The following is a 144179-nucleotide window of genomic DNA, read 5'->3' as shown; positions in this document are numbered from 1 at the left end:
ACACACATGGATCTGATTTCTTTCATTTTTTGAATCGTTATGTCATCTCTATCGATTTACTCTGACAGCATTTCATTTTGACATCATTGTGTCATCTCAACTGACTTTGCATTGAGAACACCACAGGAGAGTTGTGATGATACTATGCTAAGTGCAGTTTGAATAAATAGGGTCTTATCATGACTGAAGAAAAACAAATCATATCCGAAGTAACTGCTGTGCATGCTCAGTAACAGAGTTTCAGACTCAAATGACAGGTTTCAGAGTAGCAGCCATGTTAGTCTGTATTCACAAAAAGAAAAGGAGTACTTGTGGCACCTTAGAGACTAACACATTTATTAGCTTTTGTGAACTACAGCTCACTTCATCGGATGCATTTGGTGGAAAATACAGTGGGGAGATTTATATACACACACAGAGAACATGAAACAATGGGTTTTATCATACACACTGTAAGGAAAGTGATCACTTAAGATGAGCCATCACCAGCAGCAGGGGGGGGAAAGGAGGAAAACCTTTCATGATGATAAGCAAGGTAGGCTATTTCCAGCAGTTAACAAGAACATCTGAGGAACAGTGGGGGGTGGGGTGGGGTGGGGTGGGGTGGGGGGGAGAAATAACATGGGGAAATAGTTTTACTTTGTGTAATGACTCATCCATTCCCAGTCTCTATTCAAGCCTAAGTTAATTGTATCCAGTTTGCAAATTAATTCCAATTCAGCAGTCTCTCATTGGAGTCTGTTTTTGAAGTTTTTTTGTTGAAGGAAAGCCACCCTCAGGTCTGTAATCGAGTGACCGGAGAGATTGAAGTGTTCTCCGACTGGTTTTTGAATGTTATAATTTTTGACGTCTGATTTGTGTCCATTTATTCTTTTACGTAGAGACTGTCCAGTTTGACCAATGTACATGGCAGAGGGGCATTGCTGGCACATATCCCATTGGTAGATACGCAGGTGAACGAACCTCTAATAGTGTGGCTGATGTGATTAGGCCCTATGATGGTGTCCCCTGAATAGATAATATTTCAGCTGTTTCAAAGTCTTTTCTTTTAAAAATGATGAAAAGACTTTATAGTGAATGCTATGGGCAACATTTAGTCCCAGTGTAAGCAGGTGCAACTCCAGTAAAGTTTATATCCCTGTTGCGTTAAAAAAGGTGTTAAAACAACGTTGTTTATGTGGCAAAATCAAGCACATGGTAGTCAAGAAATGTCACAATTTAGGATGCCATTCAACCTTAATTCTTCATCCTTGTGTATATGCATTTGGATACAGTCTTTAATTACATGATCATATAACATATTGTTTTAGAGCAGAGGGGGCCAAACGATGGTCCGCGGGCCATATTCGGACCGCAGGACCCTTCCCTCTGGCCCCTGAGCTCCTGCTAGAGATTGGGGTCAGGACAGGCTTGTAGAGGAGCCAGCCCAACTCCCTGGCAGGCAGCGTGGTGAGCAGGGCGGAGGCTAGCCCCTGGCCCTGCCCCTTCTGCTCCCCTCCCTTCCTGCCTCCCTCCCTCGCTGTCATAATTACCCCAGTACCTGGGCAGCGTGGCTGCAGCTTCGGCCGGGCAGCACAGCTATAGTGCTGCCAGACCTGGTACTCTAGGGTGGCGTGGTCAGGGGGAGTTCGGGGAAGCAAGGAGGGGGGGGCATGGTCAAGGGGCCTGGGCCCTGCTGCCAGGGACAGGGGCAGAGCAAGCCAGGGCCCCCTCCACCCTCAGCATGCTTGGCCCCTGTCCCCAGCAGCCCAGCCCAGACAGGGAGTGAGCCCTGCCAGACTGCCAGGGAGAGCAGCCAAATGAGCAGGGGAATTGCACAGGGAAAGGACTGAGCCCTCCTTTCCCCACCCCACAGGTAACATGGGGCGGGGAGAGCAGAGAGGGTTGGCTACGGGCGGCGGGGTCCCAGGGGGGCAGTCAGGGGGAGGGGAGCGGGGAGATTGGATAGGGGTGGGGGTCCTGGGGGTGGTCAGGGGGTGGGGAGCAGGGGGGATTGGATAGGATGCAGGGGGCAGTCAGGAGTTGGATGGGGGTGGGAGTTCTGGGGGACTGGAATAAGGGCGGGGTCCAGGACACACCTCGCTGTTTGGGGAGGCATAGCCTCCCCCAGCCTTCCCTACCTAGCCCTCCATACAATTTCTGTACCCGATGAGGCCCTAGGGCTAAAAAGTTTGCCCACCCCTGTTTTAGAGGATCTCTGCCTCATTCAGTGCAGAGGATGGAAGGTGCTCAGGGAATTAGGTTGTTCAATATTCTTTATCATCATCATGACATTAGTGGTCCCTAACTTATTTACTGCACACCATGCAATAAACACTTAGTCTTTACTTCAAAGTCTCTTCTAGGACTCTCATCACTGAAATATTCAAGTGCAGGGTACACCCAAACTTAGTTTAAAATGTTCATGGTCACTTATTATTTTGGCAGGCTCCCAATATTTTGTTGCTGATCTAAGCAACAGAATGGAAACAATGATTTTCAAAAATTAGTATCTCAGTCAAACCTGAACTGAACACCTTGGGGAAAAAGAAAAGGCACTTGTCTGGCCCTAGGGCTTTGTCTCAGTTGACTTGCAAAGGCATGGAGGTGTTAGTATTACTCACTAAAGGTCAAAAGAATCTTTTATAATGAAAAGTGTTAGGCAGCCTAAATCTAAGGGTTTCTGTCATAAAAATTGCTCTTTCATAATAATTGCGACAGGATTCTTTCCCCCCCCAAAAACTATAGACCTATTTCTCATCTCACTTTAGAGCAATGCAAATCAGGTGTAACTTCAGTTTTTACACCAGGGCAAATTAGGTATAATTCTACTGGAATCAAAAAATTTGCAGTAAGTGTGAGATTAAACTCATCCTCTATGAGAGGAAGCATGGCCCAGTGCATAAGGCTACTGGACTGAGACTTACAAAATATGGCTTCTATTCGTGACTCTTCTACTGATTTTCTGAATGGCCGTAGACAGAGCACTTTACCTCTTTATGCCTCTCTTTCTCCTCCTACCACTGTAAGCTCTTCAAGGAAGGGAAACTCTTATTAAGTGTTTGTACAAGGTCTCTCTGAATGGGGCCCTGATCTCAGTTTAGGCCTTTGTGTACTACTGCAATACAAACAATAATATATGGCTCTCTCATTATGTTTTTGCTTCATCATAACTTAGCGATGATGTAACTAGTTAATACTATTTTGGACATAAAATGTTCATGAATTATTAACTTTAGAAAAATTACCTTATAGAATTAAACTTGATATCAACATTGACAAATGCTACCAGTCATTCTTGGCTTTTATGTCTGAAGATAACAATACACACTATGCTGTATACATAAGTGCAGGGAGCTGGATGAGATGCACTCTTGAGGTCCCTTCCAGTTCTACATTTCTCTGATTCTATATAGATATGGATTTTTTCCCTTCTGCTTGGGCAAAAATTGCTATCTTTTATTATTTTTTATATACTTCTATAGCTTTGCATGGTGCTTTTCAGTCAAATAGAAAGATGGGGCAAATTTTGTTTTTGCTTACACAGATTTAAAGAGTGTAATATATTGGAGTAGTGTCATTGCAATTAATGTATGATTGGAAGCAGAATAAAACTCTGTTCCATGAGGAGTTTACAATCAATTAAATAAAGGACAATACAGCATGACAATAGGCCACAGTGGGTAGGGACATGGGACTGAGGCAGGGAAGGAAGACCGCAGGATAATTAAAATCTTGGGGAGTATGGTTCTCCAATGAAAAATAGATAATATCTGTTGCTTATTTAATATCTATTGATCAGGCACTTTTAACCTGAAAAATGACTTGAGACTGAATTCTACTTGCCTTATTCATATCAATAATCCCGGTGAAGTTAGGAGTCCTGGGGGCTGAGATTGTTTTTGTCTAAGTAACACAACAGTATACTTAATTTGTTAGTCTCTAAGGTGCCACAAGTACTCCTTTTCTTTTTGCGAATACAGACTAACACGGCTGCTACTCTGAAACCTGTCTTTATATAGCTAGGATAGCAGATAATGGCAGGTGAGTATTTATGAAACAGATATGTCATGGTACGAGGGACTTGGGTCTGATTTCTGTGGTTTGGCTAGGAGATTGGAGTTGGTTTACAACTTGTCACATGATGCTTTCCTGTTGGTGGCGGGAGGGATACATGTTGAGTTATTATCCACAACATATACTGCACTGCTGATGATTGCTGTGTGAGCTTTCTATTGACAGGGAAGTGTGGTAATAAAACAGTGGGTGAGATTCTGGGCTGCAACTCTTGCAGGCCCAGGTGAAGGGATGGCTTTAGCCATCTTTGTACTTTTCTGATCCTAGGCTCTTCCAGGGGGTTAGTACCACCCCCCACTGTAATTAAGACAGCCTAAGGGAAGCTATGGCAGACTCTCAGCTGCGGTGTGGGCCACAGATGCCTGGAATATCTCTGTAGTGCTGTATGCTGTGGCCCCCCTCCCCAATAACTCCACCCACCCATTGAGCCACCTACCCCTCCTTGCCACTTCCATACACCAGGGCTTTTAAGGGAATCCTTAGTAAGCAGTCATATAGTGTCTCCAGAGTGCCTGCACACAGGAAATTCTCCACCGGCCAGAAATTGGTATTTTAGAGCCTCTACTCTGCTTTGGCCCTTTACCCAGTACAAAGGGGGCAGAGAGAGAGAGGGTGCAGATCTGACCCAATATGCCTATCTGTGTTCCTCATGGTGCCTGCACATCTAAGGTAGCCGTTGTGCATCCGTTATCCCACCTAAAGGATAGAATATTTTTTTTTATACTGGACATGGCCTCATTTCAGCCAGATTCGAACTAGTAGGACTTGAAATAGAATTTGTTGAGGTAAAAATGCTCCTTTTAAGTCAAAGCACACTGCCTTTTTCAGACACTTTGGCCCCAACAGAGGTGTGTGGGACACATCCCATAGAAAAGCTATCTGTGGCCTATGCCAGAGCCAACTGAAATCAACAGAAAGATTCCCAAACACTTCAGTAGGCTTTGCAGAAGGCCCTTGGAGCCTAAATTATCTTGTAAAGGGCCACTTCTATGCTGAAACTGAGACAAGGGGCCACATTTTCTACTGGTGTCAATTAATGCAGCCCAGCTGAAGTCAATAGCTTTGTACCAGTTTACATCAATAAAACATTTGGGCCAATAATGTCATTTCTGACACTCATCACATGAGAAGATTTCACCCTCAATCTGTATTGCTTTTGTTTTCAAACTCAAACTCCATTTTCAGAATTTCCATTTCAGAAATGAACTATAGTTTAGAGTACAGATTTATTTTTTAAATATCAAACCTTATTAAAATAACTAGCTAAGTTTTTAAAAAGCTATTTTCCAAAAAAAAAAAGCTTAAAATGAAGTTTCTTGAGTTTCTGTTGATCAAAAACCTTCAGTTTCTTGCAAAGCTTAAATCTGGGATTACTGCCAAGTGTTTGCTTCTCTATTGCTATCATATTCTGACCTCAAATGGAACTCTCTAACTATATTACAAATATTATTACATCATGCAAATTAGGAAATGTTTAACATAAAGCCTGAGATAAAATAGTTGCTACTGCTACTTTCAGTTATTTTATGAAGGGGGCAAGCTTTAAAGTATTTTAAGTATTCAATCATTTCAGTTAAAATGTTGAAGAATGAATTACTCTGCAGAAGAGTGTCTCACAGAAGTTTGCTGAGCCATGATACAGATCATTGTCTTCTTCCCTTGTCACTTTCAATAATAGTTCTTGAATAGTGTTTTCTGTCCCACTAAGAGTTATGTTTACTTTACATCATAGGTACCATCCTAGATGAATCCAAGGGTATTCTGGCCAGTTAGTCACAGCTAACACATTCCTTAAACTTAATTTTCATCTTTTTTTATGGTAAAGATCTTAATTTTTAACATATATTTTGCTGGAGGGGAAAAAATCGCAGAACAATTAATAGTATTGTTTACAGGACTGGGTTCTTCATTTGCAGCCAGATGAATATGATTAATATGCTGTTGCTGTGGAACAACAATGACACCTAGTGTTCAGTAAGAGTACTCTTAGGAGTGTTTCACGACTAACATATGTGACATCTCCTCACCAGATTTTCCAGGGCAGCTGATGGCAGGATAAGCTAAACACGAAGAACATAAAATGTTGTTTTAATAAGACTTGCATTATATGGAGAAATTAGCTGGCAATCGGATAGAAATGATAAGACAAATCAAGTGTTTTACACTTGTGCTTTTATTAATATTTGAAAATAAAAATAATGGGCTAGCTCCTCAGCTGGCGTAAACTGGTGTGTCGCCATTGAATTCAATGGCATTTTTACTTATACTTTGCAACTATAGAGATAGTGGAGCTATGCTGATTTATAACGTCTGTGGATCCGGCATAAGAAAAAAGAAAAGCAGAGGCAGGAAGTGCACAATAAATGAAACATCTACTCTTCTCTTTAAAAAGAGAGAGACACAAATAAAGGCTTCCAATATTTAAAATTATATAGTCATCACTTGTGTGCCACATTGCTAATGCTATTTGCCAGTTTTCTATTTGAATATTACAAACTCTGTAAACTTCATGCAAAATGTTGCCCACTATCTCAGAGAGATACATGGTATTCCAACAAACACTTTTAAATGTAATTCATATACCGTGGCCTTTACAAATCAATAAAATAGGCGATCAAAACAAGTATTTTTCTGAATATGTGGAAGGTAAGTAAATTTCACGCCAGCTAAGTTCAAAATGTATCATCAAAATGTATCAAAATGTAACCTGTCTTCTATCAACTCTACTCCTACAATTTTTAGTTCTGCTGCTTCACCAAGATGATGCAGTGCAGCAGAACCAGCACCATAGAAAATCATCATATTCTCCTTCTAAAAATGCTAGGTTGTACCAATTTACTGGGTGAGTGACACTGGCTTGGAAATGTTACACGGCTAGTGTCAGCGTACTATCCAGCGAAGGAATACTGTGCTTGGAAAGTATGACTCTGACTCAAGGCCCATGAAAGCAAATCAATCCAGAGTTAAGTGCAACAAAGGCCTTGAGTCATCTCACTAGACTAGACCCAAGTCAGAATTACCTGGGGTTCCCAGGTGAAAGGTCCTCAGCAGCAGAACATCTGTCAAGGCAGCAGAAAATAGCCTGCAGGCAGCATATACTGCTCAAAGAATAGCCAGTACAGGGCAGGGAGAGTATAGCCTGGAGAATGCATTGATTCAAATGTATGGATTAAGACTTAAGACCCTGATTCAGCAAACTACTTGAGCATGTACTTAACTTCAAGCAGGTGCTGAAGTCCCGTTGACTTCAGTGGGACTTAATAAGGTGCTTAATGTTAAGCATGTACTTAATTGTTTTACTAAATTGGGGGCTTACAATGCAACAGAGCAGCTGAAATCCCCAGCACAATTCTGAGTGTATTTTTTGACTTACCTTTGTTACAATGAGCAGCTCACAGGACAGCTGGAGGAGGAGGCTAGAGAACAGAGTTAAAGGGGTTAGGAGAACTACCTCTGATGTCACAGCCCTACTACCCAGAAATGAGATTTTCACAAGGCAGTAGCAAAAAGAAGAGGTGGAAGAGAGGGAGAGAAGGGAGGAGAAAAGGCACGAAGTGGGAAAGGAACAGAAAAATCAAAGAGAGGCAGAGCAGCACCAGTCAGGCCTGTTATGCTAGTAATGATATTTATTTGTTGTAGTAATAAAACAGAAATCTATGATGGCAATGGTCTGATGTTTGAAACACCACAGAAAACACTAGGAAACCTTATGCAGTGTATAGGACCTCAGCCTCATGGTGTGCGCTCCAAGCTTAGAAGTTGCCTTTAAGGTCTTCGCTGCGCTAATGCTAGCAGCTGGAAAATTGTGAAATGAATTCCCCGTTCAAATGCCATCAGAATGTAGCATTTGAGTCCTGACTTGCAGCATTCAGAATACGGGACAAAACTGGCATGCACATGTATGTTACGTTGCTTGTTTGAATATGACATCCCGGCTTTCAGTTTTGAATGGGTAGATTGTATGTTGAAAAAAATCAAGAGCAGGAAAGCGTTGTCCATATTTTCAGATACACTTAAGTTCTTTTAAAAGAAATATCATGAGACGTGAACTTTCGTGTTAAACACAGTGACCTCTAATAGTGAAAAAAGAATAAATCAGATGTAGATTTCCGGGCTGCTCTCACAAGTTACCAGTTCATTCATAACTTCTGTAAGAGTTCTTGCATGTTTGTGATTTCCTTAGCTGCAGTAGCCAAGATATATTTAGGTGGCCTGAAAACTACAAACATGACACACTTATGTCCCTGTTTCTTGATTATATTTACTTTAGAGTGGGTGTTGAAGTGATTTGGATGTGTGTGTGGGTACAGAGTGAATGACAATGTAGTTGCACCCTAAAGAATTTTGAGCTTATGCTCAAATAAATTTGTTAGTCTCTAAGGTGCCACAAATACTCCTTTTCTTTTTGTGAATACAGACTAACACAGCTGCTACTCTGAAACCTAAAGAATTAAAGGAGCCAAGCAACATGGCTTTATGGAAATAGATCCTGTCAAAATAACTTGAGATCTTTTTGATGTTGTTGTTGAGATTGCAGATTTGACTGATAAAGGTAATCGTGTTGATGTAATATGCTTAGACTTCTGTGTTTGCCTGGGTATCGCATGATATTTTGATTAAAAAACTAGAATGACATAAAATTAACATGGCACATATTAATTGGATTAAAATATGACTAACGGATAGGTCTCAAAATGTAATTGTAAATTGGGAATCATCATCAAGTGGGCATATTTCCAGTGGGGTCCAACACGATTTGGTTCTTGGCCCTACACTATTTAACATGATTATCAATGACCCGGAAGAAAACATGAAATCATCACTGATAAAGTAGTAGGTGACACAAAAATTGTGGTAGTGGTAAATGATGATGAAGAGGACAGGTCACTAACAGAGAGCAATCTAGATCAGTTGATAAATTGGGCACAAGCAAACAATATGTGTTTTATCATGGCTAAATTAAAATGTATACATCTAGGAACAAAGAATATAAGCCATACTTACAGGATGGTGGAATCAGTAGGAAGCAGTGACTTTGAAAAAAGATTTGGGATGGGGTAGATAATCAGCTGAACATGAGCTTCCAGTGCGACACTGGCCAAAAAGGCTAATGCAATCCCTGGATGTCTAAGCAGGAGTATCTTGAATAGGAGTAGAGAAATTACTTCACCTCTGTATTTGGCACTGGTGTGACTGCTGCTGAAACACTGTGTCTAGTAGTTCTGGTGTCCACAATTCAAAGTGATGTTGAATAACTGGAGAGGAACCTGAGAAGAGCCATGACAATGATTATAAGATTAGAAACTCTGCCTTATAGTGATAGACTCCAGGAGCTCAGTCTATTTAACTGAACAAAGAGTTTTAAGGGATGACTTGACTACAGTGTATAAGTAGCTACATGAGGAACATATATTTAATAATGGGCTCTTCAGTCTAGCAGAGAAAGTTTTAACATGGTCCAATGGCTAGAAGTTGAAGTAAGACAAATTCAGACTAGAAAGTAAGTTGTAAATCGACAACAGTGAGGATAATTAACCATTGGAGCAATTTACCAAGGGTTGTGGTTGATTCTCCCTCACTGACCACTTTTAAATCAAGATTGGATGTTTTTTTTCTAAAAGATCTGCTCTTGGAATTATTTTGGGGAAGTTCTAAGGCCTATGTTATACAGGCAGTCAGACTAGATGATAACAATGATGCCTTCTGTCCTTGGAATCTATTAATCTATACTGTGAGAACCAGAAACTATTTAGAATCTCTTTAAGAATTCTTTGTTTTACTTTTATTTAAATTCCCTGCAGTCAGTTACATGCCATTTTTTTATATATAAAAAAGTTTAAGAAAGATAATAATGGGGTTTTCTTTTAACCAAACAAACAAAAAATCTCTTGAACAGTAAAAAGACAATTTATTGTAACCACCAGTCTCCCACTGAAAAACATTGACTTGCTCAGGCTTTTTGTCTAAAGGGGCATTGTGATGTCAGACTGGAACCTACTTTTAGGATTTGTAAATGAAAGTTTTCACATTTCCATATTGATAATTTCCAATGGAAACAGGGGATTTTGTTTACGACAAATAAACCTCTCTCTATAAAGTCTGCAGCTCAAACATTACAGCCTTGCACTTCTGCAATAGAGCCAGAGAGTGCAACTGACTAGAAATGGATTACATACAACTGAAACTAATTTTCCTTGTACAAATTGAGAGACGTGTGAAAACACAAAGAAGCAGCTAAATGGTGTAAAATAAATCAGGTCTTTGCAATGATCTAAGGTGTGGTTAGTGAAAGAGTTCAGAACATTGGTTTAAAAAAAATATATGGGGCAAGATCCTCAGCTGTGCCACAGCTCTGCTCCGTTTAGCTAAGGAGGCTGTTAAGCCACTTTGTGCTGCTCCAATCTTTTGAGCAGCTGGGGCCTGGGTCAGTTCTTTTTGGAAGAATCATTTAAATTCAGATTCCCATCCATGGTGACCATCTAATCCAGACTGCATACCATCTATCAGACTGCATACTTTTCAAGTGAGGTACTTTCTTATGTGGAGCATGTCCTTTTATTGGCATGTTTTGTCCTAGACCAACTTTACCCATAGCAAAGTAAACGATGTTTGATGTATCAGAAGAGTAATTTTAAGCTCTTGTGTGTTAGTGGCCTGATTTTCAGTAATCGGGTTTGCTTACAGCATGTGTGTACAATGATGTACATCTTTGCATACCCACTGCTGTGTATGTATACGTGAATTAGGGACTTCTGCACACAAATGGCTAGGTAGACCATAATGGCCTAAATTTTCACCAGTGATTTTGGGTGCCTCAATTTGAGACATCTGAAAAGGGCCTGATTTTCAGAGACACTTTGGTATACTTCTGAGCTGTGTCTTGCCATCTGAAAATCAGGCTCCATTAAGATGTCTTAAGTTGGGCACTCAAAACACTGGTTACTTTGGATAATTGAGGCCTTATAACATATAACTGTCACAAACATTATCAACCAAACCCATCAAACTGCAAATTTCTTGTCTAACCTTAGGACAGCAAGAGATTGTTCACATTAATCTGCCAAACGAGAAACTCTTCTCTTCATCTTGAGGGAAATACAGAAGATGAACATGTAGGCTATCTGGGTTGGAGAGATGAACAAAGAGCTGGAAGTGAGGATGGTCTGAGTTCTAAATCTGGCTCTGCCCTTTACTTGCTACAGGGTCTTGGGCCAGTCACTTCATCACTATCTCAATTTTCCCATTGGTAAAACGGTGGTACAGTACTTACCTTCCGCACAAGGGTGGGTTGTAAGGATTAATAGTAAGTGGCTGTACAACCTTTAGAACATGCAACACTCTACATATGCTAATTATTATAACAAGCTCAGAGTCTTCTTCCTCCTTAGATGTTTTCCCTTTGTGGGCAAGGTCAGCCTCCTTCCTCTGATCATGGAATGTAGTAAACTGGCTGAGATGTACCTTTCCATCATCAGGGGACAAAACAGTCATAATGTCAAGTTTTTATTTATTTTTTAACACAAACACTACAGCCAGCCAGTGCTGACATAGGTATCCTTTCTTCTCTCCCCTCTCTCATTTTAGAGACTAAACAAAGAAAAGATTAAGATGTGTTTAAAGTCTTCTGAGACCTACAAGCATCCTCTTATTAGATGGTGTTCAAACTATTTCTGAATGCTTCAGCATATCTTTACTTTTCTTTGATTCTTCTGAGGTTATATGGGTGGTTACTGGCAGAACTGTACAAATACAGTGTTCACAGCTCAGCAATCCTTGGATCCAGATTTGGAGTTCAATGTGGGTGGCATGTGAGTAAATGCCAATAAGGAGGCTATGACAGGGTTGTTCCTTACAGAAACTAATGACTCAGTATAGAGCCTTTGCAAGCTGCAATTTAAGGGCCAGAAGTATTTTTCTGTAACTACTCAAATGCAAGTAGCAAAGCTCAAATTTTGCAATGATGTTATTTATATTTTTTATTAACATTTTTAATCTTGCCTGAAGGCATCTTTCTGCTAGCCAGTGTCAAGAGACAATCAATGTCTTTTAGCACTATTGCTGCTAAGAGCATTTGCAACTCTCTGTGCTGCTGGAACATAATTCAGCTCATTTTAGGGTTAAGACTTCAAACCTCAATAACTGTATGTTGCCTCTGAGACAGCCTAAATAATCTATATATATATTTCCTTAGCACACCCTGTACTTTTCACTGGTTTCGTGGATAACTTATCTCATGATAAGAAAACATCGCCCAAACTACTTTTCATAAAATCCATCATATAGATATATTTTGGACCAATACAAATCTGTGCAAACCATCGAGGAAACAGGGTCTAGTGGACTAAGCATGGATTTGAGTGCCAGGAATGATGGCAATATAATCCCAACTCTGCCACTGACTCAATGTGTGGGTGGGTTTGGGGCATATCACAACCTCCCAGAGTCTGCATCTGTAAAATGGGCATACTAGCACTTTCAAAGGCAAGGGTTCTCAAACTGGGGGTCGTGACTCCTCAGGAGGTTGCGAGGTTATTACGTGGGGGGTCGCTGTCAGCTTCTACCCCCAAATCACACTTTGCCCCCAACATTTATAATTGTGTTAAACATAAAAAAATGTGGTTTTAATTTATAAAGGGGGGGTCACATTCAGAGGTTTGCTGTGTGAAAAGGGTCACCAAAGCAAAAGTTTGAGAACCACTGTTCTAAGGTGTTCTAAAGTTTAATTGGATTAAATTTGTACAATGCTTTGAAATGTAAAGTAATTTGTAAGTGGCAAGTATGTGTAACTATATTAACATCATAACACACACAAACACACAATAGGCAGCTAGGAATCTGGAACAATATCAATGACAGCAAGAAAACAGACTTTCAATTTAAGTAAATGCTAAGTATTTTATCCATATGTGTGATATCATCCATCTAATGAATATATATATAAAATTAAAATTGGTGATGTATATCAATTGCAGCTGAAGGTCACCTCCTGAGAATATCCTTTGCTGGAGTCTGCTGTTTGTCACCCAGGGTACGTCTACACTACAGATGAGCATGCCATCTTTTTAATGCTTCTGTAAGGTCCCCCTCTGTCTTGACTAACTTTGAACAGGTCTGTGCTTATCCTCAGATTGAAGTTCTTCTGTCTGCACTTCATTTCTTTGCAGAAGATTCTACCGTCTTTGATATTTTCATAAATGTATTTAATCAGTCCATTAGCAATGGAAATCTCACTTGTTCCCAGTTTTTTAAGTCTTAGTTTGGTCCAACACCAGGAGGATGGAAAAGCTGTACACATCTGGTTTTTTTCTCCTTATCGGTACAATTGTCATTCTTTATTAAACCTGATGTGACTTGTTTCCTGTGATCATTTTGCTGTATTTCTGAGCTGTGTCTTGATGTGTTTCTAGTAAAGCAATAGATCTGAAATATTTCAAAACTGGTCCTTGGTATTGTTCAGTAGCTGAGCTCAGGGGCGATTCATGCTATACATTTCAACAGGCTCAGAGCCTTAGATTCCCCCTAGATCTACAACAAAATAGTTATAAGAATCTGAAATTGTTATAAACATTCATTTTAGGGTTGCTGTATCTCAAGAATCCCGTAACCAAACCTTCTCAATTTGCACCATGATCTGCACTACAACCCCTGTTGTGGAATACCAGTTTCAAGACAATTGATTTATGAATGTGCATTATTCTAATAATTTGCATATTAAAAGCAGCTTCTTACTGGGGGAAGCAGGGAAAGGGCTTTATCTGAAACCTGGCTTTATCTGAGGAACCCTTGGATCAAATGACTCTACATTTGCACAACCAACCTTACTCGTGTTCCTGTTAAGGTATAGAAATGTTCAAAACAACCAGGGTACACCTGTGGATTTTACAGCTGTTTAGGTTGAGATTAGTGTTTAACTATAATGGTGCCATTACCCTGGTATGATACACTTTGCTTAGATATGCCCTGAAGGCTCAATTTTCATTGACTTTCCAATATGTGAATTAAGTGTTTCACCCAGTCATTAATATAAAATAGATATTTTCCATCTTTGTTCAATGATCAACATTTTTATTTAAAATAGGAGAATATATGTTACCAGGACACTTCGTTCATAGCCTCTTAAAAACAGAATTTCCTCAAAATAAGCATTCTAATTTCAAGAGATCAGTGTCCAGAATACTTTCTATAGTGTTATAGTGAAACATAATCATTTTCCATATATTAATTTGATTTCCCATAAAACTGGCATGTTATTTCCATAGTCTCAATATATTGCTGTGTCAAATATGATAACAGTAAATCATCACTCAATATTTCACTGTAAACCAGGTCACTGAAAGTTAAAAAGCAAATGTCTTTTACAAATTCACCGGGAGTTTGTAGTTAGTAATCTCATCTTTTTCAAATCTGAAAACTAGTTTTATGTGGCACATAGAAAATATCTTCTATTTGCCATATCAGGGTTTCAAGCCTATGATCCACAGAGCTAATTAACAATATAATTATAATTAATATTAAAATCCATATTTCATACATGTCACCTTCTCAGTGATGAGAGACACAGCACTTCCTTTAGATTATTATTAGTCCTGCCTCCAGATGTTATTTGATATGCAACCATGGCATTGTAATCTCCAACTAAGCCAAGGAACTTTCCGTATTTATACTTTTCCAGGTGGTGCCAGATTTTAATATGGATCACTGATACCTGGTGTTATACAAAGAAACCACAAAAGGAAACATATTTAGAAGAAAATACCTTCCCAAGGCACCAAAAAAAGAAAAAAAAAAAACAAATTTGCAGATCAAATGAACAAAACAAAAAAATTAGGATGAATAAACAGCCACTCTGATGCCCTCAGTCTGTAATCTAGTATTGATTTTTCAAACTAAGGAATGCCATAAACAGAATAGAGTGGTTACAGTACTGCACATTGTTTCATGTTGGGTTTATAGTTGTCATATGATAGCAACCTCTGAAATTGGTTTGAGAGAGGAGACTCATATTCAACAGTCTAGGGAAAAGCAAAGTATTTTAATAGATGGCCAAATGGTTAAACTTCCCTGGACAAGTAGGGTGCAATCAGAGAGCATCTAAGGGGATAGCAATGTTGTTTTTCTGGTAGAATATTGTTTGACAAATGATGAGTGCCAGCAGATTATGTATATTTTGTTTTACCAATAGAAAATTATTTGGATTCTTTAAATGCCAACTCGTTTTAAAAACAAAGCCTTGTATCTGAAACCCCCTAAACTCTGATGAAGTGGAGCCACATCTGAACTTTGTGGCTTTGTGAGAAATCAAAATGATGAATCTGAATACCCTCAAAGTATGGAAAAGTTCAGATTTCAATTACAGTTTTCAAGTTCAGGCTCAAGCTGTGTTTTAAAGTCTGCAGCATGGTTTGGCTTGCCTTTCACAATGACATCTCACACTATCAATACATTGTTCCTACAGTGGTTGGGTATAGTAGAGTGTATACCAGGTGCAAACTGACACAACATTTAACAAGGCTCATGCTTTGTTACTTTCATGTGTTTTTTCTCATTCCTATGTCTTGCCATGTTGCAAAGGTAGAGGAATTATAACTGATTTGTGATTAGACAAACTGGAAAAAAGGGTATGTTCTTCTCAACTCCTTTACCATGAGTACTGCTGCCAAAACTGAAGCAGCCACATAGAGTGCAGAGGAAACTTTAAAAACGTAATTAGGGGAGAAAGGCAAACAAAGTAATGCTGTAGTGTATTTACTCAGACTGCAAGATCACCAGGGAAACCACATAGTTTGAACTTATATGCTTCTCATATAAAACATATTTAACTAAAACAGGAGATGGGACAACAAGCTTACTTCTAAATTCATTTCAATACATGTTTGTTGTGTTCAGATTCTCTTTGGGTTAATGTAAAGTTGATCTGAAAGTTTTAAAGCAATGTAAACCAATCAGTTTTTTCCCTCTGGCCTTGGGGGGGCCCTATCCTGTGAGATTTGGAGTGCCCTTAATTTTCATTAATAGCGAGCTTCCACTACTAATGAAAGCAGATTCTCAGCTGCTCCAGGAAGTGCTCTGTTCTTCACAGGCTTGGGCCATAAATGATGCTATTGTTTTACAGTCATATAAATTTGTTCTACTCACCTGGCAACTTTTTATAATCTTAATTAATTTGATGTAGTGATCTTCCCCTTTGTATCACTTTCCCTCTACCTTGGAATCATCCATGTAATAATTTTAGAGATACTGTTGTGACCCTTTATGCGATACTTTAAATCACTGATAGAAGCATCTTGGCTTCTTTTTTATTTTCTGAATGGCTTGCTAACTACAGTAATAAAACAAAACTCTTCAAATGAATATTGCACACATTTAAAATATATTTTAATAATTTAAAATGTATCTCTTCATATTGTACATAAAGATATATACATTAACAGAACATGAATTATGTTTAGGATTATTTTCCAGCATATTGTACATTTTTCCTTTACATTAATATATATATTAACTCCTAAAAGGCTAGTATGTATTGCAGAGTAAGAAGGTGTATTAATATCTTTTAAAAAAAGGATCATTAAGGAAAGGAAAATAGAGTCATTCTAAATATTTAATTTTTAGGCTATATTTAAACTTTCAAAACTAGATTCATATAGTCAATGCTGCCTTGATCTCCATTTAGTTACAGATTTACACTGAATACTGAAAAAAAATGTGTATACCATATAGGTAGAGCTGGTAGTTAAGGTTGCCTGATCCTTCCCATTGTAAGACTCCATTTTCAGTTGTTTATAACTTGCCAAACTTCAAATGTTCAGATTGAAATTTTCCATTCGGGGTGTCAGCCCTAGGCAAAAAGAAAAGGAGTACTTGCGGCACCTTAGAGACTAACAAATTTATTTGAACATAAGCTTTCGTGAGCTACAGCTCACTTCATTGGATGCATTCAGTGGAAAATACCCTAGGCAGAATTCTTTTGAAAAGTTTCATCTAAGATAGATCAGCTGTTTCTGAGAAGAAAAGTACAGTTTTGGCCCATGTTAATAAATTCTTTGGAGCAGAAACTTGAAATCTGGTGGGGGATGGAGGGCTGTCCTAGTTCCAGGGATGTGCCTTGCATTGTTTCAGTGAAACTAAGCTTAAATTCAGCTGAATTAGAAGTGTTTGAGAAACCTCAATTTGCACATGTTCATTAGAGTTTCATAGCAAAATTCTTTGAAGATTCTATCTGCATTGGGCATGCTAGAACCCAGGGCTACACGGGCTGAGCAGGACTTACCCTGCAGTTAATCCTCCCGGGTCTAGCAGTTGGAAGAAGATATATATCAGTATATTTATCAGGAGACCAATATATGCTTCAGAGGAATGATACAAAAAAACATGCAGTTATGGGATAACCTGAACTCAGGGAAAGTTACCTTGTCATCCGCAAAAAGCCATCAACAAACAGATGATGAAGGTGGCTTAAGTTCAGAAGCACAAAGCTTTGTATCTGTTCCAAAAACCTTTTCTACCCCAATATTTACTATAACGCTGAATATTCTTTTATCCACATAAATGTCTGCATTTGTACACCAATCCATCTACATGAGTATGAAATACATAATTTATTATGGTTTGCTCCTTGTTTACATATTTCCTGAATTAACACCATCTTTATGTGCCCTGTGTTCTATGGCTCTAGTTATTTTATTCCTACACTTTTTCAGTGTTCATGGCATTCGGGTTTAAGGATGTCAAAGTCATTCTGATATTTTCAACTGACATTTACAATTTACATTTACAAAATGACATTTCCACCACACAATTCGTAACAGGCCCCAAAACAGCAGGGCCAGGTAGGGCCCAGTACACCACAACTGTGGCTCACTGTTAAAGAGCTCTTTTAAAATCTCTAGGCGTCATATAGCTCTGGGCTGAACTCTTGGGTCTGGCTGTTCAACCTCAGCAGACAGCCGCTCCACCTCCGCAGCAAGTTTTCACCCTTTGCTTCACAAATATTATGCAGGATACAACAGGCAGCTATAACCGATAGGATATTTTTCACACTGAGATCAAATCTGGTGAATAAACAACTTCAGCTCCGTTTCAATCTACCAAAGGCACATACGACTGTCATTCTGAACCTGCAATGCCTGTAACTGAATATTCCCTTGGCACTGTCATGAGCTAGGGGAGCAAGGGGTAGTCTGGATTCCCCCCCACCCCCAGATTCAGTGTAAATCTGTAACTAAATGGAGATCAAGGCAGCATTGACTATATGAATCTACTTTTGAAAGTTTAAATATAGCCTAAAAATTAAATGTTTAGAATGACTCTATTTTCCTTTCCTTAATGATCCTTTTTTAAAAAAGATATTAATACTACTATTAATTACTACTGGCATTTCAACATTACCAATGGTAATCTGCCAGTTGGGAAAGAAGGTCCCTGCTTGTAGCTTTCCGAACAGTCCTGTGTGAGCATCATGCTCCTTCCCTGAACTGCCAACACAGACGTCAGTAAAGTGTCTCCAGTGATGCACTAGCACTTGCATAACCACAGAAAAGCAGCTCTTTCTATTGATGTACTCTGAGGCAAGGTACTTAGGGGCCAACATAGTCATGTGTGTGTGTGCCATCTATTGCACCACCTTAGTTCAGGAACCCCATAGCTGCAAAGCCATTCACTATGTCCTGCACATTGCTGAAAGTCATAGTCCTGTGTAGCAGGAGATGATTAATGACTCTGCACACTTGCATGACAGTGGCCTCCAGTAGAATTTTCCTTTAGAAAGTGGCAAGAACGTAGGTCCTAATTCTGCAGCGATCTCCATGAAGGCAGACCCTCTCCAAAATACCCTGATTCTGCAGGGTAATTATTTTAGTTTCAGCTTCAGATGGCAAAACATATTCTAATTATTCAAATTAGTCCTAAATGTGGAATGAGCCCCATTTGGTGTTTTGAAAAACAAAATATTCAAAACATAAAGAATGACCAATATTTGTTTAACACCTCCTACGAGTTTGTGTATTAAAACAGATGGGAAAAGAATATAATGCAGCAACTGGGCCAGGTTATGCTTTGGTGAATTCTGTGCTTGAATCTCTGTGTGTCCATGTAGAAGGATTTAACTGCCTCTGCAACATTATATCCCTGTCCTTCTAGACTGTGGAGAGCCCTCCATTGGCTTTGGGATCTGTAAACTGGCAGAGGGGGGATAAGGCTGTTGGGTGGCCACGTGTCATCCTTTCATTGACCTCATGGAGAATCTACTGTGAAGTTGATAGATCCTAATGGAGTGCTCTCTGTGATGTGAAATGCCATAGGGAGGTGGGAGAATCCAGGCATGGCATTCATTCTAAGGAACCAGAAAGGGAAGAAATAGGAGGTCAAGAGCCAACATGGAAGAACCTGATATCTGTGCAGGTGGCTGTGATGTGTGCTAGTACTCTGAACTGAATAACTGCTTATTCTGTAAGGTCAGAAGAGACAACCCTCTTCTTCTCCCAGACGGAATTCCTAGGAAACTCCTCTGAGTTTTCTCTCCCTACACAAGGGGACATAAACTGAAGCAAAACTTGTAGATTAAGTTTAAGAAAGTTCTCACTGACAGGCTGATATAACTTTAAGTTAATCAGTAGTTGAATAACAAAGTATTTGTCCAGCAGCGGGCTCACATAGGCCACTACAGAAAAAAATAAGGTATTAAGAACCATACATGTTGTATCGATAACAAATACTGTAGGTCCACAAAGCAAGCTGCCTAGTCATTATCGCAAAAAAGTCATGGAAGACTTAAATAAGCTTCTCAAACCAGTGCAGCTTCACTAACTTCAGTGGGGTTCCATGAGTATAGGATAGGGCAGAAATTGGCTTCTTGAATTCATCCTTTTTTCTAATTTGGAGGGTATTAATGAAACACTGACAAGGAACTCAGGCTCAATTTATTTATTTACTTTAGGCACTACAGTAATATAAATTAATAATAATTTAATAATTACAAACCCCATTACTAACAGAAATGTCAAAAAAAATTAAATATTCAGTTTAAACAGTTGCTTCTATGATTTAAACAACCCCCTGCAGTGTTCACAACCCTAACAATGCTCCTCTATGCATAAGAATCAGAAAATGATAGACTAGAAACTGACTAAAAGGAAAAGTGAAAGTGACTAGGGCCCAGATCCTCAACGGTACTTGGGCTCCTAATTTCCACTGATTTAAGTGGAAGTTAGGAATATAAATACTCTTGAAGATCTGGGCCTAGCCCCTTTTCATTGTCCAAGTGGAATGGTGAGAAATTAAATAAGCATCATAAATGGTTATAAGTGAATTATAAAAATATAATCCTTTCTAGAATAATGTAAAGTATTATTATATATTATTTGTAACTTGACACTATGCTTTTACTACATTTCTTACCAACCTTGATCCAAGATTTATTGGCAGGCCTATCAGGCCTGTAGAAAAGTTTCCTTGGATTTTACGAGTCAGTTACTTGATTGGTCACAAGAAGGTTAATATTATATAATTAGGCAGGCCTTTTATCACAGCTGCTATTGCTTGATTTTCAGTTTCTCTTAGGGTACAATGGTCTCACATTGCACTAAATCTCAGATTACAAAACACATTTTTTTGGATATTATAGGTAATACAAATATATACTAATGATGCCGTAACCAGTTACATACCTAGTATTTTAACCCCTTGTTGTCTGCCAGACCATGCCTATGATTTAGCAGCATATTTCAACAGAACGTTTATTCAAATGAACAGAAATTTGATACCTAGCAGGTATATTGAGTAACATTGGAGGACCATATTTCCTGGATTAAAATCAGTCTTGCTGATTCCGAGCTTTACTAACCTGCTGACCAGTTCTGTATAGAACTTTTGTGTTGTGCAGCATACCACTGACTAGTTAGTTCACCAGTCCTGTGAATTTATTCTTCGTGAGCACTAACTGCTTTTATTTAAGAGAAAGTAAGAAGATACATTATTTGACTATTCAGTGAGCAGAATTGGGTGCCTAGAAAATCACTGGGAGTCACAAAGCCTGTGTTAGGTTCTCGGGCTTCCTATACAATTAATGGAGGAAGATATACACCTAAAAATGAAATTCACGAAAGTCAGCATGTTAACCAGGGAGCCACCTAAAATAGCCAATCAGAGATGTCAAGGGAAGGGTATGCTAAGCTCTGCCCTGCTCAAGGTGTTCAGCACCTAAAACCAGGTTGCAGGGAGGCACCTATCTCTACTTGGGATTTTCATTTGTGAACCCTGTCCTGGAGTAGGCACCTAAAGTGTTTCTTGTGGTGAGGAAGAGGACCTCCCTCATAACTTTTAGCCCAGTGGTTAGAGCACTCACCCAGGACATTGGAGACCACCACTTCAAGTCTCCCACCCACCTAATGAGGAAAAGGAATTAAAACTGGGCTCAGCCGCATCTAAGGGGAGTGTGACAGGTTGAACCCCCCATCTGGGATGCCACCTGATGTGCTGAGGTCCCACTGGTTCTTCCCGTTCTACCAGCCTGGGTTTCCTTACCCTGTCCTAACTGTGCCAGGCCTTCAAGCTTTCTCCAGCACACATATAGGTAAGGCCACACCCAACTGCAGATGGACACAGACACACTCAGATTAGCTCTGTGTGGGAGGAATCAGCTTGGGGATTGCTCAGCACTCACATTCACACCACCTTTGGGGGTATAAACCCAAAATAATATTGTCTTGTAGTGCATAGAAAGATCTGCACAGCACAAGCTCATAAAAATCACCCTCTCCCTCAATGTGGAGAGATATGTGCACAGCTTCTTGCCCCCTCAGGTATGAATTGCACAAACTGGGTTATGTTATACACAAGAAATAAGTTTATTAACTACAAAAGATAAATTTTAAGTGATTATAAGGGATAGCAAACAGAACAAAGCAGATTACTGAACAAATAAAACAAAACATGCAAATCAAGGTTAATACACTTAAAGAAACAGGTTACAAAATGTAATTTCGCACCCTAAACGTTGTTTTAGACAGGTTGCAAAGTTTCTGTAGCTTAGAGTTCCAGTTATTTCTCTTTACAGACTAGAATCCTGTCTCAGCCTGGACTCAGCCCTTGCCTTACCCTCAGCGTAGTCAGTCTCTTCAGGTACTTTCAGCAGTCTTTCTTCTTGGGCAGGCAGGTAATGGACAAGAGCCTAGATTGCCTTGCTTCCCAGCCGTAAACAGAATTTACATAAGGCGGGAAGCCTTTGTTTCCAGTGGAAAAGTATCAGCAGTGTCCAAGGTGGTATTTTGTACCAGGTGACCTTATCACCTGACCCTGCAGTGTCAAAGCAACCATGAAACAAAGTTAATTTGCAATGTCCATAGGAAGGAACTGGGAAGATGGGGAATCCACATTTTCAAAGACTCATTGTCTTTTCCTAATGGTCCATTTAAGGCTGATTGCTTACTGTCTGGTGGGTGTTTCCCAAGTACATACACACAAACACAGTTGTAATTGTTACATAGACAATATTCCTACCTTCAGATACAGAAATGATACATGCATACAAACTGGATAAACACATTCAGTAAATCAATCTTTCCAATGATACCTCACATGACCCATCTTGCATAAACCATATTTTAGTTATTCCATATTCATATCATAACAATATTTATATGAAAAATATTGGGATGTAATGTAAAAGGGAGTGCCCTCACCACTGGGCTATGGGATATTCTGATGTAGGTCTCCTTCAATCTCTTCTGTTAAAGTTATTCCACTTTGGATAACTAAATAAGTATTACTAGGCCACAGAGACAGTGAGAATGATGCTATAGCCTGGTGGATAGAGTAGGGCACTCACTGTGGAAGGGGGAGACCCAGGATCCAGTCTGCCTACTCTTTAATTATTTATCCAAAGGAGAACAACTTCAACAGCAGAGACTGAGGGAGCCCTACATCAGAAAATCCCACAGCGCAATGATGAAGGCACTCACCAATGGGTCGCAGATCCCTGTTCCAATCCCTTCTCCTCATCAGGTGGGAAGGGAACTTAAAAATTGGTGGTCTCACAGTGTGGGTGAGCACACTAACCACTGTGCTAAAAGTTATGAGGGAGCTCCCGCCTTCTCTCCCCTCAGGCTGTTTTGTGTAGCATTGGGTGGCCTCTGAGCACACTTAATGGATTTGGCCCAGCACGTGAATTAGGCAGACAAATACCTTCCCTTCCCCCAGTTCATGAACTGTACTGGAGCTTAGATCTTGAGTGAGGCTGCAGCACACATGCACTGAGGCAGAAACATAAGTATCTAGGGAACTTTTACTGCAAAAATTTAGGTGCTGAGTGTGTTTAGGCAGCTACAGGGTTAAGCAGCAGCCATGTGGTGGTTTTGTGTATACCAGTGGCACCCCTAAATCTGGAAGTCAGGAGCTTAAGTAGCTTTGTGGAATCGAGCCCAATGTGCCCACATACAGAATTCCAAATTTCCAGAGTGGTATCTTTTTTTTTGCTAACAGTCACTTTTAGACATTAATGTTAATATTTAGATATTAATATTTTCTAATTTCTGTTCTACATAACTTCTCCCACAGTTCATAATTTAGATAATTATGCTGAGTTATACAGACTTCCCATGTAGAAAACAATGTTGGTTACTATGGCAAGGTAACCGAGACCAAGCGGCTATACATATATAAAGACCTAAGGGTACCAGGGATTTAATGCATGGTGGTGACATTACACCATGTAACGCTATATTTTGCTATGTTAGTTAAATTCAACTTCATGTTTTGAAATTATTTGGCTATTTCCATTGTTACTAATTAATTTGGTGGGTACAGCTGAAACAAATGAGTGTTGCTATTTGAAACCCTCATCCCCCAACCACATACAAACACACCTACCTCTTCCTTCCTTGATGGGCCACACACAACTCTACCTCCCCACAGAGACATTTTATATAGAGCATTTTCATCTCAGCCTTGCAAAAATTTTACTTCTTTGCTTGCCTGGGGAAAGTGCTCTTTGGACAAGCAAATAAAATATTATTTTTTCATTACCCGGGTAAGGATGGAGGAACAAATAACCACAGCATTATAGACACAGCAGGGCACTGTCTGGCAGTGATCTGGGGAGAGGATTATTATTTTTATTTCATAGTGCCCACACGTCTGCTAGACACTTCACAGAACATGTATTAAAAAGCTTTAATGCCACCTGACGTGCTGGGGTCCCACTGGTTCTGCCTGTTCCACCAGCCTAGGTTTCCTCACCCTGTCCTAGCTGTGCCAGGCTCTCAAGCCTGGCTTTGAAGAGCTGAGGATCTGTATGATACATTTATCAGAGGAGTGAGGATATCACACATGCCAGGGAAACATGTCTACACTCAGGAAAAATAAAATGTATAGTTTTTAACTCATGTTAAGCTAAACAGTGTTCAAATCCTAGGTTGCCTTCAGTGAAAAAAAATATGGTTTTTACATATAGTTAGTAAGGTTAAGATTTTGTCACAGTTAGTTTTAGAAAAAGTCACAGACAGGCTGCGGGCTTCCATGAACATTTGTTTATTGCCCACAACCTGTCCGTGACTTTTACTAAAAATAACAAAGTGGGCGAGTGTGGTGGGCAGTCCGCTGGGAGCAACTGACAGCTCCAGCCCCTGCTGCTGTGGCCATGGGAGCTGAAACCAAAGTAGTTATGGAGGTTCGTTAAAGTCACGGAATATGTGACCTCCGTGACTAAATTGTATCTTTAGTTAGCATATACATAAGGAACTTGTAGTTTTAACCAGTGTTAGCTGGCCCTACAGTCTAACTGAACCAGTAACAGATTAAAACTAAAACTGTCTACAGGTATATCTACACTGTACACTCCTTGTGGCAGTGTGTAGCGCAGGGTATAAACAGCAGCGTAGATAGTGAGGCAGAGCTGAGGTGAGAAGAGTAAGGACATAGCTGAATGCTGTGGGTATGCACCCCACTTGCCAAGCAGTTCTTTCCCCCAGTGTACTGCTGTCTCCCTGCTGCAGTGAAAGGCTTCAGTATCAGGGAAAGACTAAGTGGGGAGGCAACAAGAAAAGACTCCTGCAGTGGGGAGCTGCCAGAGCCTTTCACGAACAGGTGTAGATATGTACTGCAGTGTGGACACAGCCTGCTTTTCACTTCGGTGAGTAGCTACACCCTGCACCTCGCTGCCAGGAGTGAGCAGTACAGACATAGCCTAGATGGGTTAGTTTCACACCAGTTCAAATGCACCATTTTCACCCAATGAAGACAAGCTTTTGACAAAGCCCAGTGTAGGAAAGGCCTGATTCCTGCAGGTGGAGATCTAAAGGTGAGGGTGGCACCTGGATTAGCAGGCTTGGAAATGAGCTAATGGCCTGGCCAGTGGGTGGAGCCCTCCTTAGGGGAGGCTAGCACTTGGCTCTGCCTCTTCCAACCACCCCCCAACCCACCTCAGTCTGAGCCCCTGCTGCTACCCTGTGGCCAGTGCCAAGAGTACCCCCTACCCAGAGGATTCCTGAGCACCTGCCACTCAGCCAGAAGATCCGCGCTAGCTGGAGGCTCGAACGTCCCCCCCAGCTTGGCTGAAGAAGTCCTGGGCCAGCTGAAGCCCCGAACTTCTCCGCCACGACCCTTTGGTGCTTTGGGTCAGCCGCAGTCGTCCTGCGCCTCCCTTCCCCAAAACCCAAGATGCTGCAGGAAAAAACCTCTCAGCAGGCCGCCGTTGGGGGCTACCCAGCTTCTCCCACCATACCTCCCTGGGACCATTCCCTCCAGGACGGGCTGCTCAGCACCTTCTTCCTCTGACAACCATTTCTTTCTATCCTCCCTCTTCCACACTTTGGAAGCTCCTCAAAATCACACCATCACAAACTCAACAAAAAATTCTCAGGTCTCCCCCCACAGTGAAAATCGTAATAAAAGGAAAAAGACAGGAGGCCAGCCTGCCAGCTACCACCCTGTTTGGTTTGGTGATTGTCCCCATGCCCTTGGCCAGAGTATTTTCCTTTGCGACTCTGACATGTGCCCTGACATGCAGGTCTTGAAGCTGGACCGAGTGGCGGAAGGCGATGCAGAGGCTTTTGCTAGGGCAAGCAGGCAGGGGTGACCTTGCTGGCTAATTGTCTCTCTGGAGGTGAAAATCAACACTGCGGGGTGTGAACAGAAGTCGCCATGGAAGAAGGAGGTGAGGAATGTCCTGGCCGGGAAAGGCATTTCTTTCTCCTCATTCAAAAGGTGTTGTGCTCCCTGTTGGGGAATCAAACTTTGGTCTCCTGTGTGACAGGCTAGAATACTCACCACTATACTAACAAGGAACAACCTGACACACTGCAGAGCTCCTAGAGACCAGCTTACACCACAACACGGGCTGCACCGAGTAATAACACCTCTTGCTCTCTTCTCCTCCCTAAAAGCTTTGGCTGCAGGAACAGCCCTGCTAAAAGCCCTATACCTCCTCACATGTGGTTGCCCAGCAGGCCACCTTTGGGGGCTACACAGCTCCTCCCACCACACAGGCCTGGGACCTTTCCCTCCCCGACAGGCTGCTCAGCACCTTCTTCCTCTGACAACCATTTCTTTCTACCCTTCCCCTTCCACACTTTGGATGTTCCTCAAACATGCGGTCTGTTGGTTTGGGGGACCGTCTGCTCAGCCTAGTGGCCTTCTAGGCAAGACTGAGAGCTTTTTAACGAGGCTTTGATCCCCAAGCCCTTTAGCACCCATCAATCCTTAACCAGGGGGTCTCGCTACTCAAGAAGACCAAGGCTTTAAAAAGCCTGCTCCTAAGCGACTAGAGGAGCTAGTGAACAGGAGTGGCTAACAGCGGGTTTTGCGAGGGAGTTTAAAGGGAGGCAGAGGCTAGATACACTTCAGATTCCTTAAACTTCTTTAAACTTAAAGCCAGAAACACCCCCTGATAAAAACAAAACAACAACAAAGGAACGAGCTGCAGGAATAAAAAGATAATGCAGGGAGAAGTCCAGCAACAGAATTGGGGCTATCCAGTTTATTGCACCCAATGCAGCATGTATGATTACGTGCTGTAATAAATATAAAGGGAAGGGTAAACACCTTTAAAATCCCTCCTGGCCAGAGGAAAAGCCCTTTCACCTGTAAAGGGTTAAGAAGCTAGGTTAACCTCACTGGCACCTGACCAAAATGACCAATGAGGAAACAAGATACTTTCAAAGCTGGAGCGGGGGTGAAACAAAGGGTCTGTGTCTGTTTGTGTGATGCTTTTGCCGGGGACAGAACAGGAATGGAGTCTTAGAACTTAGTAAGTAATCTAGCTAGATATGCATTAGATTATGATTTCTTTAAATGGCTGAGAAAATAAGCTGTGCTGAATGGAATGGATATTCTGTCTTTGTGTCTTTTTGTAACTTAAGGTTTTGCCTAGAGGGATTCTCTATGTTTTGAATCTAATTACCATGTAAGGTATTTACAATCCTGATTTTAAGGAAGTGATTCTTTTTACTTTTTCTTCTATTAAAATTCTTCTTGTAAGAAACTGAATGCTTTTTTCATTGTTCTTAAGAGCCAAGGGTTTGGGTCTGTGGTCATCTATGCAAATTGGTGAGGATTTTTATTAAACCTTCCCCAGGAAGGGGGGGTGCAAGGTTTTGGTGAAGATTTTTGGGGGAAAGACGTTTCCAAATGATTCTTTCCCAATAATAAACCCGGTTAGATGTTTGGTGGTGGCAGCGAAAGTCCAAGGGCAAAAGGTAAAATAGTTTGTACCTTGGGGAAGTTTTAATCTAAGCTGGTAAAAGTAAGCTTAGGAGGTTTTCATGCAGGTCACCACATCCTAGAGTTCAGAGTGGGGAAGGAACCTTGACATGGTGGCAAAGCGGTGGGATTAACTTGAAATCATTTTGAGATCAATTTGAGATTTTTTGAACCAGAAACACAGATTTTAAAAGGGATTTTTTTTTTCCTTTGAGTTGCTGGAAAGCAGGTTTCCAACTGGAAGCAGTTGGAGTTTTTTTTCTCTCCTTTGGGGCCAGAGCAGAGACAAAAGGAAATTGTCTTTTGTGAGCTGGAGTTTTCTCTACCTAAAGGCAGGGTAGTTAACCTCCTGCAGGGAAATTCACAAGTCTTCACAGACCTGAAGTTTATTGCTTATTATTTTTTTTTCTTCTCCTAAGAGTAACTAAGGGGTTTTCTGCCTATTTGCCTGGAGACAAAGGTGTGGTTTTTTTTTTTTTTTTTTTTTTTTTTTTTTTTTTTTTTTTTTAAGGATTTCTCTATAGGCTGACAATCGCTATCAGAGAACATAGGTATCCGGACAGCACAGCAAAATTTTACAAGCCAATTTTTGTTTGTTTGTTTTGGTTTTCTTTCTAACTCTCAGGTGTAAAGTTAGTTAAAAACAGAGAGGTTAGGATGACAGACTCCACGGTTCAACAAAAGCTGGAATTAGCCAGATTTGAGGCTGAGGAAAAACAAAAGAAATATGAAAGAGGGATAGAACTTATGCGGATGGAGATGGATGCACATGCAGCCAGGGAAAAAGAAATGGAGGCTGCCCACAGGAGGGAACTGGAGGCAAGGGCCAAAGAACTCGAGGAGACGGAAAAAGAGAAGAAGCATGCACTGGAGATGGAGAAGGCAAAGGCTCAGCAGAATATACCAACAAACCCTAGCAATCCTTCTCCAGGTACCACTTCCCATCCCAGAAAGTTCCCCACCGACAAGGCAGGCGAGGCCTTCTTAGAAAACTTCGAAAGGGCCTGCCTTGGGTACAGCATCTCTACAGACCAATACATGGTAAAGCTGAGGCCGCAGCTCAGTGGACACTTAGCTGAGGTGGCAGCTGAAATGCCTAAGGAACAAATGAACCAGTATGAACTATTTAAAACCAACGCGAGAGTCAGAATGGGGCTAACTCCGGGCATTCCCATCAGTGGTTCAGAGCCCTAAGGTGGAAACCAGACGTGTCATTTACCCAACATGCCTACCACATTGTGAAACATTGGGATGCCTGAATATCAGAAGCAAGTGTTAAATCTGCAGCAGATTTGCCCTTCCTAATGCAAATGGAACAGTTCTTAGAGGGTGTTCCTGAGGAAAGAGAAAGATACATCCTAGATGGGAAGCCCAAAACTGTAATTGAGGCGGGGGAGATTGGAGCCAAATGGATGGAGGTGGCAGAGAAGAAAAAAACTGGTCACAGTTGGAGCGGATACCAGAAGGGACAACCTCAGACCACACCCTACTACCGGGGACAGCCCAAGGTCCCACCTACCCCCCCAAGGAACCCTCCAGACACCTTATTGTCCCGCCACACCGTTCTCCAGCAACCCACCTTGCCCCAGTGACCTGTCAGCTGGATGATGTTTTAAATGTAACAAGCTGGGGCATGTAAAGGCCAACTGCCCCAAGAACCCCAACAGATTACAATTCATTGCACCGGAATCATCCCAGAGGTCCTCAGGCCCAGATACCTCCCAGATACCCTCGGAGCGGAGGGAAACTGTGCATGTGGGCGGGAAGAAGGTCACCGCGTGGAGGGACACCGGAGCACAAGTGTCAGCTATCCATGCTTCTTTAGTGGACCCCAATTTAATCAACCCAGAGATCCAAGTGACGATTCAACCCTTCAAGTCAAACTCTTTCAATTTGCCTACAGCCAAGTTGCCTGTCCAGTACAAGGGCTGGTCAGGAACGTGGACTTTTGCAGTCTTTGATGATTATCCCATCCCCATGCTGTCGGGGAAAGACTTGGCCAATCATGTGAAGCGAGCCAAGAGGGTGAGAATGGTCACCCACAGCCAGGCTAAACAAGCTGTCACACCTAGCTCTGTTCCGGAAACTTCTACCAGGACACCGTCAGAGGTGATGGACCTGGACCCCAGGCCAATGTCTGCAACAGCAGTAGTGGATCCAGTCCCAGAGACCAAGACAGAGCCAGTCCCAGAACCAACGGAACAACCAGCACCAGACCCATTGCCCACACTGAATCCAGTACTTGCAACTCCAACACCAGAGGGCCCCACTGAACCTGAAGCGGCAGCAGCCGATAACGTTACACAAGAGGCGCAGCCGGACCCTGAACCCCAACATAGTGCACCAGCGGAGAGCGGTTCACAGTCAACGGAAACAGCCCCATCCCCTACATCACTTCCAGAGGGACCAAGCATAGGTCCACAATCCAATGAGGAATTGATGTCTCCAGTACCAAGGGAACAGTTCCAGACCGAACAGGAAGCAGAAGAAAGCCTCCAGAGAGCTTGGATGGCGGCAAAGAGCAACTCACCGCCTCTTAGCTCTTCTAATCAATCCAGGTTTGTTGTAGAAAGAGGACTTTTATACAAGGAAACTCTTTCTGGTGGACACTAGGAAGACTGGCATCCTCAGAGACAGTTGGTAGTTCCAACTAAGTACCGGGTCAAGCTCTTGAGCTTAGCCCACCATCATCTTAGTGGCCATGCTGGGGTGAACAGGACCAAAGACCGGTTGGGGAGGCATTGCACTGGGAGGGAATGGGCAAGGATGTTTCTACCTATGTCCGGTCTTGTGAGGTATGCCAAAAAGTGGGAAAACCCCAAAACCAGGTCACAGCCCCTCTCCAGCCACTCCCCATCATTGAAGTTCCATTTCAGCAAGTAGCTGTGGATATTCTGCGTCCTTTTCCGAAAAAGACACCCAGAGGAAAGCAGTACATACTGATTTTCATGGATTTTGCCACCCAATGGCTGGAAGCAGTAGCTTTAAGCAACACCAGGGCTAAAAGTGTGTGCCAGGCACTAGCAGACATTTTTGCCAGGGTAAGCTGGCCCTCCGACATCCTTACAGATGCAGGAACTAATTTCCTGGCAGGAACTATGGAAAGACTTTGGGAAGCTCAAGGGGTAAATCACTTGGTTACCACTCCTTACCACCATCAAACAAATGGCATAGTGGAGAAGTTTAATGGAACTTTGGGGACCATGATACGTAAATTCGTAAATGAGCACTCCAATGATTGGGACCTAGTGTTGCAGCAGCTGCTCTTTGCCTACAGAGCTGGGATGTACCACATCCCAGTTTAGGGTTTTCACCATTTGAATTTGTATATGGCCTTGAGGTTAAGGGGCCATTACAGTTGGTGAAGCAGCAATGGGAGGGATTTACGCCTTCTCCAGGAACTAACATTCTGGACTTTGTAACCAACCTACAAAACACCCTCCGAATCTTTCTAGCCCTTGTTAAAGAAAACCTACAGGATGCTCAAAAAGAACAAAAAGCCTGGTATGATAAACATGCCAGAGAGCGTTCCTTCAAAGTAGGGGACCAGGTTATGGTCTTAAAGGCGTTCCAGGCCCATAAAATGGAAGCATCATGGAAAGGGCCATTCATAGTCCAGGAGCGCCTGGGAGCTGTTAATTATCTCATAGCACTCCCCACCTCCAACTGAAAGCCGAAGGTATACCATATTAATTCTCTAAAGCCCTTTTATTCCAGAGAATTAAAAGTTTGTCAGTTTACAGCCCAGGGAGGAGATGACGCTGAGTGGCCTGAAGGTGTCTACTACAAAGGGAAAAGTGCTGGTGGTGTGGAAGAGGTGAATCTCTCCATGACCCTTGGGCGTATGCAGCAACAGCAGATCAAGGAGCTGTGCACTAGCTACGCGCCAACGTTCTCAGCCACCCCAGGACTGACTGAATGGGCATACCACTCCATTGACACAGGTAATGCTCACCCAATTAGAGTCCAACCTTATTGGGTGTCTCCTCAAGCTAAAACTGCTATAGAACGGGAGATCCAGGATATGTTACAGATCGGTGTAATCCGCCCCTCTGGCAGTGCATGGGCATCTCCAGTGGTTCTAGTTTCCAAACCAGATGGGGAGATACGTTTTTGCGTGGACTACCATAAGCTAAATACTGTAACTCGCCCAGATAACTATCCAATGCCACGCACAGATGAACTATTAGAGAAACTGGGATGGGCCCAGTTCATCTCTACCTTGGACTTAACCAAGGGGTACTGGCAGGTACTGGTAGATGAATCCACCAAGGAAAGGTCAGCCTTCACCACACATGTTGGGTGGTATGAATTTAATGTACTCCCTTTCGGGCTGCGGAATGCACCCGCCACCTTCCAAAGACTTGTAGATGGTCTCCTAGCAGGATTAGGGGAATACACAGTCGCCTACCTTGACAATGTGGCCATATTTTCGGATTCCTGGGCAGAACACCTGGAACATCTACAAAAAGTTTTTGAGTGCATAAGGAGGCAAGACTAACTGTTAAGGCTAAGAAGTGTCAAATAGGCCTAAACAGAATGACTTACCTTGGACACCAGGTGGGTCAAGGAACTATCCACCCCCTACAGGCCAAAGTGGATGCTATCCAAAAGTGGCCCGTCCCAAGATCAAAGAAATAGGTTCAATCCTTCTTAGGCTTGGCTGGTTATTACAGGCGATTTGTACCGCAATACAGCCAAATCGCCGCTCCACTGACAGACCTAACCAAAAAGAAACAGCCAAATGCCATTCAGTGGACCGAAGAGTGTCAGAAGGCCTTTAACCAGCTTAAAGCGACACTCATGTCTAACCCTGTACTAAGGGCCCCAGACTTTGACAAACCGTTCCTAGTAACCATCGATGCATCTGAGCATGGTGTGGGAGCAGTTTTAATGCAGGAAGGACCGGATCAAGAATTCCACCCTGTAGTGTTTCTCAGCAAGAAGCTGTCCGAGAGGGAAAGCAACTGGTCAGTCACTGAAAAAGAATGTTACGCCATTGTCTACGCTCTGGAAAAGCTACGCTCATATGTTTGGGGATGGCGTTTCCACCTGCAAACCGACCATGCTGCGCTACAGTGGCTTCATACTGCCACAGGAAATAACAAAAAACTTATTCGGTGGAGTTTAGCTCTCCAGGATTTTGATTTCGACATCCAACACATCTCAGGAGCTTCTAACAAAGTGGCTGAAGCACTCTCCAGTGAAAGTTTCCCAGAATCAACTGGTTAAAATTGTCCTTGAGATGTGGAAAATATTGTTAATCTTTTTATACTTGGTAGTATATTTAGAGGTGCATGTGTCTTATTAACTCTGTTTTCTCCTAGAACTTCAGGAAGAAATCCCAGCCTGCGTTTTACCCTATCTGTGATTTGGGGGGCGTGTCATAAATATAAAGGGAAGGGTAAACACCTTTAAAATCCCTCCTGGCCAGAGGAAAAGCCCTTTCACCTGTAAAGGGTTAAGAAGCTAGGTTAATCTCGCTGGCACCTGAACAAAATGACCAATGAGGAGACAAGATGCTTTCAAAGCTGGAGGTGGGGGAGAAACAAAGGGTCTGTGTTTGTCTGTGTGATGCTTTTGCCGGGGACAGAACAGGAATGGAGTCTTAGAACTTAGTAAGAAATCTAGCTAGATATGCATTATATTATGATTTCTTTAAATGGCTGAGAAAATAAGCTGTGCTGAATGGAATGGATATTCCTGTCTTTGTGTCTTTTTGTAACTTAAGGTTTTGCCTAGAGGGATTCTTTATGTTTTGAATCCAATTACCCTGTAAGGTATTTACAATCCTGATTTTAAGGAAGTGATTCTTTTTACTTTTTCTTCTATTAAAATTCTTCTTGTAAGAAACTGAATGCTTTTTTCATTGTTCTTAAGAGCCAAGGGTTTGGGTCTGTGGTCACCTATGCAAATTGGTGAGGACTTTTATCAAACCTTCCCCAGGAAGGGGGAGTGCAAGGTTTTGGTGAAGATTTTGGGGGAAAGACATTTCCAAATGATTCTTTCCCAATAATAAACCTGGTTAGATGTTTGGTGGTGGCAGCGAAAGTCCAAGGGCAAAAGATAAAATAGTTTGTACCTTGGGGAAGTTTTAATCTAAGCTGGTAAAAGTAAGCTTAGGAGGTTTTCATGCAGGTCCCCACATCTGTACCCTAGAGTTCAGAGTGGGGAAGGAACCCTGACACATGCCCTATGGGCAGGTGGCGCTATGTGTATATTTGGTGCCAGGAGCTCCTGGCCCTCAGATACCGTTTATGGGCCTTGGAGACCAGAGTGGCTAAACTGGAGGAGCTAAGGGAGACAGAGAGGTACATAGATGAGACTTTCTTGGTCACATTAGAACAGTTTCACCCCTGGTCTGCCAGCCTCTGTGCTGTTGAGGAGGATAAAAGTATCAGGGAATTAGAATATCCAACTGGATTAGAGAGAAACGATCCCATAGTTGGGACCCTCCTTCCAGATGATGTTGAAGTATCCTTACTACAAGAGGATACCACTCCAGGGAAGGGAACTCCAGTTATTAGGAAGAGACAGGTATTAGTAATGGGCAATTCGATCATTAGAAACATAGATAGCTGGGTTTGTGATGACCGGGAAAACCGCATGGTGACTTACTAGCCTGGTGCAAAGATTGCTGATTTCTCAAAACATCTAGATAGACTTATGTATAGCACTAAGGAGGAGCCAGTGGTCATGGAACAGGTAGGTAACAATGAGATAGGGAAGGATAGGACAGAGGTCCTGGAAGCCAAATTTAGGCTGCTAGGTAAGAGATTGAAGTCCAGGAGCTCCATTGTAGCATTCTCTGAAATGCTTCCAGTTACATGCGCAGGGACAGTTAGACAGACAGAACCGCAGGATCTCAATGCGTGGATGAGACTATGGTGTAGGGAGGAGGAGTTTAGATTTATTAGTAACTGGGGAAACTTTTGGGAAAGGGAGAGCCTATATAGGAAGGATGGGCTCCACCTAAACCAAAATGGAACCAGATTGCTGGCACTTAAATTTAAAAAGGTCGTAGTGCAATTTTTAAAATAAGGGCTGGGAAAAGCTGACAGGTGCGGAGGAGCACGTGAGACATCCCTTGGGGGAGGATCTATTAATTGAGATTCTCTATGTCCTAGCAAGGAGGAAAGGATGGAAGATAATAAAATACAGGTAGGATCTGATGAGAAACAGTCAAATGAAAAAAGTCCCATTCAATTACATCAGCTAAAAAGTGAAAAATTTTTAAAGTGTTTATATACAAATGCTAGAAGTCTAAATAATAAGATGGGTGAATTAGAGTGCCTCCTATTAAATGAGGATATTGATATAATAGGTATCACAGAAACTTGGTGGAACGGGGTTAATCAATGAGACACAGAAATACTAGGATACAAAATATATTGGAAGAACAGAACAGGTCATACTGGTGGGCGAGTAGCACTATATGTGAAAGAAAGCATTTAATCAAATGAAGTAAAAATCACAAATGAACCAAACTGAACCATAGAATCTCTATGGATAATAATTCTGTGCTCTAATAATAGGACTATAGCAGTAGGGATATATTACCCACCATCTGACCAGGATGATGATAGTGATTGTGAAATGCTCAGGGAGATTAGAGAGGCTATTCAAATAAAAAACTCAATAATAATGGGGGATTTCAACTATCCCCATATTGACTGGGTACGTCACATCAGGACGGGAAGCAGAAATAAAGTTTCTTGACACCTTAAAAGACTGCTTCTTGGAGCAGCTAGTCCTGGAACACACAAGAGGAGAGGCAATTCTTGATTTAGTCCTAAATGGAGCACAGGATCTGGTCCAGGAGGTGAATGTAGCTGGACTGCTTGGTAATAGTAACCATAATATAATTAAATGTCTCATCCCTATTGCAGGGAAAACACCTCAGCAGCCCAACACTGTAGCATTTAATTTCAGGAATGGGGACTACACAAAAATGAGGATGTTAAACAGAAATTAAAAGGAACAGTGCAAAAAGTGAAATCCCTGCTAGCTGCATGGAAACTTTTTAAAGACACCATAATAGAGAGTCAACTTAAATGTACACCCCAAATCAAAAAACATAGTAAGAGAACCAAAAAGTGCCACGTGGCTGAACAACAAAGTAATAGAAGCAGTGAGAGACAAAAAGGTATTCTTTAAAAAGCAGAAGTTAAATCATAGTGAGGAAAATAGAAGGCAGCATAAACTCTGGCAAACGAAGTGCAAAAATACAAGTAGGAAGGCCAAAAAAGAATTTGAAGAAAAGCTAGCCAAAGACTCAAAGTAATAGCATTTTTTTTTTAAAAGTACATCAGAAGCCTGCTAAACAACCAGTGGGGCCACCTGACAATCGAGATGCTAAAGGAGCACTCAAGGACGATAAGGCCATTGCGGAGAAACTAAATGAATTCTTTGCATTGGTCTTCACGGCTGAGGATGTGAGGGAGATTCCCAAACCTGAACCATTCTTTTTAGGTGACAAATCTGAGGAGCTGTCCTAGATTGAGGTGTCATGGGAGAAGGTTTTGGAACAAATTGATAAAGTAATAAGTCACCAGGACCAGATGGTACTCACCCAAGAGTTCTGAAGAAACTCAAATGTGATATTACAGAACTACTAACTGTAGTCTATAACTTAACATTTAAATTGGTTTCTGTACCAAATGACTGGAGGATAGCTAATGTGACGCCAATTTTTAAAATGGGCTCCAGAGGTGATCCTGGCTGGTAAACCTCACTTCAGTACCAGGCAAACTGGTTGAAACTATAGTAAAGAACAAAATTGTCAGACGCATAGATGAACATAATTTGTTGGGGAAGAGTCAACATGGTTTTTGTAAAGGGAAATCATGCCTCCCCAATCTACTAGAATTCTCTGAGGGAGTCAACAAGCATGTGGACAAGGGAGATATAGTGTACTTAGATTTTCAGAAAGCCTTTGACAAGGTACCTCACCAAAGGCTCTTAAGCAAAGTAAGCTGTCATAGGATACGATGGAAAGTCCTCTCATGGATTCGCAACTGGTTAAAAGATAGGAAACAAAGGGTAGGAATAAATAGTCAGCTCTCAGAATGGAAAGAGGGAAATAGTGGTGTCCCCCAAGGGTCCGTACTGGGACCAGTCCTATTCAACATATTCATAAATGATCTGGAAAAAGGCGTAAACAGTGAGATGGCAAAATTTGCAGATGATACAAAACTACTCAAGATAGTTAAGTCCCAACCAGACTGCGAAGAGTTACAAAAGGCTCTCTCAAAACTGGGTGACTGGGCAATAAAATGGGAGATAAAATTTAATATTGATAAATGCGAAGTAATGCATATTGGAAAGATTAATCCCAATGATACAAACAAAAAGGTTGGGATCTAAATTAGCTGTTACCATTCAAGAAAGAGATCGTGGAGTCATTGTGGATAGTTCTCTGAAAACATCCACTCAATGTGCAGCGGCAGTCAAAAAAGCTAACAGAATGCTGGGAATAATTAAGAAAGGGATAGATAATAGGTCAAAAAATATTGTGTTGCCTCTATATAAAGCCACATCTTGAATACTGTGCGCAGAGATGGTTGCTCTATCTCAAAAAAGATATATTGGAATTGGAAAAGGTTCAGAAAAGGGCAACAAAAATGATTAAGGGAATGGAATGGAAAGGAGCGATTAATAAAACTGGAACTTTTCAGCTTGGAAAAGAGACGGCTAAGGGGAGATATGATTGAGGTCTCTAAAATCATAGAGAAAGTAGATAAGGAAGTGTTGTTTACTCCTTATCAAAAAACACAAGAACTAGGAGTCACCAAATGAAATTAATAGGCAGCACATTTAAAACAAATAAAAGGAAATATTTCTACACACAATGCACAGTCAACCTGTGGAACTCCTTGCCAGAGGATGTTGTGAGGACCAAGACTATAACAGGGTTCAAACAAGAACTAGATAAATTCATGGAGGAAAGGTCTATCAATGGCTATTAGCCAGGATGGGCAGGGATGGTGTCCCTAGCCTCTGTTTGCCAGAGAGTGGGAATGAGCAATAGGGGATCGATCACTTGATGATTCCCTGATCTGTTCATTCCCTCTGGGACACCTGGCACCGGCCACTGTTGGAAGACAGGATACTGGGCTAGATGGACCTTTGGTCTGACCCAGTAGGGCTGTTCTTGTGTTATGCCCTTTCCAGGTCCATCAGGAATCCCCCCGCATGGGGCATAATTAAGCAAAAACTCCACAACGAGAGGTACACCGGCAGGGGAGGCAGAGCCGCCCTTGGCCTATTTTACCCGCAACCCGTGGCTGGTGGATTCTTACGTGTGTGGCTCCAGAGGCTCAGGCCGCCCCACGGAGCGGTAGTGGTTGTAGCCCCAGCCGGGGAGCCTCCATACGAGAGCGTGGGGGCGCCTGAGTGCGCTGGGCCGGGGACTCCCGGGGCCCCGCCCCGGCTGCTGCTGGGGTAGCGGCTGGGGGGCGGGAGAGCCGCTGAGCTGAGCTAGGCTGGGCCGGCTTGCGGGGAGTCGCTGATCCGCCCCCCCTCGCTGGGGGCCCAGGGCCAGGCGGGGCGTCCCGGCTGCGGAAGAGCCCGACGCGCCGCGTCCCCCCCCCCGGTGCCACCGCCTCAAAGCTCTGGCGTGCGAGCGCTTCTCTCCGCGCCCCGCTGCCCACCCGGGGAGCGTCTCCGGGGCCTGCGGCTGCCCTAGCACCGCCCCGGCCCGGCCCGGCCCGCCCCTGCTGCTGAGCGCAGCCCGCTGGATTGCCCGCCATGCCGGGCCCTCTCGCCCCGCACGTGTCCCGAGTGCGGGCTCTGTACCGGCGGATCCTGCTGCTGCACCGGGCGCTGCCGCTGGAGCTGAAGGCGCTGGGCGATGAGTACGTGAAGGAGGAGTTCCGGAGGCACCGCTCGGTCGGGCCTGCCGATGCCCGGCGCTTCCTGCGGGAATGGGAGGCAAGTGCCCTAGGACCAGCCTCCCTCCCCCCGCCGCTGCTGGGGGGCTGCGGGCCATCTAGCTCCTCCCTCACCTTAGGGCCCGGCCTCAGCTGCGTCCATCAGCCTGGGGCAAATGCAGGGGATGGGGAGTCAGGAGATCTGGGCTGTGCCCTGACTTACTGTGTGGCGTGACCTGGCCTGGGGGACTATCTAGGCCCAATATTTTCAAAAGTAGCTGCTGAGCACTTGCAGCTCCCAGTGACCTCATTGTAGAAAATGTAGGGCTTAATTTCTCTCCGCCTCAGGCCTTCCCTGCATAGTATGGAAGCTGTGATGCTTTGACACCTCTGCAAAGTACCCTGAGAGCTGCAGATTTTTTTTTTTTTTAAAAAAGCTTATAAGTGTAACCTATTTATTATTGTATACTAACCTCAGCACAAAGTTAAGGGATACCCATAATAATAGGCTTCTCTCTGCACAGGATTCTCTCTGTGTGGCACCAGACTGGTAAACCTCTCATAGCTCGTAAGGTTTTTGGTTGGGGTGAGGGGCAGTAGTGGCAGACCTCCTACTAACTGTCCTGTCCCTCTCTGCACCCTATCCCCCCCGTTTTCCATTCAGTTTCCCCTTCACCACGAGACGCTCTCACTGGCCACTTCTCCAGCTGTATCCCAGATCCCAACAATGCCTTATCAGGTGTTCTCTTGTATGCCTAACCCTTCCAATTAGCTAGATCTGAGACTGTGTTGTAAATATTAGAGGTCCGTGCCTTGGGCATTTTGGCACTCTACTCCAATATTGGCATCTGGACACACTGGGGGCTTTAGTGCTTGAAGTTGGTCGTATGGAGCTCTGGTTCATTGTGTGAAGCAGAGACTCGTAGAAAAGGCCAAGGCATGAAGCACCAAGAGAGGTCTAACAGCTTCTCAAAGCCCATGACTCCTGGCAGCTTGAGTATGTAGGTCTCTGGGCATCCTTATGCATTCATGAGCTCAAAGCGGGCATGGGGCAGAGTTTCCTAATATTGGTATGTGTAGTGGTCTGTCGCAATTATTCTTAGTCCTGGCACGTCTGCCACAAAACCCATAGTACCTTTGAGGCATTCCTCTGACCCTGCATTGGCAGAGGTAGTATCTCTTGATGCATTGGAGTGTTTTTTGTGCTAAGGCTGATGCTCGTGCAACAAGAGTCTGTTTTTCCCAGATAGGAAGTCTTGACAATGATGATCCAGCACCTCTTACGCTGTGGATTTCACAAAGCAGATAAGATGCTCAGAACCCCTCCATCACCTAGACTGTTCTAGCTGTGTAAATAAGGGCAGGCTGAGTATTGGGGTGATAAAGGCTGTTCTTTGGACTCAGATGAGCAAGAGAACTAATTTTATGCCAGATAATCTCTGCAGTAGAGGAACACACCAATGCTTACAAGAGAGGAGCCCAACTTTCTCCAGTTCTTATAAAAGCTGACTAAACAAATGCATTTTAATTGAAACTGGTCCAAAAATTTGCTAAGTCCCCAGTTGAGGTACGTAGCCCAGGATACTCTTGCATCCTGTTTTGGACCAGCAACTGAAGAAGACCCCTCAAGCAACTGTCCAAGCCTGGAAGACAGCCAATGAAAAAAATATTATCTTTGTGAGGATGATCCCAGCTATCAAGCTGTCTGGAGTGACTCAAGAGCAAGAGTACCAACCTCCGGGCAGACTGTTAAGAACCAGCACCAACCCCCCAAATTGGTCATGAGTTCTATACTTAGATGTCACCAACCAATGATCAAGTATAAACTCCGAGGCACTACAAGAGCCTTAACACAAGAGTCACAGACTGTTCTTTTGGGTACTCTCCCTGTCTTACCACCCGGATAAGCCTACCTTTGTGCTAGATGGTACATTACATCAAGAGTCACAGCAATATTCAGGTTACTTGTAGTCCCAAAGGACCAGTCACTTACCTCAGGTCAATTGCACCTTAGAGCTCACACCAAAGACCATGCTTGTAGCCAATCCTAAACTAAAGATTTATTAAATAGGAAAAGGAAACAGAGTTATTTACAAGGTTAAATCAGGTAAACATACATACAGAAATAAGCTACAATCTTAAATTTCAAAAGGTAATAGTAGATTCTCTAATAAGCAAGCTCTGTATGTCGTTTAGGGCTAATCTCGGCTAAGCTGCAGGGGATCCCTGCTTATGCCTAGGAACCTTGCCTCCAGGTTCCAAGCAGCAATGAGAAACAGTTCCTTCTTGTTACAGGTTTTTATTCCCCTCCCCCCTTGCACTCTGAGCTGCAAACTCATCTAATGGGAGGAATTCACTTGCATGACTCGTCTTGCATCTCATGGCAGAGAGCAGTGAGCAAAGTCTTTTGTCCTCTTTAATGCTCCATAATAGTTTGTTTGGAATTGATGGGCTTTCCCTGTTGAGCAGGACATAACACCTTCTGTTGGAGACCAGCATTTCACACTAGTTAATGTCCCTCTCCTGTCTAGAGATTTACACAGTTACCGAGGCTTACAATACAAACACTTAAATATTATTGTATAATATGGGATACATATTATAAGTGAGAATGCATGCAGCAGCTCACAAGCATTCAATAAAATCTAACACATTCTTATAATTCTGATATCTATTATAACAATACTATTACACAGGTGAGCCAGACTGATTCCAGTTATGGATTTGTCAGTGTTCAATTGAGACATGGGGACCTTGGCATGAGCTGGTACCTGGTCTCTCAGCATCACACTTGCTACAGCTCTCACCCTCCTTATGAGAGTTTTGTGGAGTCAGCCATGGATAGAAGGAAGACCGTTTGTATTGATCCTGAGTATATTTAGAGGAAGAGTTTACAGGATCCAGAACCCCATCTCAGTCTGAGTCAATCAGTGATATATTCTCACAGGTGGTAGGAGAGGAGGGAGTGGAGGATTAGGCCTTCATCTGGAGGGGGACACCTTTCTCTTTGCCTTTCACTGGAAGAAAAAGCTACTGGTCTGCTCATGGCATCAAGAAAAGACTAAAAAGAAAAGGAGTACTTGTGGCACCTTAGAAACTAACAAATTTATTTGAGCATAAGCTTTTGTGAGCTACAGCTCACTTCATCGGATGCATCTTTCCTTATTCATCATTACTCCTTTTCTTTTTGCGAATACAGACTAACATGGCTGCTACTCTGAAACCAAAGAAAAGACCATGTTAGCTAAAGATATTTTCTCCACTAGCTGGGGAAGGGATGCTGCTGTACTTTTCAACAGCCTACCTCTGGTAGCAAAGAACGTGTTAAAGCTTATGAGACACAAAGGTTTAATGATTCTAATAGTGAATGAATGAATATCTGACTGCATTTCACATTGCTAGGGCCTAGCTGACCTGAAACTAGAAAGTTATGTCAATGTTCGCGCAATTCAGGTGAACGCTGACCATAACCTACCTTCATGGATGTTTCCATCAGACATATGTAAAGTAGCTGCATGGTTTTCTCTCCATATGTTCACAAAGCATTATTGCATAGCCTCATCCTCCAGGAGGAAATCCTGTTTTGGATTCTGTGTTCTAGAAAGCATTTCCAAGGTGGAAAAGGCCAAACTCTTTTACCTGCAGAAGTTTTTGTTTTATGTCAAGATATCCCAAATTTTCATTTGTCTTACTTGTGTAGGTTTTTCTTTCTGATAACATTGAAGATCAGAAGAAGTCTGCTGAAAGAAAAATAATTATGTCCAATTATTTGATTTGTAAGAGGTCACTTGCTGCTCCTTATACTGTTTAATGCTGGACATAATAAAAGAAGATCTGTTAATTCTTTTGTCACTAACCTTGTTATTACCACTTGTTTTAATTTCTGTCTCTCTTTTTGGACATTTTTCAGTCTTTTTTTCCAGAAGTGAGAGTCCTGCACAGATGCTCTCATTAGACAGGGAAAAATACTTAATTTATAATTCTACTTCTCTGAAAAGATCCTTTTTCAGGATTCTCGTTCACCTGCCCGGTTCCTCTAAGAGTCTGGAGGTTAACTTTTAACTTTTTTTTTTTTTTTTTTTTTTTTTAAAGACCGCTTTCTCTTACACCTTGTTTTTCATTTTTGTCTGAGGTGCACTTTTTTTTAATTTGTAATCTCACATTGATCATCCTGAATGGTTTTTTCTTTCTCTTAGCTTCATGTCCTGCTCAATATAAGAACGGAATAATCAGAAGGAGCACTTTTAGAGTCAGCAGTAGAGCCATGGAATGGCTAGCAGGGGGCCTGACTTGCATTTTTATCTCACTATTGCTGACCTTAAGGGTCAAAAAGCCTTGAGAGTAAGAACAGTTCCATCAGCTTTTCACTAAGGAGTCACAGCTTGGGAGTGAGAATCCTGCAAGATATCCTTTTCAGAATTAAAAAGTAAATGATTTTCTGATTTTCATTTCCCCATACCAACTGATAGAGCTTGAAAACTGAAAATCTTGGTCATACCTCTCAAACAGCCCATGCAACCATGGGTTTTATTTGGTAGTGAATTCTATAATTAAAGCTGTAAAACAGTTTCCTCTTATAGCTGCCTGTAGCATACAACTTTGTGGTTTAAATCTTCCATATTTGGTTCTTTTCCAAAAGTGACTTGGAATTTTTTTTAACAAAATTCCTTTTAGTCCCATTGGAGTTGTAAAAATACGTGGTTTTTCAGCAAAAAACCTGAATTTCAAAACCTGAAACTTAGGATGATCTTTAATGAGCGCTAATGGTTTTGCAAGGCATGGGGGTGGGAACGGGAAATTGCTTTAGATTTAATAGTGTCTGTTTGAAAATGGCATAGTGCACGCTTCAAGAGGGATGTATTATATGGACAGTTTGAAAAGATGCCAAGGTAGATTCAGGCTTTGCCAAGTTGTTCATGTGGATCCTTTTACCTAGATCTCAGTCTTCTTATTTCCCCCCAAAATTATGTCAGTGTGAAGGTGTAATAACTAAAAATCTCACATTCATTTCACAGAGCTAAGGGACTTCTTGCACCTTAGAATGCGCTAGGACTCCCAGAGCCTTGTAACCATGAAATAGATAATTGGGCAACAAGTTCCAAAGCATTTCTTCATCATTCTCTTCCCTTGCTGGGAAACAGGTTCTCAGGCCAGTGTTTATCTCTCTTTTTATTCCAGTGGGCTATAGGGCATCAGTCTATCCCTTGGCTGGAGGGAATAGCCTATTCAATACTAATTTCATGGAGGCTCTAGATTAGTTCTTGAACATCCTGCAATAGTGCATCTATGAAGTGCATGTATTTAGCACGCTTAAAGAAGTGTGCACTAGTGGTACTAGCACATTGCTTATTACAGCTGTGCTTCTAGAAATTCTGCGTACACCCAGCTTTTTTTCTTTTCTTCAAAAAACATCTAGAGGCATTTTTAAAACTAACAAAATCATCCAAAGCACAGGACGTGGTGGCCATTGTGGACTTCAACTACCCAGACACCTGTTGGGGAAAATAATACAGCAGGGCACAAATTATCCAACAAGTTATTGAAATGTATTGGAGACAATTTTTTTTATTTCTGAAGCTGGAGAAAGCTATTAGGGAAGAGGCTGTTCTAGATTTGATTTTAACAAATATGGAGGAACTGGTTGAGAATTTGAAAGTGAAAGGCAACTTCAATGAAAGTGATCATGAAATGATGGAGTTCATGATTCTAAGGAAAGGTAGGAAGGATAATGGCACAAGAAAGATAATGGATTTTAAGAAAGCAGACTTTAGCAACCTCAGGGAGCTAGTAGGTAAGATCCCATGGGAAGCAAATCTAAGGTGAAAAACAGTTCAAGAAAGTTGGAAGTTTTTTAAAGAGACATTATTAAGGGCACAAGAACAAACTATCGCATTGCATGGGAAAGATCGGAAGTATGGCAAGAGACAACACTGGCTTAACCAGGAGATCTTTCAATGTTCAGAAACTCAAAAAAGAGTCCTACAAAAAATGGAAACTAGATCAAATTACAAAGGATTAATATAAACAAATAACACAAATATGTAGGGACAAAATTAGAAAAGCCAAGGCACAAAATGAGTTTAAACTAGCTAGAGACATAAGGGTAACAAGAAAACATTCTACAAATACATCAGATGCCAGAGGAAGACAAAGGACAGGATAAGCCAATTACTCAATGGGGGAGGTGATGGCGGCTGGGGGGGGGGAATGAGACAGCAGAAAATGTGGAAATGGCAGATGTGTTAAATGACTTTTGTTTCAGTTTTCACCGAAAAGGTTAGTAGCAACTGGACGTCTAATATAGTGAATGCCAGTGAAAATGCGATAGGATCAGAGGCTAAAATAGAGAAAGAACAAGTTAAAAATTACTTAAACAAGTTAGATGTCTCCAGGTCACCAGGACCTGATGACATACATCCTAGAATGCTCAAGGAGTTGACTGAAGAGGTATCTGGGCCATTAGGGAATATCTTCAAAAAGTCATGGAAGACAGGAGAGATTTCAGAGGACTGGAAAAGGGCAAATATAGTGCCCATTTATAAAAAGAGAAATAAGGACAACCTGGGAAATTGGACCAGTCAGCTTAGCTTCAGTAATATCCAGAACGATAATGGATTAAGTAATTAAACAATCAATTTGCAAGCACCCTAAAAGATAATAAGTTGATAAGTAACAGAACAAATCATGTCAAACTGAACTAATAGCTTTTTTTGACAGGATAACATGCTTTGTGGATACAGGGGGCGGGGGAAGAGGGGGAGATGTGGTATATCTTGACTCTAGTAAGGCTTTTATTACGTCTTGTATGACCTTCTCATAAACAAACTAGGGAAATACGGCCTAGATGGAACTACTGTAAGGTGGGTGCATAACTGGTTGGAAAATCATTCCCAGAGAGTAGTTATCAGTCGCTCATAGTCAAGCTGGAACGGCATATCGAGTGGGGTCGTGCAGGGATCAGTTCTGGGCCCTATTCTATTAAATATCTTCATCAGTGATTTAGATAATGTCATAGAGAGTACACTTATAAAGTTTGTGGGCCATACCAAGCTGGGAGGGGTTGCAAGTGCTTTGGTGGATAAGATTAAAAATCAAAATTATCTGGAAAACTGGAGAAACGGTCTGACGAAAATAGGACAAAAGTCAATAAGGACAAAATGCAAAGTAGTCTATTTAGGAAGGAACAAATAGTTGCACACGTACAGAATGGGAATGACTGCTTAGGGTGGATTACTGCAGAAAGGGTTCTGGAGGTCATAGTGCATCACAAGCTAAATATGATTCAACAGTGTAATGTTTTTGCAAAAAAGCGAACATTCTGGGATGTATTAGCAGGAGTATTGTAAGCAAGACACGAGAAGTAATTCTTTTGCTGTACTCCACACTGATTATACCACAGATGGAGTATTGTGTCTACTTCTGGATGCCACATTTCAGGAAGGATGTGGACAAATTAGAGCAAGTCCAGAGAAGAGCAACAAAAATGATTAAAGATCTAGAAAACATGACCTATGAGGGAAGATTGAAAAAATTGGGTTTGTTTAGTTTGGAGAAGAGAAGACTAAGGAGAGACATATCAGTTTTCAAGTACATAAAAGGTTGTTAGAAGGAGAAGAAAAACATTCTCTTTAACCTCTTGATTATAGGACAAGAAGCAATAGGCTTAAATTGCAGCAACGGCGGTTTAGGTTGGACATTAGGAAAAACTTCCTAACTGTCAGGGTGGCTAAGCACTGGAATAAATAGTCCAGGGAGGTTGTGGAATCTCCATTGCAGTTTTTTAAGAGCAGGTTAGATAAACACCTGTCAGGAATAGTTTAGAATACTTAGTTCTGCAGTGAGTGCAGGGGACTGGACTAGATGACCTCTTGAGGTCCTTTCCAGGCCTATGATTCTATTAAATGCTAAATAGTGTGTCAAAGCAACTTTGAGGTTTCACAATTAAAATGTTGTAACAGTTAAGTTTCTTATAGTAACATTAACTTGGCATGTGGCATATGTGAAGTATTTTTATTCCTGATTTTCTTGTTAGATGTATAGCTTACTCTTGCACAAATACAATTTTAATTCCTGGACCGGCTTTTTCCTCACTCACTACACACTATACAAGATGCATATTGCAATGTGGTTCGATATATTGTGTTAGTGGGGAGAAACAACATTTAATTATAGGATCACACATTCTATCTGAATGTAAGCACATGAGAGCTGAGCTAAGGTTACAACTGTGATGTGAACTTTGTTGTTTTGTGACTTTGAGTATCTAATTATGCAATCTTAATGTTCTCAGAATTTTTTTTAATGTATTTTCCTAGGTTTTAAAAAAAAATTCTTAATCTGGAACTATTTGACTTTGTGGTTGAAACTCCTATTAACTCTAAGAGAAGGCTTGGCCTTACACCACTGAAGTCAATAGAAGTTTTAACATTGATTTCATTCGTAGGAGGATCATGCCCACTGTGTGTATCATGCCTTATTGAGTATGTATACTGGGTCATTGATAATTGGGACTGTGGTTGTGTTGTGCCTTCTTGTTATCCAACCTTCCTCCTGGATACTTACTAATTGTTAAAATAGCTCTGGCATTTTTGACCAAAACTTACCACTGTTCCAAACAATTTTATTGTTCTTACTTTATTATTTACATAAAAAATGCAGATTCAGGAAAGTGAGCACATCAGGTGTTTATGTCAAGGAAATTAATCCACATCATTTAAGTTCTCTGTTTCATATTTTGGGACCATCTTTTGTAACATAGTATTTTAGGATTTTAGTTTCAGGACAGCTCTCCTTGGATATGAACCCAAATCTCAATGTGGAACTTGAACCTATGATTTAGTTCACGGGCAAGAATGCTGCTATCTTAAATATATTTGCAGAATATAAAAAGATCAGCAAAAGATTAAAGGCAGATTTTAAGACTAATTTTAAAGAAAAATGAGAGAAAGGGGATCAAGTTTGAGACATTATATCTCAATAGATAAATGAACACAGAATAGCCATTGAGTTACTGTAATATTGCTAGGTTTCAGAGTAGCAGCCGTGTTAGTCTGTATTCGCAAAAAGAAAAGGAGTACTTGTGGCACCTTCGAGACTAACAAATTTATTAGAGCATAAGCTTTCGTGAGTTACAGCTCACTTCATCGGATGCATTTGGTGGAAAAAACAGAGGGGAGATTGATATAGGTGTGTATATCAATCTCCCCTCTGTTTTTTCCACCAAATGCATCCGATGAAGTGAGTTGTAGCTCACGAAAGCTTATGCTCTAATAAATTTGTAATATTGCTGTATTTAAGGTTCTACTTCATTTGCGATATTCCAGAAATTGCAGATTCTGCAATATTAGGCTTCCACTGTAGTTTTATTTTAAATCAGCTTACTTTGCACAGTCCACAATTTGCATACATTTTGAGTTTTGCAACACACTTTTTTGCCCATTAGTACCTCAAATGATCTTGGAGAGTTTTGGGGTTCATCTACAGTTCTACAGCGTTTTCCAGAATTAGCAGAGGCAGCAAAGCAATCACTATTGATCTTACCTAATTCTGTGGATGCTGAGTGTGCAATATCTCGATACAGACAAGTCTTCATAAAGCAAAGACAGGACATGAAGGAGACCCCTGTAGTGGGGTGTGCTGCAGTAATATTCAGTGTCTGTAAAATATAAATGGCTAAAGTGACTGAATTCTATAGCAGTTCTGTTAAGAATTTGTCTTCTGAATTTTATATTGCACCAGTCACTTTAAAAAAAAAAAAACAAAACAAAAAAAACCATAAGAACAGCCGTACTGGATCAGACCAAAGGTCCATCTAACCCAGTGTCCTGTCTTCTGACAGTGGCCAATGGCAGGTGCCCCAGAGGGAATGAACAGAACAGGTAATCATCAAGTGATCCATCCCCTATTGCCCATCCCTAGCTTCTGGCAAACAGGCTAGGGACACCATTCCTGTCCATCCTGGCAAATAGCCATTGATGGACCTTTCCTCCATGAATTTATCTATTTCTTTTTTGAACCCTGTAATATAATATAGTTGCACTAAATTGTCTGGTTGTCAAAAAAAAAAATAATGAGGAAGCATAACTGTCATGGATTCACAGGTCCCGTGCTCTGGAACAGCCCCTGGGAGAACTCCCTTCATTGTGTCAGCCTTGCTCAACGGTTGCACAAGCTCTCTGGGGTAAGCCCCTTGGCTTCACTGCCTCTTGGGACTGAACTTCACAGCCTTCAGCACCTCTGCGTCATCTCATGAGCTCCCCTCAATGAGTCCACTCGAATTGGATATCTGGGGAAGGCTTGCACACCCAAAAATGACAATGCTGCCTGACTTCCTTAAACTGGAATGACTCTTAGAAAGTATTGTAAAGGCAGATGAGTTTAAGTCCTTACATTAGCATAAAGAACGGAGAAGTTGCAGCAAAATCCACCTGGGTCTGTCCAGAACCCTGATCTCTCACGCACTCTCTCTCTGACCTTCCTTGAGTCCCAATCCAGAAGTGAGAGTCCCGCTTCTAGTAGCCTACACTATACAACAGCCCAAAGCCATCCTCTGTCCTTTTTTCTGATTCCTGGGAAAAACAGGTCACCTGGCTACTCAGCTCAATTCTTTGCTCTCTGGCTGGTTGTAATTGGCTGGCTTCTTGCAGAGGGTGGGTCCCAGGGTCATCAGTTGCTAGGTTACAAAATGTCTGGGACATTGTATCGGCCCAGGCAGCTAGGTGGCAGTCACACGTGGTCCCCTGGGTCTCTGCAAAGATTAAACCACCTTTTCCCACCACCTAGTTAAACATGCAGTACATAGGGGAAACTGAGGGACACACAGTATTAAGAAAAATTCCCGCATTGTCTCAATAACATAATAAGTGAGTGTTTATATCATTCCAGCAATTTTTTCTTAAACAAATAGGTCTACTGTGGCTTTTCCAATTACAGCTAAGGTCTATAATTACTATTCTGCGATTTTCCATGTCTTGTCCACAAGTTAGCAGCAATTATTTGAAGAACATCTCACGATTCAGGTAGGGTCTTAGCTATACTATAATTTTTACTAGAAAGAGACAAGAGTCTCTTTAATTTGCTTAATACAAGAATTTAGAAAGCTTGTTTAAAAAAAATCCCTAAACTCTTAAAAAGATGTAAGTGGGTAATGAAATATTTTTTACAGGAAATGTAATTTGACTTGTTTGAACTTACAAAATAGAAAAATGAACTGCTTTTTGTATGCTGTTGCATGAAATAAGGCCTCTAAGAATTAGATTTATAGAAACAGTCTGTATGTAAATGTTAAATTTATAAAAATAATTAGTAGTATAATGTATGTTATGCCTATTTATATTTTATAGCAGTGGGCTCAGATTAATGGTTTGTATCTTGAAACCCATGGGGAAGTATTAATACTAGAAGGAGATACTTCTAAAGAAAACAAACTTTGTTAGTCAGGAACTATAGCTCTTCAGGTGGATTCAAATGAAGCATATCAATTATTAATATACATTGCTTTCTATTTTCTAAATATTTAATATTTTAATTAAAATAATTGATGCTCATTAACAAGAGGCAGCTGGTATAATTAGATTGATAATGATTATTGCCTGGGAATGTTGTTAATGTTGGCAGAGCTGATAAGTAATTTAGCTCAACCTCTAAATTGTACAATAATTGATGGGTATGTATTGCTTAAAAACAAATAATAACAAGCTAATATTAATTACCAAACTGGTTGGGTTACAAATTATGGGTTAGTGTTGTTATAGCAGAAAATTCAGCTGAATCTTTTTTTATTCACTTCTAAGACATTTGAATTGTCCTCCTCCAATCCTTAAAGCTGCCATGTTACGAGGACCAGTCCTCTAGCTAAGAAGGTTTTGGCTGTCTTGGGGCTACAGAGAATCAATAAAGAGTGACGAGAGTCCATCTTCCTAATAGGCTAAATAAATTGCCTCTATCCATTGTTAGCCCTGGAGCACAGGATTTTGGCAGCCTTTCTATGAGCTACCACGTGACTGAAATTGATTCAGAGTTATGCTTTACCGTAGTATGCTTGGCTCATTGAAAAAGGGAGATGCTTGTATTGCTCTCTAGTAACGCATCAAGGCATTTCAGGAGCTGTGGAAAACCATAATTCCAACTATATATATAAAATGATGGGGTCTAAATTAGCTGTCAAGAAAGATCTTGGAGTCATTGTAGATAGGTCTCTGAAAACATCCACTCAGTCTGCAGCGGCAGTCAATGTTGGGAGTCATTAGGAAACGGATAGCTAATAAGACAGAAAATATCATATTGCCTCTATATAAATCCATGGTACACCTGCCTCTTGAATACTGCGTGCAGATGTGGTCGCCCCATCTCCAAAAAGATATATTGGAATTGGAAAAGGTACAGAAAAGGACAACAAAAATTATTAGGCGTATAGAACAGTTTTTTGTATGAGGAGAGATTAATAAGACCGGGACTTTTCAGCTTGGAAAAGAGACATCAAAGGGGGGGATATGATGGAGGTCTATAAAATCATGACTGGTATGGAGAAAGTAAATGAGAAAGTGTGTTATGAGAAGGAGTAAATAAAGAGAACTAGGGTTCACCAAATGAAATTAATAGGCATAGGGTTACTAGGCATCCAATTTTCAACAGGAACGCCCGTCGTAAAGGGATCCTGGTGGCTCCAGTCAGCACTGCTGACCGGTCCATTAAAAGTCCAGTTGGCCACTCTCAGCGGGGCAGGAAGAATTTCTTCACACAGTCAAGGCGTGGAACTCTTTGCCAGAGGATGTTGTGAAGGCCAAGACTATAACAGGGTTCAAAAAAGAGCTAGATAAGTTTTATGGAGGATAGGTCCATCAATGGCAAGGATGGGCAGGGATGCAAAACCATGCTCTGAAGTATCCCTAACCTCTGTTTGCCAGAAGCTGGGAATGGGCAACGGGGATGGATCACTTGATGATTATGTGTTCAGTTCATTTCCTCTGGCACATGGCATTGGCCACTGTCCGAAAACAGGATGCTGGGCTAGATAGACCATTGGTCTGACTCAGTATGGCCGTTCTTATGTTCTGGAGGGGCTGGTCCTTTGGACAGAGTACCTCTAAGATTATTAATTGTTCTGTTTAGTTTTTCTCATGAATGTTGTCACGGACAGATAAAAGCTCTGATAAATCAATGTTATTTAATCTGATTCATTTCCAAAGTGTTGATATGAATCAAGATGTTGGGTTTATTTACTTATTTTTTACACACTGGATGACTGCAGGATGTGGTTTTAGGGATCTTATAATATTTTACAGAACATAAATTAAATGCTGCTATTCACACACACACTGACGTTCTGCAGGGTCTGCCTTTAATGTTGGCTTTATATGATCTTGTTGTGACTTCCATTAATTTCAGTGTGTGTTAGATTGGGCACTATATGAAGTAACATGTGAAAGGCCCCATCTGGCTTCCTCCCTATCAATGACTGGGTCTCCTACTTTCACATAACCACAACATCATTTCCTTCTTCTGAACTCTTTGGGTGGTGTGATTCTCCCTACATCACTTTCACTTGTTCTTAAGGTCTTTGCCCACCCACAAATGGACTGAGATGTTGAGAAGTGAAACTGAAAAACAATTTTTCAGGTGATGTTTGAGGAAGAGCATTTAAGGAGCTTCTGCTATCATCTGTGAATGCTGGAATCAACCTGGGCTATGAATGGGAAATCTGGGGTGCCTGTTTGATTGTCCCTCAGCAACTGTATTGGATATATAAGCCTAAAACTGCTGCTACCTTTTCCTATTCTGCTGTAAGTGGCAATGAAGTACATTGATTAGATGATCTGCTCTTTGTCTAACAATGTAATAGATTTTTGAAAGTTAAATATGATTTTGAGGCATTTGTCATTTCAGATTTTAATAAAAATTGTGACCTGAGATTCAGGAGTGTTGTTTCATTGGCATAGTCAAAAGGTCTCTTAAAAACCAATTCTGCTGTATCTGGCAATGTTGCACTATGTGGATCAAAAACTATTTATTAAAAGTAAATTCCTATTGCTGCTGATAACCTCACCCCTAACTTAGAGTGTTCAATGGGCATTCGGTTGTAAGGATCACATTGGAAACTGTTTCCTTAGTTGTGTTTTTTTTTTTTATTTTTTATTTTTTATTTCTCAAAGTCAGGAAAGACTTTCTCATTCCTTTGAGCATCTTTAGTTGTGGCGGCTGAATGAGAGAGCTTGTGAGAATCAGAAATGACCGCAGATAGGAAATCAGGATGCTGTTCTGACTGTCAGGATAGATGTGTGTGGCGTGGCTGCAGTGACTTCCCTTATCCGCTTGATCTGCTTTGACATTAAATGCTTAGTCTTAGTCATTATTATCTGTGCAAGGCAGAGATTTTGTTTTTTCTGCATCTTTTTAATTTGGGAAGTTTCCATAAAACAGCATTGAGGTAGAATCATAGAATATCAGGGTTGGAAGGGACTTCAGGAGGTCATCTAGTCCAACCCCCTGCTTAAAGCAGGACCAATCCCCAACTAAATCATACCAGCCAGGGCTTTGTCAAGGCTGACCTTAAAAACTTCTAAGGAAGGATATTCCACCACCTCCCTAGGTAACTCATTCTTGGCAACAACGGCCCACTGTTGACTCATATCCAGCTTCTCGTCCACTGTAACCCCTAGGTCCTTTTCTGCAGAACTGCTGCCTAGCCATTGGGTCCCTAGTCTGTAGCGGTGCATGGGATTCTTCCGTCTTAAGTGCGGGACTCTGCACTTGTCCTTGTTGAACCTCATCAGATTTCTTTTGGCCCAATCCTCTAATTTGTCTAGGTCCCTCTGTATTCTAGCCCTACCCTCAAGCGTATCTACCTCTCCTCCCAGTTTAGTGTCACCCCAGATATAGAGATCATTTGGATAGAACAGGGGTGGGTGAACTTTTTGGCCCCGAGGGCCACATGTAAGTGTGGAAATTGTATGGTGGGCCATGAATGTTCATGAAATTGGGGTTGGGGTGCGGAAGGGGGTGAGGGCTCCAGCTGGGGGTGTGGGCTCTGCGATGGGGCCAGAAATGAGGAGTTCAGGGCGCAGGAGGGGGCTCTGGGCTGGGGCAGGGGATTGGGGTGCAGGTGGGTGGGACTGAGGGGTTTGGAAGGCAGGAGGGGGATCAGGGCTGGGGCAAGGGATTGGGGCTCGAGAGGGGGTCAGGGGTGCAGGCTCCAGATGGCTCTTACCACAAGCAGCTCCCCGGAAGCAGCAGCATGTCCCCCCTCTGGCTTCTACATGGAAGCGCGGCCAGGCAGCTCTGCGCACTGCCCCGTTTGCAGGCACCGCCCCTGCAGCTCCCATTGGCCTCATTTGCTGGCCAATGGGAGCTGTGGGGTTGACGCTTGGGGCAGGTGCCACGTTCGGAGCCCCCGGGCAGCCCCTAGGTGTAGGAACCAGAGGGGAGATGTGCCACTGCTTCCGAGAGCCACGCAGAGCAAGTCCCAACCCCACTCCCTGGCAGGAGCTTGAGAGCCGGATTCAAACATCTGAAGGCTGGGCTGTAGTTTGCCCACTCCTGGGATAGAACAATCAAAATGAAGGTTCCCCAGACGGATTTGTAAAACAGGATTCCATTGTAATATAGCCTTAAAATTTCATGGCCCCATTCTCATTCTGCCGGTGCTGCCTCCAAATCTAGAAAAACACCAGCAGGGTTAGGACCCTTAGTCAAGAATCCTTATCATATCGTGGAGTCTTGTCTTTCAGAGAGAATTGGAATGATCTGTGAGTATACCCAGTGGATGAATTTGTATGTGTGTGGCACACATCTGTCGTGGGAAGAAGCATTTGGTACCTCTCATTTGGAGAGTGACATCATTCTCTTTTAGATTAGTCTTTCCGCTACTGAGGTTGGTAATTTTGTGTTTTTCTTTGTTCACGTGGATATGGTATAATGTTTGATTAGCTTTTTTTGTTAACTCTGTTATATGTAAATACAGTGCCATTTCCTCCGCATTCCAATAATGGTGTGGTCTTGAGTTAATGGAAAATGAGACTTAGAGGAGGATGTGAGATGTGCATTTGGTACAGGCTTTTATTGCATTTTCCAAGTTCAAAATGTCATGGGCAATACCATTAGTATTTTTAACACTGCTGCCATATTGCTATACCACTTATTCTTTTTGTTGTTAATATATGAATTTTAAAGCTTATCCTGTAGTTGTACCTGAGTGATCTTATGTCTAACTATTTAATGCTTTCAGTAACAACCGCTTGGATTTTTATACTGGGAAAGTATCAAGAGTCATACTATTACTAACACATTATTTAAAAATTTGTAGTTTAAGTACAGAATTATGTCCTGGAACCCATTTATTCATCTATGGACAATCCCTACTTCTCTCATAAATACAGTTTAGTAATAGCCAACACATGATTAGGTCTCTCAGAAGAATATTATAGTGAACACATTTGTTATAATCAGCATTAGAAAGAATATGAGTTATCTTTTAAAAGATAATTTAGGCTTCCACCTAGTGGTGGTAGCATATTCTGTCCAACAGAAATGAGACAAACAGGAAAAACATTATCTCAGCTACATATAACCTATTTATCTTGTTATGGGGCTTGTAGATTTCAAACTTAACAAATCAGAAGATTGTGAACACAAATTATGTGCATAACTGTACATGACCGTGAGGTTTTTGTAACTTAGGGCCATCATGATTAAAACCTGTTGTTATCCCGGGAGTACATTCAGGTTCCTGAAGAACTTCTGAATCATCAGAACATTATCTCCTGATCTGCTACAAATTTAATAATATTTCTATTTTTTTCAGGGCTCTTAGATTATGCTTTAAACAAAAAGTCTAACTGGATATAAAAAAATAGTGAAGATCAAATCTGTAAAGCCCATCTTTGTATGTGTACAAGTAAACGTATTTTGTTGAGTTTCCAATTTTAGCACTGCTTACTTATTTGGGCAAAACTGACTTTATTAGGAGATCCCTTGAGTAAGAACTGCTGAATATGGCTTTAAAGAAGAGGAAAAGTTGCCAAACATTGTCTTTTTTCCATTTTGTTATTCTTCCAGTATCCAGTTTTATTATTTGTTTCACCCTAATGCCTAGAAACCCTAACCAGATTAGGGCACTATTGGGTTGAGATTCTCTACAGACACATAGTCAAAGACAATAACTGCTCAAACGAGCTTGCAGTCTTACCTTACGACAAAACAAGTGAGTGAAACAGGCTGGGGAAAAGTAAGATGGAGTAACAGAAAAACAAAGTTCTTTTTTCATAGAGCTTCTGTGTGCATGATTTGCAGATAGGGAGATAAATAAGGAGATTTGTGCCAGTAATTTCTGCTTGCCACCTGCCTAGCTATTATCATCTGGAAATGATCATTAAGCATTACAGTAAAAGTGAATTCAAAAATAAAGAAGTAGAAAAAACTAACATACCCTCTTAAAAATCACTAGCTTTCCCCAACAGTCAAGTATCTAGTACGGTGTTTGTGTATACATTAAGCATGTGCACTTCCGTACTGTGAAAGCCTGTGTAAGACTGAGGATACCACAAAAAAGTTATTTTTATGAGCTAATGTAGTAGATGCATTTCATATTGAATCTGGAACTCTTCTTAAATAGTAACTCTTACCATAGATGCATAAATTCCAAAGCCAGAGGGACCATTGTGATCATCTAGTCTGGCCTCCTGTGTAATACAGGCCATAGAATGTCCCCAAAATAATCCCTAGAGCATCTCTTTCAGAAAAACATCCAATCTTGATTTAAAAATGTCAGAGATGGAGAATCCACTATGACCTTTGGTAAATTGTTCCAATTGTTAATTACCCTAACTGTTTAAAAATGTATGCCTTATTTCCAGTCTATTTCTTGCTTCAACTTCCAGCCATTGGATCACGTTATAACTTTCTCTGCTAGACTGAAGAGCCCATTATTAAATATTTGTTCCCCAGGTAGATACTTACAGACTGTAGTCTTAAACTTAACAAAGAGAAGGTAAATTGATTGAGCTGTTCAAGTCTATCACTATAAGGCATGTTTTCTAATCCTTTAATCATTCTCATGGCTCTTCTCTGAGCCCTCTTCAATTTATCAACATCCTTCTTCAGTTGTGGGCACCAGAACTGGAAACAATTCCAGGAGCAGTTGCTATATATTGAGGTAAAATAACCTCCATATTGAGTACTCAAGATTCCCCTATTTATACATCCCCGGACTGTATTAGCTCTTTTGGCCAAAGCATCACAAAAGGAGCTCGTGCTCAGCTGATTATCCCTTCCGCCCCTAAATCTTTTCATAGTCACTGCTTCTCAGGATAGAGTCCCCCATCTTGTAAGTATGGCCTATGTTCTTTGTTCCTAGATGCATACAGTTACATTTAGCTGTATTAAAATGCATATTGCTTGCTTGCACCCAGTTTACCAAGTAATCCATATTGCTCTGAATCAGCGACCTGTCTTCTTCATTATTTACCAAACCCCAAGTTTTTTGCCATCTGCAGACTTATCAGTGTTGATTTTATGTTTTCTTCCAGGTCGTTGATAAAAATGTAGAAATAGCTTAGAGCCAAGAAATGATCCCTATGGAACCCTAATAGAAACACAGCTGCTTGATGTCAGTTCTCCATTTACAGTTACATTTTGAGACTTATCATTTAGCCAGTGACTAATCCACTTAATGTGTGCCATGTTAGGTTTTTAATCAAAATGTCAAGCAATATCAAGTCAAATGCCTTACTGAACACTAAGTGTATTATGTCAATACTATTACGTTTTATCAACCGAACTTGTAATCTCAACAAAAAAAATATCATTAGTTTGACAGGATCTGTTTTCCATAAACCCATGTTGATTTGCATTAATTGCATTACCCTCCTTTAATTCTTTATTAATCAAGTCCCATGTCCACTGTTCCGTTATCTTGCTCAGTATCAATGTCAGGCTGACAGGCCTCTGACTGCCTTGGTCATCCCACTTATCCTTTGTAAAAACTGGCACATTAGCTTTCTTCTAGTCTTTTGGAATTTCCCCAGTGCTCCAAGACTTATTAAAAATCAACATTAATGGTCCTGATTGCTCCTCAATCGGCTCCTTTAAAACTTTTCTGAACCTGCTTTTTAAAAATGTCTGACATTAGTAGCTTCTGTTTAATATCTTCCAGTGTTACTAGTGGAATGGAAAGAGTGTTATCACTATATAATTATAATGAGACTATATAATCTGTTTTCCCCCCAAATTCAGAATAGAAATATTTATTGAGAACTTTTTTCTTTTCTGAATTATTGATATTTTTATTCTTCCTGTCCAGTAATAGACCAATACCATTGTTGGGTTGTTTTGTTTTGTTTATTTTAACATATTTTAAAAACTCCTTTTTGTCCTTAGCTCTGCTGGCAATAGATTTCTTCTTGTATCCATTTGCTTCCTTCATCAATTTTCTACAATTCCTAACTTCTGATTTATATTCATATCAGCTTCCCCTTTCCTCCATTTGTTGTATTATTACCTACTTATTTTGTATAGCTGCCTTCACTTCCCCTCTTTAAACCAGGTAATTTTTTAAAACCAGCATAGCCTTCTTCCTCAGTTATGAGATTGTGGTTTTTGGAGCATCTAATAAGGTATTCTTAAATGATTCCCAGGTATCATTCACATTTTTCTTAAGTTCTTCCTTCCAGTGTATTTGGCTAATAATTGTTTTTAGCTTTGTGAAATTGGCCCTATTAAAGCAGCAAGTAAGTGTGTGTGTGTGTGTGTGTGTGTGTGTGTGTGTGTGTGTATGTGTGTATGTACATACACTGGTCTCGAAATGTGATCAAGTCATGATTACTAGTACCTAAGCTACTGTTAATTTTTAGTTCTTTGATCAGTTCCTCATCTGTTAGGACAAGGTCTAATAAATTCCCCTGTGTTGGCTGCAACATCTTTTGTGTTAGGAAATTGTCATCTAGAAATTCCAAGGATGTTTTAGTACTGGCAGCATGAGACCTCCAGCATATACCATTCAAATTGAAGTCCCCATGACTATGCAATTTTTGTTCCTGTACATCATATACAAGTGTGAAAGGAGGTGGTCATCCTGTTCCCCAGTGTGATTTGGTGGTCTGTTGCAGACACCAACTAATGTTGTACTTTGTCTATTCGTACATTGATCCATAAGCATTCAAGATCATTTCTTCCAAGTTATCAGTGACTTTGGAAAGAGGTAATGGCATTTTTTACATGGAGTGCCAATCGTCCTCCCCTTTCGTGCACTCAGTCCTTCTTAAATAGGCTATAACCACCGATTTTAACATTCCATTCATGCAAATCATCCCACCAGTTTCAGTAACACCAACTTGATGGAATTTATGCTGATAAATGAGCAATTCCAATTCTTCCTCTTAATTACACAGACTCTAGCATTGGTGTATAGCAGTAGTTCTCAAACTAGGGCCTCCGCTTGTTCAGGGAAAGCCCCTGGTGGGCCAGGCCGGTTTGTTTACCTGCTGCATCCGCAGGTTCGGCTGATCGCAGCTCCCACTGGCTGTGGTTCACCGCTCCAGGCCAATGGGGGCTGCAGGAAGGGCGGCCAGTACATCCCTCATCCCGCGCTGCTTCCTGCAGCCCCCATTGGCCTGGAGCAGCGAACCGTGGCCAGTGGGAGCCGCGATCGGCCGAATCTGTGGATGAGGCAGGTAAACAAATCAGCCCAGCCTGCCAGGGGCTTTCCCTGAACAAGCAGTGGCCCTAGTTTTGAGAACCATTGGTGTATAGGCAATTCAGGAATTTCTTCTTTTCATGTTCTTTGGTTTCTTGATTAATTTTATTCTCAACATCTGAATTTTATGCTGAATGCCTATATTTCCCCCCCCCCTTTTTTTAACCCTCCCTTTTTGCTGTTAGTTTTACCCTCTCCTAGCTACTCTAGCAGCCTGTTCTCAAGGAGATTGATCCTCCTACTGAGATGGAGGCCATCCAAACTGTAGAGTCCACTGCCCTCATAGAAGGGGAGGGGCAATGTTCCACAGACCAAAACCCCTACCCTACACCATTTAACTAGCCAGCGCTTTACTTCCAGGATCCTCTGTCTTTCTTTGCTTGTGGGACTGGAAGGATCTCAAAAAAGATTGCTTGAATTTTTTTTTTCAGCATACTTCTGAAGTCATCTACTATCTATGAAATATCCCATGACTTAGTGTTGTTAATGCCAGTATGAGCCATCATCAGTGGATCCTCGTGTGTCAACTTCAGAAGCCTATGCAATCTGACATCTCATGTCTTGGCTCTGGGAAGGCAGCAGGCTATCTTGTTGTCTGCCTGTCTCATGTAGAATGTTCTTTTGATTCGTCTGAGTATTTGTTTTTTCTAACAAGAATTGTCTGTCTTCCTTGGACGATTGGAGAACTTTCTGCAGGCAAGCTTGATTTTCTTACACGTTGGACTGATCTGCCATCCATGTGTGTCTGGTACATCTCTCCATTCCCTTGGGCCTATGGGATCGTGAGAGGTATATTTTTCCAAAGTTTCCACATTGAGGACCTGGTATTGATTTGAAACTTCTAGTTGTGTGGAATTCTTCTTGATCCTCTTCTCTCTAGTGGCCACAGCCTGCCTCTCCTTGTATGTCTGCATCCATGTCAAGTGCTGCCATGACCTTTTGCCTCTGGTGGTTACAAATGGCCAAGCCTCTTTTCTGACTTCCTCCCTGTCTGATTTCTTGGTGGCCAGCTCAAGTGTTCCTTGAGCCTAAGATATTGGTATTTCCCAAACCTGGACATCTCAGAACTCCTCAGCTTCTCTGATTCTCAGTAATGTCTCTCTTTGGCCCTCCAATCCAAGATGTGTCTTGCTGGAGCATCATGATGAGTTTCCTGCACAAATGTCAATATGCAGGTTTCAAAACTGTTTTAGTTTTTTAAGGATATATTTCGTAATTGCATGTGTGAGGGCGCACCTCTGCACTTTTGTCCCATTGGCTTACTTGCATGAAGTTAGTTGTAGGATCAGGACCTAAGGTAAAGTTTACTGTGGTATTGGATTCTGTCAAATCAAGTATGCATTTATGTGAGATGAGGAATTTAAAGTTTTGTCTTTGTAACCTTGTGTTTGGATTAGCAACATAGAGGATCTTCATTTTGCTTGAGAAGGCTTTCGTATTGCTGAAGGTTTTCATCACTTGAAGCTGGGCCATATGAATGTACATACAGTAATAGCTCCTATAATTGACTTCTTCCAGTTTACACTGTAACCTAATACTTGGAGTACATTGAGCGGCTTGTTGTTTTTACTGAAATCTTTTTCCTGTGCCTGGGAGCTACTAATTTCAAATTGTATTTTAATTGGCAATTACTTGGAAAATCAAGCTCTTGATAATTATAGTGCACTACAAAGTACATTGTTTATTTTTCTGATTTTTTTTTTTAAGGTCATATCCTTTAATTTGTTATATTAGATTTGTTGGGGTGTAGTGGATTTAGATGACTCATTTAAAATGATTTGTACATTTTCTTTAGTTGCAGCAATCCATAGTACAGGTGAAAGCTGAAGTTGCTGCATGTTGATAGTTTAGGGTAATAGGAATGGTTTCAGAGTAGCAGTCGTGTTGGTCTGTATTCGCAAAAACAAAAGGAGGACTTGTGGCACCTTAACATTTATTTGAGCATAAGCTTTCGTGAGCTACAGCTCACTTCATCGGATGCATTCAGTGCAAAATACAGTGGGGAGATGTGTATATACACAGAGAACATGAAACAATGGGTGTTATCATACACACTGTAAGGAGAGTGATCACTTAAGATGAGCTATTACCGGGGGGCGGGAAGAGGAAGAAAACCTTTTGTAGTGATAATCAAGGTGGGCCATTTCCAGCAGTTGACAAGAATGTCTGAGGAACAGTGGAGGTGGGAGGGGGAAATAACATGGGGAAATAGTTTTACTTTTGTGTAATGACCCATCCACTCCCAGTCTCTATTCAAGCCTAAGTTAATTGTATCCAGTTTGCAAATTAATTCCAATTCAGCAGTCTCTTGTTGGAATCTGTTTTTGAAGTTTTTTTTATTGAAGAATAGCTCTCTAAGGTCTATAATCGAGTGACCGGAGAGATTGAAGTGTTCTCCGACTGGTTTTTGAATGTTATAATTCTTGACGTCAGCAGAAGAATCTGTCCTATCTCAGGGCCTCTCCTTTTGCCCCTCCACCCCCACGAACATGATGCAGTTCTTTGGTGATCTAGAATCCTATTTTCGACGTCTCCGTCTCAAGGAATATTTCCAACACACCTCTGAACAACATACTAACCCACAGAGACCTTCCTACCAACACTACAAAAAGAAGGATTCTGGGTGGACTCCTGCTGAAGGTTGAAACAACAGACTGGACTTCTATATAGAGTGCTTCCGCTGACGTGCACAGGCTGAAATTGTGGAAAAGCAGCATCACTTGCCCCATAACCTCAGCCGTGCAGAACACAATGCCATCCACAGCCTCAGAAACAACTCTGACATCATAATCAAAAAGGCTGACAAAGAAGGTGCTGTCGTCATCATGAATAGGTCGGAATATGAACAAGAGGCTACTAGGCAGCTCTCCAACACCACTCTCTACAAGCCATTACCCTCTGATCCCACTGAGAGTTACCAAAAGAAACTACAGCATTTGCTCAAGAAACTCCCTGAAAAAGCACAAGAACAAATCCGCACAGACACACCCCCTGGAGCCCCAAGCTGGGATATTCTATCTGCTACCCAAGATCCATAAACCTGGAAATCCTGGATGCCCCATCATCTCAGGCATTGGCACCCTGACAGCAGGATTGTCTGACTATGTAGACTCCCTCCTCAGGCCCTACGCTACCAGCACTCCCAGCTATCTTCGAGACACCACTGACTTCCTGAGGAAACTACAATCCATCGGTGATCTTCCTGAAAACACCATCCTAGCCACTATGGATGTAGAAGCCCTCTACACCAACATTCCACACAAAGATGGACTACAAGCCGTCAGGAACAGTATCCCCGATACTGTCACGGCTAACCTGGTGGCTGAACTTTGTGACTTTGTCCTCACCCATAACTATTTCACATTTGGGGATAATGTATACCTTTTTAAATCGGCGGCACTGCGATGGGTACCCACATGGCCCCACAGAATGCCAACATTTTTATGGCTGACTTAGAACAGCGCTTCCTTAGCTCTCGTCCCCTAATGCCCCTACTCTACTTGCGCTACATTGATGACATCTTCATCATCTGGACCTATGAAAAAGAAGCCCTTGAGGAATTCCACCATGATTTCAACAATTTCCATTCCACCATCAACCTCAGCCTGGACCAGTCCACACAAGAGATCCACTTCCTGGACACTATGATGCTAATAAGCGATGGTCACATAAACACCTCCCTATACCAGAAACCTACTGACCGCTATTCCTACCTATGTGCCTCCAGCTTTCACCCAGATCACACCACACGATCCATTGTCTACAGCCAAGCTCTATGATACAACCGCATTTGCTCCAACCCCTCAGACAGAGACAAACACCTACAAGATCTCTATCATGCATTCCTACAACTACAATACCCACCTGCTGAAGTGAAGAAACAGATTGACAGAGTCAGAAGAGTACCCAGAAGTCACCTACTACAGGACAGGCCCAACAAAGAAAACAACAGAACGCCACTAGCCATCACCTTCAGCCCCCAACTAAAACCCCTCCAATGAATCATTAAGGATCTACAATCTATCCTGAAGGATGACCCATCACTCTCACAGATCTTGGGAGACAGGCCAGTCCTTGCTTACAGACAGCCCCCCAACCTGAAGCAAATATTCACGAGCAACCACACAACAGAACCACTAACCCAGGAACCTATCCTTGCAACAAAGCCCGTTGCCAACTCTGCCCACATATCTATTCTGGGGACACCATCATAGGGCCTAATCACATCAGTCACACTATCAGAGGCTCGTTCATCTGCGCATGTACCAATGTGATATATGCCAGCAATGCCCCTCTAATATGTACATTGGTCAAACTGGACAGTCTCTACGTAAAAGAATAAATGGACATAAATCAGACGTCAAGAATTATAACATTCAAAAACCAGTCGGAGAACACTTCAATCTCTCTGGTCACTCGATTATAGTCCTCAGAGTGGCTATTCTTTCAAAAATGGACTCCAACGAGAGACTGCTGAATTGGAATTAATTTGCAAACTGGATACAATTTAACTTAGGCTTGATTAGAGACTGGGAGTGGATGAGTCATTACACAAAGTAAAACTATTTCCACCCCCGCCCCCCACTGTTCCTCAGACGTTCTTGTTAACTGCTGGAAATGGCCCACCTTGATTATCACTACAAAAGGTTTTCTTCCTCTTCCGCCCCTCCCCGCCCCGCTGGCAATAGCTCATCTTAAGTGATCATTCTTCTTACAGTGTGTACAGTAACACCCATTGTTTCATGTTCTCTGTGTATATAATCTCCCCACAGTATTTTGCACTGAATGCATCCGATGAAGTGAGCTGTAGCTTACGAAAGCTTATGCTCAAATAAATTTGTTAGTCTCTAAGGTGCCACAAATACTCACATTCCTATTACCAAAAAGAAAAGATCTGTTGTTTTCTTTACATTAAGAAATGAAGCCATTCCACAGACTCAAAAAGCCAGATCATTGGTTATCTATCCACTTGCCTTATCTACCCAGCACAAAGCACTGGAAAGTGGCCCTTATGGGGCAGTTGCAGATTTTCTTGATCTAGGGGAATCCCTGGGTGGTATAAAACTAGTGCAGCCAGCTCTGTCTTGCCTCTTTCCTTTCCTCCTCCTCCTCCTAGTTACTCCATTCCTGATATTGTAATGTATAGAATTCCTATAGGCCAACCCATTATATCTTGTATGGGTCAGTGTAGGCTATAGCCCATTACCAATTCAGTTTGTCTGAATCTGGACCTGAACAGACCATCTCTGAGGATTTAATTCTCCAAGCCATTCAGTCCCTAACCTCAGCAGAGAAGCTATCGGCAAAGTGCTGAGTTGTGATGATGGTTTTGTGACACGAGTACCATCCCACAATGAACTGAATTCACCAATTTGTGTTATGGAGATCAGTGAACAGTCTTAATCTGATATCTACTGTCACTCCAGAACTTCTCATTATAAAACATACGGAACTGTGAATTCACATAGTGCTTTACATATGACTAGATCCAACTTTGTAATCTGCCATGCTGTTTTAAAAAAAAAAAACTCCATATCCTAGTGCCAATCTTCCAAATGATTAATTCCTCCTTTACGTAAAGAAATTTTAAGTTTGAAGCTTTAATAGGTATTCTGGCAGTTGTCTGTTTTTATACATTATCTTCAGGTTTTTGTTGACATAAGTGCCATTTCTGAAGTTTCCACATGATGGCAGCAAATACTTGCATTTCAAAAACTTCTTCCTAGACTGGAAGAACTCAAGAATTTTCATGTTTTAAATTTAATTTAATCAGATTGCTTACACTGTAAATTCTTTCAAAAAATCAAATGCTAATCTTATACTTAGAATTGTAAATATATAGTATGGGTCCATCCCTCAGTCCTTCAGTTCTGGCCTATTTGTTTTATCCTGCCCTTTTGCTTGGATGCATTCGTCTTGCTTTTTTAATTATTTCGATTTTCTTGTCTTTGAATGACGACATTTTCTTAAATTTTTTACAAGAGATTCTGAAATGTGCAAAATTGATTTAAAAATATTTTAAGTTGAATCTATAGATTAATTTTATGTTATTCTCCATTGTGTTTGCTCTCTAATATGTTTGAAGACCTTATGTGTCTCTGTATCTTACTTCTATAATACATCCAAATAATCTATGTTTTAAAAATGTCAAGGCTGCAAATTTCAGCAATCAAAAGTCTGGAACTGCTAGAATTAAGGTTGCCAGTGCAATCTTAATTCACACACCCCTCGCCCCCAGGCACAAGCATTATGTTTTTTCAGTACATGATCTACTTTTTCCACAGGGCACTTGCCTTGTTCAGTGAATGAGGTAGTTTATTCAGTATTTCTTTTTATTTTCCTCATTCATTTAAACTAGAGCTGGGTGAATAACTGTTTGTTGGAAGTTCTGAAAAACAGAAAAAAAATCTATTTGGGTATGAATGACAATGAATAGTTATTGGACCAGAGAAAGCGTGAGAGTGACTCTAGCTTGGTGGTTAGGCAGTCACCTATGATGTGGGCAACGCAAATTCAAGTCCCTGCTCCAGTGACTATTTCATTATTTATACACAGGAGAGATTGTGAGAGGCCCACCCTGGAATATCCTTCTCTCCTGTAGTGAGGGAGGCCCAAGTTCATATCCTGTTTCCACATCAGGCAGAGTGTGGAATTGAATCTGGGCCTCCCACATCCCGGGGGAGAGCCCCTAAGGCCATGTCTACACTACAAAAGTACTCGGATTTTACAGAAGTCAGTTTTGGGGAACAGATTGTATCAAGCAAGTGCATGCATCCACACTAAGCACATTAATTCGGTAGGGTGTGTCCATAGTACCGTGGTAAGCATCGACATTCTGAGCAGTGCACTGTGGGTAGCTATCTCACAGTCCCCGCTGCCCATTGGAATTCTGGACTGAGCTCCCAATGCCTGATGGGGCCAAAAATTTGTTACGGGTGTTTATGGGTCAATGTCATCAGTCAACCCTCCCTCTCTCCATGAAAGCAACAGCAGACAATCATTTCGTGCTATTTTCCCTGGATTACCTGAGCAGACACCATAGCACAGCAAGCATGGAGCCTGTTCAGCTCACCGCAACAGTTATGACCATCGTAAACACCTCACCCATTATCGTGCAGTTTATGCAGAACCAGCACCTGAGAAACCAGGCGAGGTGGTGACGGCAGCACAGTGGTGAGGACATGAACACAGATTTCTCTAAAACCACGTTCCCTAGCAATTTGGAGATCATGGTGTTACTGGGGCAGGCTCATGCCGAGGAACGCCAATTCTGGGCCCGGGAAACAAGCACAGAGTGGTGGGATCGCATAGTGTTGCAGGTTTGGGATGCAACAGTGGCTCCGAAACTTTTGCATGCGTAAGGGCACTTTCATGGAACTTTGACTTGCTTTCCCCTGCCCTGAAGTGCAAGAATACCAAGATGAGAGCAGCCCTCACAGGTCACAAGCAAGTGGCAATAGCCCTGTGGAAGCTTGCAACACCAGACAGATACCAGTCAGTCGGTAATCAATTTGGAGTGGGCAAATCTACTGTGGGGGTTTCTGTGATGCAAGTAGCCAGTGTAATCATTGAGCTGCTGCTATCAAAGGTAGTGACTCTGGGAAATGTGCAGGTCATACTAGATGGCTTTGCTGCAATGGGATTCCCGAACTGTAGTGTGGCTATAGACGGAATGCATATTCCTGTCTTGGGACCAGACGACCAGGGCAGCCAGTACATAAACCGCAAGGAGTACTTTTCAATGGTGCTGCAAGCACTGGTGGATCACAAGGGATGTTTCACCAACATCAACGTGGGATGGCCGGGAAAGGTTCATGACGCTCGTGTCTTCAGGAACTCTGGTCTGTTTAAACAGCTGCAAGAAGGGATTTTCTTCCCAGACCAGAAAATAACTGTTGGGGATGTTGAAATGCCTACAGTTATCCTTGTGGACCCAGCCTATCCCTTAGTGCCCTGGCTCATGAAGCTGTACACAGGCACCCTGGACAGTCGTCAGGAGCTGTTCAACTACAGGCTCAGCAAGTGCAGAATGGTGGTTGAGTGTGCATTTGGATATTTAAAGGGTCTCTGGCTCAGTTTACTGACTCGCTCAGACCCCAGCGAAACCAATATTCCCATTGTTATTGCTGCTTGCTGTGTGCTCCACAATGTCTGTGAGAGTAAGGGGGAGATGTTTATGGCAGGGTGGGAGGTAGATGCAAATCGCATGGCCGCTGCATATGCGCAGCCAGACACCAGGGCGGTTAGAAGAGCGCAGCAGGAAGCGTTGCGCATCAGAGAAGCTTTGAAAACCAATTTCATGACTGTCCAGGGTACTGTGTGCCTCTAAATTCCCTGTAAGCCACGTGCCCTCCCCGCTTCAATCACAGCTTAACTTGCAAAGGAAATAAAGTCACTATCGCTTAAAAAACATGTGTTCTTTATTAATTGATTATAAAAATAGGAAGATAACTCACAAGGTAGCCCTGGTGGGGTTTGGGAGGAGGGAAGGAAAAGGCCACTTTAAAACTTGTTGAATGCCAGCCTTCTGTTGCTTGGGCTGTCCACTGGGGTGGAGTGGTTGGGTGCCCGGAGCCTCCCTTCCCCACGTTCTTGGGTGTCTGGGTGAGGAGGCTATGGAACTTGGGGAGGAGGGAGGGCGGTTAAACAGGGGCTGCAGCGGCAGTCTGTGATCCTGTTGCCGTTCATGAACCTCCACCAGATGCCAGAGCATGTCCGTTTGATCCTGCAGTAGCCCCAGCATTGCCTCATGCCTCCTCTGATCTTCCTGCCACCACCTCGCCTCACATTCATTGGCTGCTTTCCTGTACTCTGCTATTGTGTCCCTCCACACATTCTGCTGAGCACTGTCTGTAGTGGATGACTGCATGAGCTCAGAGAACATTTCATCGCACGTGCTTTTTTTTTTTTTTTGCCGCCTTATCTGAGATTAGCCTTTGGGACAGAGGAGGGAGGCTTGAAACATTTGCAGCTGCTGGAGGAAAAAAGGGGTGTGAAGTATTTAAAGAGATGCATTTTACAGAACAATGGCTATACTCTTTCACGGTGAACAACACTATTCACATTACATAGTACATGTGATTTTGGTACAAGGTTGCATATTGCATCTTATATTGAGTGCCTGTGGCTTTGGTGTTAGAGATCACACACGCAGTGCCAGGCAACAGCATTTGGCTTGCAGACGGCCATGGTAAGCCATAGTCTTTCGGCTTCTGCAACCTTCTTAACAGCAGTGCCCGCCTCTCCCATACCAAGCAAAGCACGTAGAGTTGGCCATTTAGTGCTGCGGTTTTCCTGTTAACATGCAGCAGCAGAAACCAAACTAACCCCCCCCCATCCAATTCTCTGGGATGATCGTTTTTCCCCTCCCCCCACTACCTGGCTGGTATCAGGGAAGATCCTTGCTAGCCAAACGCGAACAGCTCAGCACCAATGCGCCCCTCCCCCCACCGCGTGGCTAACTGCGGGGAGGATTTATTTTCAGCCATAGGCAAACAGCCCAGTAGGAACAGCCATCTCTGACTGTCCCCTTAATTAAATTCCCCTATTTCAACCAGGTTACCATGAACGATATCATTCTCCTGAGGATAACACAGAGAGATAAAGAATGGATGTTGCTTGAATGCCAGCAAACACCAAGACCATACACTGCCAGGCTTTGTCATGCAATGATACCAGATTACTTGCTACTAGCATGGCATGGTAAAGTGTCCTACCATGGAGGATGGAATAAGGCTGCTTTCCCCAGAAACCTTCTGCAAAGGCGTTCAGAGTACCTCCAGGAAAGCTTCATGGAGATGTCCCTGGAGGATTTCCGCTCCATCCCCAGACATGTTAACAGACTTTCCCAGAAGCTGTACTGGCCACGAATGCATCCCAAGTCCTCCGGACTACTTAATCATTAAACGCTTGCTTTTATAACATGAATTATATTTAAAAAGGTATACTCACCAGAGGTCCCTTCCTTGGCTTCTTTGGGTTGGGAGGGTATTTCAGTCAGGGTGATAAAAAGATCCTGGCTGTCGGGGAAAAACGGTGTGCTGTATGCTCTCCTCAAGCTTGTCCTCATCTTCCCCATCAGCAAAATCCTCAGGCATGGCGGAGAGTACCTCATCATCAGAGTCCCGGGTGGGGTAGTGGTGGCAGCACCCCCTAGAATTGCATGCAGCTCAGCGTAGAAGTGGCATGTCTGGGGCTCTGTCCCAGAGCGTCCGTTTGATTTTTCTGGTACGCTTGTCTGAGCTCCTTAAATTTCACGTCGCACTGTGTTGCGTCCCTGCTGTAGCCTCTGTCCCTCATGGCCTCAGAGATTTTTTTTTTTTGAAATGTTTTGGCATTTCGTCTTTTGGAACGTAGTTCTGTTAGCACGAATTCCTCCCCTCATACAGCGATCGGATCCAGTACCTCCCGTTCGGTCCATGCTGGGACTGCATGGTCTCCTGTGCTGATGAGCTCGCCTGGCCAAACAGGAAATGAGATTCAAAAGTTCCTGGGGCTTTTCTTGTACACCTGGCCAGTGCATCCGAGTTCAGAGCGGTCACAATTGAGCACTGTGGGATAGCTCCCGGAGGCCAATATCTTCAAATTGTGTCCACATTAACCCTAATTTGAAATGGCGATGTCAATTTCAGCTCTAATCCTCTCGTTGGGGAGGAGTACAGAAATCGGTTTTAAGAGCCCTTTATGTTGAAAAAAATGGCTTCGTTGTGTGGATGGGTGCAGGGTTAATTCGATTTAACGCTGCTAAATCCGACATAAACTCGTATTGTAGACCAGGCCTAAGTGCAGGGTTAAAAGTTAAAAGGGGAGACCTCTTCCTGTTTTGTGAATGGCATATAAGTCCCAGAAAGATTATTTTTGGGTTGAAACTATTTGGCAAGTCATGTTAAATTTGTGAATAGTTTGGGGTGATCCAGAAAATAGGGAACACCTAATTAGTGACCAGTTGTGAAAACGTTGGTTGAAAAGACTTGCCTGGCATCATATAGGAACTCTGGCAGAGGCAGGGCTAGAATCAAATTCTTTCCAGTGGCATTCAGCTGTATGAACCACGAGACCATCCTTTTCTCTTCCTGCAGTTCCCTGCCTGTTCTCTCCATATTTTCCAACTTCTGCAACAAATGAGGCAGTACCCTATGGAAAACAGCCTCAGTCACTGAAAGCTTGTGATGCATTCCTGGCACAGGTTCATCCTGACCTGTGCACTGAATGAGGTAGGCCTCTGGTGGAAAAAATAGTATGTGATCATGTAATTACTATAACATAATTGCCTACACAGCCTTAATTCTGGCATTTCCTAATTTTTGGCTGATTGACGTTGCAACCTTAATGTTCTTTTTAACATAGCTTATTTTTAATGCAATTTCTTAACTTTTATATAAAAAACCCAAACTGAAAAAAACAGAAATTCCATCAAGATATTGACCCCCAATTTGGGTCATCAGCGGGGTTTAAGACTTCAGAACCACAGCAAAAACCTCTACCATTTGAGCGAATGGAGTAATTGGTAGCAGAGGTAGATTGCTATCCTTTATATGGACAGGAAACTATAATGGGGGGATGAGACGCACTCTTTGCCAGTGAGTTTCACCTCTGTTTTCTGCAAGCAGAGGAATGTAGAGACTGAGGACTTCTTGGTTCAATTCCAGATTCTGTAGGGGGATGGGCCATAGTGGTTATGTACCCTTCTGCTGCCTGGTCTTAGCCTGCCCCGCGCCTCTGCTCCTACTCACACATGTTGGCTCCTCCCTTCCCTCTATTCATATCCACCCACAGCCTGACTCCTGTCCTTCCCCTCCTTGGCTATTATCCATCTCCTGGCTCCAGGCTCCCTGCCCGTCTGCCCCCCCTTCAAACCACCTTCAACTTCGGTTCCTCCCTCTCTAACTCTCTGCATCCCAGTCAGGTTCCTTCCATCTTTTCCTCCTTGCTGGTTGGGTACCAGCAGAAGGGACATTGAGAACACAGGGAAGGTAGTCTCTGATCTCAGTTCTGTTGCTTGACATTGGTCTCTGGCAGCTGGGATGAGCAATTGCAGAGAAAGTCTTGCATGCTCAGTGCACATGGAATCTTCAGAGAATTTATCTGCTAAACTTTAGCAAGCCTCTACTGAGCATGAGTGAACTGACATCTTTGGAGGCATGTAACTTGTTCTATTTCGACAGCAAAAGGTCCATCTGTGACACCACTGCAACCCTCGCCTCACCCCCTTGCCAAATATCAAGTCCCTGCTCTAAAACATGGAGGTGCTCCAAAACTTCTTAATGAAACAGTTATAAGATACAGATATAGATATGGGCAAAACAGCATTTTTTTTTCTAATTTCAGTTTCAGAAATGGCAACACCCAGCATGAAAAAATTCAGCCTAGATGGTTAAAGTTCGGCAAAGTTATAAACAACATTGAAACATGATCTTATAATGGGAAGTGTATAGCAAACTTAACTGTAGGTGTCAATGCCATCTCCCCTTACAATTTATGTTCCAGTTTCTCTAGGAATTATTAGTTCACTCTGTGTGTGTGTGTGTGTGTGTGTGTGTGTGTGTGTACACAGCTATACAAAACCTTTTTACTTCATTTAGAATAGTTAAGCTGTGTAATTTAAACTCTAAATTTTTTTCACACTTCTTATTTTAATTTACACTTGTTTCAAGATTACAGGAAAATGCCATAGCTGATCTCTGTTGCTCTTAGGGTGATAGATTTTTTTTTTAGAAATTCACTTTGGCACCTGTTGGCAAGATTACTACTATGATTACAGTAAAACATAACAATTTCTGTAAAATAGCCGTACTTTTGCAGTGTTAGATTAAACAAAGCATACAATATCATGTCTTTAGTACCTGGCAAAGATGTATCTCAGGTATATTTTCTGCAGTTCTGTTATTGATACACAATTCTGTATGCTTTTTTTTCCCCTTCTTTTCATCATTCTAGTGTTGGTACTGTAACATCCTGGTTCCTATCTGGTAATACAGTACCATCATTATTGCCATGAGGAAAGTATATGAATTTTATAGTTCTCCTTAAGAAAAATAGTGCTGTCCCAGGAACTGATGAGGTGGGTGGAAGGTGCTTTGTGAACAATGTACTTTGTTATCATGAATGTCAGTTTTGCTTACCATCTGACAGCAGATGGCAGTCCTGAACAGGGAGACCAGCATATGCAGGAATGACTGAATGGAGGACAATGTTTGTGTGGTGGCTTGTTCCTTAAAAGCCTTTGTGACAATAATCTTGGTATTTTCATTTGTCTCTTTAGAGTATGCAGATTATACTACAAATACTTATTGGTGACTTTCTTAACACTATTCAGTACAAAATATTGTAAAATCTGTTCTGAAGAATTTTTTCTACGGTTGCAGTGAAAACAGGTGGATTAAAAAGCCAGTAAATACAATTTTAGCTTTCTGGTGCTGCAAAGTCATTGAATTTTGGAATTAGTTGAGTTGAGCAGCTGTTTTAGTTGACTGGAAGCTAAAGTAGAAATATCTCAGAGCTCAAGGAGCTTTGTTGTGAGATTGATCTATACATTAGGGTTCACTGAAGGGATTAGGGGTCTTTATTGGGAACTGGAAAATCCCACTCATTATCATAGTTTTTTAAAGTGCCTAACTGATTTTGGAACACAGGTCCCGTGACTTTCAATGGGATTTTTGCTTCTAAGTCACTTAGGCTCTTGGGAAAATAATACCCGGTCTCTAATACATGTGTAATTACATATGTCAAGAAACAGAATGGAAATGCCAAAAATGAAAATGGGCCATGATATTTTAGTCCCTAGTAAGAATTTTCTATTATTTATGTATTTACTATTTATTTTGGAAACAACTTAACGTGGCTAACTGTCTTTGGTTATGAATAATGGCATGTCCCCATATCTGAACCGTAAGTAACATGCACATATACCGGAAACAGACTCCTATTTTTTAATGGTTGAGGATTTCATGCACTCATGGCATGGATAAACCTTGTGTTGGCAGCATAGAAGCCTGCATTGGAGGACTAGTGGCCCTAATAATCTGCAATTGGTGAGGACAAACTGTGGTTATTGTTACAGCTTATTCGCTGAAATATCAGCCTTCCCTTGCTCAGCCCCAGGTTATGGGGATGGATTTAATCTCCCTAACCCCTCCATGCTCCACCAATAGAGAGCCTGTTCTGCTAAATGTAAAAGGCTTCCCAGTTTAGTTAAAAATTGACTTAAGATACTGTATTATTCAACAGTGCTGTATTGAATAGTGGACGAGGGACCATTGTAAGGATCTTTTTATTTTCTATTGTACTTCAAGAATGTGCTAGATTCTTGAAGTAGTGGATGTGTCATTACACAAAGTAAAACTATTTCCCCATGTTTATTCCCCCCACTTTTCCTCACATGTTCTTGTCAACTGCTGGAAATGGCCCACCTTGATTATCACTACAGAAGATTTTTTTTCCTCTCGTGCTGGTAATAGCTCACCATACCTGATCACTCTCCTTACAGTGTGTATGGTAACAGCTATTGTTTCATGTTCTCTGTGTACATAAAATCTCCCCACTGTATTTTCCACTGCATGCATCCGATGAAATGAGCTGTAGCTCACGAAAGCTTATGGTCAAATAAATTTGTTAGTCGCTAAGGTGCCACAAGTCCTCCTTTTCTTTTTTCTAGATTCACTTGTGTTGGTGCAGGGAAGCAGATATTGACAATGGGGTGCCACTCCAACCCTGCAGGATTCACTGTGGAGGAGAGCAGGCAGTGTCTCTATCACTGCACTCCTGCAGGGTTTACACCAGAGGAGGGCAGCTTTAAATTGTGGCTGGGATTCCATGGAGGCTTTGTCAGATTAAGGCTACTGAGGATGTACTAAATCAGTGAAGCCTTCGCCACCTTAGCCATACCTCGGCCCAGACAATACTGCTGCTGTTTGTAGCAACGCTACTGTGTGCCTTGTGGGCCTTTTGGAAGAGCAGTGATTGCAAGGTGCTCTTTAATGCCCCAGATCATCTAAATCAAAGGGACTTAAAAGATGAGAAGAGAAATACACTTAACCATTTTAAAGAAAAAAGACTTGTGCACATATGATAATTCAAACACCATATTTTTTAAAAAAAGCACTTTTAGGCTTGAGGAGAAAGTGGAAACAAGCAGTTAAAATGAAAGATTGACATTCAGTAGTGTAAGTGCTTTTATCATACGTTTTGGATTTTATTGCGTGTCTCCTGTCTTCAGATGGATAGTTATTACATTTAATCTAATCTGTTTTTTTAATGGGGAAATTTGGAATGCACATTCATATTTCTGAACTATTGCATGATTGATGCATTGAGCAGTAGAGGTCAGCTATATATTAAAAATCCTGCATTTGCAAATGTGATTTCAATGTTGAAATGGTAAAACCATGTGCTTTTTTCATTAGTAAGAAAGTTAAAAGAATGAACTGGCACAAAGACACTTCATAGAATCTCTTTTTCTGGCTGTTATGTATTGTAAAATGGATTTTGGATAAATAGGAGAAAAACAAATCTCTTGTTTGTTAAATTGATACTTTACAAATGGTGTCCCATAGCCTATGTAAAGGAGAACATGAGGACCAGAAAAAGTTTTATAATATGCATTTATTCATATTAGTCAGCTTTTGTAGTGAGATTTTTTTTCTTCCAAGGACACTTGTTTTATTCCCACTAAGTTTCAGAAACAAGTCTTCTGACTTCAATATCCACTGTAACATGCTGAATCCTTCCTTTTTTAAAATACTAGGAAAGACTGCAGAGAGTATGAGCTATTAATTCATTGACTGCAGTTTTCCTGATACTGAATTTGCAATGTGTTAATTGTTCTCCAAGATTTGTTTGATGTCTATTCCTTTGTCTTGTTATGCATGTTAAATAATAAGACCTGATCCAAAGCCCATTGAAATTGATAGAAAGACTGCCAGTGACTTCAGTGGACTTTGGATCAGTCCCATATTGCAATAGTGCTCTGTTTAGAGGTCAGTGACGTCCACATTCTGCTAGGCGCTGTATGAACATATGGTAAATTCCAGTCCTTGTCTCAAAGCAACAGACACTTACTGCAGTAACTGACAAGGTCATGTAGCCACAATCAAAACCGTGACCTGATTTTGCTCTGTTTACTTTGGTGGAATTACTCATAATTCATAATGCTGAACAACTTTTATATTGAAAGATGTCCTGGTAAGGGACTGTGCCAATGCTAAGGGAAGTGGGGTTAGAGGAGTAAAATAACATGTAGCAAGCCAGATGGCTGGCTCTGTTATGGAACAGCTCCTGGAGGGCACTGCATTTCGTCTGAGCAGTTCTTGGTTTAACATGAAGAAGGCTAAACTGTGAAAGTTGAGGTTTAGTCAATGTGTGTTGGACAAAATATTCCATTTACTGGGCAATACGCACTCAGCTCCAGTGACTGTCTGAAATCACCCTTTCAGTCAGAATTGTGGAATGGTCAAATAAATACAATCCAGTTTCTTGGTGGTGTTTTTTTTTTTTTCCTTCTGCACTATGTAGGGCTTTCGAAATCTTGTTTTTTAATTGAAAAGATGGCTTTTTGTGATACTTTTTGCAACTGCAGTATGGATTCGCAAACAGCAACGTTTTTATTATAGCCTTTTTAGTATAGGTAGTTTGAATTCTTTTTTCTCATAGTAAAACAAAATTGTAACCAAATATAAGAAACAAATACTTAACAGTTGTTCAAAATAATCTGTTCTTCTTGTGCTCCTCTTCCTTGTTTGTTTTGCTTTGCCAGGTAGAGTTGAAATCTTACATGCTGAAAACAAAACTGCATCTGTCCTAGTATTTGTTTGCTTTGTTCCATACAACAGTTTTATTTAGTGGCTTTTGTACAAACAATTTGTAAGTGTCACTTAAAACATAGGTAGGGAAACCAGAAAAAGAAAATAAGTAAACAAAATCATTACATTTTTGTAAGTGTCCTGAGCAGAACAATAATGAAAAGACATACAAGCCTATTCCAGACTTTTAGCAAAGACTAACTAAAATATAAAGAGACAAAACAGTTAGGAAAGTTGAATTTAAGGCGTGAAAATATGCATATATATATATATATTCTGAAATAAGTGAAGATCAAAGTAACTATCACACAAGTTTGAGGAAGGACACATCTAATTTGAAATACATTGGATTTTAGAAAGAGACACTATGGGGAATGAGATAAAATACAGGGAAACTAAATCCATGTCTAATTAAATTCTTACTCATATCATAAAGACACTGTTGAATATGGACATAATTCTGAAGGTGATATAATCATGTGAATATATGCAAACAGCAGTTGTAAATTCTTCCAGTAAGATTTCTTCATTTTAGCTCAGAACACTGTTCAAGGCAAATGATGGCAGGCGCTATCACTCAGATTTATATTTTCTATCAACTAGCATTATCAGCGCTAAGTGATCATGTGACAAACAGTGTTTAGTATTGTCCCGCATTAGGATATGTAGAGAGACAAAGATAAGTTCTCTTTAAAAGAAGGTGTGATGTGCCTCTTCATTTACTTTACTGAAATATACCTTTATAATATAAAAGACCATAAAGTATGAAGATGGACCAACTCAAATAGAAAATTATTCAGCTAAGAGAATGGAGCCAAATTCAGTTTTCCAGTACTTCATAATTGGAGAAAACTGAGACGATTGAAGAACATGAACTAAACTTTTGTTCTCATGTACTTCCTGCTTTTTCATTCAGTCTTCTAACACATACCATTAAATATTACAAAAGACAGATCACCAGTGATTCTGGTAGTCCATAACTAGCCTAAAAGAATTGGTATCTGGATTTAGTAAACATGTTAGTGTATTGACTGATTCCTCTTTTATTCTGACCCAAATTTTATAGCAGGGATTTGTCTGCCATTCAAACCTTTTCAGGTTACACTGTATGTCTTTTGAAAGAAAAATTTTGCTCAATAAAAACTACTCGTCCCAAGAGAGAATGCAATACTTGTCTTTGCACTGAAATATCATTACAATTCAAGCAGTTATGTGAAAGAAACATTTGACTTAGAAAGGTAAACATTGCAGAGAATATTGAATTCTCTACAGCCAGGGCTATCACCGGGCTGCAGCACTGGCACTCTTAGAGTTCAGTTGTCAGCACTGAGTGCCACTTTACAGTCAGACGGACAAAATCTAATCTCCTCCCATTATGTTATCAAATTCTCATAAGCTGTCAAATTGTATATAGTTGTCTCCATATCAGGAAGTGTCCTCTTTGGAACCTGAATGCAGTTCTGAAAGCTTTAACAGATATCTCTCTCTAAACTTCTTTCTCACTCTATTTCCAGCCTATTAAAGCAGTAGTCCTCATAGCCATTTCCCTAGCAAAAAAAGGTTTCAAAGCTCGGCAGTCTATTTAGTGAAGAACAATTCTGAGTAGTCCACAGAGACAAAATCCTATTAAGAAATTTGACTCATTCCTTAAAGGTGAATGTAGTCTGCCACAAGGTAAAAGAAATCTTACTGTCTTTCTAACCTCTCTATCTGTGTCAGGAAAGACTGTGTGGTACATGCTTGATACAAGAAGAACTATAAGGCTCTTCTTCAGCTGAACAAAGGATTTTAGGCAGTGATAGTTTGCATTTGTTATTTTGCATCCTGGAGGTAAAAGGGGGAAAAAATCTTCGTTCTTTATAGCTTGGTTTCTGTATCCATTAGATACACTTATATAAACCTATTCAGTTTCCTATAAAGAAGCACATTCATCTAGAGCGTGTGGAAGTCCTTTGCATTAATAGAGAAAATGTGTAAACTTGCCATTCAGTCCATTATACACCCCATCCTCACAAAACACTATTGGCTAAATTTAGCCTAAGTTCTGGTGGCAGGCTTCGATCAATATCCCTATCTTGGCACCGGAGCACCAAGCTGGCGAGTACATAAACTGCAAGGGGTACTTTTCAGTAGTGCTGCAAGCAGTGGTGGATCACAAGGGATGTTTCACCAACATCAGCGTGGGATGGCTGGGAAAGGTACATGATGCTTGCATCTTCAGGAACTCTGGTCTGTTTCAAAAGCTGCAGGAAGGGACTTTCTTCCCAGACCAGAAAATAACTATTGGGGATGTTGAAATGCCTATAGTTATCCTTGGGGACCTAGCCTATCCCTTAATGCCATGGCTCATGAAGCCATACATAGGCAGCCTGGAGAGTAGTCAGGAGCTGTTCAACTACAGGCTGAGCAAGTGCAGAATGGTGGTAGAATGTGCATTTGGACATTTAAAAGCATGCTGGCGCAGTTTACTGACTCGGTTAGACCTCAGCGAAACCAGTATTCCCACTATTATTACTGCTTGCTGTGCGCTCCACAATATCTGTGAGAGTAAGGGGGAGACGTTTATGGTGGGGTGGGAGGTTGAGGCAAATCGCCTGGCTGCTGGTTATGCACAGCCAGAAACCAGGGCGGTTAGAAGAGCATAGGAGGGTGCGGTGCGCATCAGAGAAGCTTTGAAAACCAGTTTCATGACTGGGCAGGCTACGGTGTGAAAGTTCTGTTTGTTTCTCCTTGATGAAACCCCCCATCCCTTGGTTCACTCTACTTCCCTGTAAGCTAACCACCCTCCCCGCTTCCCTTCGTTCACCGCTTGCAGAGGCAATAAAGTTGTTGCTTCACATTCATGCATTCTTTATTAATTCATCACACAAATAGGGGGATAACACCAAAGTAGTCCAGGAGGGGTGGTGGAGGAGGGAAGGACAAGCCACATAGCATTTTAAAAGTTTAAAACTTATTGAATGCCAGCCTTCTGTTGCTTGGGCAATCCTCTGGGGTGGAGTGGCTGGAGGCCCCCCCCCACCGCCTTCTTGGGCATCTGGGTGAGGAGGCTATGGAACTTGGGGAGGAGGGCAGTTGGTTACACAGGGCTATAGTGGCGGTCTGTGCTCCAGCTGCCTTCCTGCAGCTCAACCATATGCTGGAGCATATTAGTTTGATCCTCCAGTTCTGATAGCATGGATTCCTCTCCCCATACAGTGATCAGATCCCATACCTCACGTTCAGTCCATGCTGGAGCTCTTTTGTGATTCTGGGACTCCATCATGGTCACCTCTGCGGATGAGCTCTGCATGGTCACCTGCCGCTTGCCACACTGGCCAAATAGGAAATTGAAATTCAAAAGTTCGTGGGCCTTTTCCTGTCTACCTGGCCAATGCATCCGAGTTGAGAGTGCTGTCCAGAGCAGTCACAATTGAGTATTCTGGGATAGCTCCCAGAGGCCAATACCATCTAGTTGTGTCCACAGTACCCCAAATTCGACTCGGCAAGGCTGATTTCAGTGCTAATCCCCTTGTCAGGGGTGGAGTAAAGAAATCGATTTTAAGAGCCCTGTAAGTCGAAAGAAAGGGCTTTGTCATGTGGACGAGTGCAGGGTTAAATCGATTTAATGCTGCTAAATTCGACCTCAACTCCTAGTGTAGACAAAGACTGAGGGTGAAGGTCTACAACAGTGGTTCTCAGACTTTTGTACCGGTAACCCTTTTCACATAGCAAGCCTCCAAGTGTGCCCCCCCCTTAAATATATAAAAAAGCATTTTATATTTATAACACCATTATAAATGCTGGAGGTGAAGCTGGGGTTGGGGTGGAGACTGGTAGCTCACGACCCCCCATGTAATAACTTTGCAGCCCCCTTGAGGGGTCCTGACCCCCTGTATGAGAACCCCTTATCTACAACCTCCATTCTATCAGGGAGCCTTTTAAGTTAGCACAGCTTGAAAAGTGAGTGATGCTGCCTGGGAAGGGGATGTGACCAGAGCAAAGAGGAGGTGCCCTGATTAGCATGTCCCCAAGTGGTGATGGCTGTGGAGGGAAACTGTGGAGCTCCTAGTAGAAATTAGAGCTGTTTCTATCTGATGGAAACACCAAAGAAGGTCAGACAGAATGATCACCACCTGCTTTCCCTTGGGGTGAGCACCAATAAGTGGGTGTGCTGTCACAAGGATTGTGATTTACACGTTCTGTCACCATTTGGCTGAGTATGTTTTTGTGAATTAGAATCTGCAAGTTTCATTGCATGCATCCTTCAGTCCAAGATGCTCCAGGATGTACTTGGCATAAGGTAGATTGTTCTTAAAATAGAAGGCATTTTCCTCTCTTTCACTCATTCCCTTCCTCGTGGTATTCAGCTATTATACATTCCATATGTAGTGGCTTTGTGAATATGAAGCCTAGTGGGCAGAAGAAAATTTGGCAAATTTTATTTTTCTCCAAAATGGCTGCCAAACTTGTTTTGTTTTAATAAAGTATAGTATAGAATTTTGGAGGCAAAATTCAATTTACACACACAAGCAAGTGCTCATATCCTTAAGATTATTTACTCAAATTACTTTTTTCTGTATCAGTATCAGTTGATGTTACAGTTCTATCAGTTTACTTGTGACATTCCCCAGGGTACAATCTGGACTACTGAACAGCTGTGTCCTCTCAACTGTCCAACCTGGGGTGCCTTTTACCTGATTTGCTTTGAGAACAATCATTCCTGTCCTGTTTACATCCGACCTCTAGCATGCAAAATCACTCCCAGCTGAATTATCTGAGTGCTTCTAGCCAGCCACTCCTGAATTGTATTACAGAGTGACACCAGCAAATTCCCAGTCCCCAACTTGTCCCCATAAATGTTTGTCTTGTACTGCCCAGCTCTTTACTTCTGTGCAGTACAAGCTCATAGAAAGTCCATAATTTCATTAATAGAAAATGATATGCACAAACTCTGTTCTCTCAAATGGAGTTTCTCAAACACTTCAATTTAAACACACATTGGTTTAGATCAATGGTTCTCAAACTGTGGGTTGGGACCCTGTTTTAATGGTGTTGCCAGGGCTGGTTTAGACTTGCTGGGCCCGGGGACTGAAGCCTGAGGCCCACCTCCAGGGGCTGAAGTCCGAGGGCTTCAGCCCTGGGAGGCGAGTTCTCAGGCTTTGGCTGGGTGGCAGGGCTCAGGTTACAGGCCCCCTGCTTGGGGCTGAAGTCCTTGGGCTTGTGCTTTGGCTTTGGACCCTTCATCAGGGGAGGCATGCCCAGGCTTCAGTCCCCCATCTTGGGGTCATGTAGTAATTTTTGTTATCAGAAGGGGTTCGTGGTGCAATGAAGTTTAAGAACCCCGATTAAAAGATTTTAAGCGATTACAAGTAATGAGGCAAGAAAGTCAGAATTGGTTACAAAGAAATAAAAGGTAAAATGCAAACTAATATCTAACTTATCAAACTAAGTGACTCCAAAGCAAAGATTTCTCTCACCATATGATTACAGCAGTCTGGCTGGATCTTTCAGCCAGGACCTCACCCTCAGTTCAATGATGCTTCTTTTGTCTTTCAAATGTTGTTGATGCTGTGAGTAGAGATGAGGGGAGAGAGGTGATTTGTGTCCTCTGTTCACCCTTATAGCATTTCTCTTTGAAAATTATCTTCAGCTGGGGTTCAGGTAACAGCAAGTCTCTTCCTACCAAAGAGTGGCCGTTTACCCAGGTGATTGTCCAATTGATTTTGTTGACATTTGCCTTTTGTCTCTGAGGAACTGGTTTGGGCTGTCTCCTCAGATTCGGAATATGCCTTAGGAACATCATACAGTAGAATCTTATGACTTTACATACAATATTGCCACACATGTTTTACCAGGACAATAATGATCAGTGAATTATGAGTTTTCAAATATACCTCACAAGGCATACTTTTTGTACAAGATTTATCATAATTTTGTATATGTGGTGAACATATGGGCACGGTCTGTCATACCTTTACCAAAGTTTATTTTGCAATTTAGTTTTAGTGGCTCTATACATTTTCTTCAACTCTTGCCCAGCATTGTGGTTTTCATATAGTTCCACCTCTGCAGTGTTCACTCATAACTTTCATCTTCAGCAGGATTAACCACTATCCTAAAACCAGAAGAACTAGTTTCTGCATTAGGGGCTATGTGCCACTGTGTAAATTAGAGCAGCTAGTGCCGTAACTCATGCTTGGTCTGAGGCAGCTGAGCCAAGCACACAGGATTAGAGAGCCAGAACCAGCTGAGCTTTGTTTCCCTGACCCCTCAGTCCCTCCATATAGAGGTACCTTTTTTTCCTACAGAGGGCGGAGCTCATCACAGGACAGAATCTGGCCTCAGGTTCAGGTGCCCTGATCAGAACCCCATTTGATCTTTGGGTGGGAATTCTGAAAAAATGTACTAGGGGATGGATTCTGTGACTAAGGAGGAGAGAGCTATTTACTGGAGTGTCAAACTGTCCAGGAGGCAGCAGTTGCAGGGGGTAACCTTTCTCACCCAACCCAGTGTTTGGGGGAGACTGGGGCAAGTGGAACCTGCATACTCTGGCAAAAAAAGCTAAGTTTCAGGAACACACGGTGAAGTTAGGCTTTTGTTATTTTTGGCCCTGGTCTTTTGGAAAGGATGCCCATGGGAGAGACTGCAAGAGAGATCACAAATGCAGCTCATCCCTGAACTAGATGATCAGAGTGGTCCCTTCTGACCTTAGTATCTATGAATCTATGAACTGTAACAGTGAGTTTAGGACCAGATTCAAAGTATTCTTCCATTTATGCATATTTTCAAATTTTGCACACTATAATATATACATACTAACCATAGAATTTGAATGCACAAATCCATTTGTGTGAAAATCTGGTACAAATGTGTTTTGCACATGTTCATTCTGTCACTGTGCACAGGTAATGGTGCGTCAAAATTTCATGCATGAATGATTAGTGGATGGAAGCTGGGTTGAGAGTTATATGAAAAATTGGCTCTTAATGCCTTCATATTCTATTCCTGGGGGAATTCTGTGCCACTGCGCATGCACATAATTCATGTCCCTCCTCAGATTTTTTTCTCTGCAGACTATAGATTCTTCTGTAGAGGTGCTGCATTTACACTTTTTTGCCCAAGAGGTGAGAGGGCAGCCAGTCAGAGAGGGATGGGAGAGACTGCATTCCCCACAGCAGGGCCAGGTGGGAGGCTTGGGATAGACAGCATGGGACATACAGAGCTGCTGTGGGGGGGGTCACAGACTGGGGTTCAGAAGTGGGGAGCAACCAGAACTGGACAAAGTATTCAAGATGTCAGCACACCGTGCATTTATATAATGGTATTATAATAGTTTCTGTCTTATTTTCTATCCCTTTCCTAATAGTTCCTAACATACTGGTACCATATAGTATGTGTGAATGCAAATTAGGCATGTGAATCTTTGAAGATTTTAATTGTGAAAATCAGTCGCAGAGCATCAAAAAGATTTAGTTCCAGATGATTTCTTTCACAAGAATTAAAATGTTAGGCATGAATTAACCAAATCAGTAAGTAATAGTACCTCACATGAGTTTATTTAGTAATCTGGCAGAAAACAAGCAATAGCAGATAATGAATTTAATTGTGAATGAGCACTTCAGATTCGGGTTTATTTTCTGTTTTGTGTCTTTTGTTCTTCACCTTCAAATGTGCTCATTGTGTTGCATTTATTGGAGTTCTAACGACCTTGTCCTAATTATCATATTCCATTTATTGATTAAAACCTTCCAGAGAGTAATATTTTAATGGCATGTGTTCCTATGCTTGCCAAGGTACATAAAACTACAGGGTCTTCTCTTTCATGAGTATTATAACTTTTTTGTTTGTTATGTTTTTGGTTAGAAATTGCTTATACACCACATTTCTGAGGGAACACGTGATCCCCAAAATTTTTCAAATAAGCATGATAACTCTGACAGTAATAGTGGTAGAATTTCCCTAGGAAAATTCTACACCCACCTGGTGAAATAACTAGTGATGGCATTTTGCTGAGCAGAGGAGAATATTTTATACAGTTCTTGCTCAAAAAAATCAGTTACCACTTTGTCATATTTTTATACTTTACAATTTTTAAAATAGAAATGGAGGGAAATTCTGTAAAGGAGGATATAAAGGTATGCATGGGATTGGTCTGTTTTTTAAAAATAAGAAAGTGTAGGCTATACATTATCACATTGTGCTTTTTCAGTCAGTAAAAAATAGAAGCAAGACAGACAAGAAATACAAACACATATATCAGAAGTGTTTTCATTGTGCAGCTGTATTTTGCATTTGAACAGCAGAAAATTAATTTCAACTTCAAAAAAAAAATGTTTGGGCAAACTTGCCATGTTTCTCTGTAAAATGTTTTTTTCTTTTGGCTAGTGAAAGTCTTTTGGCTTCCACTACTCACAACCAGTTGTTTGGTTTTTTTTGTTTTTTTGTTTTTTTTTTAAATTAGGAAAGGCTGAATACTTTTTTTGTGATAGGGCGAGAAACGTGGTATTGTGGAAAACTTGGTAGTCCTATGTTACTTTTGATTATGTGGATTTTGTTTTTGATAGAGAAAATATTGACGTGCAGTTGTGGACAGAAAAGCAGTCATGTAAAAATAACCCTTTATTACTCAACAGATGTCTCAAGTCATATCTGCTTACTGGCAAACTTTGTTGTAAACTAATTTTTACTTCTTTTTGCACTGCAGAATCAGCACAGCTGTGAGATAATCATCTGGATTCTTTTGTGTTATGCTTCTTTTATAGAACAATTTAACAGTTCCAATTACAGAATTTTTTTTTACTGGGTTTGAGCCAAAAATAGCTCATCTTAACTTTCAGATATCTGGTTGATTTTACAGGCTGGTACTCTTTCTAAAAATCGTATTTGTACTTATAAGATGAGCAAATTTGATATAGTTATTGACAGACAATACACTTGGAATCCCATAATGCTATTTCCAGGGGTTAACATTTTCAAATCTGGGTACCTAAAATAAGCTCCTAAATGCATATTTAGGCCACAAAATTACAATGAGCTCCTCACAGTCATAGAGCTCATTGCAGGATCAGGACTGTAGACTTATAAGGATAGATATGGGAGTCTAACTTTAGGCACCCATGTTTGAAACATTTGGTCAGTCATATATCCCTGTAATATTTAAAATTGTAGCTGTTGTAAACATTTATGTTTTGGTACAACTAAAATGCTTTACTCGCTAGCTTACAAAAACTTCCAGTGGATTCTAGCTTGTGTCTTGCTTATATATTTATGCAACAATGTGGATGGGTAACAGAGTTAGAGAATTTTTTAGAGAATTAGAAGTTATTTTTTAAAATCTGTGTAACTTTCTATAGGATCGTCAATTTGCTAAAGAGCTTCTGTTAAAAGGTACTTTTTGGTCTCATTGTCAAACTTGCATTGGGAGTTTAGATTGTTCAGTGAAATCAATGCTACTTGCAAGTGTGTTTTTTAGAGGAACAATGAAGGTTCTACTGTGCAATAATATATTTTCATTATTTAGTGGGGTGAATATTAAATTGAATACTGCTCATTGGAAACTTCATAATTATCAAGAGTGGAGTTTCAACGCAGGATCCAGTCCCTTTGTAGTATAAATGTTATTTCACCTTATTCTGACATTGTCCTGACGCAGCTGATTTTCCACAATGGCAGTCCTGGGTTAAGACTGCTGTGAATCCTCTGATACATGAGAAAATAAGGTATAAGTGGCAGATCTCCTTAAAGTATGCAGCTTTAAAGCTATGCTCGTGAGTGAAGTTAGACAGTAGGGTCAGTGTGGATGAACTTAATTTACATACTAAACACTTAGAAATGTTCATGTAATCAGTGGTCCCCAAGAAGAGGTTACCTTATGCTTGGTTGTACAGTGACAGTGAAAACTCTTCCTTTCTTGAAAGCCATAGATGTTCCCTAGAAAAAGTTTATACTTTTCCAATTCACAAATTGAAGAGCAGCATAAAGAAGGCTCCATTAGCCTTGCTGCTAATTATAAACTTGTCATTAGACTCAAGGGCTAACGTAGCTATGTATGTGTACCTCCTATGCCAAGACCATAAAATTATGCCACCGAACATACAAAGAGCAGAGGTGGTTATCAGAGACATTTATGTATAATAACCAATGCTGTTTTCTATTCTTGATACTTCACTATACAAGCCCAGTGTCTTCTCCAAACATTGATACTGTTGGCTAAGGATTTCCTAAAGTATTTAGAAAAAAAATCATCAATCCAGAACTAAATTTAAGAATTTAACAGTTGACACAAGTCATCAAAGGGAAAAGGGGAGGCTGGCAGCAAAATGGAACCTAATTAAGATTGGTTGAGACAATGACACCTACCTGTAAATAATTTTCTTCTTAAAGCATTTCCTTAACTTAACATTTCCTAGCTTTTCCAGTGTTTGTTTTTTACCCCTTAACATTCTTTCTTCGAGTGCTTGCCCATGTCCATTCTTAGGGGGGAGGGATAGCTCAATGGTTTGAGCATTGGCCTGCTAAACCCAGGGTTGTGAGTTCAATCCTTGAGGGAGTCATTTAGGGATCTGGGGAAAAAATTGGAGATTGGTCCTGCCTTGAGCAGGGGGTTGGACTAGATGACCTCCTGAGGTCCCTTCCAACCCTGATATTCTATGATTCTATACTAGGTGTGTGCACTGTTGCCAGAGATTTTTCCCTTAGTGGCATCCATTGGGACAGTTCTAGCCCCCCCCCCCCCGGAGCCATGCAGATACGCACTGGTATAAGGGGTGCCACCAGCCCTGCACCCTCTCAGTTCCTTCTTATTGCACATGACAGTTGCTGGAATGATACTTTCTTGCTCTGGCAAGGATTCTTCCAAGTAGTTTTGAACTCTTTCTTCATTCGTAGTGTTAATAGTTTAGTGTATATAGTTTTTGCAAGTAGTGGTAGTGTATATAGTTAGTGTATATAGTTCCTATCATCAAGGGACTTTTCACCCCAGGGGCCACGCATGCTCCAGTCCCTGGGCTTTAAGCCTCGTACCTCCTGTGGCAAAACTATGCCTGTGAGTAACCCGCACTCCAATTACTTAAAGTGCTTGTGGAAAAGTCACATAAAGGACAAGTGACAGATCTGTCAGGACTTCAGACCCTGCACTAAGAAGGGCTGGAACATCTGGCTAAAGGCTATCCTCATGGAAGCCATCCTCAGACCTGTGTCAGAGCTGAGCCTCTCTGATTTGCTGCCGAGTACTTTGGTGTCCGTGTGAAGTGCTCCCCTGGTACTGAGCTCTTCTTGGCACAATTCTCCATCCCCAGTGCTGAGGAAGAAGTACAAAAAGCAGTGCACCAAGAGAGGATGCTCACTGGTTCAGAAGAGAGACAAGTAGAGAGAAGAGTGAGACTTGCGCCAGGCCACTCTTCTACCCCTGTACCCACGTCAGCACCATCGACTCCACTCAGGGCATTTGAGTCCGGTGCTGGACCCCCTCACACCGGGAAGCACCGCGGTACCAGTGGACTGATAGTGCCATCGACCCTGGAGGCTTTTCAGGTGGCTAGGGACCTCTCCTTTCCGGTCCCTCCAACTACCAGCTCCAGCATTCGGAAGCAGAAGGGAACAGAGTGCATCCACTGGCACCATCCAAGGGCAAGACCCATCTGATCCCAGCATCCTGATCCCCAGCATGCCACAAATCCCTGGAACGACATGGAGGCAGAAGCGGATACCGCTCCACCATCGTCACCAAGAGAAGAATCCTCTTCAGAGTCTGAAGGGGAACCCTATATACTGCCGAAAGCCCACCATTGGTATTCAGCCTACACACCACCAAGCTTCAGTGCTGGTCACCCAGCTGGCACCTGGCCAGCAGGTCACTGGCCTTATTGAATTCTTGAAGGCAGGCAGGCAGGTGGGTGCAAGCCTGCCTGCATTCCCTCCCCCAACCTTTGAGGAGAAGCCACAAAAACCGGGACTCAACTGAAGATGGGACAAATAAGGAAAAAGAGCATCAGGAATGGGGGGTCATAGGTTCAAAATGCAGTGGCCCTATTGGCCCTTTGGGTTTTCCCTGGTACCAATGCCATCCTCCCATCGCTCCTACTTGGTGTTCTCTGAGAAACAGGCTACCTACTACTTCCTGCTCAGCAGCGGATCCGGACTCTGGTACTGACCTCAGCACCAAAATCCAGTAGCTGCCTCCAGTGGACATGGAAGAGGAAAAGAAAGGAGCCCCTCCTCCGGTGCAAGCCTACTCCTTGTCCTCCCCAGATGAGGCTTTTGCAAGTCCCAGCAGCCTACTTCCCTGGGATGATTTGAGGGCCCATCAGGACCTTCCGAAGTGAGTTGCTTCAAACCGGGGCTTCAAGATTGAGGAGCTTAAAGAGACATTGCACAGCCTTATTGATACTGTGCTGCAGCAGTTCCATCCAAGGTGGTTCTGCCCATCAGTGAGGCGATGATGGGACCAGTCAAGGCCCTATAGTAAACTTCTCCTGTGGGACACCCCCCCCCCTTAAATAGGGCAGAGAAAAAGTATTCTGTGCCAACAAGCAGATTTGATTACTTGTACTCACACCCCACCAGGCTCTGGGATCCCTGGTCGTGTCTGCAGTGAATGAAAGGGACAGATTGGGCCAGTCTAGCATTACCCCGAACCAAAAAGACATTAAGAAACTGGACCTTTTCAGAAAAAAGGTTTATTCCATGGGTAGCCTCCAACTGCATATCAAACAGCAAGCTTTTCTGGGGAGATACAATTTTAATCTATGGGACTCTCTGAATAAATTCAAAAACTCCCTGCCCAAGAGTTGAGACAGGAGTTCATGGCCCTCTTAGAAGAGGGTAAGAACGTGGCTAGGACCTCTCTCCAGGCAGCTGTGGATGCTGCTGACTTGGTGGCCTGGACAATGGCCTCCATGGTCACCATGAGGCGCTGTTCCTGGCTCCAGTCCTCTAGCCTTCCCCACAAGGTCCAATAGTCCAACCAGGATCTTCCATTTGAAGGCTCCTCCCTTTTTCTTGGAGCAAACAGACATGAGACTTCATGGACTAAAGACTGGAGGGCCACTCTGTGATCCTTAGGCCTCTATGCTCCATCTGCCTCTAGAAAGCAATTCAGGCCCCAGGAGCCTCCTCCTTTCTTCAGTACGGCAAAGGCATCCATAACATTGGACCGTTGGATTCTGAGTACAGTGACAGTTGGATATACCCTTCAGGTTTTTATCCACCCCTTCCTCCCATCCTCCATTCCCATCCCCATCAGGGACCCTTCTCATGAGCAGCTCCTCATCCAGGAGGTGCAATTCCTCCTACTTATAGGGGCTGTAAAGGAAGTTCTTCAAGACTTGAGAGGAAAAGGGTTTTACTCCCAGTATTTCCTAATCCTAAAGGCCAAAGTGGGGATCCAGCCCATCCTGGACCTGCATCGCCTCAACAGATATCCCAAGAAACTGAGGTTCCTCATGGTCTCCCTGGCCTCTATCATTCCCTCCTGGGACCCAGGAGACTGGTATGCTGCCCTTGACTTAAAGGACGCATACTTTCACTTTTTTATCTTCCATGGCCAGAGAAGATATCTCAGGTTTGTAGTGGGTCATCACCACTACCAATTCACCGCCCTTCCCTTTGGCCTGTCAACAGCCTCATGGGTTTTCACAAAGTGTATGGCGGTTTTAGCAGCGTTCCTCAGGCGGTGGAGGCATACAGGTCTACCTGTCCATCAACGACTTGCTGATCAAAGGTCGGTCGCAGGCTCAAGTGCAAAAAAGCATCAGCAAGGTCCATACCACCTTTAGGGTGCTGGGCCTGGTGATACATGAGCAGAAGTCAACTCCTGTCCTGGTTCAGAGAATAGAATTTATTGGGACAGTGCTCAAATCAACGTAAGCCAGGACCTTCCTGCCGGAGGCCCGCTTCCAGACCATGGCAGACCTGATATCCAAGGTCATGTCCCACCTAATCATCACAGTTCGGGTGTGCCTCAACCTATTGGGTCACATGTCAGCTTGTACTTACATGGTTCAATATGCAAGGCTGTGCTCCAGACCCCTCCACATGTGGCTAGCGTCAGTATACTCCCTGAGCAGACAGCACTGGGATTCTGTACTTACGGTCCCTCCCTTGGTCCTCCCCTCCCTGGGCTGATGGAAAGAACCAAGATTGGTAATGATGGGGGTGTCTTTTGTTAACCCACAACCATCAGTATCTTCAGTCTCAGATGCATCAGACCTAGGGTGGGGAGCCCACCTCAACAACGTCAGGACTCAGAGCCTCTGGTCCCGGGAAGAACCCTCACTGCACATAAATGTCAGGGAGCTCAGTGTGACAGATTTCTGTTACCAATCTGCCGCCGCATCAGGTGATCAAACTGATGCCACAGGATCGTTGGTGGGGAGATGGTGAAATACATAGTGTCTAAATTTTAAAGCTTTATTGATAAAATAAAACAACAGCAGAGAGTCCTGGGAATGTTCCCATGTCACTCAGGGGAAGAAAGAAAGCGTTAATGCGCTAAGCCCTAACCCACTTTCATACTCACACACGCACTACCCAAGACTGGCCAGGCCTGGGTGTAACGTCAGAAGAAGCGGGCTGGGGGGGAGGGTGAACAGGAGTGGTGTCCTGGGCCCACGTTGTCCAAGGATCCACTGTTGATCTCAAAATTGCTCCAGCTCTCAGGAGGGTTTTAAGTCCTGGACTCCTTGGGGATGGGGGGTATTCTACTCAGGGACCTCTGCTTCTGGTGCTCTTTGTGCCAGTCCAAACCGGCTTGCTGTGGCCTCCTCGGTTTCCCAAAACATCCCGGATCTGGAGACTTTGTTTTTCCTTCTGTTGGCCTTCGTTGTCATCATCTTATTTGCTCTCACTGTTTTTGCTGCTATCTTTGCAGCTATGTTCAACTTAGTTCTTCTCTTCTTACGGCTGGGCAGCTGCTGATTTCTCATCGAGCCCATGACCTTGGGCTGGGACCAGCATCGTATCTTCACACGGAGCTAGCTGAAGTGTTGAGTTAACCCGTTCTCTTCTTTTCTTCTCTCTCCCCCCCTTGGCCTCTCGTATTCTGCAAAGGAAACTTCCACTCTCCACTCACATACCTTTGACCCTCCCCAAAATGCTTTGTGATGCAACAGTGTTAGCCACATATAATGCTGATCTGCCTTCACAGGGGAATCCCTGATGTGGTGATATCAGGGCGGTACATCTGCCACGCCAAGTGTTCCTTCCCCACATCTCAGGCAAGGTGGTACAAGTCCTGATATACCATGGCCATACCATGTATATCAACAAGCAAGCAGGGGCTCAATCCTCTGCCCTGTGTCATGAGACTGTCTGTCTATGGGACTTCTCTGCGAGACACTACACATTCATCTCAAGGCTCTCACCTCCCAGGAGCTGGGAACAATCTGGTGGATCACCTCAGCAGGTCCTTCTCTAACCATGAGTGGTCTCTTCACTCAGAGATCATAGGTGTCATCTTCCAAAAGTGGGGCCTCCCCAGGTGGACCTGTTCGCTACCAGGCAGAACAGAAAGTGTCATCAGTTCTGTTCGCTGTGTGGGCACAGCCCAGGCTCCCTCTCTGACGTTTCTCTGCTCTTGTGGGTCGACTGCCTACTGTACGCCTTTCCCCACCATCTTCTTGGTTCACAAGGTTCTCTGAAAATCAAATGGGCCAAGGCAAGAATTATCCTGATATCACTGGTGTGACCATACCAGCATTGGTTTGGGACACTTCTGGACCTCTCGCTGGCAGCTCTATTCTCGCTCCCACTCCGCCGGGACTTGATTTCACAGGACCATGGCCAGTTGCCTCACCCGAACCTTGCCTCCCTGCACCTAACTGCATGGACACTGAGTGGCTGCACCCTGAACAGGCTTGCTCAGAACAGGTTCAGCCGGTCTTGCTAGGTAGTAGAAAGCCTTCCACCATTGCTACCTACTTAGCTAAGTGGAAATGTTTCAGTTGTTGGGCCTCTGAACAGGATCTCTCTCCATCTCGATCTTCTTTTCAGTCTATCTTGGACTATTGGACCAGACACTCTGGTTTGTTAAGGTTCATTTGGCAGCCATCAGCCTTCCACACCCCAGTGAATGGCAGATCAGTGTTCTCCCATGATATGATGGTCCAATTTCTCAAGGGGTTGGAAAGATTCTATCCTCACATTCGTGAACCAGTTCCCCCATGGGACTTAAACCTGGTCCTGGCAAGGCTTATGGGCCCCCCCCTTCGGCCCGTTAGCATTGTGCTCCCTACTGCTTCTCTTCTGGAAGGTCACTTTCCTGGTGGCGATCATCTTAGCCAGAAGGGTCTCTGAGATCAAGGCCCTTACGTCAGAACCACCTTACCCAGCTTTCTTCAAGGACAAGGTCCAACTGCGCCCCATCTGGCCTTTTTGCCAAAGGTGGTGTCGTAATTCCACAACAACCAGGTCATTTTTCTACCTGTCTTCTTCCCAAAACCGCACAAAAGCTCTGAGGAATGACTGTTTCATATGTTGGACATTAGGTGGGCCCTTGCCTTTTACACTGAGAGGACTAAGCCCTTCTGTAAATCCACGTAACTCTTTGTAGCAATAGCAGAAAGGATGAGAGGGCTGCTGGTGTCAACCCAAAGAATCTTGTCCTGGTTAGCAAGCATGAATACAGGCAGTTATGAGCAGGCAAACGTCCCACCTCCAGCCATTGTGACCACTCATTCCACAAGAGCCCAGGTTTCGCCAGCAGCGGTCCTCACACAAGTACATCCGCATAGCTACCACCTGGTCGTCTGTTCATACCTTTGTGTCCCATTATGCCATCCCACAACAGGCCCAAGATGATGCTAGTTTTGGGAGAGCAATGTTACAGTCAGCATCTCCATAAACTCTGAGCTCACCTCTTAGGGTACTGCTTGTGAGTCACCTACCATGGAATGGACATGAGCAAGCACTCGAAGAAAAAATGGTTACTACCCTTTTGTAACTGTTGTTCTTCAAGATGTGTTGCTCATGTCCATTCCATGACCCACTTCCTACCTCTCGGTCAGAGTTACCAGCAAGAAGGAACTGAGATGTTGTGGGGCTGGTGGCAACCCTTATACCAGTGCATATGCACGATGGCTGCAGAGGGCACTATAGCCAGCCCAACTGATACCACTAAGGGAAAAATCTTCAGCAACGGTGTGCGCAGTAAGCCACTCTTATCATGGAATGGACATGAGCAACACATCTCAAAACAATAATTATGAAAGGTTAGTAACTGTTTTTACAAGACTTTTTCCTCAATTTGTTCAAATATAGTAACAACTTTAAGGCCAATTTTAGAAATATTTTTCTTCAGCATATATGCAAAATGGATGAGAGTTCTATGGAGGCATTTAGGATTTTTGTTGGTACAACTTACAGAATTACAAAAATGTGTATGCATTTCTAGGCAAATTAAACACACCTCTCAGCAATTATTCTGGCTCCCCTCCCCCCCAATCTATTTTGGGCTCATAAGGCAAAGCACATATAACATTAGGAAAAATGCTTGTGTGGTAGCAGAAGTAGGAAAGAAAGAACAGGAGCAGAGTTAAGTGTGTTTGTCATTCTAGCAGGATTTATTTTATGGAGTTAACAATAATAAGTTTTTCAAAGAAACAGATTTGACACATTGTATTTGATCTCTGCTAGGAGTTTAAAGGTGGATAAAAAGGATTTAAAGGTGTCTTCTCAAAGTGCTTTGAAATAAGTCAATCCTACATTGCAACATTTTTTAGTATTGAATTTCCTAAATATCAGAGGGACATTCAGCATATAAAATGAATTCTAATTTTCTCTCTGTGTGTGGTTCCTTAAAATCTTGCCTCCATGTCAACCCCTAAGGGGACAGACAGAATACTTATTTTCCCATCCCAACCCAACTCATTGATAGTTCAGAAGGCTACTGAACGTAGAAGACCCCATCATACAAAAGCCCCCGCCTCAGATAAAGAGGCTTAGACGCTGGGCCTACTGGGACGAAAGAACTTCTTTTCAACCAGTCTCCTCCTCAGGATTGTGAAGTACCAACCCTTTTTGTTGAAGTATGACTTTCTCCATTATTATAGGCTGGTAGAGCCGGCTGACAGACTACCTTCAGGGAGTAAGCTTTAATTTTGGGCCATATTTGATGAGGGAAGCTAGTGGCCAGGTTGTTATTACAGGAACCACATGATGCAGCATACATGGCATCCTGCTCACTTTGTGGTCATGAGACAAACCTTGTTACAGATATCTGGGTTCCCTAAGCAACAATAGAGGACCTCCTCTTCGAAGGGAGCGCTCTCTTCAGCAGAAGATGTATGAGGCACTCCACTCACTGAAAGATTCTTGTGCCTCCCTTTGCACATTGGATTTATATACACCTCACCTTCATAGAGAAAATTCTTGAGATCACAACCAATACGACCGCCACCACACCACCCAGAGTCCTGTAAGCTACCAAGAAAGTGGCAAAGACTGCAACAGGCAGAAATAGGGCTTCATTACCATTTTCCCTCCAGACTCAGAAGCCTTCTAAAATGGTATTTTAATGAGAGCTGTCACCAGTTGTTTTAGTACCACCTTCTTCCCCATTCGACGGTCGCCTAGCTTGTTTCCTCCCATTGATCTTAACCTCGGACAGATGGGTACTGGACATTATTTCCACTGACTGCACCATCAAGTTGCAGTCCACCCCACCTTTTCAACCCGTCTCCCTTTTCCTCTTCATGACCCCTCTCATGTGAGGATTCTCAACTAGGAAGTGGCTGCTTGATCCAGCTAGAAGCCATAGAGCCCATACCTCTTGATTACAGAAGGAGGAGTTTTTTCTCCAGGTATTTCCTAGTTCCAAAGAAGACAGGTTGGAGGCCAATCCTGGACCTCAGACAGTTGAATATTTTCATCTGTCATACAAGATTCAGGATAGTTGCACGGTCTGCCATAATCCCCTAGCTGAATAAACATGACTGGTTTGGAGCTCTTGATCTGAAAGATGCATATTTCCATATTGATATATATCCAACCCACAGGAGATTTCTGCATTTTATGATGGGCATGTACCACTTCCAGTACAATATACTCCCCATGGGGGCTATCAGCTGCCCCAAGGATATTCATGAATGTCATGGCAGGAGTAGCAGCCCATTTCCACAAAATACCATATTTCCCTATCTCAATGATTGGCTTCCGAAGGATCGACCACAACCAAGAAGTATACATAATATCGACCACCCTACTAGACCTGTGCTAGTCCTTGGGGCTTCACGTAAGGTCCACTTAAACTCTATAGTTCATGTAGGTGTTAATCAGAGGAACCCTGAACTCAATTATGGCCAAAGCATACTTACCACAAGACAGGTTCCTAGGCCTCAAGGACCTCAGTGCCCAAATCCTTCTCAGGCCTCAGACGACAGTTTGTTTCTGTCTGATGCTGTTGGTGCGCATGGCAGCATGCAACTATGTGACCTCATTCACCAGATTACACCTGTGAAGTCCTCAAACCTGGTTTAAAATCAGTCTCTATCCTGAACAAGGACTCCTTAAAGAAGAAGGCCTTGCTCCTGCTTCCTGTTTGAATGTTTCTCACCTGGTGGGAAAAGAGGAACAATGTATGCAGAGAGATCCCCTTCACTCCCTTTCCTACCTCAAAGATACTCATTACTGATGCACCTCTCCTGGGTAGGGGAGCACACCTGAACAACCACATAGCCCAAGCCTCATGGACACTGCGGGAGTCCACGCCTCATATTAATGTGCTAGAACTACAGGCTGTCCGCAAATGCTTCCTGTCTGTCGTCTGATCCACTCAAGTTCAGACAACTTGACCACTGTTTACTATATAAACAAGCAGGGAGGAACAAGATCCACACCACTACGCAGGGAAGTGGTACAACTGTGGAACTGGTGCATCCAGCACATTACCCTTTCTGCAGTACATCTTCAGGAACTCATGAATTCCCTGGCAGACATTTCAGAAATGACCACGAGTGTGAACACCACTCTTTAGTGGTCAAAATTTTTTTCCAACAGTGGGGGTACCTGTCCTGGGACCTCTTTTCAACCAAAGAAAACAAGAAATGCTGAGCTTATTGCTCTCACAACAGCAGGGGTCTGAACTTCAGAGGGGATGCCTTCCTAGTCCTGGGGTCAAAGTCATTTAATGTATCGCTTCCCTCTCAGATCTCATGTTCTCTGGTGAAAGTAATTCTAATAGCATATTGGTGGCCCCATCATGACCACCCGCATGTGAATTCACCTACAATCATTTTGCCCATGACTCTCTCTGAATGGGGACAGAACTGAACATCCAACCTAACTTCCTTCCAGCTCAGAGCCTAGTTTTTGGTTGGGCAACAGACTTAGAGTGAACCTACTCAAATAAGATGCAATCCATCTTGCTTAGTAGTAGAAAACCTTCTATACCTGTTATGCTGCTATGTGGAAGCATTTTTCACTGTGTTGCCAAAAACCTCACCTTTCTGTGGAACCATCAAAACATCTCTATATCCCTGACTACCTCTCCCTAAACACATCAAGACTTTGTCAGCTCAGTGAGAGTCCATCCAGTGGCTATCATCGCATTTTACCATCCTGTAGAGAGCTACTCAGTTTTTACTCATCCCATGACAGTCCAATTCCTTAAAAGCATTTTTAGCATTTTTCCTCTGATAAATCGACCAACAGCTCCCTGGGATCTGAATTTAGAGCTGACAGTGCTAATGCAGCCATCCTTTGACCCTTTGGTTTCATATGTATCAATGAAGGTGGCCTTTTTGACAGCATTTACTTCAGCTAGGAGGGTAGGATGAGCCTCAGGGCAAATCCGCCTTATATAATCTTTCACAGAGACAAGATGTCACTCTGACTACATCTTAAGTTTGTTCCTCAGATCCCATCAGACTTCCATCTAAAACAAACAATTCATCTACCTGTATTTTAGGCAAAGCCCTACAGCACTAGAGTCACTGGAAATTACACTTTCTAGATATACAAAGGGCTCTGGTTTTCCACTTGGATCAAACAAAGCTTTTTCAAAATCTCCTTGACCTGTTCATTTCATTTGCCAAAAGATTGAAGGGCGAGGCCATCTCTTCTGAGAGACTCTGAAAGTGGATCTCTGGCTGCATCCTCCTCTGCAACCAGCTTTTAGAAACTTTTCCTCTGCATGGTATCAGGATTCACTCAAATAGGGCACAGGCTGCCCCAGCAGCATCACCTCTTTTTGAAAATGGCAGGGCAGCTACTTGGAGCTCAATCCATACATACACTGCCCTGACTCAAGTCTTGGCAGAGTCTGGTGCCATTTATTTCCTCATACCTTCCTCCTTAATTAGTAACTGCTTGGGAATCACCCACAGCGAATACCCATAGGGACCAGCACTCGAAGAAGAAAAGAAGGATACTTACCTTATGGTAACTGGAGTGCTTTGAGATGTGTGGTTCTTCTAGGCATTCATGACCTGCCCTCCTTCCCCTTTGCTTCAGATGATTTGTGAGGGCCAAGACTATACCAAGGTTCAGAAAATAGATAAATTAATGGAGGATAGGTCCATCAGTGGCTATTAGCCAGGGTGGGCAGGGGATGGTGTCCCTAGCCTCTGTTTGCCAGAAGCTGGGACTGGGTGATGGGAGGAACACTTGATGATGGCCTGTTCTGTTCATTCCCTCTGGGGCACCTGGCATTGGCCAATGTCGGAAGACAGGATACCAGGCTAGAAGAACCTTTGGTCTGACCCAGTATGGCAGTTCTTATGATTTGTGGTATTGTTGGAACTGAAGGGGTAGTCTGTCTGCATCATCACTTATACCCTCGGCTTGCAGCATGAGGAAGCATAGTGCACAGATGTGGACCAATGCACGGTCCTATTGAAGAATTTCTGATCGTGGGGCACGGAGTGCATGCGTACCCCCAGTGAATATCCATAGGGACCAGACATCTTGAAGGTAAGTAGCCTTCCAACATTTTTTTGGTTTTCCCATAGTTAATTTATAGGATTTTACACAAATGAGCCTCCCTTACCAATAATCATTTAAATTGCTACTTCACTTGGCTCTCCTGTTACATGGTCCTTCCAAAGAGTTATTGGACACACAGTGTACATAAACCAGTCTGTAGTTTGGTATGTTAACCAATTTTATTGAGGTTATTCTTAAGAGAATTAATCTATATATTTCTTTTCACAGAGATATCACATAGAAACAAGTAAGGAGGGAATTTTAATGACGGATAATTTTTTTTCAGCCTTTGGGGCCATTGACTGCGTACGCATGGCTGTTTTTGGAGGGTGAGATTTTCAAAGCGGCCATATTGAGTGCCAAATTCTGTCTGGAACTTTTGAAAATCCCAGCCATGTTGCCCAATGCCAATGAATCTTCATATTTAAAAAGCACATGGTTCCATGTATAGGTTTTCTTTTTATTGAAGTCCTAATGAAATTCCCAGGATTAGCTCCAGGGGAGGAATGCCTAAAGATGCACATGCAATTTTGTTGAAATTATGACCCCCCCAAAGGGCTGTAATTCACTAGGGATAGCTGGGCTGCCACAGTTGGTCTATACTGGGCAGGACCAGGATAGAACTGGCCAAGGTAGTGCAAAGAACTGCAGGACAGAATCATGTACAGCATTTTCTATTACCAATTTGTTTTCCAAATTGACCACTGAAGGACCCAATGTTGTTCTATTAAAGTAGAGAATATGGAATTTATTCAGATAAATAAATTTTACCAAATAAATAATTTGTTTTTTTTTTTTCAGTCGGTGCTTTGCGCTGTGCATGTCAATTTTTCAGACTAGCAACTTTCTGGATGATTTATGAAATATTACCTACATTTTATATAAAATTATTTTTAACAGATTATTCTCAAACGTTGTATTTATATTAGGCCAGTAACAGCAGCATACAGTGTCTATGTGTAGAATTCTGTATTCTCCCACAGGAATTTCAGTGTTTAGATTTTCATTGCTACATTAATTTCTAGTATATCTGAGTTTTTGGCTACAATCATCCTACATGACCAGTAAAAGAACACTAGTATTGAGTCCCTTTTGGAAATATTATGCTTGAAGAGCTTTACTGGGTATAAATTAAGTATAAGAATGTGCACTGAAACATGGTGCATGCTCTTTAAAGTGCCATCAGCTGGGATGCGTAATCTTTCATACATTCTTGTTTAGTGTCTGCCGATCTGGAAGCTTATGTGGTTGTCTTGGAAACAGGGTTTTTCCTTGCAAATATCTACATGTTCTAGCATATACTGTTTCTGATGTTTTTACATTGGCTTCCAGGAAAACCTGGAAGTAGTAGGCTTGAACTTCCCAAACAAAAAACACTGATAATTTAAGGTGATCGTCCTTTAACTAGAGAACTTTGAATAGATCAGTGTAAGAAATGTTTCCATTTTGTGCTTTAATTATGTGCTGCTGATTTAGATTGGCAAAAGCCCTATAATTTATTACATTAAAGGTCTGAATGAGATTACAATTGCAATTAACTGGAAGCAGTCAGTGTTAGAAAAATCCCAGGCTATAATTTGCTTTAGTTTTATTTTTTAGTATAAAAGTGAAAAAATACAATCCAATCTGTTAAACCTTTTTTCTTTATGCTTAATTGATGGTGTGGTTAAAAATGTTGTTCCTCATTCTGTTCTACTTGTAGGCAAGTGGTAAAACTTTGTATTCTGCCTGTGTGTGTGGCATTACATTTGCCAGACAAAATAGCAAGTGTAGGCAAAATACATTGAACATATTGTTTAGTTGGCAAGAAAGCTGCCAAATAAAGCATAGAAAGTCAAAATAAAACAAAAACAGAGTCATCTTTGGAATTGACTTTTCTTCTGAGGATTTATTAGAATGTGTATGAATATTTTTCAACAAAGCATTTATTTCCTTTCTATAACTTCTTTGGTTACTGTCTAGTCTTCTAGAGCTAGGTATAATTTATCATCATATAGCAGATTATAAAATAGGTTTATCATCCTGTTTATATATTAGAGCTCCAGAATGAACAATTTTCTTTGCTTGTTTTGAATTTTTAATTAGATTCATTAAGGTTTTTTTATAGTATCCTTCTGAAAGTAAATATTTTTCTCTCAGTAGCACTTTAAAAGCCTCCCAGAGCACATTGACAGATAATTGGAGAAGCTTTTTTTTTTTTTTTTTTTCTTAAAAGAAGATAGTGTCTCTTAAGGCTAGATTGAAACCTTGATATGTCAGGGGAAAGTAAGAACCGCTCTTGAGCCGCTACAGGGACTACCCAAACACATGTTCTTTCCTCATCCCATTCCCTTCCTTCTGTTAATTCCCTCACTTATTGTGCAACATTTAAACTTCAGTTGGTAATCTCTTCTCCTCCTCACCACTTCCCTGTGCAGGGTTGGTGATTTTTATAGCTTTCTTCCAAAACTCATGATAGTATGTCTGTATATTGTGCATATTGGTCTCTCTAAGGAAGGGGTGAGCAAACTTTTTGGCCCGAGGGCCACATCAGGGAATAGAAATTGTATGGCGGACCATAAATGCTCACAAAATTGGGGTTGGGGTGCAGGAGGGGGTGAGAGCTCTGGTTGGGGGTGTGGGCTCTGGGGTGGAGCTGGGGGATGAGGGGTTTGGGGTGCAGGATGGTGCTCCATGCTGGGATCAAGGGGTTTGGAGAGCAGGAGGGGGATCAGGGCTGGGGCAGGAGGTTGGGGTGCAGTCTCCGAGCGGCGCTTACCTCAAGTAGCTCCCGGAAGCAGTGGCCTGTCCCTTCTCCGACTCCTATGCATGAAGTGGCCCCCGACCCTCGGAGTGGGGCTATGCGGCTGCTTCTGGGAGCTGCATGCTGTGACCCCCGATCCAGCACCCCATGGGCCGTAGTTTGCCCACCCCTACTCTAAGGTCTGCTAATATCTGGTTTGGGTACCAAGTCTTTGGCCTCCCCCTTGGTCATCTTCCGTCCACGATCATTGCAAGGGCCATCCGAACAATATAACTCACAGGTCTTTACTGGACTTGTCCATACCAATGTATGGAACTTAGCTTCCCTCGACTTGTCTTCAGTTGGGGCAACCCACATTAGGCCCCTTCCACCCTCATTCCCTCCTCCTCCCCCCCCCGTCCTGAAGTGCCCAAACATTTGACCATCTCAACATCTTTGTTTCTGTTGTGGAGAGTAAACTGATATTTTTTCTTGTGGCTGGCTAAGTTTGTTCTGTATACTAGGAGGGGTCAAGTTACAGTTTTATATACTCTGCTTTCTAACATAATTGGCATCTTTTTATCACAGAGAAGTGGGCTCAGCTCCCGCCATTTGCACCAGGCAGCTTCAGTACAAAGCCAGGCATCACTCAGGAGGGCACCAGAGATAGCTACTGTTTACCCTAGGTATTTAAATTTTTTTGCTATTCTAAGCTCTCTACCTGTAATATTCTTTATGGTAGGTCCTCCTCCTGCAGTTATTATAGCCTCAGTCTTACCAGCATTCACTCTAAGTCTCACCTGCTCAAAACTGTTGTCATTTTTCAGAATTGGTTTGCAGAGTCTCACAATCTTCTGCACGTATCACTAAGTCATCAGTGAACAGCATATTTGAAGGCTGGATCCCTTTGTATATTTTTACTCATCACATCCAAGACAATTGCAAACGACAAGGGTTCAGCACTGACCCCGGTACAGACCAGTGTTTACTGGAAATTCTTTGCTATAACCCCCTTTGGTTTTGGCTAGAATTGTAACTCCATCATACATATCCTGGATAAGACTGACGTATCCTTATGGTACAGCACTCAGTCACAAGCTCCACCAAAAAGAAAAGGAGTACTTGTGGCACCTTAGAGACTAACAAATTTATTAGAGCATAAGCTTTCGTGAGCTACAGCTCACTTCATCGGATGCATTTGGTGGAAAAAACAGAGGAGAGATTTATATACACACACACACACACACACACACACACACAGAGAACATGATATAAATCTCTCCTCTGTTTTTTCCACCAAATGCATCCGATGAAGTGAGCTGTAGCTCACGAAAGCTTATGCTCTAATAAATTTGTTAGTCTCTAAGGTGCCACAAGTATTCCTTTTCTTTTTGCGAATACAGACTAACACGGCTGCTACTCTGAAAGCTCCACCAAACTAATTCTTGGTACATGATCATAGGCATTCTCAAGTCCATAAAGATTATGTCCAGTTTCAGTCTTTTACGAATCCTGTTGGAGAAGTTCAGAAAAAACAGATATAGCATCAATTGTACTACTTCCTGGCATAAATCCATACTGACCCTTCCAAATTTCAGCTGTTCTATGCAGACACTTTTCAATTATCTTCTCCCATAGTTTCATAGCATGTCAATTGCTTTCTTCTTTCTCGTACTTTTTTTTCCAAATAGACTTTGCTTCCATATTTTTTCACTAAAATTGAGGGAACAAGTTCTAAATGTAAGGCCTGATCCAATCCCCAATATCATTAGTGAAGAGGCCCTTTAAAGATTATGGGTTATTATGAGGCCATGTATAAGGCTTTTAGTGACCTAGAATTTATCTCTTAATTATTAAAATCACCATGCCTAGTCATAAATAGTGAATATTAGCAAAGTTATGTTACTACTTAAAAATGAGATCAAAAGCATTCAAGACATATATTCTACATAAAAACACACTTAAGTACAGATTAATCATCCATAAATTACAATATTCCTACCTCTGTTACATTTTATTACTGTTATACCATATTACTGACTTAACAGCATTGCTCTGCGCCTAGCTTAACAGTGAGGACACACAAACTTTCCAGTTTTCTCCCAATTCAAGAGGTCTCATGTAAAAAGTCATGTCCAATTTGAATGTCCTTTATGACAGGGTGCTGGGCAAGAACTGCTGACTCAGCCCTCTGTCACGCCAGCTCCCATTAAGGGAAGTAAATTGGAGCTGGCCTAATTGGTGAATGGGAGACAGCTGCCTGCCCAATTAGCCTGGGGCTATAGAAAAGGCTGGGAGGAAGGAAGCCAGAAAGGGGGTGGGGAGTGAGGGAGTGGAAGCAGAGCAATAGCTTTTTCCTCCTGGGTGCAGACACTAGAACCCAAGCTGTGTATGGTGAAAAGGTGGTGGGAGTACAACCTGTAAATAAAGGACACCCATGGTAACTGAACCGCAGGGTCTCCGAGTGACTTTGTCAGCACGGCAGTGGCAGGAGCCAAGGGGATCCTGCAGCAACCCTGCTACATCCTTAAACTAAAAAAAGAAAATTATTGAATCTGTCATTGAGCCATTTCACATTCCTCTAAATAAATGTCATTCCTTCCTCTTAACATCATTAGTAAAATATGTTCAAATAAAGCAGCCCACTTACTATCTTCCTGATCTAATAATATTTCTCCATGCTCATTACTAAATACTGCATGATTATATTCATCAGCTCCATTGTAACTGAACAATCTTTCATTCTCTTCTCCCAAATTACAAAAAACAAAACAGGAAATAAATAAATTTTAAAAACGTGACTTATGTATATGTGGTTGTAATTCACCTGAATCACCGCAAGGTCTTGACCCCTCTCCTGTTTCATTACAGTACCTTTTCCTGAATCTCAAACAAAATCATGATAATAGCCAAATTCCTCTTCTCTTGTTGAGGCTTTTGTTTTTTTCCAAATTGGAATTTAGGACTCTTGGAAGTTTTTCTGATTGTTTCCGTACTTACACACACACACACACACTTCATCATGGAGAATCCCCAAAATCTTGATTTAAAACTTTTAAGTGATAGAGAATCCACTATGATTCTTGTAAATTGTTTCAAGGGTTAATTACTCTTACCATTAAAAATTACACCTTATTTCCACTCTGAATTTGTCTAGTTTCCACTTCCAGCCATTGGATCAGTTATAACTTTTTCTGCTAGATTGAAGAGCCCATTATTACATATTTGTTATCCATGTAGGTTTTTTATAGAATGTAATCAAGTCACTCCTTAATCTTCTCTCTGGTCAGCTACATAAATTGAGCTCCTGGTGTCTGTCACTATACGGCAGGTTTTCTAATCCTTTAATCGTTCTCATGGCTCTTCTCTGAACCCTCTCCAATTTATCAAATCCTCCTTGAATTGCGGACACCAGCACTGGATGTAGTATTCCAGCAGTGCTTGCACCAGTACCAAATACAGAAGTATTTTACAGAAGAAATAACCTCTCTATTCCTACTCAAGAATCTTCAGTTTATGTATCCCAGGATTGTATTAGCTCTTTTGGCCACAGCATCACAGGCAGAGCTCCTGTTCAGCTGATTATCCAGCATGACCCCAAAATCTTTTTCAGAGTCACTGCTTCTCAGGATAGAGTCCCATCCTGCAAGTATGTCCTACATTCTTTATTCCTAGATGTATGCATTTCCATTTAGTCGTGTTAAAATGCATACTATTTGCTTGTGTCCAGTTTACCAGCTTATCCAGATAGCTGTGTATTAAGTGACCTGTTCTCTTGATTATTTACCACTCCCCCAATTTTTGGGTCATCTACAAAGTTTATCAGTAATGATTTTATGGTATTTTTTCCCTAGGTCGTTGATAAAAATGTTAAATAGTGTAGGACCAAGAACAATCCCTGCAGGACCCCATTGGAAACAGACTTGTTTGATAAAGATTCCCTATTTACAGTTACATTTTGAGATCAATCAGTTAGCCATTTTTTAATCCATTTAGTGTGTACCATGTTATTTTATATCATTTTAGTTTTTTTAAATCAAAACTTTGTGCAGTACAAAGTCAAACACCTTACAAAAGTAAACATATATATCAACATTACTACCTTCAAAAAAGATTGTTACTTTGACAGGATTTACATTCCGTAAACCCATGTTGATTTGCGTTTACATTATCTTCCTTTAATTCTTTATTAATCAAGTCCCATATGACCCACTCCATTATCTTGCCTGGGATTGATGCAGTCTGACAGGGCTCTTAATTACCTGGGTCAGAAATTGGGACCCTTTTTAAAAATTGGCTCATCATTAGTTTTCTTCCAGTTTTCTAGAACTTCCCCCAGGCTCCAAGACTTACTGAAAATCAGCTTTAATGGTCTAGCAGTGAACTGTGGAACAGTGAACTGTGGCCACTGGGAGCTGCTGGAAGCGGCATGGGCCGAGGGACGTACTGGTCACCGCTTCCAACAGCTCCCATTGGCCTGGAGCAGCAAACCGCGGCCACTGGGAGCCGCAGGCGGCCGAACCTGGGGACGCGGCAGGTAAACAAACTGGCCCGGCCCGGCAGGGGCTTTCCCTGCACAAGCAGCGGAACAAGTTTGGGAACCACTGGTCTATTGAGTTCCTCAATCATCTTTTTTAAAACTCTTGGATGCAAGTTATCTGGACCTACTGATTTAAAAAAAATCTAACTTCAGTAGCTTCTATTTAACATTCTCCAGAGATACTAGTGAAATGGAAAGAGTATTATCACCGTATGATAAGACTGCATCATTTTGCTTTTTCCCCAAATACAGAATAGAAATATTTATTGAACACTTCTGTCTTTTCTGCATTATTGATAATTCTACCATTTCCATCTAGTAGTGGACCAGTACCACCATCAGGATTCTTTTTGTTCCTAATATATTTTTAAAAATCCTTATTGTCCTTAACTCTGCTAGCCATAGCTTTCTCTTTATGTCCTTTGGCTTCCCTTACCCATTTTCTACAATTACTAACTTTTGATTTATATTTATTACTGTCAGTGTCCGCTTTATCCATTGTTATATATTATTATTTTATTCATTTTTTACAGCTTTCTTCACTTCCCCTCCGATAGGTTTTTTAACTAGTATGACCTTCTTCCTCAATTGTGGCTTTCTGGGCATCTAGTAATGTGTTTTTAAATGATTCCCAAGTATCATCCACATTTTTATATTAAATTCTTCCTCCCAGCTGACTTGGTTCATAGTTGTTTTCAGCTTTGTGAAATTGGCCCTATAAAAACATCAAGTATATATATTACTGGTCTGGACTTTTTTCTGCTTGCACATTATAAATGTGATCAAGTCATGATCACTTGCCTCTAAGCTACCATTAGTTTTTATTTCTGTGATCAGTTCCTCTTTATCTGTTAGGATAAGTTCTGATAAAGAATTTCCCCATGTTGACTGTAACACTTTTTGAGTTTGGAAATTATCAATAATATTTAGAAATTTCAAGGACAATTTACGACTGGCAGCATGAGACTTCCAACATATCGGGAAAAACATCCTAACTGTCGGGTGTGACAAAGTTCCTCCTATACCTTGGTGGGTCTTGCACTTATTGGCGGATTTGCTCGCCTTGGAGCTTCACGGCAGCCCTCAGCTTGGCCTTTTTTCTGAACCCACAGTTCAGGTCAACGACTCCTGTGTCTGACCAGGAGTTGGGAGGATTTGGGGGGAACCTGGGCCTGCCCTCTACTCCAGGTTCCAGCCCAGGGCCCTGTGGAGTGCAGCTGTCTAGAGTGCCTTCTGGAACAGCTGTGCAACAGCTACAACTCCCTGGGCTACTTCCCCATGGCTTCCTCCCAACACCTTTTTAATCCTCACCATAGGACCTTCCTCCTGCTGTCTGATGGTGCTTGTACACCTCAGTCCTCCAACAGTCCATGTTCTCACTCTCAGCTCCTAGTGCCTCTTGCTCCCAGCTTCTCACACACACCACAAACTGAAGTGAGCTCCTTTTTAAAACCCAGCTGCCCTGAGTAGCCTGCCTTAATTGATTCTAGCTGCTTCTTGATTGGCTGCAGGTGTTCTAATCAGCCTGTCTTAATTGTCTCCAGAAGGTTCCTGATTGTTCTGGAACCTTCTCTTTTACCTTACCCAGGGAAAAGAGAACTACTTAGCCTGGGGCTAATATATCTGCCTTCTATTACTCTCCTATAGCCATCGGGCCCGACCCTGTCACAAAGTGTAGTTAAACACTGGAATAAATTGCTTTGGTAGGTTGTGGAATCTCCATCATTGGAGACTTTTAAGAGCAGGTTAGACAAATACCTGTTAGGGATGGTCTAGCTAGTAGTTAGTCCTGCCTTGAGTGCCTCGAGGTCCCTTCCAGTCCTACGATTCTATATGTCATTAAAATTGAAATCCCCCATGATTACTTAGCTTCTCCCTCCATTCCCCCCCCCCCCAATATTGCAGATAAGTGCATAAGGAGGAGATCATCCTGTTCCTTAATCTGATTTGGTGGTCTGCAGCAAATACCAGCTAATACCCCATCTTGTGCTTTATCTGTTAGGACATTGTTCCATTCAAGATCATTTTCTTCTGAGTTATCAGTGACATGGAAACAGGTAGTGGCATTTTGGACAGTGTGTGCCAGTCCCCCTCACCTTTTGTGCACTCAATACTTCTTAAGTAGGATGTAACCATTCATTTTAACATTCCAGTCATTTAGATCATCCCACCAGGTTTCAGAAATACCAACTTGAACAAATTAATGCTCATAAATGAGGAATTCAAATTCCTCTTCTTTGTTACCCAGGCATGTAGCATTGGTATACAGGCAATTTAAGAATTTGTTCTCTTCACGTTCTTTAGTTCCTTGATTAATTTTGTGCTGAACATCTCCATTTTGTGCTGAGTGCTCAGATCTTCCCTCTTTTTACCCTCCGCTTTTGCTATTAGTTTAATCCCCTCCTGACTATTCTAGCCAGCCTGTCCCTGAGACGATTGGTCCCCCTTCTACTGAGATGGAGACAGTACAAACTATTATACTGCCTCCTGTCCCAATAGAAGGTAGACTACTGTTCCACAAAACCAGAATCCTACATCACATACAGAGCCAGTTATTCATGTGCAGAATCGTCTGTCTTCTGTCTTCCTTTGCTCATGGGACAGGAAGGATCTCAGAAAAGATTTCTTGTATATTCTTCTTCTTCAGCATGCTTTTGAGTTGCCTGAAGTCATCTACTATCTGTGAGACATTCTGCGACATAGTATCATTAGTCCCTCCAGGACTGCCATCAACTTGCTCTTCATGCACATGAAATTCCCTCTGTTTTCAGACAGGAAAGAGAACATGGCACATCCATTGCAGGTCACCACCATTGTTCCATCACTGGTCATCTTGTTATCGCATGTAGTGCTGAACCTGGAATGAAGCCTCTCTCACTCATGTTTTCTTAACCCTTCGTTTCTGTAGAAGAACAAAAAGGAGGATACTTTCTCCAAGTAGAAGAGACAGTGAATCCCATTCTCCCGAGCAAAAATGGTCTCTTATGTTTGCTTTAGAATTTATTTCTGTCATCAGTATAACATAATAGCATTCACTGAACTAGGTGGCAGTCTGTACATTGCAGTTCAAAGGAGATGTTTTTCCTTTCTGCACTTTGGAGCCAGCAAGACTAGTACTTTCTTCCTTTGTCATGATATTTTAGAACTTTGAATATCATGCATTCAATTGCCTTTTTATAATTTATGAATTCCATGGATGTTAATAATTCAAAGAGAGGAAGAAAACTGTATGAACCTCATTATTATTTGACTAACCCATTCACTTTATCTCTGTAGTTATCATTTACTGTAAATACTGTCTTGCCCTTTTTTGTAGAAAAGGCTTAAAGAAGGTTTGCTTTTTTAAATTAACATAATAGATGGGATTTTCTAAGGAGCCTTAGTGTTGTAGGACACAATTGTCATTGAGATTTTTTTTAAGTGGGACTTGTGCCTAAGCCACTTTATTTAGCCTCTTTTAAAAAATCGACCCAATAAACCTAAAAAGTATTCTTTAGTATCTCATATTTCACTTGCTGGTAGCTTAAATGTAGTTTTATTGGGGAAGCAATTCTTAATTGCTCTTAGTATTTTGCTTCACAGAGTGGTAACATATAGAGTTACCTAGAGTCCTGATTTAGCCCAGTTTTTGAGATTGGTGTTTTTCAACGGCTGTACATTTAGCATGTAGACTCTTTGGGGAAGACACCTTGGGCTTGATCCCTGCCCCTTCTAGTGCTCTTTGTACTGATAGAGTGTTACACAAGGGACAGAAAGCTGCTTTAGCAGGTCTCCTTGCATAGCGGAATACCCAGGTGGTGAAAAGTTGCTGCAGTTTGAGCCAATAAGGAGTCATTAAAGCCAGCGCTAGTTAGAGCAGTCCTAAGGCTGTTCTAATATGCACCGGGGCCAAACTAGCGCTGATTGACCCTGGCCCCACCTTACCTTGGACAGGAAGACAGAAAGACACCTATGTGCCTCCCTTTCCTCCTCAAGTGCACTCAGCATGGCTGTGAAGCACCTGCAGACCTAGCCACTTGTCTTCAGTTTTGTCCATTTTGCAGAGTGCCTGCCACAAACTATTAATAACAAACCTGGCAGAATAATCCATCCAGTGTGTATTGCTATGTAAAATATTGTGATGTACTGAGGAGTTTTCCTATAGTTGGAAGTTACCAAAAAAAACCTAAAAAAACATTGTGCCACAAGAGAGGTAAATTACTTATATGGTAGTGAAAAACAAGAGTTCAATTCATTAATTAAATTGCTTTCAGTTCTCATTTCAAGGACAATGACACGTTGGAAGATATTCACAGAAAGGTGATCTATATCTAGAGTATTTCAATACATGAAAAGTAAGACATGCTGCAGGCACTTCATTCTTGATGCTCATTACCTACATGTATTCATCTCATGGGGAAAGAGAGGAGATTCATATTTATTTGAAGATTAGGTTGTTTTCCCATTATGGCCTTTAACTTACTGTAGGAGTTTGTCTAAACCTTGCATGTCAAAATATGTATGCAATGAACAAAATGTCACTTGATATTGTAAGCAGAACCTTAAATTTACAGCTTTCCAAGTCATCAAATTATATAATACATTTTACAGATATTTGCTAATTACGTAAAGAATAAATATGAATTTCAGACAGTAACAACATTGAATTCAATAAATGTTCAAATCAAGTTTGGGTGGTTCCTGAAATGGCACCACAGACAAAGCCAGATCCACTGTATTATTTCTTTTAGATGCTACTTTTGTGTTGATGCACCATTGCCTTTAGGTACGGTAAGGTCAGACTTTTCCATTTTCTGGTACATGCAAAAGAAAAGGCTGACATGTCTTTAAACTTGTATTCTCAAGTCTCTGTTTCATATCAGTTTGTGATGTATGCAGGAGCTATTGAAGTTTTCTGAGACATCCAAAACATTCTTTCACCTCGAGACAAATTCTGATGAACGCACCTACCCTCACAGAGGCAGATGTCTCCAGGCAAAGGGGAATCAGTGATGTTATGTATCTAGATGGCAACTATTGGGTGCCACCCTTGAAATGTCGTGGAGCAGAGAACTGTCACACAGAAGAGGTGGAAGGCAAGGGATAGGTATTACCAGGGGACATGTATTCAAATCCCTAGCTCTTGTCCCTTCTTGAGTGGGGATGCGGGAGCTAGGGAAACTGCTATATCCTCATAGGTTTCAGAGTAGCAGCTGTATTAGTCTGTATTCACAAAAAGAAAAGGAGTACTTGTGGCACCTTAGCGACTAACAAATTTATTTTGCTATATCCTCATAGTTGCAGTAGCAATCACAGAGTAGCTCCCAGGCTGCTCACCACCACGTGGGGGAAGGTATTCCTGCCCCTTTGGAATCTAGCCTCATTAGGAATGGCATAGCTTCTGAGCTATGTTCTCGTTATCAGTGCCTTGCAAATTGTGATGTCTGAATGTTAGAATGTAAAGAAAATGGATATAATTCATTATCACGGCCAACATTTCATTTGCACAATTTATAGTGTATGTGGTGTTCTGCTTTAATAGACAGAAAACCCACATAGTCTGGAAAATGACTTTAGATTCATTTATTATATTTTGGATTCCTTTTAGGGTTCTTCTTTATTTTTCGATTTCTGGCCTAGAGATACATTGCATAAATGCCAAGAGCTTTACGTTGCTTTTTTTCAGTATTGTTACTGAGCAAGATTATATAACTGTTGCTGTTTGATATTCTAAGAAGAACTGCACAACAAGAAGTTGATTTTTTCTTCTTCTAGATCTACCACTTAAAAATCAATACTAGTTGGATTGTTCTTTGTGTAGAATTTTGCAACTAGAGTGAAACTAAATAATTTGCCTGTGTAACATGTCAGTGATTTATTAGACTGCTAAAGGCTTCAGAATTCATATTTGGCCATCTAACTTTACAAGAATTTGTACATACTGTAGAACTGAAGACTAGCTAATCTATCATATATGTTATTAAAAACATTGGATTTTCACTGATCTGTATACAATCCCATCCAAAAACCTAGGGCCAGTTCCTGCCTAATGTGACTCCACTGAAATCATTATGCTCAAATGCATTTTATGCTTCATTTCTAACTTTAAGAGTTTTATTGTTCCCAGGTCATCTTAAGAAAAGTAAATAATTCGGCTCCAATCCAGCAAAACACTTAAGCCAGTGTTTAACTTCAAGTATTTGAATAGTTCATTGATTTCAATCAGTGAGCATCCTAGGCAACTCCTGATAAATCCAGTCAACAAAATGCTCAAAACCTATAGTGATCTCCCTCAAATCCCACCCTAGATCTTGATTGTCTTCAAAAATAAATCTACCCCTGAAAACATTTTGCTTCCCTTTTCACCCACCTCCCCAGTACTTCAGAACTGATATCCAGTCCTGTTGCATGAAACTGAGGTTTCCCAGCCTGCTCACAGTATCATTTTCTTCTCAGCTTCAGCAAAAGCCCTTGTACCTAGCAGCACTGAGAAGTGTATATACAGGAGGTAACAGCTGGGAATCTTCTGGCTCAAACTGCAGCTGTCAGAATCAGCAAGAAGGGGCCTCTGAGTAGGTGGAAGGCTTGTTGAGATGTTCTAAGCCCAGCAGTGTTACAACTGTATCCTGCTGCAGCAATTCCATTGCATAATTACCTGGAACAAATTTACACAACCTTAAGCTGTCTGGCCAAGCCAGGAGTCTTGACAGTCAGCAAGTTATAGTTGCCAGAGGCTTTAAAAGAAGAGGGGGAAAAGTAAGTTTTAATTCTTGTCCCCCTTCCACTTTAATCCTGTGCCACTTTAATTTCTTGCTTTCTCTTATAAAAGCTAAATTGGAGGCCTTTTAAATAGCTCTCCATTTAATATTGAGGAATACACAGTGAGAAGTGTACATATTCATTGACCTACACTCTGCTGTTGAAAAGCTGGAATGGGATTGAGGAAGTGGTTTGTAATAGGAGAAAAGCAAAGGAGTCTTGAGCTAACTTATTTTAAGTAAATATTCAAAACAATATGGAAATATTTATCCTTTTCCTTGCCGTTTTCCCTTATCTTCCTACTAGCAATTATTAGAAAAGATGGCTGCCATATTAGTGCACAGAGTGTATGAATCCCCATTAAGGATTCTGCCACCTTTGCTGCTTTTTCACATATGTACAATGTGCTTCAGGTGGCATGTGAGCAGGATTCATCACTGACTTTGGTCCACTGGTTGGATCATTAGCTTCCCCAGCCCGGGCTGTGTACTGACAGGGAGTGCGACATGAACACTGATCCATGCCCCCACCACCCTGGCTTATGGTAAGCAGTACCTTATTCTTTAAATAGTCCCATTGAAACCAGTAGGGCTGTCCAAAGAGTAAGGTACTACACATCAAGAGCAAGTGTTGCAGAATGTGTGCCCTTAAGCTGTGAAGGCTAGTTTAAACAAAATTATTTTGGGACTATTTTCACCACTGTTACTCATGTTGGTTAGGACCTTATTCCATAGTGTGGTTAGATGTTAGGCTGCATGTGTGTGTGTTTCCTCTGTGTACCGCCCCAGCCCTGTGCAGACAGCTGGCATGGCAGACATCAAGTGAACCACCAAATGACCACAAGATCCATTAAGGGATGAATGCACCCAGCCAGGTTTGTTGTTGACAAAGAATGGTCTAGTATCCCACAGACTCTACCATACCACTAATATATGTATGCCCATAACAATGGATCAGCTTAGTGAACTGCAAGACTTTCCTTTCCTCCCTAGGCCAGACAAAGATACTCTCTCTGAGATACTTGTTTGCATCAGGGTATAAAGTGTGAGTATTGCCCCCTGACGTGGCTAGTTATAACTAGGGCTGTCAAGCGATTAAAAAAATTAATCTCGATTAACTGTACGATTAATCGTGCTATTAATAATAGAATACCATTTATTTAAATATTTTTGGATATTTTCTGTAATTTTCAAATATATTGATTTCAGTTACAACACAATGTGAAGTGTACAATGCTCACTTTATATTTATTTTTATTACAAATATTTGCACCGTAAAAAACAAAAGAAATAGTATTTTTCAGTTCATCTAATAAAAGTACTGTAGTGCAGTCTCTTTATCATGAAAGTTGAACTTACAAATGTAGAATTATGTACAAAAAATAACTGCATTAAAAAAAACAATGTAAAATTTTAGTGCCTACAAGTCCACTAAGTCCTACTTCAGCTAATCGCTCAGATAAACAAGGTTGGTTACAATTTGCAGGAGATAATGCTGCCCCATTCTTGTTTACAATGTCACTTGAAAGTGAGAACAGGTGTTCGCATGGCACTGTTGTAGCCGGTGTTGCAAATATTTACATGCCAAATGGGCTAAACATTCATATGTCCCTTCATGCTTCAACCACCATTCCAGAGGACATGCGTCCATGCTGAGACGGGTTCTGCTTGATAACCATCCAAAGCGGTGCAGACTGACACATATTCATTTCACCATCTGAGTCAGATGCCACAGGCAGAAAGTTGATTTTCTTTTTTGGTGGTTCGGGTTCTGTAGTTTCCGCATCGGAGTGTTGCTCTTTTAAGACTTCTGAAAGCATGTGCCATACCTCGTCCCTCTCAGATTTTGGATGGCACTTCAGATTCTTAAACCTTGGATCAAGTGCTGTAGCTATTTTTAGAAATTTCACATTGGTACCTTCTTTGCGTTTTGTCAAACCTGCTGTGTAAGTGTTCTTAAAATGAACATGTGCTGGGTCATCATCGGAGACTGCTATAACATGAAATATATGGCAGAATGTTGGTAAAACAGAGCAGGAGACAGAATTCTCCTCCAAGAAGTTCAGTCACATATTTAATTATTTTTTTAAAATGAGCATCATCAGCATGGAAGCATGTCCTCTGGAATGGCGGCCAAAGCATGAATGGCATATCAATGTTTAAGTAAATACCTTGCAACGCTGGCTACAAAAGTGCCATGTGAACACCTGTTCTCACCTTCAGGTGACATTGTAAATAAGAAGCAGGCAGCAGTATCTCTCGTAAATAGTGGTTTGGCTTAGCAATTAGCTGAACAAGAAGTAGGACTAAGTGAACTTGTAGGCTCTAAAATTTTATGTAACTGGACTCAAACAAAACAATGTAACAAAAAAAAATCTATATTTGTAAGTTACACTTTCGCGATAAAGAGATTGCGCTACAGTACTTGTATGAGGTGAACTGAAAAATACTATTTCTTTATCATTTTTACAGTGCAAATATTTGTAATAAAAATATAAAATAAGCACTGTATACTTCGTATTCTGTCTTTTAATAAAAGTCAATATATTTGAAAATGTAGAAAAACATCCCAAGAATCTTCATTTCACCTACTAGCATAAGGCTATTGTGACTTAGAAAGATGCAGTGTGAGCTTATGGATTTAATACATTTTGTAATAGTTTAAAAATGGTGTTGAAAAATTGGAGAGAGTATAGAGAAGAGCCACCCAAATCATCTCAGGGCTGGAGAAGATGCCATATAATGAGAGACTTAAAAGATCAATCTTTTGAGCTTATCAAAAAGAAGATTGGAGAGATGATGTGATGACAGTATATAAATACTTTTAGGGGAGAAAATACTGGATATCAAAGGGCTCCTGCTCAGTCTGGCAAAGAACAGCAAAACATAAGACTGAAAGAGATCTCCTGGGTCATTGAGTCCAGTCCCCTGATTTTGCAGGCAATTGTGTACCAAGAACTCATGGCTCAAAGTTGAAGCGAGACAAATTCAAACGAGCAATCAAGCACAAGTTTTAACAGTGAAGGTGATTAATCACTGGAACATGCCACCTAGGGAAGTGGTGGGTTCTTCATCTCTTGTCTTCAGATCAAAACTTGGATGCCTTTGTGGAAGTTGTGGTTTAGGCTAGAGGTCGGCAGCTTTCAGCACATGGCCCATCAGGGTAATCTGCTTGCGCATCGCAAGAAATTTTGTTTGCATTGACCAGCCACAGGCACGGTCCCCCGCAGCTTCCAGTGGCCATGGTTCACCATTCCCGGCCAATAGGAGCTGCAGAAAGTGGCTCCCATTGGCAGGAACAGCGAACCACGGCCACTGAGAGCAGCGGGGGGCTGTGACTGCGTACAGTCAACGTAAACAAAGTGTCTCGCGACCCGCCAGCGGATTACTCTGATGGGCCTCGTGCTGAAGGTTGCCAACCCCTAGTTTAGTCAAACAAAGTTATTAGGCTCAATGCAAGGGTAGCTGAGTGAAATTCTGTGGCCTGTGTTATACCAGATTTCAAACTAAACAACTTAATGATTCTCTCTCGCCTTAAAATCTGAATCTTTGCATAGTGAGATGCTTATTTTTCTAGTGTGCATACTTTTGGGGGTTTCTTTTAATAAGATTTTTGGTTACATTTAATTTCTTCTCTCCTGCCCAATAAAGAAAATGCTATCCCTGGGTCCAGATTCCCTAGGTAGATGTATAACTGAGGGCTAAACTGTAGGATTTAAGTTTTTAAAAATGAGAGAAGTAATATAATCTTAATAAATCTTTCGGTCACTGTAATTGATAAAGCTAGGACCTTGGGTGGGAGGTGAGTTTCCCTATTGTGATCATCTTGTATTTGGAGAAATTAGTGTTTTAAAAATAATTAAGTAGGATAATATTTTAAGTTCAGATAGCTACATCAGAATGCAGTTAGCATAAAGAATAGTAGTAAAGTTCATTACCATTCCCATTTACTTTCCTAGTAGACTATTGCTGTCCATGGCAATTATTTAATCCTAGAAAGTAAAACAAGTTGAAAGCTCTGTGTAACGGAAAAGTTGGAATCAGACATCAGTGCCATAAGTATTTAGATTGTCTATTCACCAAATAAATCTTTTCCTATGAGAATATCCTTTACCATTTCAAGCAAGTAGAACCTTGGACCTTAACCTTGGAGTTAACTGGTGTAAATGCAGAATTCTCTTAACTTGAAGTCTTTAAACCATGATTTGAGGACTTCAGTTACTCAACCAGAGATTAAGGGTCTTTTACAGAAGAGGGTGAGTGAGGTTCTGTGGCCTGCAATGTGCAGGAGGTCAGACTAGATGATCCTGTTGGTCCCTATTGACCTTAAACTCTATGAGAACCATTCCACCCTATCAGTGCCTTTCACATAGTCATTGCCAGTTCATAATATGGTATTTCCTTTTAGTTAGGTATCTGACCTCTTTCTGAATGCTACGGAATTCTCTTTTTGAAAAATTGCTTTGTTTATAAGTTTCACTTTCAGAGTTTGTGATGCTTACATAATGTATTGTAATTCATATGAGACCTGATCCAAAACTCACTGAAGTCAATGGAAAAGCTTCCATCAGATGGTTAGGGGGAATGATAACCAATGCCACCATGAGACTAACTGGAAATCTTGTATGCGTTTTAAAAATTATTTGTACATATAGAATATCAGGCTTGGAAGGGACCTCAGGAGGTCATCTAGTCCAACCCCCTGCTCAAAGCAGGACCAATCCCCCAACTAAATCATCCCAGCCAGGGCTTTGTCAAGCCTGACCTTGAAAAACTCAAAGGAAGGAGATTCCACCACCTCCCTAGGTAACCCATTCCAGTACATATGCTTTGAGCTCTGGAGAGGTGCATTTAAAAAATATAGATAAGCACCCCCAGGTGAGGAAGACACATCAGCCCCAATTCAGGAAAACATTCCTTTTCAGTAAAACACTTAAACATGTCTTAGGTCAGTAGGGCTCAGGCGTGGTCTTAAGCACTTTTCCAAATTGGGGTTAGAGACAGTATTCCAAAATAGGTAGGATGTTTTATGGATCAAAATCTGATTTTACCAGGAAGCATGTGAATAGCCAATAGTTAGCTCAAGCTTTGGAGCACAGAATATTGTCAACAAGCTACCAAGCAATCAGGGAGCAATGTTATATATTAGCTGTTGAGTCACTGAGTAACTATCAAGGCTAGCCCCATCAGTGTATTGCAGTATTCTAGTGTGTATTTGCAGGGAAGTAGTATCACTCCAATCACACCAAAGTGCAAAGTGAAGTCTGTTGATACTTTTGCTCAATAAAGTCTATAATTAAATATACTGTTAGCCAATGGAGATGCATGAATTGATAAAACATACAAATAAATTGGTAGAGAGCTAATGCAGATTAATTTTTAAGCAGAAGTGTAAAACTATGAAAAGGTAGTGGAATTTTGATATATATATTTTAATAGGATTTCATTTTTATTGAAGATGCCCATTTTGTCATTTTGTTTTGAGACAGATCCAGAGAAGGATGCATGGTAAAAAAAACTGTATGCTTTGTACGTTTTAGCAGAGTCAAAGTCAACACAAGTCTTGCTTTTGTCATCATTCTTTGACTTTTTTTTTTCTTCTTTCTGTATTAGATCTATGCAGAAACGCTGTGGCAGCAAGCTAACGAAGACAGACAAAACTCAAGAAAAAAGACTTGCTTTGGAACCCCCCTCACAGAGGAGAAACTTAATGACTTCCATAATGAACAGATAAGACAGCTGCAGGAATTGATGCAAGAAGCCACTAAACCTAATAAGCAATTTAATATTTCTGATGATTCTGAATACAAGAACTAGATTTTTTTAAATGCACTTAAGCATTTTATAGAGCTTTCTTTTTCAATTTGAATAGAACATTATGATGAATAATGAAAGCTGATAATATGGTAACTTTGTTGTTTTTTAACCTGATGTATATGTTTCCTTATGCAATGATGTTAGAATTATTGTATGATCCCAGGTTATGTAAGTTATAACACTTGCACTTTGTGGAACTTAGAAAATGTGCTTTATTTTAAGAATTTGGTAATATTAAAGTTGTCATGTTTTCAAAATGGAAAGTTTTATGCTAGAATTGGATTTAAGCACCTGGTAGGTCTTGATTTCAAGCCAAGTCATTATTTGTAGATCATCCACTTCTTCCTCTAATAATGGAAAGGGTGCAATCAACAGTAATTTTCTGATGGGGATTCAGCAACAGTACAAAGAATGAATGTGTACTACTGATTTGGGTTTATTGTATTGCAAAGAAGTAAACAATGCTTACAAGGATGTGTTGTTCTTTCATTTGAATGAAAGTTTTCTTCAGTTTTATTGTATAATTTTCCTTAAAACAAGATATATTTTTATTCTAAAATTCACCCTGCTTAAAACCAGTCTAATGAGCAAAATAATCAGTTTGTCAGTTAGATTCCTAGAATCTATCAAAGTAGGATTCCCTTCCTTATCCCTGAAATCCTGTTATTTTACAGTCTTATTAATTCAGCAATAAAATAATTCTTTAGTAGAACTGCATACTCAGTCATTATTACACAATTAATATATAAAGAAGCTTAAAGGCTCAGTATCATCCCATATTCTGCTTTTATACAGGAAAAAATGGTTATATCCAACAACAGAAATGACCCCCCTTTCATAGTAATTTATAAATATTAGAAATAGATTAGACAAGCTTTAATGGAAACAAAGCACTGCATTCTGCAATACAGTGTGTACCTATTGTAATGCTCAGATCATTGTGATATACAGAGTTTTGTAAAAAAAAACAACAAAAAAACCCTCCCATCTCTTCAAAACGCATAACCTATCTGCTCGAAGGCAATTTTCTCTTCAGTATTTTAAACCTCTATTTATAATTATTGCTCATGTCCTACTTTTGGATCTTCCACTGACTGCTGCCGGTAGAGTGTTCAAGATTATTTCTTTCCTCTTTCGGGACAGCAGCTTTGACAAGGAATTGCATTTACAGATCTCAAGTCATAGCAAAATGCTGTGTTTGCCAAAATTACTGTTCTGGGAGTTAATTCTGAGAGGTTTAGGGAGTACCCTGTATCTCCCAGCTCCTGAAACCCTCAATAGGAGTTGCAGGCTGTTTATCACCATTCAGTGATCAATCCCTAGATTCTTTACAAGGGGTGCTTTTGATTGCTGTGCAGCATGTCCTCGCAGCATGCCTCAGCTGCGCTTGTTATTTTGCATTGTAGTACCACCCAAAGCCCAACTAGTATCAGGACCTCATTGTGCTATTATGTAAACACATAGGAAGACATGGTCCATTCTTCAATAGCTCAAAAGTCTTTAGATTTTTTTTTTAAATCAAACTCCATTTCAGATCTTTGAATATAGTTCCTAAACTTATCAAATTCAAATTGGATTTATAGTAAATTTGGTAGGTTTCTGTAATAAGTCTACTTCAAGCTTGAATGTAGAACAATGTATGCATTCATGGGAAAGCTTCTTTAAATAACCTCACTTGCAAAACCTTGTTTTTAATAGTTTCAAGTCAAGTCAGCACCCACCATTTTATATTTCTGCCTCTAGACCATTAATATTTGATTGTGAAAAACTCTTATTCTAAGTTAAACGCATCTTCCTTTGTCAGCACATAAAAATGAAACCAATCTGACTCTTAAATAGCTAGTTGAGTACATCTTTAGTCATATAAAAATATTTGGTGGCAGAGTTAGTCATATACGTCTAATAGACAAATTGGGTAATAGAGTGATTTGGTATGTAAATATCTACATTAAAATATTTAAGTGGGCTTGACACTTAAGGTAAACTGGGGATAAGATTAATCTATTTAAAAAAAACCCCACCACCTCTTTTTAATAAATGAGAGGACTCAAGTTTAATTTTGGCCCTGAAGTTCAATTTTTTTCAGTTCAGAGTTTATCATCAGCTTGTAAGTTAAACAATATTCTTTGCCTACACATTTCACAAAAATCCAGTATTGATGGAAAAAATCTCAACACATTATAAGCTTGATAAGACTATTGGTCGTAACGAACAAATTTTGCTCCAATCCTACTAACACTGCAGGTGCTTAACTTCCCATACATGAATAGTCCTTAAAAAACAACCAGCTACACATCCAGCCACAAACAGTGAGGTGGTGAAAGGCTTTGGTTTGTAATACAATGAATGAAAAATAAAGGATAGTGGGCATCTGCTACAGCCCACCAGCACTAAAGAAGAGTGAGAAAGTTGTTAAGGAATGCATCTATCCTTGGAAGCACAGGATACTCTACTGATGGAGAATTTTAAACAATCTTGTGTTGGATAACAAATATAGGCCAAACATGCATCAAAGTTTTCAAAATTATATAGCAAGCAGGTAATGATCTAAAACGTGAAGTCCCTACTAGAGGAAAACCTATACTGGATCTACTGTTCTTGAGAGGAATGGAGTATATAGGACTTTTGGGAATCAGTACCATAGGCTACTTGAATTCTGCACAATAAGGACTGGACTCCGAGAGCATACAGTGCCTAGATATTAGATTTCACACTGCAGATTTTGGAAGTGTAAGAAATCTGGTGAGTAAGGGCCAACTGAGGAAGTATTAAAATCCCCTAGTATAGGAGGAGGTTGGGGAGTCCAAAAAGATGCATAATTAGTGCACAAACTATCCTTTCACTGGAGCAAAGGAGGGGGGAAAAAAGACAACAGCAGAAAATGAGGCTTCATGAGGAACTGATCAAAGATCTGAGTAAGTTTGTGTTAATCACTAGAAATGGAAAATGGAGAGGTAAACAGGAATACAGTCTGTAAATGTATGGCCTCTTCCCAGGGCCCCCTGGGGGCAGTCCTACAGTGGCTCCTTACCTCAGTTTCCCTCCTGGGTCGCCACTAGCTCCATATCAGCTTATCATTTAGTCCATTAACAAGACATAGTACAGATAGTCCATAACAAAAGTCTCAAAACATAATCCAATTCCCCACCCCCCCACTGGTACATGTAGTCTGTAAAACACAGCTTTGTTCTCACTGTACCCTGCTGTCTTCTCCCACACCCCTGTCCCTCTGCCAGGACAGTCATCCCAGCCTTTCCTTGTGGGATTCACCTCTTTCTTACCTGTGGGATCTCCCACCAACTCTTTGCTAAAAGCATTCTCATCTTTCACTCCCCCAGCTCTCTCACTGCTCCTCAGAGTCCAGCTCTCCAGCAAGGAAACCAGCAGGTAACCCCCCTTTGCTGCTTCCCCTTCCTTCAGCCTACTGTCTGGCCCTTGGCTCTAGCTTAAGCTACAGTCTAAATAGATAAATACCCAGGGAATAGGGGAAAAGATGCAACAAAAGCAAATAAGACCCATGATTAACAACTCAGCTATAACTACATTTTTTTATTAGCTCATCTTGATACACAACAACACAGCAGTACATAACACAGCTTCCTTTGAAGTTACTTGGCCCTTAATGACTTTCCCTAATTGAGGATTACCCTTTTATTGGAATTTTTCCCCAGCATGCATTTTGGGGAGGCGGCGGGGGTGAAGAGAGATTGGCTCTTTAAATTTGCTAGAAAGAAGCTGCTGGTCCCCTAGAAGTAGCCATTTTAATTGAATGCATTTGGGTGTGTCTCTCTTTTCTAGCTGGTAAATACTTGTAATGCCTGTTACATTTTCCCCTTCTTATTTTTGAGAAGATATATTCTTGTACTTTTCCAGGAGGCTCTAAGAATATGCTTTCAGAAAATTTCTCTAATTTAATTAGTAATCTAAACATGCCGACTAACAGTTCATTTAATTTGGGGCTATTAGCAGCACGAATGAGTAGAGGAAATGCAAATCTAGAACACTCCTTTTATCTTTTTATAACTAAGGGAAATATTTAGAGAGAGGCAGTCAACTTATGACTTTAATGCCACAGAAAAACAATAGATTTAAATGCTTATGTTCAGTATTATTAAACATGGAGCTCTTGAGAGCTGTGGGTAGGAGAATGGACATAAGGCGGAAGGGCAGTGTGGATACCAATCTAATAGGTAATATTGGCAGTAGAGTGTCTGTGCCCAATCTGGTAAAGAATGTGAGTGAAGCCAAACAGCAAAAATTAAGATATTTGTACACTAATGCAAGGAGCCTAGGTAACAAAATAGAGGAACTAGAGCTACTGGTGCAGGAAGTAAAACCAGATATTATAGGGATAACAGAAACATGGTGGAATAATAGTCACGACTGGAGTACAGGCGTTGAAGGTATGTGCTGTTTAGGAAAGACAGAAATAAAGGCAAAGGTGGTGGAGTAGCATTGTATATCAATGATGAGGTAGACTGTAAAGAAATAAGTGATGGAATGGGTAAGACAGAGTCTGTCTGGGCAAAAATCACATTGGGGAAGAAAGCTACTAGAGCCTCCCCTGGGATAGTGCTTGGGGTGTGCTATAGACCGCCGGGATCCGATTTGGATATGGATAGAGCCCTCTTTAATGTTTTTAAAGAAGTAAATACTAATGGGAATTGTTTCAGAGTAGCAGCCGTGTTAGTCTGTATTCGCAAAAAGAAAAGGAGTACCCGTGGCACCTTAGAGACTAACAAATTTATTAGAGCATAAGCTTTCGTGAGCTACAGCTCACTTCATCGGATGCATTTGGTGGAAAAAAAAATGGGAATTGTGTGATCATGGGAGACTTTAACTTCCCAGATATAGATTGGAGGACAAGTGCTAGTAATAATAATAGGGCTCAGATTTTCCTAGATGCGATAGCTAATGGATTCCTTCATCAAGTAGTTGCTGAACCAACAAGAGGGGGTGCCATTTTAGATTTGGTTTTGGTGAGAAGTGAGGACCTCATAGAAGAAATGGTTGTAGGAGACAACCTTGGTTCGAGCGATCATGAGCTAATTCAGTTCAAACTATATGGAAGGATAAACAAAAAATAGATCTGTGACTAGCGTTTTTGATTTCAAAAAGACTAACTTAAAAAAATTAAGAAAATTAGTTAGGGAAGTGGATTGGTCTGAAAAACATGTGGATCTAAAGGCGGAGGAGGCCTGGAATTACTTCAAGTCAAAATTGCAGAAATTATCAGAAGCCTGTATCCCAAGAAAGCAGAAAAAATTCATAGGGAGGAGTTGTAGACAAAGCTGGATGAGCAAGTATCTCAAAGAGGTGATTAAGAAAAAGCAGAAAGCCTACAAGGAGTGGAAGATGGGAGGGATTAGCAAGGAAAGCTACCTTACTGAGGTCAGAACATGTAGGGATAAAGTGAGAAAGGCCAAAAACCATGTAGAGTTGAACCTTGCAAAGGGAATTAAAACCAATAGTAAAAGATTCTATAGCCATATAAATAAGAAGAAAACAAAGAAAGAAGAAGTGGAACTGCTTAACATTGAGGATGGAGTGGAGGTTAAGGATAATCTAGGCATGGCTCAATATCTAAACAAATACTTTGCCTCAGTCTTTAATGATGTGGAGCTTAGGGATAATGGTAGAACGACAAATGGGAATGAGGATATGGAGGTAGATATTACCACATCCGAGGTAGAAGCCAAACTCAAACAGCTTAATGGGACTAAATCGGGGGGCCCAGATAATCTTCATCCAAGAATATTAAAGGAACTGGCACATGAAATTGCAAGCCCATTAGCAAGAATTTTTAATGAATCTGTAAACTCAGGGGTTGTACCATATGACTGGAGAATTGCTAACATAGTTCTATTTTTAAGAATGGTAAAAAAAGCGATCCGGGTAACTACACGCCTCTTAGTTTGACATCTGTAGTATGCAAGGTCTTGGAAAAAATTTTGAAGGAGAAAGTAGTTAAGGACATTGAGGTAAATGGTAATTGGGACAAAATACAACATGGCTTTACAAAAGGTGGATCGTATCAAACCAACCTGATCTCCTTCTTTGAGAAGATAACAGATTTTTTAGACAAAGGGAACGCAGTGGATCTAATTTACCTCGATTTCAGTAAGGCATTTGATAAGGTTCCACATGGAGAATTATTAGCTAAATTGGAAAAGATGGGGATCAATATGAAAATTGAAAGGTGGATAAGGAACTGGTTAAAGGGGAGACTACAGTGGGTCACACTGAAAGGTGAACTGTCAGGCTGGAAGGAGGTTACTAGTGGAGTTCCTCAAGGATCAGTTTTGGGACCAATCTTATTTAATCTTTTTATTACTGACCTTGGCACAAAAAGTGGGAATGTGCTTGTAAAGTTTGCAGATGACACAAAGCTTGGGAGGTATTGCCAATACAGAGAAGGACCAGGATATCATATAGGAAGATCTGGATGACCTTGTTAACTGGAGTAATAGTAATAGGATTAAATTTAGTAGTGAAAAGTGCAAGGTCATGCATTTAGGGATTAATAACCAGAATTTTTGTTATAAACTGGGGACACATTAGTTGGAAGTAACAGAGAAGGAGAAGGACCTCGGAGTACTGGTTGCTCACAGGATGACTATGAGCTGCCAATGTGATATGGCCGTGAAAAAAAGCTAATGCAGTCTTGGGAGGCATCAGGTGAGGTATTTGCAGTAGATATAAGGAGGGGTTAATACCGTTATACAAGGCACTGGTGAGACCTCCTCTGGAATATTGTGTGCAGTTCTGGTCTCCCTTGTTTAAGAAGGATGAATTGAAACTGGAACAGGTACAGAGAAGGGCTACTAGGATGATCCGAGGAATGGAAAACCTGTCTTATGAAAAGAGACTCAAAGAGCTTGGCTTGTTTAGCCTAACTAAAAGAAGGCTGAGAGGAGATATGATTGCTCTCTAAACGTATATCAGTGGGATAAATACCATGGAGGGAGAAGAATTATTTAAGCTCAGTACCAATGTGGACACAAGAACAAATAAATATAAACTAGCCATCAGGAAGTTTAGATTTGAAATTAAATTAAGGTTTCTAACCATCAGAGGAGTGAAATTCTGGAACAGCCTTCCAAGGGAAGTAGTGGGGGCAAAAGACATATCTGGCTTCAAGACTAAGCTTGATAAATTTATGGAGGAGACGATATGATGGGATAGCCTAATTTTGGCAATTAATTGATCTTTGACTATTAGCAGTAGATATATAGCTCAATGACCTGTGATGGGATGTTAGATGGGGTGGGATCTGAGTCACTACAGAGAATTCTTTCCTGGGTGTCTGGCTGTGAGTCTTGCCCACATGCTCAGGGTTTAGCTGATCGCCATATTTGTGGTCGGGAAGGAATTTTACTCCAGGACAGATTGGCAAAGGCCATGGGAGTTTTTTGCCTTCCTCTGCAGTGTGGGGCATAGGTCACTTGCTAGAGGATTCTCTGCACTTCAAGTCTTTAAACCACAATTTGAGGACGTCAATAACAGACATAAGTTAGGGGTTTGTTACAGGAGTTGGTGGGTGAGATTCTGTGGCCTGTATTGTGCAGGAGGTCAGACTAGATGATCATAATGGTCCCTTCTGACCTTAAAATCTATGATTCCATGATTCATTATATATTTGTGCCTTGTGCAGGGCTGGTACTTAAATACAAATAATTATTTGTTAAGTAGCTAGAGTCTTCTAAGCATTGTACAACAACATCTATTTGTTATTATGGTACTGGCCTGAACCAAAACTCTGTTTCTAGCACCCCCAAACTTTGGGAACGTTAATGAACTGAATGGCTTGGCTCTTATCATTTTAAAATACACATCAGATGCGAACAAGGATAGAGTTATATTTGAACAAGATGCAGTTCCCATGGATTCTTGCATCAATAGCACTGGGCTCTTGTACCATTTTTAAACAAAGCCTGTAATGCCATCTGTTAAAAACATTATGTATTCTATCATCATTCTTTGTATTACAGTAGTGCCCAGCAGCTCCAGTCAGATTTGGGACCCATTGGGCTAGGTGCTGACAATCCCTGCTTGGCAGAGTTTACAATCTAGAATAAATCAAGATGGAGAAAGGGAGTGTAAACAAACAAAGGCAGGGAGTCATGTAGGGAAGTTGATGGTAGCAGCAACATGGTGCAGGTGATTTAAAAATGCATAAATAAACTATAGAATAAGAACCATAATCCCTGATGGCTACTTGCCTAGTTATTATGAGTTGGCAATTTACTCTAGGCAATTTGGTAGGAATGGTTGTGAGAGAAGAATGAAAAGGAAGACAGGGTAGTGGCTGTGCAGTGAGAATTTTCAGTACATAAAGGATGGCATGGAAAAAAGCTTGAAGGTCCTCGTGGGAGAGAAGAGGCCAAATCAGTGATCAAGCCTGGCATTGTTGACACAATCAGAACATTGGGCTTGGAAGATGATCTTTACAGGAGTGTTTAGAATGGAACTTTTGGGTGAGGTGGGACAAGAAAGGCCATAGAGGATAAGGTTGTAGGCACCCAGATGAGAGAAATGACCTGGATGAGAGTTTTAACACTGTGGACAGAGAGAAAAGGCATGATCTTGGAAACATTGAGGAGAAGAAGAAACAAGATTTTGATATGGCCTGGTTGAGTGGGGATATAGTGAGGGTTCCATCAGAAAAGTGGCCCCTAGGTAACAGGCCAATGACTGAGGATGATGATGATAGTTACTATTGGCAGGAAAAGGGAGGACTTGGGGGTAAACTGAGGGGTTCAGTTTTGCTGTATTTAAGCTAACCGTGAGAGATCCGCAAACAAGTGTCAGAAAGACTGTCTGAGATGTGGGATTGGATGCAGGGTGAAAGGTCAAGGGTGGAGAGGTCACAGGGTGAGCTGGCCCTTTAAGAACTGGGGTCAGTTGCACCTGTGACTGACCCAACTCACCTCCCCAGGTGGAAAAAAGCAGTCATTTGAGGAGGGGTCAGCTGACTAAAAGCTGGGCCTGCTGGAAGATAGAAGGGCAAACCTGACAGCAGAGAAGAATTGACTCTAGCTGGAGAGCCAAGAAGAGAGGGGCTTTAGGTGTCAGTTCTCTATAAAGAGTGGGAGGAAGTGGGGAAGGCTGGTAAGAGGGCCTAGGAAGGAGAAGCAGGGCAGGTTGAGGCTATGTGGAGCAAGCAACACAACTCTTTAGGGTCCCAGGGCTAGGAATCCACAGAAGGGTGTGGGTTCCCCCTGTACTGACACCTCCCAAAGTGAAGCAATGACCCCTTATAATAAGAGGAGAAGTGAAACACTGATAAGAGCTTAGGAGCAGGGCCAAATGTATGGGTGAATAGGACAGACCTTTGGGAAGTGAGGGTTGTTCCCAGCCTAAGAGTGGGGCTGAAGACTCTTTTGGTTTTGTGCTTGTTTGTACCTTGGAAGGGATTGGACTTCTGCCTTAGAGAGAGGACCAAATCACCTCAGTGACCTGACCATGCCAAGGGCTGAGAGAACCAATGTGTGTGAGGGGGAAACTGAGGCAGCAACAAGCCTGGAGCCAGACCACGTAGGTGTGTGCTGTTAGTGTGCAAGCATATAGATCATCTAGAAAGAGTATGTAGATGGAAAGGGGTGTGTGTGTGTGTGTGTGTGTGTGTGTGTGAAAGACCGAGTTCTGTGAGACCCTGACAGGAAGTGGGGTATGGAAGGTAGAGGACTGATCAAACAAGACAGTGAAGGAACAATCAGAAAAGTATTTGAACTGCTAAGAGAAAACTGATAACTATGCTTCTACTTCGGGCAGTGAGAAAGACTTGAAAATTGTGTGTTGGAAGGGGGAGGGCTTGAGTTAGGAAGATGTCTTAAGTTCTGTGCTATGGAAGCCAGAATTTGTGCTGACTTTTGTCTCTTTCATAATTATAAAATCTGCAACCTCTCTACATTATCAATATCATATCTTTGCACTGATTATTTTAAATTTACAAAGTCCATGGTTATGTCATTATGCCATTTGTGAATGGAAGCACAAATCAGCTGGCTCTAATTCACATTCATAATATTCAATTTCACAAGCAATTGCTACCTGCAGCGATTGCTTAAAACCTCAAAATAATGCTGTAATTGAATGTTCTAGCAGAATTTATATAGAAAAACATACCTTTTCCCTAGTTTAGGCAACAGATAAAAGCATAATGGTTAGGTATAATAATTTGGAGGTATTTCAATTGCTTTTATGGTATAATTGGAAAGTACAATAATACAAATCTAAGAAATGCTAAAACATTAGAATGTGAGTTCTTTACATCTTGAATAAAAATAATTCAGGGAATTTACATCAAAAACAACGTTTTTACTTGCATATACTTATATTTATCTGTTTAGAAAACAATTATTTATTTAAGTTGCTTTCTAAAACCCTCTTTCATGATTATTAAACCATAGACAATAGAATTATGTATAAATCTGAGTAATTCCCTTGTTCTACAAGAAATGGTATTTAGCTGCACATTTACTGAGGCTGTCAGAGGCAGAATAACAGATCAAGGTTCTCATCTAATGAGTGTTGAAATGACAGATCCCTCAGATGTGACAAACTCTCCCATTCAATGTGCCCAAAATACAAATTTGGCAGGTAAGTAAAGTCTAAATGTCTTAATACTGAAAAGTAACTGTAACATCTGTTGTGGTCAGTGGGCTGTTTCGTGGACCCTTCCAGGGATAATATACTTGAAGGGCTGAGTTCTGTTAAATATTTACTGTCTTTTCATGCCACAGTGCTACATTCATAGTGTTGGCTTCTAGAGCAAGCTGCTAAAAGAGCTTTGTTTTTATGTACATTATATGAAGGAGCTATTAAATATTGCGAAAGAAATAATGGGTACAGTACTAGATTGGAAACAGCATCAATTAGAAATGGTCAACATTTTTTTCATTTAAACATTTTTTGATTAAAAATGGCTTTTTGACTAAAATATTTGTGAATGTTTTTTCTCCAGGCTTCCTTTCCCTTTTTTTCCTTTCTCTCCTTTCAGGTGGAAAAAAATGAGGAAAGGGGCAGGGAATGAATATTTTTTCAGTGTGAAACTAAAAAATTGTTCGTCTCTTTGAGCATTTGTCCACATGAATCCAACTGTAGGTGTGTGCATCCCAGATGTGTGAACTTGGAGTCTTTTAGCCAGCAGTGCCCACTGCTGGGGCTATGCATGAACCCCCTTTCCTGAGGGCACAAAGGATGTAACAGCCCCAACTGCCACTCAGATCCTTCTCACTGCCTGTGGCAGTGAGACAGAGCTACAGTTTCCAGTGCTTCCCTGTAGTTTTTTTAGGGCTTTTCTATACTGCCCCAAAGTTCAGGTTACAGGGATTAAAATAGCAGTGTGCACCAAAGTGCTGCATTGTAACTGCCATGATGTGGACGCTGCAGGCATAGTCCTCTTCAAACAAGAACCTTTTAGTTTGCACCTGTTGTGTCCACACAGGGAAGTCACAGCACAGTACTTCAGTGTGTGCTGCTGTTTACACCCCTGTAGTCTGAACTGAATTAGATAATGTTATTGTTTGTGTAGCTATAAATAGAGGTGGTTGGAAATTTTCCAGTGGTACTTAGTTTCACGGGAAAATACTCGTGCATCAGAAAATGGCTGGTTTCCTAACAGGCTGCTGGCAATCATGGGTTCTGGGATCCACAGCTCCAGGGCAGCCTGCCATGCAGATTGTCCCAGGCCAGGGACCCCAAAACTGCCAGACTCCCTGCTGCAGAGCATGAAGCCTACCCACCCTGATAACTCTGGCCAGTCACCTCAGCTGAGAATGGTGCATTCTTTGTCAAATCAACCTGATAGCCTTTCATTTGCTAGAGCAGGGAACAATTTGGTGAATTGCCTTAGCAGGAAGGGCTGTAAATAACTTGGGAAGGGAAGTAAATAACTTGGTTCTAGATCAAGTATTCCAGAGATGTGGGGCTGGGGTTCCCTCTGTAGATCTATTTGCTACCAATATTAACAAGAGGTGTTCCATATTTTGGTCCTAGGGAGAAGTGAATCCAGACACTCTAATGGATACATTTCTGATTCATGGGGGAAAAAGCTGCCATATGTCTTCTCCCCCTGCCCTTATCCCACTAACTCCTAGCATTGTCAGGAAGATTAGTCAGGACAAGGGCTGGGTAATAACAATAGCTCCAGCCTGGGCACATCAGTTTTGGTTCTTATTCATTTATCAATCTGCCCACCTTTTCCACTCGAAACCTTCCAGACAACATTTCACAGAACCAAGATCTGGTGCTTCATCCAAACCCAGTATTTCTACATCTGAGAATGTGGAGATCTGATTAATCTTTGTTGACAGAAGCTGTATGGCAGCAGTTCAAGAAGTTTGGATTCAGAGCAGAAATGCCTCTAAAGGACTGATACACAAAACTAAATGGAAGCACTTCAACCCTTAGAACCTTCTATCTCAATTTTTCTTGGACTATTTATTGTCTGTGACACATGCAATCAGTTCTATTAGAGTGCATTTGGTTGCTATCTCTGGTGCATCATCTGTAGGTGAACGGTCACTTGTTTGTTCCCCACTCTATTGTATCCAGATTTCAAAGGATGACTCATATATTTCCAGCTGTTAGAGCCTTTCCTACCAGTGAGTTGACTGCAATGCTCCTGTCCTTCATGGTCCATCCTTTTGAACCTGTCGTCCTGTTAATTATATCCTCTCTCTAACAAAACAGCATTTTTAGTCGCTATCATTTCAACTTGCAGAGTGAGATGCAGGCTTTGATGGTGGGCCCTCCATAGCTGTATTTCATAAGGACAGAGTCACTTGCAGGCTGCACCTGAAATTATTAATTTTTTGGATTTTAATTTAAATTAACTCATACGTTTGAGGGTTTTTTCTGCTCCCAAGTCTCAAGGCTCTCCGATGGAGACTCAGCTCCATAGACTTGAAGTTCTTAGAACCCTGCACTTTTACCTTTCTAGGCCAAAACATATCCAAAAAGTCTCCCAAGCTCATCATAGCTGGTGAAAAATCCAAGGGACAGGCTCTTGAAGTAGGTTTCAGATTCTATTAAGGTCTCTAATGTATTGAACAAACCACTCTTTCCCTCTCAAGTTAAGGCATACTCTTCTAGGACTCAGGCAACATCTGTACCTTGTTTTAGGCGAATCCCTGTTTGAGATTTGTAGGGCAGCCACTTTGAGTTCTGCTTAGACATTTACCAATCACCACTCCATTCTAGATCAGATGCCCTATTTGGCAGGGATGTCTTACTGTTATTTAGATAGGACTCCCATCACTCACCTCCTTGAGAGGTAACTGTTAGTCAATCACCTACAGTTGGATCCATTTGGAAAAATGCTCCAAGAAGAGAGACAGGATACTTACCTTATAGTAACTGGAGTTCAAGATGCCTTTGTCCACACACATCCCACAACCCATCCTCCTTCCCCATGGATATGGAGAGAAGGAGCCCCTTTATACCTGGATGTCTGTGTGAACAAAGGAACTGAGTGTTGGGTAGGGGTGGCTAAAGGCATTTGTGCAGCCCCAATGGATGCTGCTGGTTAAAAGATTCCAGGCTTGCACATATGGGTTACACACACCTACAGTGAGATCTGTGCGAACAAATGCATCTCCGTCTCCAGAGACTGTAAGGCAAGTAACCTCTTTTTCATTGAATTTAAAGTCCAAAAAGTTCTGCAAAAAATTTCAAACAAAAGTTAGGAAGTGTCTTATATTTTTTGTGAAAAAAATCAAAATGTTTTTAATCATCTATATTGTCAACTATTTGAGCATTTTCAAATTGAAGTTCCACTATAGTATTGCTTAGATGTTTTCATATATAGGTTTTCCTGGGTCAGAAAGTGAAAATATTTCTACAATTAAATGTATCCATCCAGAGTGGGGGTGCAGAGTGAGGGCAGCCAGCTTCAGCAGTGTTACTGAGTGTTACTAAGCATGCTCAGTACAAGCCAAGCAAATGACTCAGCATTCCCCCCCCCCCCATGTGTCACCTCTGTATCCATCTACAGTAGTTAAAAGAAGGTATTATGGGCTCGATCCAAAACTGCTGGAGTTGATGGAAAAGATCCCAGTGACTTGAGTGGGCTTTGGATCAGGACTTAGAAAGATATTAATAGATGTGCAGTTTCAAGCCTTTGTAACTGGGACTGAATATGGCTATTGTATACAGTTAAAAGGGCACGGTTTGTTTTTTTCATCCTCAGTGGAACTTAATTTTATTTGAGTGTTTCTGTCACCACCACCACCACTGTCAAGTGAAAAGCCATATGCAGGTGTGCACTGTTCCAGTATGCAGGTGTGCACTGAAACTGGTATTGGAGAACCTATAATTCAGCTTCTAAGCAACTGAGAATTACAGTTTAATTTCCTAGCCTTCAATATTACAGGTTGTTGGTGAATGTCAGGCATTTCAACAAGCCCATTGAAATGCAGAGTATGTGGAGGAGATACCCCATCAGAGCTATTCTTTTCAGGTGACAAATCTGAAATACTGTCCCACGACGTGTCAAAAGAAGAGGTTTCTGAACAAACTGATAAATTAAACAGTAATTCTACATATATATAGAATACAGAAAATTCTTTCCTGGGTATCTGGCTGGTGAATCTTGCCCATATGCTCAGGGTTTAGCTGATCACCATATTTGGGGTTGGGAAGGAATTTTCCTCCAGGGCAGATTGGAAGAAGCCCTGGAGGTTTTTCGCCTTCCTCTGTAGCATGAGGCAGGGGTCACTTGCTGGAGGATTCTCTGCTCCTTGAAGTCTTTAAACCACAATCTGAGGACTTCAATAGCTCAGACATAGGTGAGAAGTTTTTCACAGGAGTGGGTGGGTGAGATTCTGTGGCCTGCACTGTGCAGGAGGTTGGACTAGATGATCATAATGGTCCCTTCTGACCTAAGTATCTATGAATAAGTCACCCAGACCAGATGGTATTCACCGAAGAGTTCTGAAGGAACTCAAATATGAAATTGAAGAACTACTAACTGTGGTTATGTAACCTATCACTGAAACAAGCTTCTGTACCAGATGACTGGAAGGTAGCCAATGTAACACTGATTTTTTAAACAAGATCTCCAGATGTGATCCTGGCAATTACAGGCTGGTAAGCCTAACTTCAGTACTGAGCAAATTGGCAGAAACCATAATAAAGAACAGAATTATCATACGCACAGATGAATGATTTATAGGGGAATAGTCAGCATGCCTTTTGTAATGGAAAGTCATGCCTCATCAGTCTATTAGAATTCTTTGGGGCTGTCAACAAGTTTGTGGATAAGGGTGATCCAGTCGATAAAATGTCATTTGATTTTCAGAAAGTCTTTGACAAGGTCTCTCACCAAAGGTCCCTCTTAAGGAAACTAAGTAGCCATGGGATAAAAAGGAAGGTCATCTGATAGATCAGTAACTGGTTACAAGATAGGAATACACAAAGGTAGGAATAAATGGTAAGTTTTCACAATGGAGATGTGTAAATAACTGAGTCCCTCCAGGACCTGTACTGTTCAATATATTCAATAATAATCTGGAAAAGGGAGTGAACAGTTAGGTGGCAAAGTTTGCAGATAATACAGAATTACTCAAGGCAGTTAAGTCAAAAGCTGACTGCGAAGAGTTACAAAGGGATTTCACAAAACTGGGTGACTGGACAACAAAATGACAGGCAAAATTCAACATTGATAAGTACAAAGAAATACACATTAGAAAAAAAATAATCCTAACTTCACGTATAATGATGGATTCTAAATTAGCTGCTACCACTCAAGGAAGAGATTTTTGGAGACATCATGCATAGTTCTCTGAAAATTTCAGCATTGGTCAAAAAGGCTAATAATGTTAGGAACTATTAGGAAAGGGATAGATAATGAGACAGAAGATAATGCCCTTATATAAACCCATGGTGTGCTGACACCTTGAATAATGTGTCCAGTTCTGGTCACTCTCTCTCAAAAAGGTTATAGGGAAATGAGAAGAGCAATAAAGATGATCAAGTATGTGGAACAACTTACATATGGGGAGAGACTAAAAAGATTAGGACTGTTCATCTTAAAGAAAAGAGATGATTAAGGAGGGATATGATAGAGGTCTATAGAATCATGAATGGTGAGGAAAAAGTGAATAGAGAAGTGTTATTTACTATCTCATTAGGGCTGTTGATTAATTGCAGTTAATTCATGTGATTAACTTAAAAAAATTAATCTTGATCAATTGCAGTTTTAATTGCCCTGTTAAGCAATAGAATACCAATTGAAATTTATTAAATATTTTTGGATGTTTTTCTACATTTTCAAATATATTGATTTCAATAACAACACAGAATACCAAGTGTACAGTGCTTACTTTATATTTATTTTAGATTACAAATATTTGCACTGTAAAAAAACAAAAGAAATAGTATTTTCAATTCACCTAATATAAGTACTGTAGTGCAATCTCTTTATCGTGAAAGTGCAACTTACAAATGTAGATTTTTTTTTGTTACATAACTGCACTCAAAAAAACCAAAAAAATGTAAAACTTTACAGCCTGGAAGTCCACTCAGTCCTACTTCTTGTTCAGCCAATTGCTCAGACAAATAAGTTTAACATTTGCAGGAGATAATGCTGCCCGATTCTTGTTTACAATATCACCTGAAAGTGAGAACAGGGTTTTCGCATGGCACTGTTGTAGTAGGTGTTGCAAGATATTTGTGCCAGATGCACTAAAGATTCATATGTCCCTTCATGCTTCAACCACCATTTCAGAGGACGTACATCCATGCCGATAACAGGTCTGCTTGATAACCATGCAAAGCAATGCAAACTGATGCATGTGCATACTCATCATCTGAGTCAGATGCCACAGGCAGAAGACTGATTTTCTTTTTTGGTGGTTCAGGTTCTGTAGTTTCCGCTTTGGAGTGTTGCTCTTTTAACACATCTGAAAGCATGCTCCACGCCTTGTCCCTCCCAGATTTTGGATGGCACTTCAGATTCTTAAATCTTGGATTGAGTGCTGTAGCTATTTTTAGAAATCTCACATTGGAACCTTCTTTGTGTGTTGTCAAATCTGCTGTGAAAGTATTCTTAAAACGAACATGTGCGGGGTCATCATTGCATGAAATATATGGCAGAATGCAGGTAAAACAGAACAGGAGACATAGAATTCTCCTCCAAGGACTTCAGTCACATACTTAATTATTTTTTTGATGAGCATCATCCGCATGGAAGCATGAAGGGGCAAATGAATATTTAACATATCTGGCATGTAAATACCTTGCAACGTTGGCTATAAAAATGCCATGCTAATGCCTGTTCTCTCAGATGACATTGTAAATAAGTGGGCAGCATTATCTCCTGCAAATGTTAACAAACTTGTTTGTCTGAGCAATTGGCTGAACAAAAAGTAGGACTGAGTGGACTTGTAGGCTGTAAAGTTTTAAATTGTTTTGTTTTTTGAGTGCAGTTATGTAACAAAAATATTCTACATTTTTAAATTGCACTTTCATGATAAAGAGATTAAACTACAGTACTTAAAATATGATTACTTTTGTTTTTTACAGTGCAAATATTTGTAATAAAAATAAATATAAAGTGAGCACTGTACACTTTGTATTCTGTGTTGTAAGTAAAATCAATATATATGAAAATGAAAATGTAGACAATATCCAAAACTATTTAAATAAATGGTATTCTATTATTAACAGTGTGATTAATCATGATTAATTTTTTTAACCACACGATTAATTTTTTTAACCGCTTGACAGTCCTACTCATAATACAAAAACGGGATCACCCAATGAAATTAATAGACAGAGGGTTGAATACAAACAAGAGGAATTACTTTTTCATACAATGCACAATTAATCTGTGCAACTCATTGCCCCAGGATGTTGTGATGACCAAAATATAACTGGGTTCAAAAAAGAACTAGATAAATTCATGGAAGATGCCTCCGTGGTTTCCGGCCAATGGGAGTTGCAGGGGCGGTGCCTGCGGGCGGAGGCAATATGCAGACCCATCTAGCTGTGCCTCCACCTAAGAAGAGCAGGGAGAGGTTGCCACTTGCAGGGAGCTGCCGAGGATGTGTGCCCCCTGGATCCAGCACCCCGAGTCCCCCCTTGCACCCCGACTCCCTACCCTGAGCTATCCTCCCGCACCCAAACTCTCTCCTAGAGCCCATGGCCTGCACCCCCTCCCGTGCCCCAACCCCCAGCCCCACACCTCCTCCCACACTCCGAACCTCTCATGGCCATTCCTCCACCTAGGAGCAGCAGGGACGTGTCGCCACTTCCAAGTAGCAATGCGGAGCCAGGTTGGGAGTCTGCTGTCCCTGCACCAACCGGACTATAAACCGGACTTTCTATGAAGATTAGAAATACCAGTTTATAGAGCTTTCCAGTTGGTATAGAGCCAGATAACAGCTTTTACTGTACTTATTTTTGCGTATTAGTTGATGATTTACCACATTGAATTTCCGTTTCCGCAGTTCAGAAATTAGCACTCAGGACCTTAAAAATAAATCTTTTATTTCACAAAATGACCTTCCTTGTTCAGCAGTTTTCAGCTTGTTATGGAAACGCTGTAAAACACAGAAACAAGTCTGTGTTTTTATCTGTAATGACCTTAAGGTACGGTCAATTGGGAAACTCCATTTGAAACATACAACTCCTGGCAAAGGTGAGCCCTCTCTTTGATATCTTTTGATGTGTTGACCTTAACAAAATGAACTGAAACCTCCAAGTGCTGTTAAGAAGGCTAACAGCTCCATTTATTGGCTTTCAACATGCGAAGATTCCTGTTTCAACTGGTGAAATAGCAAAATTTTAGCTTGTTACTAAGTGGTTTCTTTGAAAGAATATTTTAGCATATAAAATGAAATGGACCAAATTCACCTCATGTGTAATTCCACTGGAGTTGCATCAAAGGCCAGTTATTTGGTTTACGTTGGTGGACCTGAGAGACAAAGCCCATGCTGTAGAAAGCCCACCTAGGAAGAGTTTGCAGCAGCAGCAGAAGGTAACCAGAGTCTGCCCTGGGAGGAGTTTCTGTCCAAAAAAGAGGATAATGCTAACTGGGAAGGGGTTGTGGCTAGGCTGGGTGATGCAATGATTCAGGAGAGCCCTCCAGCAACCTCTGCCAATGGGCCTCCTATTAAGCCCTGGCTGCAAACTAATTCAGCTTCCCACATCCCTTATTCTCCTACTGGAGAAGCCATCCATTGGGGTAAATCACCCAGCTTAGCTGCAGCAAGGGCACATTCAGAGGCTCTTTGGATATGGCCTAATGTGTTTAAATGAATCTATCAAAAACTTGGGAAAATATCCTGCTTTGTTTTTCTTTGTGTTAAACATTTTTATTGTTTTTATATGAAATATAAGCACATAATAGAACAAAACATACATAAATATATACACAAGATGGAAATAGTATATAAATCACACAGTTCAATGTTCATTTTTTGCAAAACCTGAAAGCAAAACTAACAAAACCTGAACCTGTAAAGGTCATGCAGGGCATTGATTATTAAAACAACAAAATAAGTGAAAACATAGTCTGGGGGCTAATGTATACTAAATTGCAAAGGTATGCAATAGTTTCATGTGTGACCAGTCCTTGTATTTTTTCCAAACATTTCTGAGGCATTTTCCCCCGTTAATGCATCAGTAGAGAGCTAACTCAGCCAGTCTGTGAATGAGGGAGGACTTGTTGATTTCCATTTTCTCAAAATGATTTGTTTGCCCACTAGAAGAGTTACTGGAATCCATTTCTTAATGATAAATGTTAAGCCCAACTCATCCAGCACCTCTAAAATACACTAGCTTAGAGAAGGAAAAACAGTTAAACTAAAGGTTTTTTAGAGATCACTGACTATAGTATTTCAGAATACATCAATATCCTACTTTTCAAAGTCCCACATAGAGTTTGTTTGAGAGCTTGCTTTTGTGCATAACATTGAAATTTTGTAATATCACACTCGTAGTTACAAGATGTAGGGTGGTTCACGAATGGCTGAGACCTGATTGTGACAAAATACCTGTAGTTCCCGTCTGTGTTAGGGTCATACCTGTGGTTTTTACTCATGTAAGCAGGGTCTGAATGAATGCTTCCCTGACAGCTACCAGCAGGGGAAGGGACTTTGGGTGTGTTTATGTACATACAGTTTGCTCCTGCTCTGTTTATATATTCATCAGATATAGCAGTGTCAAAGTGATCAACTTTGGCTGGTGTTGGGTACACATCACCTTAGTATTGAACGCACGGGTAATGAAATATGGTTACCAATGTAGTCATTATTGTAGGAATACAGGAAAGCAGGACTGTGCTTACCCTGTCCCAAATGAGGGGGCCACCCTCAGCTGAAAAAACCTTGTTAAGCTAGAAACTCAAATCTCAAAGCCCTGTGAAAGTAAGAGGGGTGGGGACAGGTATCCCCAGCCATGAGGATGCACACCCTCAAGGGTCCTCCCTAGACTGGTTTTAACCTGTTCCTCCCCACAGTTCAAAGAATAGAGCTAAATAGGCTTCATTCGGAGCTTCTTTGTTATGTTCAATGCCCAATTAGAGCTGAAATCAGTTTTTTTAAGCCCTTTTGAATTTACTTTCATGTTCAGAAACGTGGACAGGCCTGGCCTGCAAGTGGATTCTGGTCCTGCTGGCACCTCAGGCCCTGGGTATGGGGGGTGTGCATTGTGAGAGGGTATGTGCATATACACGTTTGTGGTGTTGCCATCAATAATGATATATTGTGTCTACATCAGACGGGACAGGCTGCTGCTGATCTTGACAAGGGTGTTGCCAGCACTGAGAGCGTCACCGTCCACCAAGGTGCTAAGAGGATGTTGCTGCCCCTGATCATGGTGTTGGTGATGCTGGTGAGGATGTTGCACGACTTCTGGTGTTGCCATTGGTGATGGTGGTGAGCATGGTGCCATAGGAGAAATGGCCGCTCAGCCCAGAGCCCCCCGCTGAGCCCGGCCTAGGGGCCCCACCAGCGCCCTAGCCAGGGGCCCTGCCCTCAGCCACAGAAACACCATCAGTGCTGGCAACCTCATCGCCACGGGCAACACCCTGGTTACCACCATTGTGGACAGTGATGCCATGGCAATGCCCTCATCGGCTGAAATCAGTTATGGTAGGACTGTGTTTCTGCCCTGCCTGCTAAAAGCTAAAAATCAGTGCAAGTTGAAATCGCTTGAGATGAGGCAGTGTTTCTGCCCAGCCTGCAAAGAGCTGAAAATCACTAAGAGACTGATGAGCAGAGGTCACGCAGAGAGGTAGGTGGCAGCAGAAGACGACTGACAGTCAACAGGTGAACAAGTGGCTGGTGTGGCAGAAAGGTGCGATGAGTGGCCAGCAGAGCGGTTGGTGTAGAGGCGTGGCTGGTGGAAGCAGCGAGCAGGCAGCTGGCAGGAATGGCCGATGAGCGGCCAGCAGAGTGGCTGGCAGAGATGGGCAGCGAGCAAGTGCCTGAGCAGTGAAGGGAAGGGAAGTGAAGTTTGAGTTTCAGCCCTGTTGTAGAGGATTCTGGTATCTTGAGTTTACTAAAATAGGGCCAGATTGGGGGTTTTAATCCACAGCCCATGCTGGAGGAGATACAGAGGGGCTTGTGGGCTACCCTCAGACAAAATTCTTCCTGAGAGCTCCTTGGAGAAGTGTCCATTGTAATGGTGGAAATTCCATTAGCTTTTCAAAAGGGTCATAAGCCTGTCAACTACTTCAGACATGGAGGTGCTGTTATGGCCTGCCCCCTTCCTGCTTCCTTTTGGATAGCAAGTGTCCATGGAAAGAAGATGGTGAGGGAAGGAACCTTTTTAAGTGCTGTCTGGTCCCTATATATCTGTACAAATCTGGGTACAATCCAAGCCCTTAATTTTTGTCATATTACTGTTATATAGCTGGATCTAGCCATTAAATATAACTTTGATTCTTGTCTTTATATAGAAATACACCCAGTTAATATGTAGGTAAATAACTGAAGAAGGAAGACTAGTTTATCTCAAAGGCAAACCATTTTCTAGGAAGTGTTTCATTTGAGAAAAAGAAAATATAAACTTTTCCAAAGCACTTGTTTATGTCACTGAATCTAATCTGACCCTTTCAGACCTAGTTCTCAAAACACTTTTGAATAAAATGAAGCTGCAACTGCTGTTTCTGAGGATGCTTTTGGCTGAATTATAGTTTTGGCTATTTGGGGATGAGGAGGGAAAAAAAAGCTTAAGGCACTAAAGGAGTTATTTGTTTTCACCCCTCTGTATGCCACCAACCTTTTCAGATATAGTGATTTGGTGAAGTGCAGTGTTTTTTATTTCCCCCCCTATTTAAGCTTGCAATGCTCTTGGAATAACAGACATGTCTGTGTACTGTACATATAAGCTCAAAGAGCTGACTGGTTTGCTGAAGCCTGGTAAGTATGCTAAAGGTTCACCTAAGGCTCACGGGTCTGAGCTTTCATTCACTTAATGGGACAAATGGGTCCTTGCAAGTGTGACTTGTGCTGTCAAAAGGTGGTGATAACTTTTCCCTTCCCGGAATTGTGCTAAGGTTTAGTGCTGTGGCCTGAACTTTTGATATAAGCAACTTCATCCTCATCCCAGCTCACCATGTTCGTTATTCCCTTCACACTGAATATATCTTATGATTTAGCTGAGTCACCAATGGCAATTTGCACTTGTCGTATAGAACTCTCAAGCCATCAATTTGTCTGTTCGTGCTATTTTGCCCTTCGTGATGCATCTTTTTATTACCATAGGAACCACTTGAAGTTTAAATATAGTGGCTAATTTTTTCATGTCAAAGAATAATTAGGAACAACAATGGTACAAGTTCTTAAGACAAATAGTTACGAAAACCTGAGATATTAGAAATCTAAAAATGCCTGAGAGACATACTTAGACTGCTAAAAAAATTAATGAGATTATCATTTGATGTTAAATACAATACCTGGTTCAGGAAGTATACACATCAGATGACTCCATCTGAGAGCTATAATCACTGTGATTATTTTAATTGTTGCTGCAACATGCTCTACATAATACACTTTCATTAAAGCAAGTGAATTACTGGGCAGTTAGTTAAGGCACAGTAATTTGTAAGGGTTTTTACTTCCCTTTCTGCCTTAGGAAACTTGGGGACATCTTGTAAAATGGAATATGGGTGCTACTGTGGTAGCTCTTTCAAACTGTTGTTTTAAATTATATACTATGATGAATAGCACATTCTACACCATTGTTCTCCAATGTGGCTATTTCATGAATACCAGGTGTAATCCTTAGAAATGATTACAAGCAAAACCACATTGTTTTGTGGCTTTCATTTTATAGTAGCTCCCTCCCTTAAACAGATATTTAGTTGGGCAATTTGGGGTCTCAAAGCATGCTGTCTGCTGGGGGCCGAAGACATCCTTTGCCCAGGCCACAGGGCTGATCTGACACGGTTTACAGTAATCTTGGGCTATACTATTCCTGAAGGCTGCTGTACCTCTGCCTTATGAAGGCTGCATTGGCCGTCCAAATCCTGCTCTCGCCAGTCCTGCATAGCAAACCCACAGGACCTCTCTGTTTAGGTCCACCTGTACCTACAAAGAGGGTAAGGGGATCAGCAGAATTTCCCCTACAACTACTGTCAAACTCACCTGCTGTGCCATGTTGCATTACACTGCCAGAATATCATCCCTCCTTGTGAAAGGTTCTTAGTCATTGAGCTATGCTTTATTGCTGCCATGGAAGTGGTGGATTAGCTGAGTTTGCGCTACCGCTAAATTGCAATCTCATTCTCTTCTAGCAAAAGAAACACAGTAACTATAAAGTTACCAGTAATACCTACCAGTAATACCAGTAAAACCCCTTTCCAAGGCAATTGCCCTCAGAAATGATCTTCAAGAGAAAAAGACCACTTCTTAAAAGGAAGATGCACACAAATAATTTAGTCGTATTTTGTGAAGAACATCCTCAACTCCTGGGAACTGAAAGCGTTCAGTGCTTCACAGGATTAGGCTTTCAATCTAGCAAGAAGTAGTTTTCTATGGCATTTAAGTGAATATCTCATGTAGAAAATATTGTATTAAATAACACTGAAAGTACACCCAACAAAATAAAATTCACATTTTAGAACCTCATGGAGAACAATAAGCATAATAGAAAAAACATATAACATTTTTTCAAAGAAATTATATCAATTTTAAGTTTAAAAATGGGTAGGTCTCGTGTGTGTGTGTGTGTGTGTGTGTGTGTCTGACTCAAATCTGAATTGATAAGTGATACATTCTAATGAGATACACTTCTTAATCTACCCACCTTGAATTTCCCTGGCCTTGGAAACTGCTCAGTTATTGTGGAATTGTATATGACGAAATGAAAAGATCTTCCCCACATCAATCATTTCTCCTTAGTGCTTCTAAGATGGGAAAGTCTTGTCTATTTAAGGAAAGTGTTGTCTATTTCTGCTGGGCTATCTAACCATTAAGTCCCACTCTAGATTCACGTTTCCATTTTTTATTCTTTTATACAACAGCTCTTAGCTGCTTGTTCCTCATGACCCTTTCGTTCAGTCTTCTGTTTTAGTTTTCTCTTTATTCATTGAGTTTTTAAAATGTTTCAGCTTTTATTCACAGCCTCTTCTCATGTGAATTTTTCCTTCAGAGTACTATATAGTCATCAATATTTCACTTACTCAAATGGAATCTTCATTCTTAAGTAATTTCTCCACACAGTCCAAGCCTATAGCTCATCTCAAAAAGATCTCCTGAGTCGTGGCCTTGCATACTGTGTGAATGGTACTACGTTCACTTCAAAATTACACCCTGAGTCCCCAGAATCCCCTTTTTTGACTGAAAGGCGGCATGTGAATTTTCTTACACAACATTCATTAGCACAGACCACAGCCACCTAGAGTCAGAAAATACTTATAGCTCATGTGTTGTGAGAAATAGTGTATCCATGATAATGATCTTGATGCTGATGTAACAAACTGTGGTTCCCTACTGCCCAGGTGTAGGCACTATGGTATTCAGTGGGCACTGAAATCTAGATCTTCAGCACCAAAAGTGAAGCCCTTTACTCCTTCAGCTGTCAAAATTTAGTAAACTTTTGGTCACAAGCATTAGGACAGCGTGTTACATAATCCTCCTGCTTAATAAGCCTCCAAGTCCCTGAAGTCCACACAGGAACACAAATCCCAGCTGGGGTACCATTATTAGGGCCCTACCAAATTCACAGTCCACTTTGGTCAATTTCACGGTCATAGGAATTTAATTTAAATTGTTATTTATATCTGAAATTTCATCATGTTGTAATTGTAGGGCTCCTGACCCAAAAGGAGTTGTAGGGGGTGGGGGAGGTCACAAGTTATTGGGGATGGGTGGTTGCAGTACCGCTACCCTTACTTCTGCGCTGCTGGTGGTGGCGGCAATGCCTTCAGAGCTGGGTAGATGGAAAGTGGTGGCTGCTGGCTGGAAGCCCAGCTCTTAAGGCAGAGCCACTGCCAGCGGCAGCACAGAAGTAAGGATGACATGGTATGATCTTACCACCCTTACTTCTGTGCTGCTGCTTGTGGGGTGCTGCCTTCAGAGCTGGGTGTCTGGCCAATAGCCACTGCTCTCCTGCCACCTAGTTCTGAAGGCAGCACAAAAGTAAGGGTGGCAATAACGCAACCTCCCTAAAAGAACGTTGCAATCCCCCAGCAACTCCCTTTTGGATCCTGACCCCCAATTTGAGAAACGCTGGTCTCCCCCATGAAATCTATATAGGGAAAAGCACACAAAGCACACAAGACCAGATTTCACAGCCTTGAATTTGATAGGGCCCTAACCATTATGTAAAAAACCCTCAAATTTTAACAGATGTACAGACACTGGGGTGATTCCATGTTCTATCCCCTATTAACTTTCAGCACCAAAAACAAAAACTTCTAATACGTGAGCTGAAAGAGAACTTCTTTAGCTACTGCTAGTAATTGGTTCTCTTTTCAGACCATCCACTGGGGAGAAGCAATCATTATAAACAAAGCCAATGCATTATGGTGACCCTTTGGTTTATCACACTGGTAACTTGCTGCTAGGGATGATTGATAATTTTCTTTCAAAACTGTTTTTGGACACAAAATTGGATTATCTACACAATGAATTTTTTCATGAAGTGCCTGCTTTCCAGGGAAAATTTTGATTTTTTTCATTGAAAAAACAAATATTCAGATGTTTCAGCCAAAACCGCAAATGTTTTGATTAAATTATCCTGTCGTTGTGCCTCATAGAAATTGTAGTTCAGTTTCCTCACATCTCCGTTATCCTCCATGGGCCGGTCTCCCTAGCCAGACTACATCTTGCGTAATACACCGAAGCCAGAGACTCCCATGATGCATCTCCCACACCAGGGGGAGACGATGGTGCATTGTAGGTGGT

The 144179-nt window shown here is 41.5% G+C and overlaps 1 protein-coding gene across 2 annotated transcripts; it reads left to right on the top strand.

Annotated features, from left to right (window-relative positions):
- The first annotated feature begins 38082 nt into the window (after window positions 1-38082).
- SDHAF3 (succinate dehydrogenase complex assembly factor 3) lies at window positions 38083-118528 on the top strand. 2 transcript variants are annotated; one of them, XM_038392665.2, is made up of 3 exons: window positions 38083-38679; window positions 101311-101408; window positions 117613-117747. In XM_038392665.2, exons 1-3 carry the CDS (start codon window positions 38497-38499, stop codon window positions 117731-117733), a joined length of 402 nt encoding a protein of 133 aa, XP_038248593.1. In that variant the 5' UTR covers window positions 38083-38496; the 3' UTR covers window positions 117734-117747. The 2 variants fall into 2 exon arrangements, with proteins under 2 accessions (XP_038248593.1, XP_038248594.1); XM_038392666.2 differs by lacking the exon at window positions 101311-101408 and having other exon boundaries at window positions 38244-38679; window positions 117613-118528.
- The last annotated feature ends 25651 nt before the right edge of the window (window positions 118529-144179 follow it).

The sequence above is a fragment of the Dermochelys coriacea genome, chromosome 2 (genome assembly GCF_009764565.3).
Source record: "Dermochelys coriacea isolate rDerCor1 chromosome 2, rDerCor1.pri.v4, whole genome shotgun sequence".
NCBI classification, from domain to species: Eukaryota; Metazoa; Chordata; order Testudines; family Dermochelyidae; genus Dermochelys; species Dermochelys coriacea.
Note: the sequence above shows the minus strand (reverse complement) of the source record. Positions and strands in the feature narration are given on the sequence as shown.

What these genes read in the sequence shown, in the direction of transcription:
- SDHAF3 (XM_038392665.2), top strand. Translation starts at nt 38,497, where the DNA reads ATGCCGGGCCCTCTCGCCCCGCACGTGTCCCGAGTGCGGGCTCTGTAC. An exon ending in GCTTCCTGCGGGAATGGGAG is followed by an intron (nt 38,680 to 101,310) that starts GCAAGTGCCCTA and finishes TTTTTATCACAG; the next exon opens with AGAAGTGGGCTCAGCTCCCG. An exon ending in ATAGCTACTGTTTACCCTAG is followed by an intron (nt 101,409 to 117,612) that starts GTATTTAAATTT and finishes TTTCTGTATTAG; the next exon opens with ATCTATGCAGAAACGCTGTG.